Here is a 126,725-nt window from a genome sequence, read left to right on the forward strand (position 1 = left end):
AGCTAAGATACGAAGTTGTCATTAATTAATTCTGTAGAATTATGTGGGTTTGTACCAAGCCTCTTTGAAAGCATTAGTAAGTATTTAATCAAAATACAACAAAATCAGACATTTCTAAAAATGTCCCTTGTTCTACTACCATTTATGCAGATAAGATGTAGTTTTTGTTGAAGAACTTCCTATAATACTGTGGAATGGTTGTAAGAACCCATCTCAAAAAATACTCAAGCATTCACTGAGGTTTAACACAGAAAGGATGTGCTGGGGTACTAAATCTTAACCACATCAACTAATGTCAGGATTCAATATACACAAATACTTGTGATTATGTTTATTGAGTTGTACATTTAAGCTTCAGAATCTATTTTACAATTGATTTTTTTTAAAAAATTGGGAGATTTTTAGTAACTGATTCACACTCCTAGTCCAACTGTAGGCAACTCCCTAGATATTTCAAAAAATGGATATAACTTCAGAATATGGCAGACATAAAAATATAAATTGACCTTTGACTAGAATTTGTTCTTTCCCAAGGCAGGACACATGGTCCATTAAAAATGTTGTTGGTGGGGTATGTAAAGGACACTGATTCACACTGTGAAACATTTTTTGTCACAACCCACAATGGATGACCAATTCATTTCCTGATTGTCACTTGTGATGGACAAGCAAGAGGAATTTACATGACAGCAGAGGGACACAGGCCTCATCAGAACTCCCACTTCATAACTAATTCATTCAATCATAGTGAAAGTAATGCCTTGACGTGATTGTCACAATAATTATGAAATGCCATTTAATTAAAAGGCAGTTCTAACAAAACCCAGGAATTCTGTGGAGATTTCCCAGTGAATGCTGGAAAAGCCATTGTTCCACCAACATACAAAATTTTTTGCAGCTGGAGAGCCATCCTGTTTAAAACAAAGTTTAGGAAACACAAAGCAGACAGAGGGCAAAAAGGTAAATGGCAAGATACAAAATACAATTCAAAATGATCTTATAATAAGTTAGAAAAAGAGAGAGAAACCTATGATCTTCTAGTCGCCAACAGAATTAGATGCTCAGAGTCCACACCAAACTGTTTTCATATCAGTAATAGAGACAATACAGTCTTTGTTCATAAAAATTATTAAAAACCCATAAAGGAGACAGCAAGCAGTAAAGAAAACAAAGTCATCTAAACTTACTAAAGCTCCAAACGTGGCATTGTTTGAGACAAAGATTGCAAGTAAAATCAAGTGTGGCTTCAGCTGTTTGCTTGCAGAGAACAGCACATGCGAATTTCTTTTGGACAGCTGCATCAGGAGCTTTGCCAAACTCCATTGCAGTTTTGATTTTTCTAAGAATCACCACGGACTTGGTGCAGTTGATGCATGGCAGTGAATCCCTTCAAGATCTGGCTGCTATCTCTTGCTGCTTGGTGGCTTGTCATGGAAACATTGGATTTTAGGCAAGAACCAGATATGCAAGAATGTTGTAATTTTCTGCATTTCAGTGCCTGGAGCACAGTTCATCTGGAAGCCACAGGTGAAAGGGAAGACCATGTCTGATCCTGGTACATAAATTTCTCTTGCCAAATGCTGATCACACCCTGATGGATGATGAGTTCTCAGCTTAAACTTTGGCCTTGTCAGGAGAATGAAAGAGCAGAAACTGACAAACAATAGAAACCTGAACAGAGTTTTAATGAATGAAGTTCTTAGTGGGTTTTTGAGACTGGTGTCAGCCACACATCATACAGTTTATGGACATAAAGTTGAGTTCCCCAAGGACATCTCCATCCCCTGTGATCACTGCACTGAGGCTGATCTACTGTTGACTTAGTGAGCAGTATGTAAATGAGACCTGGTGACCTGTGATGTGCATGAGTCCATTGTGGTTACACAACCTTTGGCCTCAAGCTCTATGGGGGGACTGGAGTTAAACTGATGAGTTTGCTGAAATCTGTACTTCAAAAAGATTCATTTCACTAGAAGAAAAAGTTTGATTCACTTTAATCCAAATTAAATGTTTTTGTACATTTTTGATATGACAAGTATTTGCTCTAGGCATGAGTTTCTGTCACAATGTCAGATTTCATGGTATCATTGAACTTCTGCAGAAGACTAAAGAGCACTATAAATGAAAATTTTTAAGACTTTTTTTTTAAATCTAATAATAACAAATGTTCGATGCATCTTTAAATGTTACAAATATTCCATACCTGTGCATAATTTTATTTACAATTCAGTAAAATGTATGAAATTCTTTAGAAAAAAAGAAAGTCCAGCAGAGAATTTGTGCTCATGAAGACTGGTAAATGAAGCTGCTGGTACAAGGTTCAATTGATCTAGCCCAACTGACTCTTGCCAAAAATAGTCAAGGTCTAAAATTAGAGTAAATTATCAAACCCATTCTTTAGAAAAACAGGAACAAAGTAACCCACTGCTGTCCTCTAACATTTTATGTGAGGAACCACAACAGAGATACCACTGCAGAAGTAGTAACGTGGAGGTCCTTAAAGGAGAGAGCTGGTGCTAAGCCATGTTTCTGTCTTGGAAGGTAAGGAGCCATTTAAAACACTTGCTTTAAAAGGAATGCACAGCAAAAGCAAACAGGAACAGCTAAACAGACAATTTAAAAATAATTATTCCGTTAAACTTCTATGTGTTTTTTGCAGTATACAATTCAAAAGGCAACATCTGTGTTTAAAAAGATTTATAGCTTCATCTCCCAGTGCTGGCATGAATATCTTTGATTTTATGTCTGTGCACATTGCTGTCTATTTTACAGATAATGTTCTATTTCTGAATGCTGCATGCTCATATTATATTACCTGCATGACTACAAACCTTCCCTTGTCCCTGACCAAGCAAGGGTAATGAATGTGCATGTTTTCACTTCCTAGAGCCTGCATGCTTTTAACTGATGTGTAAATCTCCTGAGTAGCACTATATATATATATTTATTCTTATATAAAGGTATATTTGATAAGAGAGTTATACATGAATGGCAATCAATCTGTAGACTAGAATTTAAAAGAATAAGCACTAAAAGGTCTATAACATTAATTTTTAATTGGCCTTCCCATATGGCAGGGCTATTCTTTGTAAACAGCAAGTGAGAAGTAATACCAGAATGAGATCATCTGGGATGTAGTTTTTTCAAGTAAAGGAGAGAGAAGGTACAGAACTAAAATGCTGGAAATCATAGTGCTGGTCAATTTGAAACATGAGCTAATTTTAGTTATTGTGCAAAGCAATTTTGTTTGAAAAACAGTTTTCACTTGGCTCAGAAAAAAAAAGGAGGAGGTGTCTCAGTTTCCAACAGCAACTCAAATTAACTGTCCTAGGCACCAAAATTAAAATATATTGAGAAATTGTTTTTTGTCAGATACCACACTAAAACTGTAGAAATATTCTGTAGTCTTAATTAAAATTAAAGGTAATTAAAAAATATATAGTTGTCTACTATTCATAATAACAACATTTCAGGATCATAAAAATAGAGATAAAAATCTAGAAGTTCGCCTTTAGGCCTAAGGCAAAGATCAGCAAAATAAATACTGTGTACCAGTTATTGCACGTAATTACTGCAGTTTTGATGGATACATTTTTAGTAGCAGTTCCTAGCAGTATACAACTTTTTGCAGGTGCATGTTGCTGTTATATTGTCCGTAACAATAGCTTTCCTTGGTGCAGGGGAAAAAAAAAAAAGGATAAAAATAGAATAATGATGTAAACCCTCATTTCCTTGGTTAGAAGAACTACCTAGGACAGCCAGAGCAAAGGCAGCATCATAGCTGCTCCTTAGCACAAGGAGAGGAGTCAGCACTGCCCATCAGGAGCAGGCTGAGGGAATCAGTGCAGGGAACAACTTTTCCCTCCCCCTGCCAGGGCACAGCAGCTGCAGCTCTGCCATACAATCCTGGCCTTACATCTACCCCACTGGCTCTGACTCCAGCCTGCTGTCAGGACAGAAGGCATATGCCAGCCCCTGCAAAGAATTCAGGCATTTGCTCTACAAGCATTTAAGCCAAGTGACAAATTTAGAACGAATCTGTCAAGATATCAAAGATATTTTATGGTTGTTTCATAAGCAAAAAATTCAGTATTTGGATAGTACAGCAAGAGGTAAATTGGAAAAGCTGCACTGTGAGCAAATGGCTGTAAACATGGGGAGGACTCCAGCAGCCAGTCCCCAGACACAGGCCTCGAGTTGGGGTTGAAGAGAGAGCTGAGGATATTTCAGATCAAAAGAGTTACAGAAGAACTGGATGCAGTGGGGAGAGGTGGTAGGGGATAAGAGAGGGAAAAGGGGGTTACTGCATGGCATAGGCCCTCTGCAGGAAATTGGTCTTCGTGTGTATGTCTGCTGATGGAACAATCTGGAAGTTAAGTGTTCAGGACTGAGGAATGACCTGACCTGACCTGACCTTACTTTGCCACCCCATCTCATTGAGTTGGTATTTTGTGCTTCACAAGGAGCTGAGAAGCTTTAAAAGGAAGATTTGTCAGAAACTCCTCTTTGCCATATCCATTGCAGACCTGACTAGGGTTTTGATTAGTGCGTTTGAGACAAAATATTTGTTAAAGCAACTAAGATCACATAGAAGGTATGAGCGATGGATGAACTGTTTATGTGAAAAGAGGATAATGAAATTTGGTGGATGGTAAAAACAACCCCACAGTTCTGAAAAAAAGGGGATGATGGAAGTATGTTTATTAATCAGGAAGTAATTAAATACTTCTGTCGTAGAGGTACAATGTGGACACTCAGGCTATGTGAAATGTAATAAGGTATTGGGTTGATCATTGAATTAAGGGGGAATTGAGAAGCCAGGTGAGCTTCTCATTAGCCATGAAGACACCATTTTTTGAGTATCTTGTCACAGTCATGTGTACTATATCTGTTTGTTGGAATAAACAAGTTAGGACCATGTTTGTTAGGCAATGAATCTGCTTAAGCCTTTGCTACTAAATAATGCCTGCAACTACTCTGTGAAACAAGAGCAGTAGCGAAGCTGGCACCCAGGATTAGTGCTGCTGCTCAAATGGTTTCTCAGCCGGCTCAGTCGGCGCTGTACACCTGGATAGGTGGGGAGTAATGTGATGTCTGGGGTTGTCCTGTGATTCTTCACTCTGAAGAATGCACGTGGCTGCCCGAGCGGGACTGCGTCCCCGGGAACAACATTCACAGCAGCGCGGCCTGCGACGGTACCCTAGGGCAGGGGAGGGCAGAGCAGGGAATGGCAGGGTACGGCATGGGAAGGCACGGCAGGGCAGGGGAGTCCAGGGGAGGGCAGGGTCAGCCTCCTGTGGGCACTCGGGCGCCCTCTGCCTCCGCCTCTGTTCCTGCGCCACACCCGTCCTGGTGCCCGCGGAGTCCCTGCGCCCCGGGACCCAGAGCCCGGCAGCCACCCACGGGGCAGTGATTGGGCCGCGACCCCTCCGCAGGAGGCCTCCAGCCAATGGGCTGCGGGCCTGCACCGAGAGGGCGCGGGGATTGGCCGACGCCTTTCCCCGCCGTGGGTGGAAGCACTGGGGCCGGCGAGCGGCTGTGGTGCTCGGGGTTGGGTCGCCGTGCGCCTGCGCGCCGGGGCGGGAGGATGGGGTGGGGGGGCGGGCGGGTGCAGTCTCCGGGATCCGCCCTCCGTGCCAGCGGGTGCCGAACCGCCGTGTCCTGCAGCACTGTCCGGTGAGTCCCCCCCCGGGGCGGCGTCGGGCCCATTCCTCCATCCCGGGAGCGGAAGGCGGCCGGCATCCCTGTCGATGCTCTGTTGGGCTACACTGGGCACGGGGCGACGGGAGGGGGCGGAACTGGGGGGGCGGAGTGGGCGGGCTCGCTGCCCTCGGCCCCCTCAGGCCGGGGACCGTCTCCGAGCTTTCCCGGCGGGCGCCCCCGCCCGCCCACCCACCCGTCCCGGCCTCACGGTGTCACAGTGTCACAGTGTCTGTTTCTGCCTCCCTGACCCAGACCATGTCCAAGTCGCTGAAGAAGATCGTGGAGGAGAGTAGGGAGAAGAACCATCCCGAGGTGGACATGTGCGACCGAGGCATCTCCAACATGCTGGACGTGCCCGGCCTCTGTAGGTACCGGCGGCGGCGGGCTGGGAGAGCGCGGAAACTTCCTTATTTGTCCCGGGACGGCCGGGGGCGCGGGGGGGCGGGCGGCCCGGGCTGCACCGCTCCCAGCTGCTGCTCCGCCCGCGGTGCGGCTGCCCCAGCTCCTGCTGTGCCGGGGGTGTCCTGAAACCTGGGGTGTTGGAGCTTGGGGAGAGGTTCGTGGGCAGGGGAAAAAAAATCTCTTTCAGCCCCCGAGAGCGCCAGGAGAGCCTTTGCTCCACCGCCCCGAGAGGCCGGGTGAGAAGCTGGGGCTTCCTCTATTCTCTGCCATCACCTCAGCACCGTCTGCTTCCCTACGCCTCCCCAGGCTTTTTCCGAGGCATTCTGGAATTTGAGTGATGAGGAGACTCGGTCTCCTGTACCTCCATGTCTCTCCTGCTCCCGAAGCAGTACCAGCAATCAAGTAGCATCTCCTGGTTTCTGAGAGGGATAGAGTGAGGTTAGCCTGGAGCTGTGCTTGGCTGGTCTGGGAAGGGGAGCAAGGTAACCCTGTGTTACAGGGACAGCAGTGTCACACTTTGCACATTGCATAGCCTTCTAGAATTGACAGGATGCTTTATTGGTAAGTTACATTTGCTGTAGTTAATTTACAGCAAGTGCAACATACGAGTAACAAAATACTGTCCCAGTTCTGGAGAGCACATAAATGAAGAATTATCTGCCCTGCTTTTGCTTTGGTTAAGAGTGTGTGGTATGTTATGTTATGTATGTTATGGTACAGCTGGTAGGCAATGAGTTAAAATGTGACTCACTGTTGTGTGCACAGGCTAAAATTTTCCTTAATGCACAAAATAATGAGAAAAAAGCAAAATTTAAAACAAGCAACATACTTGAAATTGTGACCTTAGTCTGTCTAAGCACTTTGCTATGGTTGTTAAACTTGATGGTGTACTTAGGGAAGTGTCTGGCCCACTCCCAGCTCACTGTTGTCTGCAGAGGCAGGAGCAAGCCAAACTATCTTCATTCACATCAATAAAGGATGAAGATTAAAGGAATCTAAACTGTACTGATTCCTTCCCCGCTTCTGAGTTGTTGATGGCATTTCAGGAAGATTACATTGTAAAGCCTGTGTATATGAATTCACATTAAATGGGAAGTTTCAGTGTATTTCTGTTGGATGAACAGCTGTTTGAGAGAAAGTAGTATTTAGATTGCATTAACTACAAATCCATTTTCAGATTTATCCCTTTCAGATAAACTAACACATTAAGAGTATGGGGCAACAACAGAGTACTGTTGATTTTGAGAAGTTGACTTGGTACCTGTTATCCACACTAAGGCACATAATTAATTAGTCAGCTTTGATCTTTCAGGCAGGGGGAAAAGGTAATGTTGAAGCATATCAGTAATGCTTAAGTGAAAAAAAAACAACAAACCAAACCAAAACCAAAGCAAAACAACTTTTCTGCTACAAAGATTTTTGGGTTTCTTTTGCAGGCGGGGTCAGGCACCACAATGTGGGACACCATGGTCCACTGGTGGTCCCTGGTACCAATTTGCTAATTCGGCATCGAAAGCTGGTTTGGCAGGGAGCTCCCTGTATGAAGTGCAGACTTGTGGTACCCTAATGAGAGTGCATCAGGGAAGTCTGTGCAGATACTTTTGGTTCACATTTTGTAACTTGAGTTAGTGTGAGGATTTGGGGCCTTCTCTAATCTGAGGTGGAAGTTTGGTGAGTGGGGAGTGATGACAGGTTTCTGTTTAGTTAATTGAGACCCTTCTGATTTTTCAGGTACCCTGCACTCTGGCAGAGAAGGCATTATAAGTTGGGTTTTCTGGTTGGTTTTGTTTTGTTTGTTTTTGTTTTGTTTATTTTTTTATTGTCAAAGTATTTGTTGCTTCTCATCTGGAGAAGTAATAACTTCCTCCAAATATGTCTTTGGACAGCAAAAAAGCAAATGGATAGGAGTTACCTCTGAATTTTAGGCAACGGTTTGAGAAAGTTTTTTACTTACTTGTTTGCTAACTCTATAATCTGACTCCTAATCATTGAACTGTTCTGGTTGGAAAAGATGTTTAAGATCAAGTCCAACCATTAAGATAACACTGCCAAATCCAAAACTGACCCATGTCCCTAAGTACCACATCTGCATGTATTTTGACCACTTCTCTGGGCAGCCTGACTGTTCCAGTGCCTGACGGTCCTTTCAGTAAAGAAATTTTTCCTAGTATCCAGTCTAAAGCTCCCCTGGCACAACTTGAGGCCATTTTTTCTTTTCTTATAGCTTGTTGCTTTAGAGAAGAGACTGACTGACTCCCATCTAGCTACAGTCTCCATTCAGGTAGTTGTGGAGTGCAGTAAGATCTCCCCTCTCTCCAGACTAATAGGTGATATTTTCTAGTATAGATTAGGTATTTTGTTTTTCTCTGGCTTTCAGAACTGGCAAGGAAGTTAAATGTGACTGACCTAGTGCCTTCTAGGTATGCTGGATATCTTTCCAGTGTAGTATTAAAGGTTGGCTTTTCAGAATTTTTTTTTCCATGAAATATCAAGATGTCTGTTAAAAATAGTGCTCATAATTCATGCGTAGTGACTGTTCTTTCACAGCATCTTGTCTTTAATGAGGGGCACTAGTAGGCATTCAGAGATAAGGAGAAGTTTAAGTTATGTTTGGAGGGAACATTTTGGTGGCATTTGCCCTGTTTTGGGCATTTTAGGCCTAAGGACTAAATAGGTTGGACCATACTCCAAAGTGTGTTTAAAGCTGCTGATAGGAATTTTGTCTTGTGTGGTTATTTAATGGTTGTGAATGCACCTCTCACAGTGGGGGTATCTCTTAAAGTAAGCTACTCACTGTAGTCTTGGTTATTCTTCAAGAAAATGCCCTCGTCCACTGTGTATTTGAGTACTTGATAGAAGGTGGTTTGTGGACTTGTGTGTAGTGGACACATAGTTAATGTGGACACAAGGATTTTGAGGCAGTGCACCACATACCATCTGGTCAGTGGGTCAGTCCTCTCCCTTCAGGTGCAGACCTATTCCTGTTGTGTGTGTTTAAAAAACCACAATTGTAAGAGATCATTGAAAACCAGTGTTATTTGGGGAGAGTGAGGAGAAAGAGGAATTTGTGTACTGGCATAAAATAGGTTGCTTTTCTGGCTCTCTTTCCAGTTTAGTGAATGCCTTGCTATGAAACCTGCGAGCCACTCATGTTTTCTTTTGCTGTGACTTCCCCCCTCTATATCAGCTGTGAAAGAAACAAACAGACCAAACTTATCTCTGTCAAATACCGATGTTTCTTTCCAAATCAAGATTAAATACTCCTCCTATCAGGATGCAGAGTGACACTTGGTTGACTGAAACTGTCTTAAACTAGCTTAGACCTAGAAGGTTGAGAACCTCTAGTCTCTTCCCACTGTTGCGCTTAGCAAAGGGAGAGTACAGTTAGCAGGTTGCTTATAATATGGTGTCGAGATTCACAAATAAAAGTTCAGAAGTCCCTGAACCCACTTCTTTCTCAGGAGTTCATTGATGTCTTTAGAAGTTGAGTTCTATTTTCAGAATATTTCTTGAGTCCAGGCACTTTGTGTTTTCTCCTAGTGACTTAAAGTACAAATTAGAATTGTGCTACTGAATTTTCAAGGCTCTCAGAAAAGTAATATGAGAAAATGCTTTTCAAAGACACAGTGTAGTTAGAGGTTTCATTTGAGGCTAAAAATATTCCTTGATCTAGGTGTTCGGTGCTTTAGCTCATCATCATAACTCAAAGACTATGTGGAACAGTTCTAAACTTCAAAGGCTTTTCTTATTACTCTGGTATGTCACAAAATAAATGGTATACCATTTATGAGCACATTGATACTATAGTTGTGCATCCACACGTGGATAATTTTTAAAACCTTCTTGCCCTGTGAAAAAAATGTTCTAATGTGTGTTGGTTTTCATTTCATGTTGTGAAGTAAATAGGTAATGGTTACAAGGCATGCAGTATGGGCAGCTGATGGTAGAGAGGACTGATAGTCAACCTGTAGGATGTTCAGCAAGTAGGGCATGGTCTGCCTTTTCCCTAACCTGGCTGTTAGGTCATTTATTGGTAGGACTTTAAACAGCCATCAACAGTTATGGAATTGTTCTTGGAGTAGGGACTAGTCTCCAATATTTCAATTATGTATATTAAAGTGATCAACATGGGGAAACTGAATGGTGAATTAATTAATTATTTTGCCCAAATAACTTGAGACATCTGCTGCTCTGTAGTCTTGTCAGGGAAGGAATATTGGATTAAATCCTGTTTACTCTCTAAGTGTTAATTTGCTCGTGTTATCATTCCATCTGTAAGCTTTATTTTACATAAAGTACGTGCTGTGTGGTAAGATTAACATGCATAGAATTTTTATCAGAAAGTTAGCATTGATATAATTGTCTGCTCCTAAAATAGCCACAGTACAGAAGATGGAGGGGTAGGCTGCTTGTAATTCATTTTGTACAATACTGTGATGCTCACCCTGCATTAACTTCCTCCAGTGGGACAGACAGTGTCTTATCTTGGTTCAGCAAGGTCTCTGAAGTCTTCCTGTTCTGGGTTGTTTTGGGTTTTTGTTTTTTGTTTTTTTTTTTTTAAATAAAGTCAAATCCAGTTAAATACTTGATGTAAAACTAACTTGCAGTGCATGGCAGCAATATATTAGAAGAGCTGGTACTAGGCCCCAAAGAGAAAAGCTTAAATGTTCTTCCTTGACCCATTCTGTTTTGAAGCGATAGTGAGATTGAGACCATAATGAAAATTTGTAACTATGCAAGTAAATTGCTGGTGCAAACAGTAGTATCCTGACCCCCAAACTTCTGTGTGGATATTTGGTGTATTCTTGAAGTCAAAACAGCTTACTGCTTGTATGCTAATTACCTTAATGTTAACAAGGCATCTGAGGTCTGCAGTCCTCAAAGAGCTGCTTCTTAGTGTCTAGGATCTCCTCCAGTTGTGTTATGGAGAGGTCGTAGTAATTCTACTGAGGGAATTGTAGTGCCTGTCAGCTGGGGGGCTGTGACCTGTTGAGTGATGCTCTGAGTCCTGCTGCTTGTCCTTACCTCAGCTCCCTGCATCCAAACCAAGTGGCCACTGGGCCCCCTTCATTCAGCCTTGGAGGTGTTACTCAGGGATGTTAATTAATTGCTTAAGGCAGGTGCCTTTGTCAGAAGAGCTGACAATTTAGTCTTCATGCAAAATTGACTTCATATATAAGATGAGGAAAACCACAGTTGGCTGTTCCACAGCACAGTCCCTTTCATAGGAGCAGAGAGGTGCAATGTACTTAAAATCTTGGTGTTTTCAGGGGCTGATTGTTTCACACAGGTCAGCTTACTGAAAGTGAGCAAGTTCCCATCCTTGTAAAGAGTGACCAAATGGCAATTTATGTCTAGGCTCCATTTCATAATATGCTTGCAAATGTGTTTCTGAACTGGTAGTAGCTTTGGAGCTTTCAAGATTGAAAGTCTTTTTTGTTTAGATAGGGCTAAAATGCTGTTGGAAGTAGTCCAGAGCACAAATGCCTAAACCTTTGCTGTTTTCAAAATTATACCAGAATGTTGCCTTTTCGTTCCTTTGAGAGAGGTCAGTCTGCTTTGTGAGTCAAAGATGCAATGAGATTCTTTGTCAGACATGAGGACTGAACGAGAGTGAAGTTTCAGACAAGGTGTTGAAGCTTCAGTTGAATTTAGACAGTAAAGTCCAGGTTGAAATGCCTTTGGTCTAGGGAAATTTTTGATATTGGGGCTTAGTGCTATTCTGTATAGACATGTGAGAGGAAACCCTGCTGAAAATTGACTTGGTTGAAGAAGACAGTTGTATGACAAGTGTGGAGAGGGAGTGGTGAGAATAATTCTTGTAAGCTTGTGTTGTTAAAGGCCAGCAGTACACATGGCTCAATGGTTTGGTCAGCAGGCTTACCTTTAAAAGCTAAATATGCATGGAATTTTTTATGATACTTAAAATCAGCAGGAGTGTCACGTTCAGAAAACCAAAGTCTGAAACCCCAAAGCTTACTTTACCTTGAATAAGCATTGTCACTTCCTATGTATAGAAATAATGAAATTGTGGCAGGAAAGGCTCACCATATGCACACATATGGATTAGATTAGGTTCTGTCTCATTCTGTTAGTAAAACACTTACTCTTTGTTTCTTGGTTCAGTTGGTGATCCAGAGCAAGTACTTGTAAATGTGCTGCTGTGTTGTATTAATGCAGTTCAATGATTTCTGTGGTGCAACTAAGTTGCATCAAGTGCTGATGTGCCTTTTAAGTAAGTTTAGAGTTCTTCCTGGAAGCTGCTGGTTTTGTCTGCCCCTTAGTCCTGTTTTTTCTCAACAGTATATCTACAGGCTTTCTTGCTCTGTCCTGTTCTGCTATGGGAGGTGGTACAGGCAGTACTTGGAGTGCTCATATTTTAGTAGAAATTCAGGGTGGGTGTATTGTTTCTTCCTTTCTCCTCCCTGCCTTTCCTTCCTCCATAACCTGCAGTTGCAGAGGGAACCATGGTGAACTTTCTGATCTGTTTCTGCCTTTCTGTGGCTGTTTTTGTTCCTCTAACAGGTGATATTTGTCTGTGGTAAGTCATGAGCTGTATCAATAAGTAAAAGCTCTCCAACCTGTTTTCTTCCAACTCACAATTTAGTAAGTACTGATTAGCATGGCCAGTTTTCACACATGTTCACCAGAATATCTTCATTCCCAAAGGCAGCAAGACCCTGCTTGGCTGTCTCTAACATCACTAAAGTTAGTGATGTTTGTTGCTCTTAGGCATGACAGGTGTGGCACCACAGCCGTCCAAGTGTTTCCAGCTGCCTAGGAGGGGCAGCAAGGTAGTATCTAAAGCTGTTTTGAAGAGGTTGCACTTGAAGTAAAGAAAAGATGTAGGGGACTAAAATATCTCCATTTTTATAGTTCTAGCAAAATACAATAAATTTCTTACAGGGAGAGAGAAGATATTTGAGAATGCCTTCAAAGTGTGAATTTCTCCTTGTACTATTTAGCATATTTTTCTGATCAGATACTGCTATCCATTGTGAACTGTGGAGATTTTAGGGAAAGTTACGGTGGTGTTGGGTGTTAGGGGTGGAAGTAGGCAGGAAGAAATTTAAAGGATGAAGAAGTGTGGGAGCAGTGTCTGTCTCTATAGCTGCCCTGTGCCTTATACTCATTTGTTCAGTAAAATAGAATATGAAGGGGCTTTGATCAACCAGATCATTAAATTGAGTTGTCAACTTATGTTGTCAACTGACCGTTTGCTACACAACAGCAGTTGTGCTTCATGGATGTGAGGCTGTAAATGCAGCTGTTGACACTTAGGACTTAATCTAGCATTGAGTTGATAATGAATTTGGAACATATGTAAATGTAATGGCTTGTGTGGTGTCTGTTCTGTTGGATTAAGTGTTGGAGTACCTATCAGTTGTCCCTTGGGAAGGATTCAAAGGGTAGGAATGAGGTGTTTTTGTGACCAGAACTAGACTTCTGATGGAAAGCACCAGTACTTTCTGCTCAAGTTGTGTTTAATGCAGTAGCAGAAAAGTGAAGTAAAAAGACAGCGTCTGGGAATGTCCTTAACTCTTGGGCTTTTTGTGTTTATTGTGATAGTGCACGTGAATCTGGGGTTACTGGAGCAAAGATAATACCTTGCCTCTTTTTTAGCTGAAATAGATAGAAGCTCTCACTTGCCACATCCAGAAACTAACTTCTTTCTCTCTTCATTTGCAGTTACCTTGTCTCATATCACACAGCTGGTTCTGAGTCACAACAAGCTTACAAGTAAGTATACTCCTGCTTTTGGACTTTTTTACAGGCTCTTAAGCAATATTGAACAGCTGGCACTGCTAGTTTGATTTTTTAATTTATTTTTTTAATAGACTACAGTGTCACAGCTAAGAGAGCTTCTTGGTGAAGCACTTTATTGAAAATAGAGATTGAGGATGTGACCTAGCCACTGTGTTCAGCCATCATCCTGAAATCCTTAAGTTACAGTGAGGATTTCTGAACTAGTTATTTTAACTGTATCAGAAATGATACAGATTGCATTTTAGCAGATGGATAATTAACTTGTCTGAAGCAAGTGAAAATAAATTACAGCTCAGCTGCATTATATCTATAATGAAACATATGTGAGCAAGGCCAATGGAATGTGAGTTTTGATCACGAAAGTAAAGAAGTTGTGTAAAAAAAAAAAAATCTTTTAAATGTAAATTGTCTCTTGGCTGTAGTACACACACTACCTTTGGCTAAGACCCTGTGGACCCTACTTGCTGTAAGAAGCCTTTAAGTGAGGTGTTGGTGAATAGCACATCATGAGGGCAATGTAAATGTGACTTAGTGGAGGGAGATATCACACTGACTTTGCAAGGCAAAAAAAATACTTGTTTTGGTAGGTGAACGCTTCAGGCTTACTCATCAGTGTCTTGTGCAAATGTTCCTACTTCTGGGTTGTAGAAATATGATCAGTTTTGTCTAATCCTTGTTACTGAGTATCTAAAGCGAAGAAAAATGTTTGGTTTGTCCTTATCTGCTCTTTGCATGTACCAGTGGGTTTCTGTCTCAATCAGTCCTTACCTGAATTTAAGAGTGCATGAAATGGGGAGGGGAATGGAACCACCAAAGGGGGTGCATGTTGAGAGCATGAATGAGAAGGTACTTTGCCATGTACTAGACTATACCCAAAGAAAGCTTTACAAATTGAGATGGGTTTAAAAATAACCAACCAAACACAAACACCTTCCCTCAACAAACTACCCAATAAAACCCAACCTATTGAACTCTAAACTGCTTGCTACACAAGCTTGATGATGGTATGTGTTATTTAAAACATGTGTATTGGTACAAAAATCTTGCTTAGGACAGCATTTGCAGAGGATTAAACAAGAGGGAAAAAATTAAAATATTCTTAGTTTCTAGTACATAAAGACTTCTCTAATTGAGTTTATTTGGTACTAATGCATAGCTTAAGAGATTTCTATTAGGAAATAGACCCTGCTTCTGATTGTATAGTGCCTTCTAGACTGCTGTATTTCTGTTTGATTTTGTCCCTGTTCTAGTTTTCAAAGAATTATGTAGATAGGGATAGATAAGCAGCAGTTTGCAGCTATCTAACACGTAAATGATGACCAGTGGGTAAACTCAGGAGGGAAAATTGTCAACATCACTGTTAAACACAGCTCTACCTCTGGTTTAGATGTTACAAATAGCTGGAAGCTGAGAGAATGTTTTGGGAAAGCATTGTTGTAAATTTGCTTTGCCCATACTGCTGTCTGGCATCTCTTACCAGACACTGATGGAACTGGGCTGCAGGGGCCCCTTTCTGGTGGAGTTGGACAAGCAAGGAGATGCCATCTCTGAACTTAGAGAATCATAGAATGGTTTGGGTTGGAAGGGGCCTTAAAGATCATCTAGTTCCAACCCCCCAACATGGGCAGGGACACCTCATACTAGACAGGTTGCTCACAGCCCCATCCAGCCTGGCCTTGAACACTTCCAGAGATACCATCCACAGCTTCTATGGGCAACCTGTTTCAGTGTCTCGCCACCCTCATAGTGAAGAATTTCTACCTAATATGTAACCTATATCCACACTCTTTCAGCTTAAAACTGTTACCCCGTGTCACTACACGCCCTTATGAAAAGTCCCCCTCCAGCTTCCCTGCAGGCCCCGAAAGTAGCTTTAAAGTCTCCCTGCAGCCTTCTTTTCTTAAGGCTACCTCAACTCTCTTAGCTTGTCTTTGTACGAGAGGTGCTCCAGCCATCTGGATCATCTTTGCAGCCCTCCTCTAGACTTGCTTCCACAGCTCCATGCCCTTCTTATTGCTGGGGGCTCCAGAGATTGAAACACTTAAAGACCAGGTAGTGAATCATATCCAACCACTTCACCTTTCTCTGCAGCTTTTGGTGTGTCACAGGCACTTTGAGGTAACAGATTCTGTCTAATGCTTATGGCCAGACAACTCTTCCTCAGTTGGGTATGTAGTGCTGCCAGGCAGAACTTCTCTCTGGTGCTGATTATTTGCTCTGGTATCTTGTCTGAATGGCTGCTTACCTGATAAAAGGATGCAACAAGTTGTAAGCATTTGACTATTCTTTCTCTGGAATTTGTGGAAGTCATACAACTTTGAAAGCTAACAGACTTCCAAAGACTTAATCATCTCATCCACATGACACCTTATGAATCTTAAGCACAGATAAAAGGTGAGTTCAACTGAATGCCCAACTGACCGGGCCTGTAGTATAATCCTTGCTCTGGGGAAGGCAGGCTGAAACTTCTGCAAGGTAACTTGAATTATGGTAAATTTGTCTGTCTGAGCACTGAGCCTGAGAAGGGTGGCATGCTTCAGCAGGAGCACCAGAATAAAAGGCTAAGTGACTTACCTGTGTCCTAGCAGGGACTCTTACAGGTGGACTTGACTGGGAGAGGAAGAAGATAGGATGATAAGAGGTGTTTAAGAGCAATGTGTTCAGATTAACTATTCAAGAAAAATCCAGAATGTGCCATTTGTTTAAGCAGTTCTAGTTTTCAAAATTCCATTTAAGGATTGCCAGCAATCTAAACTTGAATTCTATTAAATTTCAACTTCTAATTATTTCTTTCTTATAAAGTATACCTTAGGTATACATGTTCTCTCAGGCAAGGGATTCTTTCTGTCAACCTTTCTAATTGCTATGTTTGGGGGATTTTCATGGGGAGGTAACATCACTGCTTCTCCTGAGAAGTAACTCATCAAGTCAGACTTACTATTCTTTCACAAATTGATGTAGACATCTAAATAGACAGCCCACACTTTTAAAAGGCTAAATTTCAAGTTCATATTACCGTATCTGACACTGTTGACCTAATCTTTTAAACTGTGTAATTAATTGTCTTAGCAGATAGTTCTTAAAATGACTGGAAACCTGGTGGCAGTGACACTTGACACGCTACGTTTAAGGTCATATTAGCATCTTCTACTAGTTTTCTGTCATTTAAATGAGTGGTCTGCTTGGGTTTTTTTCTGCTGTTTAGAGTAAATATGTCTATCTGGAAGAATAAATATGTGTAAAGACTGGATGGGCTTATTTTTATGTAACCAGTTCATATTTTTGCCAGCACACTACTGAAAGTAAGTAAAGTTTAATTACCAAGTATAAGGACTGCACTATTAAATCCGTCATACTGCTTAAAATACTTGTGTGACATGTTTTTTGTTGATATTTTTGTTATGCCATTCATACTGCTGGTGCTTGTGCATTTACATGTCTCAGTCATTCATTATAAGAAATACTCAAATCTACATCAATTTTTCTGGAGAATATTAGGCTTCATTTTTTTCAGCTGTCTCCTGGCAACTGAAGGAGACTTGAACTGTCTCCTTCTGCTCCAGGTATCTCCTGAAACAGTTGGGTTTGTCCTTTGCTGTTTGAAGAGAACTTTTCGTGCTTTTGGATCAGAACCAAATTCTAGGCATAGCTAAATAGCTGCAATTCTGCAGTCTTGTTAAAGTGTGTAAGTGACAAACTTGGGACAATTCCATTTTGGAATCTTCTGTGACAATCCAGTTGAAAGTAGGAGAAAGTGGGTATTTGTTTTTTCTTAAGTTAATGTAGATATATGGATCAGTTTTTCTATATATTTTACTCTTGGAGGTTTTCATTCTGTCAGTGATTTAGATCTTTCTATTCATTATATGGCTGAGAATGAAAATTAAATAAATATGGTCCTGATCCAGGTGTCTTTTGAACCCCTTGACTAACATTAAATTTGTGGAAAGGAGTGGCTGAATGATAGAGATCTGCCTGTCAGTGTCAAGGATTAATTTGAGTAGATGTGACCAAATTGTCTTTGTATGTCATTTGATGGTAGCTGGGGGACATACAGGTGACATTGACATCCTGCTCAGTTGGATTGTTAATAGCACATGAAGAGCTGTAGGAATTTAGGGTAGCTGTGCTGGAGGGGTATGGAGGGATTTGGAGCCCCAGGACATGAAGAAACCACCCTTAGCCAGCTTGATCAGTATTTTTTTTCTGCATCTTCTGTGCAACAGTAATTTTTATGGGTGTCCATTCTACTGTTTTGTGCACTTCTACTTAGGACTGTTTCACTCAAGATCAAGTGGAATGTAAATACTCCTGAGGTCCACAGCAGACTTGACCACTTGCTTTTTCTGACACCTCTGTGCAGGATGAAATTGAATTTAGGTTTTGGTGTAGACCTTCATGTTTAGCAGGGCCAGCCAGCCCTTTTTTCAAGTCTTTTTTAAATTTTTTTTTTTTTCCCAGTAGCAGAAATGGTTGATGGTGGGGTAGCTTTGTCAGTCAGGTGTTATGCTGTGCTTGGTTTCCAACAGTTCAGGCTTCCATAAGGCATCTGAAGTTTTGTGTTAGGGAATTTTTCATAGAAGTTCTTGATATCAAACTTTGTCCTGCTTTGTTTAAGCCTCATCAGCTTGAATTCATGGTTTCATAGTGATTCTGAGAATAGGTTGGGAACTGCAGAGTGCTGGAATGTCCAGGGAGCTCAGGTCAGCAAGAGGGAAGGCACACTGCCAAGCTTGACTTTTTCTTTTTAACTCCAGAACTTTCCCCATGTCATTTCAAGTGGAATTCTTTGGTGTTCTGGAAAACAGTGTAAAATAAGTGAGTGTGAGAGGTTTTTTTCTAGCTGGGAATAGGGGTTGTGTATCACGTGTCTTTAGAGCTTAGTTTTGCCTATAAATTGGTTGCGCTAAAATACCAAATGGCAGCTGTTGACTGGAAAAAAAAATACCTTTGCAGGCTCAAACTGAAGTTAGCAGGGTAGATTAAACTTCACTTGTTGTAAGTGAGCAATAACTGGAGTTGAATTAGCAAAAAACAAAACAAACAAAAAAACCCCACAAAAAAAAAAAAAAAACAAAAACATGTAAAAACAGGTAAAAGCAGAGCAGCTTTTGTGAACTGCTTTGCTGTTAGGTGTGAAGTGGTACTGAAACTTCTAGAATTCAGATAGCTACACTAACTTGAGGTGTTCTCCGTCTACTTAAAGTGTATCCAAAATTTCACACCCTAGTGTAAGTAACACCTATTAATTATTTTTCCTTGGTATGCTGATGAAGTTTGACAGGTAAATTCCCTATGCTATACCAGAAGTTCAGGTTAATTTAAGTCCAGAGTCCAGCCCATGAGTGCACAGAGGGCCATACGTGACTCAGAGCAAGCTGGGATGTAAAAAGTTTCTTCAGCATTTCCAGAAGGTGCGAGTGCTGGTCAGCAGTGCAACTATTATTACTCTGCCAACTTAGCATGTTTTAATTTCACTTATTTTTGGTGTGCTTTTGGTTTTTGATGACTCATAACAACCGTAGAAGTTACTTGACTTGGATATCTGAGATGATTAATTGAGAGTGTAATCATTTGGATAATCTGGTGAGGTTTTAGGTTTCTTGTTATTCTCTGGTCGTAGCTCAAGTCCAGGAGTGTTCCTGCTCACTGCTAATACCGATTTGTCCATTAGAGGTCACTGTTTAAATATCTTTAGCGGTTTTGTGAGCAGAAGCTTCTGCTCCTGCTCAGGATCCATCCTGCCTGGGGGTAGTAACAGCAGCTTAGTGTTTGCTGTTCTCAGTCTCCTTAACCTGAGGTGATCCTTATCTTCACCGTATTCTTGTGTTGTCTTTAAAGGTTCTGAAAAGTTGTCTGCTATTCATAGCTCAATCCTAACAATTTTTCTGTTCATTTAATCTCACGTTCTGGTTCCCTACCCAATGTTATCAAATGTCTGAATGATGAGAGATCAGGAATAGCTGCTTTTTTCCCCTCAAACCTCACCTGTATTACCTGATGTGTTCTCTGTCATCCTCTCTCTTTCTTCTGAGCTGCTGCCCTATACTGTTTTCTGCTCTTTCCACTGCTTCTTCCTTGATTCTCAAGTAAAACACTTTACTGACCTTTAGTCCTTTCCTTTTTTGTGAAGTAATTCATGTTTTGCTGCTGGTTCCTATTTCCACCCCTGAATTTTTTTTCTAATTCACTTCCTGGTTGTCACATTGATCATGTTGTTTTGACAGACACATGGTCACCCTTTATCATCCTTGCATGTTTTATCTTCTTCCAGCAGAGCAGTTGAGAAAACTTTTCTGTTGTTTTTTTGGGGGGGGGGGATTGTTTGGTTTTTTTGTTTTTGTCTTTTCCTGTTCACACAGCTTACTGCTTCTTTGCTCTATCATCTCCTTCTAAATTGTTTTGCTCTCTGAAGCACAGAAGCTTGTCCCTTCACTGCTGTTAGCTATCTTGACTGTGTCCTTCACTTTTTAACACAGTGTTGAACTCCCTTGCTGTCATTTATATTTTGGGGTGTCTCCTTGTAAGTCACCTTTCTGGCTGTAGTGTCTGCCTGGTTGTATTGGAGGTAGTCCAAAGACAGCAACACTGCATCTGTCTGTTCTGAATCCCTTCCCAGTCTGGCTGCTTTGTCTTCTCCAGACTGCTGAAATGTGTTGTGGTGTCTCCCAATGGCATTGTCTGACACTTTGCATTTTACCAGGTATCAGGTTGTTTCTCTAGAAAACTTGCTGATTTCTGGAGGGAACTAGATGTCCATATAGTCTTTATTCTTTGTTGTTTCTTGTGTTTACCTCAGCTTGCTAGCTTCGACTCCTTTGCGTCGGCTTTTTTTCTGGTGACTCATTCCACACTGTTGCACTGACATGAGATACCTTAAAATGGTGCAGGTAGGGTGTCTGCATAGTGAAACTCAAGTTGTGTCCAAAGCTTGCGACTTCTGACAGTGGCCTCTCAGCTGTGCTTGAGAGTGGTGCTTTAAATTGATTCTAAGCCTTTTGGTTTTGTTATGTTTTTATTTGGTTTTACTTCCTATTTCTGATACAGAGATCTCTGAAGGGAAATATCTTCATGAATGTAGTGCACAGGGGGATGCAAGAAGGAAGGAAAAGGAGATCCCTGTACATATGCCTTACTAAATTTGTGACATCGGAGTTCTGCACAGATGTTTAGATTAAATACCTAGTTACCAATTTTCTCTCCTCCTTGAAAATAATCCAAACCTTTGGTTTTGAAAAAGTACAGATGGTGGAGTGTTTTAGCTTTAAATAATATAAATTTGGGGTTTGAAAATCTTTGGAAGAGTAAAGCAGAATAATTAAGAGATTTCTGTGCTGCAACAGCATAGAGTGCATGCTGAAACTACCCCAATTTATGCATAAATTAAATTGTCAAAATTTATCTTGTATGGCAACAAAGGCAGCTTTATGTCATTAGTAAACATGCATACTAACATAAAACTAGACACAAATCACTTGTGTTTAACATAGTTCTTCAGAAACAGTTCTTTTCTTGCAAAAAGGGAGATATGTTTGCAGGTGCTTCACTTACCTCCCAGGGGCTGTATTTTGTGGCGTGCTGTCTCCATGTGTACATACAAGTTGCAATGTTATATTGTTGGAAATCATCTTGCCAGCTATAGACTATTTTGGCATTTTTCCAAGCTAGTGAATGTTGCACAAGTGAACTCGCTTCATAAAAGAGCTTAATTTTGTATCCTCTTAAAGAATTTACTGTCTAACAAGTTGGGTGGAATTTTTCTGTTGCTGATATTGAAGGACAAAAATGAGAATGCAGATTTGGCCCATATTGAGGGGAAACTGAATTTAGTTTCATATGGTTGGTTTTGTACTCTATTTTCTATGTATTCTTTTTGTTCTTCTAGTAATCAGGTGTGATGATCTGAAGGGGGTGAAGACACAGCATTTCCCTTCAGACCACTCACCCATCTGGCCTCTTACCTTTTCTATTGGTGACCTTTGTCAAAAATACTGTAGATTGAAATAACCTTTGGAGTGAAATAATTTCCAGATCTTTTTCTGAGGGTTGGCAATTTGTGGTAACATGGCTTCTCTTTTCTAAGTGGAATATCTGCTGTAGCTAAAATGAAATGTATAATCATCTGAAGCCTGAGACCGGGGTGGACTCGATGATCTCTGAGGTCCCTTCCAACCCAGCCAATTCTATGATTCTATGATTCTATCAGTAATGTAGGGGTGCAAGGAGCACACGCTGCTGTGCAGACTCTTAAGAAGTGGCTCTGATGACTGGGTACAGGGAGCCCAAACTAGGGCAAGTTTAATCTGCTCCCAGCTCTGGAAGAAGAACCTACTGTGTAAACACAAGTGCTCTCTTTGCTTTTTAAGCAGCTTTTACTGCAGCCTCTTCTTGGGAGTGTGTGTTTGGTGGACAGGCTGGTGCCTTCAATAAAAATCAGTGTGTCTTGGATGCTGAATGAGGGGAAGAGTCAGTTGATCCAAATAGCAATGCAAAATAGCCCTATGAAAGTTTTTAACTATAAAAAGTGTAAACCACTGATCCTGTCCAAGAAAACAAACTGAAATAATGGGTTGTTTGTTACTTACAGTGAGAGCAAGACTTTGTAAGCCAGCACTGAGCACAGGAGTGGAAGCCTCTTCCTGAGAAAGAGGCTAAAGTCACCTTGGCCTGTGAGGGGTAATCTGTAGTATCTGTTAAAGACCTGATGTTCGGGGCATCTATGGTTAGTCCCTCTTGTGAAATGCTGAAGGCATGTTAAATAGGCTGAAGTATAGAGAATATTGAGGGAGAGGAGGGTAAACAGCTAATTTAATTTGCCAAATCTGGCTACTGTGCAGTAGTATGAAATTTGGAAAAGGTCATGCTGAAACAACTTAAAACATCTGAATGAGACTTAGTGAGATTTGTTGAGACTATTTTCAATTGCTTTTGGTGGAAGCCTAGTAATAAATCTCAATTTAAGACTATCAGCTGAAGTTCTTTAGTCCTGCAGAGGTTATTTCTCTAAACGATTCCCCACAATTGAAATATCAACGTGTGCAGATGATCTGACCTGTAAAAGGGGATGTAGCCTGTGTTCAACATTTTACATGGTGTACCATATAGTGTAGTGAAATGAGGCAACCAGGTGCCACTAATTGCCAGGTAGTGGGCATGAGCTTGTGTCAAGCCCACCTGTGCCCGATTAGGGTGGGCCCCCACTGCACATGAGCAGGATTAGGGGGCCAATAAAAGGTGAGGCCTGAGACACAGACTCAGCTCAGTCCTGAGCAAGCCAGCAGAGAGGTCAATTGCTCTTGGAGCAACAGCACTGATCCAGGCTAGTCAACCCTGAGGGCTGTAGGCGTAGAGCACTACTCGTGAGTCTCTGCTGGAACACCTGGTTGGACCTTGAAGCGCCGTTCCCTAAAAGAGGTTTGTCTTGCTACAATATAGTTTTTTCTTCTCCTCCTGACATAATACAGCAAGCATCTTGGCTTAGCTGTGCACTCCTCACAAAACAGTTATTGAAGCTGAAGATGCTGTGGTCCACTTGCAGTAGTTGCATGTCACACTATTTCAAAAAGCTTGGCTGATACTCTGTTTTCCTCAAAATTCTTTGTAGAAATTAAGGGGCTTGTTTAGGTCCTCATTTTTATATCCTTCCTGACTTGAGCAGCACTGCTCCTTAGTACTGTAAAAAAACTATCAAGCCATTTTTGTGAGCTGATTTGGAGTGGTTTTGGTTCTTTGCTGTTAGGTGTTTTGCTTTCAACCTAGTAATCTTTTCCTAATATTAGCCCTGGTTTCTAGTATTTCTTTCCAAATTCTGAAGTGCCTCTTAAGCTTTCTTCTCACAGAAGAGCAAAGTTGTCCTTTGTCTTCACTAGGTGTCACTTGATTCCCAGTCTCAGCTTTTGTTATGCTCACAGCATTTCTCCTTAGACTCTGGCTTCTAAAATAAGACTGTTTGTTGATAGATTTTTTTGTTGGCACACTAGCACATCAGTGAGCTATAGTATAATTTAAACATGTTCATAAGAACACTTTCATAACTGCAGTGCTTCTGTGGATAATTGCTAAAAAAGAACTCTGGTTTCTGGAAAGATCTGAAGATTAAGGAGACAAGTTTGTTTTTAATGCTTTCAGTGTAAGGAAGGTTTGTATCCATGTTTACAAGAGGGTGGAGGGCAGGCAAAGGGGGAAACTTGAACTACATAATGTATAAATTAAGTACTGCATGCTTCACTAGGGATCAGGATTCTCTGCAGTTAACTGCCAAGGATGATATCAGCATGCCTATGAATATTTAAAACTGAAACTGTTGTGTTCTCTCTCTGCTAATTTCTCATCCATTTTGGTGAAGCTGATTGCTTTCTCTCTCAGTATCACAGAACTCTTGTCAAATTAATCTAAACATGACTCCCAACTCTGAGTATGTTTATACTGGATGAACAGAATGCATTATAGGTTAGTTTTGTAAATCCTTCCTCCCCCATGAAATGTGAGTAACATTTCATGTCTTTATAACCTTTACTCTAAGGGCTCCTTACTCATGAGAAGTTCCTGTTGATGTGAACTGGATTAGCAGCCATCTGCAGAACTGCGTTCATTGTATAGCCCACAGGATTTTGTTTAGGCTTAAGTAGGTTCTTGCTCATGGAAAAAAAACCTTACCTGAGATCTACAATGAACTCATAGCACTCTCAAAGGTATTGTTCTCTTTACTCTGTTACTTTTGATCAGCTTGTAAGTAGAACTCTTTAATGAGAAACAGGCACGGTCTTGTAAATTTCTTCTCTGACAAGTGGTGCTATTTTGATAGCCCTTCTGGATAAAAATTCCCTTAGAATCTGTAAAGATTTGGAGTGCTACTCCATGTCATGTTCCTAGGTACTGCATCTTTGTTAAGTAAAGAAACATTATGAAAAAAAAAAAAAGGGTTCTTCAGTCTATAGTTTCTTAAGTTGTGAATGCCATATAAACTAGTAATATTTTAAATAATTAAAATTCTTATTTCACTTAATGTCTGATTCAAACACCACTGAACTTGATGGGAGTTTTTTTTGTAGCCTTTACATCATATGGAGATTGTAAAGGGGCTTGAAAGGGCAAATCATACTGAAAAAAATCAATGGATGGTTACAGGAGAGGTGCCACAGCCAGGCCTTTTGGCTTCTTAGACCATGGGACTCACTTTGAGAAACCTAGCCTCCTAGATGTTGGTGGGGTTCATCTTTCAGAGAAAGGGAAGAACATCTTTGTCAATAGGCTTGTCAGTCCAGTATAGAGGGCTTTAAAATGTAGTTGCCAGGAAAGAGGATCTTCAATCCATCTCACTGCCACCACTTTGAAGCCAATGTAATAGTAATAGATGCCCTATGCCTGGAGAAGGATCACAGGCCAGCAGGAGATCATCTGAAATGAAGGAGAATTGAATCCCAAGCAGTGAGGCAGCTTCAATGGGGGCCCAACTTAAATGCCTCTATGCAGATTCCCACAGCATGGAAAATAAGTAAGTGGAGTTAAAAAACATTTGCATGCCTGCAGGGTTATGATATTGGCATCACTGAGACATGGAATGACTCCCATGACTGAAGCATGGTATTGGATAGGTATAAGCTCTTTAGGAAGGACAAGCAGGGAAGAGAAAAGAGAGGAAAGGGAGAGGGTGTTGCCCTCTACATCAGTGACAAGCTGGAGTCCATGGAGCTCTGCCTGGGGATGGATGAGAAGCTGAAGGAGAGTTTATGGGTCAGGTTTTAGGAAAGACAGGGGCAGGTGACATCACAGTGAGGGTTTGCTATAGGTCATCTGACCAGGATGACCGAGTGGATGAGGCACTCTACAGGCAGATAAGAGCAGTTTCCCATTCACAGGCCATGGTCTCCGGGGGAGTTTTCAGCCACCCTGACATCTGCAGGAGGGGCAACACAGTGTGGCACCAGCAGTCCAGGAAGTTCCTGGAATGCATTGCTAACGACTTCTTTCTCCCACTGGTAGAGAAGCTAAAAAAGGTGCTATGCTAGACCTTATTCCCACCTACAACAATGGACTAATGGACAACATGAAGGTTAAGGAGAGCTTTGGCTGCACCAACCATGAAGTAGTAGAATTCAGGATCCTTAGGACATCAAGAGGGTGTGCAGCAAGCACCTGGGCTTCAGGAGAGCAGATTTTGACCTCTTCAGGTGTCTTCTTGTTAGGGTATAATGAGAAGATCCTTGACAGGAGAGTACCCAAGAGGGCTTTACAATATTCGGGGATGCTCCAAGCACAGGAGCAATGCATCCCAAGAAAGAGGCTGGCAGGCAAGAATACTAGGAGACCCACATGGGTGAATAAGAAGTTCCTGAAAACTTAGATGTAAAAAGGTTATCTTCAGAGTGTGGAAGCAAGGACAGGTAGCCTGAGAGAAATACAAAGAAGTTGTCCGAGATGCTGATTATATAGTTCCAGCCCCCCTTCCATGGGCAGGGACACCTCCCCCTAGATCAGGTTTCTCAAGACCCCATCCAGCCTGGCCATGAACTTTTCCAAGGAGAGGAAATCCACAACTCCCTTGGTGACCTGTTCCAGTGTCTCACCACCCTCATAGGAGAGAATTTTTTCCTTATATCTAACCTAAATCTCTACTCTTCAAGATTGAAAGCACTGATCCTTGTCCTTTTGCTACACACTCATGCAAAAAGCCCTACCCCAGCTTTCTTGTAGGCTCCCTTTTAGGTATTGGAAAGCTGCTATAAGATCACCTCAGAGCCTCCTCTTTAGGCTGAAAACCCCAACTTCCTCAGCTGTCTTCATAGAGGAGGTGCTCCAGCCCTCTGATCATTTTTTGTGACTCTCCTCTGGACACCCTCAAGGAGCTCTATGTCCTTATGCTGGGCACATACTCCAGGTGGGGTCTCCCAGGAGCAGAGTAGAGGGGGAGAATCACCTCTCCTGACCTGCTGTCTATGCTATGCTTCTTCTGATGCATCCCAGGATCCAGTTGGCTTTCTGGGCTGCAAGCACACATTGATGGCTCATCTTAAGCTTCTGGTCTACTATCACCCCCAAGTCCTTCTTCTCAGGGCTGTCCTCAATCCTTTCTCTTCCCATCCTGCTCATGCATGGCTGGGGATGCAAAACAAGCTGGATCCAGTTCTAGGTAGTGGTATGAGAACCTCTTGACTTACTGCTTTATGAGGAGTTACATCTGAGACATGTTAATCTGAGGCACTTAACTCCAATCTGCTTTAACTGTTTTAAATGTTCTTAGTATATTGTTCTGTGTGATAGTTCTTTCTAATAGAGGGTCCGTCCAAACCATAATCTGTTCTCCAACAGAGGGCAGCATCAGACCTCTAGTAAAGATATATATCTCGTGTTGCCTTCTGGTTCTTCTGAGAACTAATGTCCAGGTCCAGGGTACTTAGATGTGGGGTTATATAAGCATTGAATAGTAGCATTTAATCCTTCCAGAACATTGGAAATCATATCAGAACTTTTGAACAACAGCATCTTAGGCAGGCTGCCCAGGTCAGTGGTGGAGTCACCATCTCTGGAGATATTTAAAAATCGTATAGACAGAGTGCTTAGGGATATGATTTAGTTAAGGACTTGTCATTGTTAGATTAACAGTTGGACTTGATGTCTTTGAAGGTCTTTTCCAACAAAGGTTATTTTTTAGTAAAACATTGTAGCTTGCCTTGAATGGGAGGCTGCTCCGATGAGAATATATCTTAGTACCTAAAAAGTTGCCACTAGCTTCAGGGCAAAAAAGAGTGTATTTGTTTTTAAATGCTTTGAAGCATAACAAGTTGCCAATACTTATTTCCAGGAGTGTGATCAAAGTCCTGTGAGTCCTTGGTGTGCAGCCTGTGGACTCTCCCTTTCACTCTCAGCAAAGCTCTTGAAATCAAGGTGAAGTCTACAGCTGTCATAGTGAATCACTGCATGCATGTTCCAGTATTGAACATAGGGAAGGAAGATGTTCCTGGTCTTGTGAAGTGAGACTTAATATGAATGGGCTTCATAATGTGACTGAAGCTTCACAGGGGAATGCAGAGGCTTTGGGCTGCCAAATTTTACTAGCATTTGCTGAGGGGGAGTTTATTTGTTAATGACACTGGGCAGCAGATGGTCTTATAAGAGCTGTTAAGACACTGTGGATCGTACTGTAAATATGTGGGTGAATGGAACCAGGATGCTGACAGTTCACTCGTACAGCTCATCCCAAGAAGGTGACTCGAGTGGAATTTGGTTTTTCCAGAACATGAATTTTGTGGTATTTGGCAGTGTGCTATCTATCTGGTGTGAATGTTGCAACTCCATAGTGTTATAGCAGTCAGGATGCATTTGTTGTGTAAAGTTGAGAACAGAGAATGTCATGTGGCTGCTCAGCCTTGCTTCACCACTGCTGATCTTTAAACCTGAAGGTACTGAACCTGTACAGTTTAACTAAAGGACCACCACAGGAGCTAATTTCAATCTTCTCTTTTTCTTTGAATTTGAGAGAAAATTTGTCCATACTATAAATTAATCTCAATTGTTGAACCAGAAAATAAACTGTTGCAGGAAAAAGTCCTCTCTCCCCTTCCACAAGTCTGGGCTTGACCCAGCCTTCTGTTTTTTCTTCTAATGAAACAGTTCCATCCAAACCAAAATATACAATTGTGCAATGGGACTTTTATTTTCATTTAACAGGGTGAGAGACAGTTCTTTTAATCCAAATCATTCACTGAATTTTTAGGTTTTTTCTCATCTCAGCCTGCTTATGCTGGCAGTTTTTAGTGCAGCTTGAGGAAAATAATGACACCAAGTATCCTAAGTGTGAATCACCACATGAAATACATTATATGGGAATTGCACAGATACACCAGAAGCTTAGTGGACAGTGTGTGGGGACACGGCTCTTATTATTCACTAAGGACATACCTGTGCCCTGAAAAAAGAAAACCAAGTTAAAAACCTCTGATAAACTAGCCAATGAAAGTTGATTTTTTTCCCGCATGTTTGCAAATGGGATGAGCAGGTAGAATTTGAGACGCTTCAGCTGTGTAGTAACTCATTGAAACTAGAGATCTCTTTGATGCTGTGATGGTCAGTCAAGGGTAATCCTCACAAACAGATCTGAGAGACATTTTCCTCCTACCTTGGTGTCTAGGTGTCATCTTTTTCTGAGTAGTTTAATGGGGTTTTTTATTTGTTAATGAGATTACTGCATCTTCTTCCTTGAAATTATTCTTTCCTTATGCCCAGTCTCCTAGCTAAAGTGAGAAGTGAGACAAGCTTAAGAACAAGATGGTTTGGACAAGTATTGGAAAGGACATATCCACAAAATCAGTAGATTGAGGTAACTCAGTAACTGGGTCCACCTTCTTGCTTTGATGTCACTAACTGTTCAGACTCTGTCAGGCTGCTTGAAGGGTATTTGTCCCCATCTTCTGGTCTGTTCACAGGTGCAGAACAATTTTGCTGCTCCTCCATGATGTGGGAGGTCATTAGGTAATGAAATCCACTGTGAATATGACTGAATGTAAGGTGCCTGTCAACCAGCACTGATTCAACTGAAACACATTATACACAGCTGGTTCTCCTTGCAGGAAGGTTGCACTAACAAATTGTGTCTGTAGTCTGACAGTTTCTGTAGGCCAGCTTCACAGTGAGGTCAAGAAAGTTCCGTGTTGTCACAGTTTAATGCAGGGCCAGCAATTAACCAAATGACAGATGCTCTCTCTTAATCCCCCTCCCCTCCTTGATAAAGAGAGAATAAGGGAGAGAGACTTATGGGTTAGAAACTAAACTACACAGCTTTAATGAAACACAAATTATAAACAAGGAAAAATTATTAAATATATACAACTATACAGAAAAATGATACCACGGTCCTCCCCTCTTTCCCCCAGCAATGTTCACATCACCACTGAGGCTGCAGGCTGGACTCCTAGGGTCAGTCAGCAGGGGACAAACGGACGGAATCCTCCCAGGATGCCAAAACAAACAGGGACAGAAGAAGAAGGGGTTTGACCCTTGTGATCCCTCAAATTCATACTGAGTATTACACATATGGGATGGGATACTCTGGCCAATTTTGGTCATGATCTTGTCCGCTCCTCCCTAAAGGAGGGTTGGACGTGTGACCCCTTTATTCCCTTCATCTTTCCAGAGCATAAGATGTTCCTCAGAACTGAGCAGTGGCCTTGGTTCTGCACACCATTCTCCAGCTGTAACTATAAACATTGTCTGTTATCAGTCCTAGAAGCAGACACTGAGTGAGAAACCTGGTGTTTCAGTACGAATACAAGCAAGTACAGCTACTTATGAGGGACTTAGCTGAAAACAATATTAGAAGACAGAAAATAGCTCTATACTGGTCCAAACTAGGACACATCCTTCCTCTCTTTGTAGAGGCAGTGTTGTCATTGGTGAAGAGGTACTTTTTCAGTTGGCTTTGAGAAATGTCATTGTCTTGGATGACAGCTCTGTTTCTTTATTGTGCCATGATGGTGTTCAACCTGACTAACTGAAATACTAAACTGACACATAGGCAGCCAAGCTGACTGTAAGTGTGGTAAGTTTGGCCTCCTGAATGTCATGCTTTTGTTTTAGTGTTCCCAGAACAGCTCTGCATTATATTTAGCATAATTTGTGATGTTAAGGTGCACTGTTTTTTTCTAGGAGTGCGTAACCTCTTACACTGCCAAAAAGGCCAAAACCTTAGCACCAAATTTTTATTAATTGCCTCGAGTAACTTCAGGAGACTTGTATTTAGTCTATATTTAACTTTTGACTATTGTTGAGCCTTTGACTAAACTAAAACCTGTATTTGCTAGTTCTTCTGATTCCTAGTCTTGCATAAATGTAATATCTGAGAAGAGCGGAAACATGGTTTTCCAGCCCATTGCATCTCATTAAAGTGAAATTAGAAAGTCAGATTTCTGAAAGGAAAACATTTTAATACTGGTAATTACTGTTCTGGTGAAATACTGAGGCTAGAAGCAGCTGAATTATGTCAATTAAAATCCTCCATTAACTTCTGTTAGGGAATAATTAAAAACAACAAAAAACCCAAAACACAGTAGTAGTACATCACGGTTTATTTTCTGAAGATGTGTAATTCTTGCTACTGTTGAATGACAGATATGGATGTACCAGCTTGAAAATACTGCAAAGGGAGGGCTTTTAAATGTTCAGATGTGCCTAAATGACTTCATTAAAAAGTATGCTAAAAGTCTCCTGCAATGAATATAACCCTCAACAGTAATATTTATATAGTATAATCAGAGTGTTTGTTAGGGATCCCGTTATTGTTCACGTTATAATGAGGCTTATAATCTATTAAATGTGACATACTATAATGTTCTGCTTTGTAAACATTATTGACTCCATTTTAAGACTCGGATTGCCTCATGCCAACAACTAGAAGAAAATCATAGCCTCATAAAAGCTTCTAATTATTTACATGTGCACTCTGTGGGTTTCTAATGCAGTCAAAGCTGAGATTGAACCAAGATGAATATTGAACACAGGTGTGAGCTTCAGTGCAGGTGATTTGCCAACCTTCTTTGTTGTAAACCCCAGCTGTCTGCTGAAATCTCACTAGGTTTAAGAGGGAAAAGATGCAGATCTGAGTAGCTTTTTGACCTCATTTACACAGGCATATTCATATTGTGCTTTTGGTTTATTGTTCGGGTTTCCAGATAATAACTGGATATTGATTTGTGGATAATCTGATGTATGTGTAATGATTCACTTAACAAGTTGTTGACTTGTGGAAGGTAACTTAACATGGACTTGACTAAACTGTTCATCTTTTAGGACCAAACGTAATTTTTTGTAAGTGTTGTTGCATCTTAAATCAATAAGAATTTGCATACTAGATTACTTAGGCAGTAAGCATAATGGGCCATTGCTAAAAATTAATTTTTATTTTCTGTTTAAAGACCTTAAATAAAACTAATGTCTTGGTGTAACTGCTTGTATGATTGATTTTTTTCAGCTCAAGTAATGAAATGTTCTGAGACTTTTGGGCTCTGCTCTTTAGAGACCTGTATGTGCTACATGAACTCAGAGGATGGGCTGCTTCTCTTTGTTAGTTTGTGAGAGTGTTTGCTGTCCTTGTGTCTCTGCAATGGTCTTTGTTAGCCAAAGTGTTGTCATCTCGAGTCCATAGTAGCTTCTCTGCAATGAGAACAGATTCCAGGTAGCAGGCTTTTTTAATATAAACTTTGCTTTTATTTTATAGCTCTTAGATGCTGTTTCTGCTATCAGCCACTGTACAGAGCAAAAGACAGGTGCTAGCAGAGCACCTATAGTCTATGTAGCTTGCTCTAATTGCAGTCTCTCACTGTGAAAACTTTCCTACAGCTGTGCCAGCAAATATCGCAGACCTGAGAAACATAGAAGTACTGAACTTTTTCAACAACCAGATTGAGGACCTCCCTACCCAGATTAGCAGCCTTCAGAAGCTCAAACACCTGAATCTTGGGTGCGTACTTTAATGCAGAACTTTGCTGCAGTAGGGGTACTGTCAAATGTTGTCAAGCTGCACCTGGAACTTCTTTTAATGTTTAAGTTTCTTTTTGAAAGTGTTTGTGAGGAAAACTGCAATTATGGCTTCAGAGTGTTTAGCATCCTGGATAATCGCATACTTAAAGTTGATCAAGCACTTACTCTGGGATAATTATAACTATTTTAGGGCAGCACCAACTCACATTCAATTAATACTAAATTTTACTTCCCTAACAACTGTTTAATTCTGTGGTTGCTGTGTAAGAGCCAAGCTCTATTTTCTCTCTGCTTTGTTGAAAAACGGATATACTAATTTTTCCATGTAAATGTAGGACTTAATTCCAAAGTCCCAAATTTGGGATTAAAAAAATTTCAGTTTCTTTTAAAACTGCAAAAGAAGCAAGAAATTTTTAAGCGTGATGGGCATTTAATTAAAAGAGCTAGGATTGACTAAATTTGACCCAGAGGCATTCTTGTTAAATTTTTATATATTATACTCCAGTAGAGTTTTAATAACTCTAGTTGCAGAAGGCTTTCTTGATTCATTAAAAAGTAACTGGAAAGCACAGAACCTTCTTAAAGCTAACTGGGCATATTGAAGTGTAATTCAGGAAAGCACTCTTAGGGGTAACCTTTAATTTTATAGACTTCTCATAGAATGTAATTTATAAATTCATACTTCTGAAATCTTTAAATTGAGGATCTTTTTATTGTTTTAAGCATCATATTTTGGTTAGGGTCTGTGTATCCTTCTTCAGATAACTGTAAAGTACCAATAACTGAATTTCATTTTGAATTGTTGGAATGCCAATAAATGTTTTCATGATGATCTGTCTTTTCTGTTCTTTGGTAACTTCAGGTTTCTGGTGTGCTTAATATCTGTTTGAACCTGAAATTGCTTTTCAGAGCAAATATTAATTCTTGATCAGGATTCAATATATGTAGCACTCTGGCTCCTTTGTGCTTCATGTTTGAAGTGTGGCTGTTGATTGACATAACAAGACAGGATCCCTTGTGAGCACATAAGTTTTAGGCTTATTTATGGGAGCTAGAAATAAAAAAAGGTCTGCATTGCAAAAGGCTTCCTTATTGTCTTATGGCATCAACCTCATTTCAAAACAAAATGGGAGTCTGGTGTAGATAAACATAAAACTCTTGTTGTCAGTGTTATTCCTAGTAGGTGAAGTGAATGCTGATGTCACATTCTTTTTGTTCTTCTTTACCTATAGCATGAACAGGTTAAGCACCTTGCCAAGGGGATTTGGCTCTTTTCCAGCTCTGGAGGTTCTTGACTTGACTTACAACAACTTAAATGAAAATTCTCTACCAGGAAACTTCTTCTACCTGAGTAAGAAATTCTTTTAAAAACTACAAATCTTCATGTTATGGTGCTTTATTTATTCTGCAGTTGGAATGTATTTGATGGAGACCAAACTTCAACAGAATTTTTCTGATATTTATGTTTTTCTTTGAATATCTCTTGAATATTTCTACATAGCTCAGCAATATATATCACTGATACACAGTCATCTGACACCATAGGACATGGGATGACTTGGTTAGTAATGGTGTATTAGGGTTGGGTTTTTTTTGAGTAATATTTTCTTGGGTCACATATGCAGTTAAAACTTCATGGAAGCTTGCAAGCCTCAGGAGAAAGTAAACTGTTTTGCAAGGCAGCTGAAGTGTGTTGACTCTGGGAGTAATTGTCTTCCTGATGGGTCATTACTGAAATAGCATGTGGATGTTGAAGTGTCCATGTTGAAGTGTCCAGTATGTTAAAAAATATCTAAGGTTGTAAAGCATGGCACAGGAATGGTAGAACTAAGCTGACCTTTGGATGTTAAAGTATGCACACTCAGAGAGTTAAAATAAAGGTATTGTAGTGCATATGTGCAAAAAGGGATGCACTATGGTTGCCTAAGCAACTTGAATTTGCAGGCACTTTCTGAATTTCAGCTATGATGATACCTTACAGTATTTTCAGTGTTTTGTGCTGAAGGGGCTTCAGGATCAGCGCATTCACAGCAAAAGCAACAGGGAAAGGGGGAGGAGGGAGTGCTGGTGTCTCAAAGATTTTGTGATTGTAAACTGGCAGAGGGAAATTTTTAAAAAAATTCACTTTTAATGAGATGAGGAGGAGGAGTAAACTGCTTAAGACAAATGTGATCTTTTTGGTGGGGAAGAGTGGCTTTGCTGACCTCACCCACCCTCCTTCTCACTGCGCCCAGCAGCTATTTGTGAGTTTCCATTTTCTTTTTTTTTTTCCCCCAAGACATGCTTACAGCTACATGGTCATGCTGGGTCATCTTTTTTCTTTGTATTTTGTAGAGACTAATCATGAAAAGTACAAATTGTACAAATTTAATCTTCTGTGTTGCTCTTATTTAAAGTCTCCCAATGTTAGGCTATGCTTTCTATAGAGCTTAACATAGATTTGTATTTTGTCAAAAAACTCAGGTAATGTTTTTTAATGTTTGGTTAGGATGCAAATTGATGTAATAAGAATTGGAGGTACTAAAGAGTAATGACTGTATTCTGACAGCTGAGCAGGGAGACTATGCCAGTACCTGCCAGATTTTAGTATTGTAGAAATTGTTAATTGTGCCAGTCCTTTTGAATATAGATGTTTTCCTGAACTCGCCAACAATACAATAAGCCAGTAAATCTAAGTTTGACCGGCTTGTTATTATTGTGAGCCCTGGGTATGCTAAAGGCTTTTCACCAAGTTAGGATTATTAATCAAACCTGACTCCCTTTTATTGATTAGACCTCAAATGGTTGGGTTATATGCCAGCCTGTTTATATATTGCTATTTAATTTGCAGCCACTCTGCGTGCACTCTATCTAAGTGACAACGATTTTGAAATCCTGCCGCCAGATATTGGGAAGCTCACAAAGTTGCAGATAGTAAGTAATTTATCTAAATTCTTGGAAAATCAATTCACTTTTGCAACTCTTGTAGGAATAGAATCAAGTCAATTTGAGGAGTAGTAGGGAGTGCTTGCAGGAATAGACCACTATACTTGGAACTGTTTCTTGTTTACCAGCAGACACTTGTAAATAAATTGAAAGAATTGAGTGTTTAGCAGAAAGATGGGGGCAAGAGCGAGCAGAGTTCTGTTTTAGACTGCTTTATGGTAGCTGAAAATTGTTCTGACTACTTTATATTCACTCTTAGCTCAGTCTCAGAGACAATGACCTGGTATCACTGCCTAAAGAAATTGGTGAGCTCACTCAACTTAAGGAGCTTCATATCCAGGGAAATCGTCTTACTGTGCTGCCCCCAGAACTAGGTAAGCTTATGGATGATCATTTACTTATTTGAATAATAACAATAATGATACACAGTGTTTCCTCTACAATGAAGACAGTTGTTAAACTCTAGGAAATTATTATGCTTAAGTCATCATTGCTGCTAATATTTACTTTCTTCTGAGAAACACTCACTTTTTTCACTCCTACAGGATCTGCAGGAGGAGCCAGAACATGATGTGTGTTTAGTTTTTTGGTTTCTTACATGGCACATTTTCCTTTTCTATTACTACACCTGACTGCCAATTTGCATATAGCATCTTGCTATATATAACGTATCATAAATATTTGGGCTGTAAAACTGTTCTCTCTGGCTGGGGGTTGAGAACACTTTTTGGATCAGCCAAAGTTATATTAAGCAAAAACAACAGCATTATAAGTGGGGTTTTTGTGACTGTTCCTATAAAATGGAAGTTTGATTAACTAGAATAAAATACAGTTAAATTAGAGGAAACTGGCTCTGTTTCAGTAGCCTGCCTTTCTTATTGAGTTGACAGCTCTTTTTCTTAAAGCAGTAGAGCTGGTTGATATACTTTGAATTGTGATACTGGCTACTTAAATATGATTTCAAGGGCTTCTTTCAGCCTATAAGATAGAGTTTTACTTTGAAACTCTAGTATTGATTTTGCTGAATTTGTATTGCAGGATTCCATTTTATGTTGGGGCATCAAGTTCAATAGAAGTTGTGCTTGTTTGCCCCAAGACAGAATTTGGTTTCAGATATTTTTTAAAGATTACCATAAAATGTATTTTCTGGGAATAATGTAGCTGTATCAGTTACCTCTTGCTGAAACATCTTACACAAGATTTACTCCTTGTTACTTGTTATTGTACGCTGCATATAGGGAAGCTTTTTTTGTTTCTAATAGTACTTTTCAAGTAATAGCTCCCAAGACTCAAACATAGTGCCTGAAGTTAGCATGATAAAGCAAAATTATTTGTTGTCACAAGAACTTGCTTCAACCCCTTAGAAAATGTGGCAGCTGTTTGTGTAATTGACAGTCTGCATATATACTTTTTGTCTTACAAAGGAAAAAAAAGTGTCTGCTTTTTTCTGTGATGTAGGAGATGATGTTTCTTTGAACTCTTACCTGCTTGTCCACCATAGGTCTTTTGCCTTTATCAATCTAGCACACTGTATGATGCTGATGTTTCGGGTTTTTTCTCACCACTGGTAGATGAAAGTGTTTATTCCTTGACATAGGTATTTCTCTTTTAGTTTTTTGTCAGAGTAATATTTATTTATAAAGTCTTTCAACACTAATAACATCTGGGAAGCATGTTGTATCTCTAAATGTATTTTTATGTAGCTTCCTAAATTGTAATCTTGTTTTTTTTTTCAGACAGTAGAAATTAAATGCTGCACAGTCTAACCGCCTTCTGTGGCTAATTAAACGTTTTAAGCATGCTGCTGCCTTACAAGCATAACAGCAAATTCACTTTAAGTGGTTTTATCCAAACCAAATGGAAACATTTGGAGCAAAATTCATGATGTGCAAAACTCATCCTGCAAAACTCAGGATGGCAAAGAGAAGCATTTGTCCATTTAGCTAGTGTTTCTTAGCATTATAGAAAAATACCACAATCTGGTAGAAAAGGACTTGTAATTTTGCCACACCTGGTCAGGATGGGGTGCATTGACAAAACTCCTTGTCACCTGCCCTTTATTACTCAAATGCTATTTTATAAATTATACTTTTCATTAATTCACCAATGTTTCAGTCTATGGTCTTACCCAACATCCTAATTTGCAATCACTTGGTGTAATTTTTCTGCAGTCTGTGCCACATGTGGCACTAGAATTACATAAAAAAATTAAAATATTCTACCTAGGTATATTTCTAGGGAACATTACATTAGTCTGGATTTGTAACTTGTGCAATGTGCAGGCCTATTTACTGTGCAAAGCAATGTTCTTGTTTGTTAAACATTGAGGCAAATATTTATTAAATGGACTTCAGTAAGCGGAGCACCAGGCTGGGCTTTGATGGACTTGTTTGAGGTAGGGTGGGAGCAGGCCACACAGAAGTGTGAATCTGATGGATGAGTAGAAAAAGAAAATCACTGCAGCCCTTTTTTCCCTTCTGCAAACTAGGGCAATGCTTTTGCAGACTGTTTTAAAGTCAGCCAGTGAAAAGTGGTATGTGAGTCTTACACCCTAATGGGTGGACTGATAATTCCATCATTGCTATCTGAAGGAAAAACAACTTTACCTGCTTTCTGAGTGCTCCCTTGTAAATTTTTAAAATTGAATTATAATTTAAGGAGAACTATTTAAATACTTTGTGCTGTGTATGTTGGATAAATAGCTTTTCAATGAGCAGGTCCTATTTGCATTAATTGGAGATACTGCTGTTCCCACTTAAAGTAAACAATCTTTCCTCTCTCATTATTGCTTTCATAATTAAAGGTGCCGAAGACTTTTGATTGGCTTAGTTTGGACAGTGGTGGACAGGAAGGAGCCATTAGGTGTTCGTTTACCAGGGAGATGGACACAAAATAAACATCAGAATAAAGCAGAGTAGTTGAATGAGAAGAAGGGGGAGGAGTACATTAAACTATTTTTAAAGGTAATGGACAAAAGTGCAGAAAGAGGTCTGGAGTGTAGGGTGTGAGAAAAGGCCACAGGCAGGAAGGGGGATCAGAGTTTTGGAATGGAGGGAGATAGCAATAGATCCCTGCAGTCTGCTTTTCATTTCACCTGCCATACCCCAGTAAAAGGACTGGGGGAGATTTGCATTATCCTCATCTGTGTTTAGCCCAAAATAATTATCATGATTTTACCAAAAAAAAAAAAATAAATTTGCCTAGGAGGAAAAGAGGGGTCTAGAAGAGTGCACTGGTGCTCTGCATGCGGGTGCTTGTCTGTAAATACAGTATGTGTGAGTGATGAACTCAGGAAATGGCCAGGAGTTGGTGGGTGGAATTTGCAGCTTGTTTTACCATTTGTCTCTCAAAAACCCGTTCATGAGGAATGGTGGTGGGCAGTCATATATAAACTTTAAAGAAGCACTGGCATTTTTTTCCCTAGCATTTAAAAGGTTATGTGCTGCATTGCGAGACAAATAAATCATGATTCATTGCAGCAACAGAGTTGTAGTCAGTTATATAAATTGCTAAGGAAGCACTAAATCTGTCACTTTGTGTGTTCTGACCATTTAACAATTGGAACAGTGTTTGGAAAGAAAGCTGAGTAGAAACAAGAACCATGTAAAGCGGCAGATAGGATTAAGATTAATTATGGTGTTTTAAGTTCACTTTATGGCCATCTGTGTGGACCAATATGTGCCACATAAAAGATTTTCTTAGCAGAGTCAGGAGTGTAAGAGTTGTATATGGTGCAGAGCATTCACAAAGTTGTAGCTAAATGTAAATAGCCACCCAGAGAAAGTGACTATCTGTAGGTTTGCATTTTTTATGAGAAAACAAATGGCATGATTTTTAAAACCCAGATTCTAATGTTGACTGTCTTCACCACCCTGCCGCCAACACACATGTGTGCACATGTACATGGAGTTCACTCATCTTTATGCATATGGGAAGAGCAGGGTTTTCTAAGGATGCATTTTTAATTACCATCCTCTTTTTACGGAAGTTGGCATCAGTGGTTTTAAGTATACTATTCAATACTGTTCTAGTTTATCAAATAATTTCCTTAAGTAAAGGCAGACACTATCAAAACTGCAGTTAGGTATATACTTGAAAAGTGGAAAATTCAAGCTCTTTAACAAAAGAAAAAAAACACAACTTGATGGGATAGGTAGCCACTTCAGGAATTAAACATGCTGTAAATTAAATCTGTCATAATGGCTAAGTAATTCTCTCGTAATTTTCCAGTTTTGAACAGCTGAATTACCTTCTCTGAATAAAGGATTGGCTTTAAATAGAAAGTTCAAGGAAAGTGTATAAAAAGTCACAATGTAAATGTAGGCTTTGGAAATGAGAATTTGGGACTTAATTTTGTAGTGTACAAATAGTTGCTGCAGTTGTTTATTCTAGTTCATATCAAAAGAGCAGTTTACTTAGGCAGTAAGGGTCATGTGCAAAGATAGAATCATATTTCACAAAAGATATTTCTTTTCTAAACATACTTTATATAAACACAAACATGTTTGCCTTTTCAGTGTAAACTGTCACTTCACCCTACTGGTGTTACAACACAACACTGTTCACAGATGCAGGTTTCTTATGTTTGTTGAAAGCCTGAGCATGCTGTGGCTCTTAGGACAGCAGCTTTGAGCACTGGAACAACTAATTGATACCTTGCAGTTGTAAAAAAATTGCCTGTTTCTTCTTAAGGAGCTAAAGCAAAGGTGTAGTGTAAGAAAGTAAGGAGCTTTACTGAGATTCCTAATGGATGAACAAAGTAACTTGTTTTCTATGACCACTGATGTGGCAGTTATTAGTTAAGAAATAGGAGAAAATGTACATAGGACACAGATTTTTGTAAGAAAAACATCTCTGAAAATGTGTGAGTATTCTGATCATGTTCCTCATTTTCTGTGTAGTTCAAGTTTAAAACAAGCAAGTAAAAAAAAACCAAAACAACAAAAATAAAAAAAAAAAACCACCACCAAAACCCACTGCTTCTTATGTAGTTAGAAACTTGTCTGACTCCACCGAGCATCTGATGGAAGTTAAGGTGCATGGAACAAGATGACAATTCTGCAATTTCATTTTACACAGGTTTTTTTCCTGTAGCCCATCACTTAGATTTACACCACAGGCGTTTGTTTCCTTACACTGCTGTAATTGTAGCCAAATTTCTTAAGATTCAGATTTGATCTTAAATTGTTTTTTAAAATATGCAAATCTTATTGTTGCTTCTCCAATGACTACAGTCTGTGCATAGGCTTTCCTGATGTTGACTCTGCTCTGATTGTAAGTACCATCAGCATAATAACGATGTTACTGTCAGCAAATATTTCATCTCTTCTGTAAAAGCTATGCTAGGTAAGAGTACTGTAATTAGAGCCAGTCTGAGCAAATGTTATATTTGTTGTTAAATTTTGTTCATTTTATGTGTGTCATAGCACTTAAAAGTGATTTTGCTCTTCTGAGTAGTTGGCAACCTGTGTTTGAATAGAAGTTTTGAAGGTGTGGGGCAGTGAATCCTTTTTTAATTCATATTTTTAAATTAACTAGATTTAGATTTTGATCTGATTGGGACCCTTCAGAGGGAGAATGCTCTGCTGAATTCCTGTGTAATTGACAATCCCAGTGGAGTTTCTGAGATTGGAAACAATGTGCAATATATTTCAAAATAAATTGGGATGCTTATCCTCTAAGCCTCTAATACTTCCTGTGCCATTTAAACATCTTTGATGTTAAACTCCGTTGACATCATGTTGATTTCCTTTGTACCAAAACCAATATGTGTGTTTCTTAGGTTTCTTCCATGGGTGCTTAGCTGTGACTGTCAGTTTGACCCTTCAGGTTCCAGTCACTGCCAGACATCTGATACATAGAGCAGTGAAGGAAATGTCACCTTTCAAAGAAAGAAATCAGTGAAACTTAGAAATACTTGTAAATCTTCTAGTAAATGATATCTTGCATCAGGAGTTTGGGAGAAATTAATTTTATCTAGTCATAAGTAATTTGAAATAATTTTAGAATATAGAAAACATTTTGAAGTAATTTCTTGGATTTTTGTCAAAATGCTGTTTCTTCTGCAGTTCCCCTTAGCTACCCACTCAACAGCATCAGCCAGGCTGGTTGCCTTGGTATCTGAAGGCTGTGTGTGGTAGAGTTTGGCTGTTGAAACAGCACAATTTGTCATGTGGAAGTACAAGCCATTAGCAGAGTCTAGTTTGGCTGGGAGTGCTGTGTGTGCTACATTGAATAGGTTTCTATTTTGTAGCTTTCATCTGTCAGTGTTGATATTCTTTACTCTTTCTACATGTCCTGCTAAGGTCAGGTTTGTTGTGTGGAGTGATGGTAGAAAATGCCAGGATTCTCACCTTGTTCCCAGAGAGTAAATCCCTCCTCCTGTCACTTGAATATGGAAATGAGTTTGCACAGACAGGTTAGGTCTATATTCTGCCTGCACTTAATATGTATGTGTCTTAAGGGAGAATTTCAGCATTTTATCTGCTCTGTTGTTTTCCCCAGGCTTCATATTCAGTCCTGACAGATTCTGGAGTGGAAGGCTCCTTATGCCAGAATCCCCATTACACTTTGCTATAATGATTCTGGCTGACCTTTGCTATGATGCTGGAATTTTGTTTAAATATTTCAGGACTAAATTAACTTTGTTTTAAACTCTCTTCTGTGAAATGCTTAGGTTGGACTGTGCAGGAGAGTAAAATCCTTTTCCTGTAGAATTGTAATAGTGGTAGCTGAGGCCATATCAGTTTACCCTGTATCACTTCACTTTTATTTCAAGGATTAAGAATTCAAGATACAGTATGTCTGCTTTTATCTTATTTCAGCTGTGCTCATTTTGGTAAGAGCTGAAGCAAATGGAGTAGTTATCCTGGGATCACACAGAGTAGGCAAAGTCTTTAACCTATTAAAGAGAAGAGTGAGAAGAGACTTAAATGTCAATCCTCACTACCTCTAAGAAGAAAGCACGGGTCATCTTTCTCCCTTGTTAGATGAGTAGCAGCAGCATTTGAGAACTAAGGCATCTTAGTTCAGCGCTGAAATAAAGAATGCATTTTGACATTTGAGCAAGACACCTCTGGCAAAGTCTCCATCTCCTGACACTTTCCAGACCAGATGTTTTTCTGTTTGTAATATCTTTGAACTCTTCAATTATTGAACTGACTCAGAGGTCTACTATTATGTGTGTTCAAGTGAACATTCAAATTGAGATCGAATCTCTGAACTCATTGCTGGAAATTCTCATTTACATCTAAGAAGTTGCTAGAGTAACGAGTGATGTTACAATGTCTGCCCTTGTGATTTCTGTCCCTGAAAACAGTTTTGAAACTGAGGGTGGACTTAGGCCTCAGCATTTGGATTTCAAATTGTTCATTCATCCTTCTCTTACTGTGGTGCTTCTGGTACAAAACTGACAGGTGAGGCTGCGGTTTTGTGTGGGCTGTAAAGCAGTTAGAGGAAAACTTTCATCCCTGTCTGATGGATGCTCTGGAGTATCTCTGGTTTATTTGTATATACTGAATCTAACTTGATATTTGAGACTTGAAACATTCCTCATGTTATGTAAAACCACCATACCTGATGTGCTGATGACCCCCAAGTGATGCTATATGACCTACAGTACAATAATTTAGGGGTGAGAGGGCAAAAGTGTTGCTGGGTTTGATCTTTTGAAGGTGCTTCTGCTTATATTTAGGTTTGCTAGTTGTTTTCTTCAGTGCATAAAAAGTCATCAATAAGCAAATGTATATTTTTGACATATGCTATGGAACTGTAGATTTGTTTATCATATGAATATTTCTGTGAATAATTCTGCTGGTTCCAAAAAGATTTGAGTCACACTTCACTTATGTACAAGAAGTCTTTGCTCTCTGTCTTGCTGCTCCTTTATAACTACCGTTTAAATCAACTACTGTTATTGTTCCTTCAAAAGTGACAGAGGTCTTCAAAGCAGAGATGGTTTTACTTTTAGGAATATGAGTTACAGGTGCACAGTTTATGTGTGCTTAGGATTTGTATAAAAGTAATTTGCTTTTGATGACACTGGCATAGAACACAGTATATGCCATTTTCATTTTTTTACACAGACTAGAAGACATAATTCACAGTTAATTGCTTTAGTATCACTTTCATGCTATAATAGCCATGATATTTCTTCCACCCCCATGCTTAAATCAATCTGTCTCTCTATGGAGACAAAGTGCATGCCACAAAAGTAATAAAAAATATAAGCCCTGTAGTGTAAAGCAAATCTAAAACAAGCCAGGACAGACATATTTTTACATATAACCTAAGTTTAAATTTAGTGTAGTGGATTGATCCCTTACTTAGCATTTAATAAAACAGGATTCAAGGGTATTGATATCTAAATAAAGAAATAAAACTAATTTCATTCCTCCTGTCCTTATGTATGACAGTGAGAGAGGTAAGACCTTTGTGTTGTGAAGGGAAAGAACATTTAAATTGTAGTCTCTAGAGGAATCCCTAGAAGGGATGTGTTACAGCCTGAGGACTCACCTTGAGGTCAGTGAAGTGAAGTGTAAGCTGGAAGGTGAATTTGAGTATCAACAGGACTTGGATGTGAAACCCAGCAGTATACAGGCTAAAAGTTGTTTCCATTGATTTTAATGAAGCTCTGCTAGGGATTAATTTTAACCATTACAAAGAAGTGTTGATCTGGCATTTTATAGCTAGGATCATGTTTCTTATACTGGCTGCTAGTGTTCACTTTTCAGATGTCAGAGTTAATTACTTTATTTCACCTTTTAATTTTTGAAAGTATTTAAAGTGTTGCCAAGGAGCATTTGAGAGGAAAGGGCAAGTCAGGTTTGTGTTTATTGTGTTTTCTTTTGTTTATATTGAAGTAATGCCTATGTACACTAGTTAGACTTTACTATAAGTATACACATGGGGTAAGCGCTGTACAGTCTGTATATCATACTTCAAGAGGATGAGAGGCTTATAGTTGCATAGAAGAGGTGCTTGCAGGCTAGATCTAATGGACAGGAGGTGCCTGAGAAGGCTGGAGACACCCTTGCCCAAAGTGATAGGTAGAGTAATCACTGCTTCTGACACAATTTTTGGAAACACTACTGTGGGAGGCAGCATTTTGTTTGATATTATGAGCACTTCTCTGACCTTTGCAAGCAGCTGAGCAAAATATGAATATTCACACAAATGACTTTATTTCAACAGCACCAAAGGAAAATTATAAGAACCAGTAGCTATGATGTTTTAAATCAAATGCAGGATAGCTTTATTGAGGGAATTACAGGGAAACTGTAACTGCCTTTTCTGTTTTACATCACCCAGGATGGGGTGTTGCCCACTGTCATGAGATGTCCCTTCTCTCCTCCCGTGGCTGTGGGAGCTTTGAATTCAAGCAGTGATAAAATGGTGGTTTTAGTCAATGAGAGGGCATAAGTTAGAATGCATTAAAATATACATACTTTGATTTTTGTTCTTGAATTCTCAATGGTTTGTTTAGTTGTAGATCTGTTTACTATTTGTTTTTAAGGTGAGTTAAGCATAGAAGTTGTCACACTGATCCAATCAAGCTTAATGGTTCACAGTCATCTTCAGGTGCAGTAAGTGCTGAGACAGAGAAAAGGTAATGCTGAAAGCAGGAATTCTAAGGCTACACAGCTGGCTCCAGTCAGAAGGCTTTTGGTCATTCTGTGCAGGTCCTCCACAGCAGTCAGCTGTTGGACCTTTGATCTCTGCTCTTCTCCAGGTTTTTTTCCCTTTTTAGTTTCTGCTCATTGGTAGCAGCAGACATCCACTTTGCATTCATCCTACTTGGAAATCTAGGACTATTCAAGATAGAAAGCTTAAAAGCTTAGGAATTAGATGGTTCTTCAAGCATGTAAGACTTGGGTTCTGGAATATACAATTCTCATTATTTGTTTATAAGAATAATTTTAGAAGGTCTCAAAAGGAATTTGAAAAGGAAAGGTCTAGTAAAGGGCCTGTGCTAGCTAGTCCTGAAGTTAGCCTTCTCCTCTTACCAGAAGATGCATTTCAGTGGAGTTGGAGTACTCTTTCATTATGGCAGAAGAGCACGAACCTTAAGTCCATTGTGAAGAAATACAATCTTAGTCTACTAGTAATGCCAAATTTTAAAGATGATAAATATTTTTAATAGGCTGATGTGCATAGAAAGAGCAGACCAGCAATGACCAATGTTATTGTGTACCCAAATATTTTTCATTGTATCTTCTGTACTAGATTTCTACTAGACACAATTTTGTATATTGCTTGCTAAAAATATATAAGGGATTTTATATGATCTGTGTATCAGAACAGTATGTAAATTTTCTAAAGACCTGGGGCTAGTGTTCTCTGCTGATGCTGCTGCTAGACAATATGCATGAAGGCATATCTGCCATGGCTTTTTCCCTGGCCCATGGCTCTAGTGCTGCAGGGATGGAATAACAACATTTCTTAGTGCAGTGTTTCTGTAAAAATCATATAAAAAGGAGACTGTTGGTAGTGAGGGAGGACAGGGACACATCTGTAAGGTGTCCAGTTGCATAGCACTTCTGTGGTGAGCCTAGTAATGTAGCCATTGCTTCAACTGGATTTGATCATCTCTTCCACACTGCTGGGTTTATCTTGGTGCACTGGAGCAGAGGGGTTCATCCAGACCTCTGGAGTGTTTGGTTACTCCCGGACATATTGTTCCTGAGATGTTACTGAGACACTGGCCTCGTGCTTGGGACTTCTTGATATCCTGCAGCCAAAGGAGAATTACATGTGTCCTTCATTCATGCATGACTTAGCTGTAAGCACAGAAAGGACACCAGGATATGGCCCCAAGCAATGTACGCTGATGGAGTGACACATTTCCATCCTATCTCAATTTTAATTATACATCATTTAATCTCAAGTGGCTTGTCTTCTTGCAGGAGTGTGAGACTCCATTTCCTCTCTAGTCCTGATAAGGAGGGGCAGGCTTCCAGTGACTTCTTATCCTGCTTAATTTTCTTCCCCTTTGTCATTTGTTTCCAACTGGAAGTGCCAGTATCAAATGTGGAGGAGCTTAAAGTGTTGGGTGCCCTGTCTTTCCTGCTCTCTGTAAGGCAGCCCTCCTTCACTCCTGTGTGGACGGGCACACGCTCTCTTCCCCATGCTTGCCGTAAGGACAGATAAGTTGCTCCTTTTTGTACTACAATAGTTGATAAAACTCCAATTAAAACCCTGGGCTGTGAGGTGGCAGCTGACCTCTTGCTCCAGCTGTAGGTGGCCAGCAGGACAGGCTGCCAGGCCAGCTGTGTCAGCTGAGGCTCTCAGATTTTGTGAATGTGTGACTTATTCACATAAGCGATACTGATTTTGACAAATGTTGGGGCTGAGTTTGTCTCCATGAATTTAACTATTTTTGTTAATTTTACATGGATCTATCATTTTACTTTGATGCAGTACTTAACAGAGATGTAATTACAAGTGAGTGCTTACAGTTTTAGTAGTTCTGGAGAACAACGTGTGGGGTTTTTTGCAGGTAATAAGCGGAAAAAAATCCAATTAGCAATTGCAAAGCAAGCCTGTGAGTGATGCATGATCTTCCCAGCAGTGTGGGGCAGCGGGTGACGGCTTATCACAGTGCGGGCTTCTTCCCCGGTAGCCTGCGCCCGAAAACCAAGCAGCATGAGCCTGCGCCTTGAGCCAGCATAGACACACGAGTTTCTAGCTTATTAGGTCCCCTTTGTCACAGTACTTAATTCTGCTTCCTGATCCTTGTTAGGAAGGGGCTGTCGAGTCCTTTAATGCGGGGGGGTGGGTGCGAGGCTCCTAACGAGGCGTGCTGGAGCGTGAGCAGCGAGGGCAATTGCCGCCTGACTGACAGGGGTGAAGCGCTGCCTGCCCGTTGTGATTTCAAAAGAACAGGCCTCAGACAGCTGACAGATGAGCCTGCCGAGGTATTGGTGACTTGGTGGTACTCAGATATGAGATGCATGACATCTTTTCATGGGGTATAGTGGTCTGTCTTTACTGTAATTGTGTTAACCCTTTTTATGGAGAGAAGCATGTCAAGGACTAGCTGTCAGGTAGAACGTAGAACCAAAATGGTGAGCAAGCACACGGCTTGCAGCAGCTCCCAGAACATGCCTGTGTATTCATACAGCTTACACAAGTGCCTTTGATTTTGAAAAGATAGAAAAGGTTCATTTTAGATTTCTCTGACAGCTTGGCTCAGTCGGTCTTCAAAACCTTGTAATTGTGTTTTCCATAGTTAAAGATTTCCTTTTGTTTGTTTGCTACTGTAGGTTTCATGGGGCAGGGAAGGCCTCTCTAAATTGTAAAATTCACCAAAAAAAAAAAAAGTAAAATGTAGCACATATTTCTTAATTTAAAGATCACAAGAAAATACATCAATGGCTAAACTGTCCTGGAATTAATTCTGTTGTATCCATAGTTATGAGGAGTTTCAGCAGAGCATTTACTGTTCTCATTTTGAGTGGTAAACACTTAGAAAACAAACAAACCAACCAGCCCCCAAGCTTACACCTAATAGGTCTCTTAAGTCTTTCTGTCAACAGAATAAGTAAAATTGGCATGTTGCAAGAGTGATGCTTGTTCTTTGTTTTTCTCTAATGTAACCACAGATCAGTGATAGGATCTTGGTACAAACTGCATGTTCACCAGTGGGAAGGCTGAAAGCTTTATTGAGCATCTCTTGTTGACATTATGCTTTGAGCAGTGGTCAAGAAATGCTTTGCAATACTAAGCTTCAGAAGAGCAAACTCCTACCACTGTGTCATTCTCCTTTCATTCCTGCAAGCCATGTTGGAGAGGGCCCAACACCTATGCACTGCAACTTCCATCTTAAAACTCCTTTGATGAGATGTGTTAAGTTCAGTCCTGCTGTGCAAATGTAGCATCACTGAAATGAATAGAGTGGAACTGTACTGGTCATCAGTGGGAGCTATGTCATTCTGTTCCTCTACACTAAAACAGAAGTATTTGCTTTCATTCTGGTTGTACATTCTGAAATGAATGAAAACTTTTATCTTCACAGCAAGTTATTTCTTTCAAATTTTTCATATTTCATTTTTTTTTTCATATGCTGTTTTGTTTAATCTCTTCCAGGTAACTTGGATTTGACTGGTCAAAAGCAAGTCTTCAAAGCAGAGAACAATCCCTGGGTTACCCCTATTGCTGACCAGTTCCAGCTGGGAGTATCTCATGTTTTTGAATACATTCGTTCAGAAACATATAAATAGTAAGTCACTTATGCTGTAGCTATGTTGGTTTGGCTTTTTGCTACAATGTGCTTAGCAAAATGTTATTAACTACGCTCTTACTTGATAATCCATGCAGTAGGTTGGTATTCAGGGCAAATGTGTAAGCCTGTTCGTTTAAACTGAGAAACCTTGCTGACAAGAAGGGAAATAAATGTGATTTAGACATGTTAGGAAAGCATAAAGACTATTTGAGATTGTCCTGCATTTGTTCTTAATTTTTAAGAGATATGAAGTAGCATGAGAGATGTAAAAGAGCAAGGATTACAAACCCTTGAGAGTTACTAATTTTATGTACAGTGAGATTTTGTAGATTGAATTAATTTTTTTGTTGTTGTTATGTTTTTAAAAAGATGTCCAGAATTCAAAGCTGGTTTGATCTGGACTGGTCTACAGAGGTCTACAACTTTTACAATTTAAATGCAGGTACTCTGGTGCTTTCTTCAACAATGTAACTGGAAAAAAACTATTGTCATGTTGAGACTTTTCCCCTTTAATTCAATATTCTATGTACAAATGCTACACGTGTTTAGGACATAATATCGTCATTCATTCACAGAATGGAAATATTTCTTTTCAGTAAAAAATTCCATGTTTACTAATCCACAATGAAACTTTAGATGGGAAGTTATTTTTCTGTGTCTGACAACAATCTTGATGCTTCCTTCCTTGAAGCAGTAGGTAGTATTCTAGGATGAAAAGTTAATTTTTGCATTTCCTCTTTATTTACAAACATAAGTTAGAAGCCCTTCTGACAATTTGATAACTGTCTGAACTTAGTTACAGAGGAGAGTATTCACGAGTGATGGTTTTGTGATTCCAGTTAAGTAGCTGAGATGTACATTTCTATTTGAAACTAAATGATCCAGCAATGGTTTTAGCAGGCTGTTCTTGATTTACAGAATTTAAATGAAAAGGGTAACAGATGGGAGAGTGGTTACAAAAACTGTGTCTCAGAAGTGTCCTGATATTTATTCTGTAATATATGTTCTCAAGATTTATTCATAGATTTAAGTAGGCTGCAACACTCTTCTCTTAGTAGTACTCTGTACTACAGACATGGTGTAGAGAAACAGCTGTCTGTCTCCTTAGACCATCCTTTCCCTACAGTCCATTGTGTAGCTACACCTATGTTTCTTCTTTTGTTTCATCTGCAATGTAGACTAGGGACTCATGCACTTTTTACAGGGTCCACTGAGCATCATAAGCACAGCAAAGTTTCAAGAACTGAAATAGTTTTGAGAATTTGACCCCTATTCAGTTTGATGGGGTGGTGGGGCTGTTGTGCATATATAATTTTGAAAAAATAAATAATACTTTTATATCTGTGGTTATATTAAACTCTTCTGGCAACTTTTCTTGTGCAATGAAGATTGACACTGCACTTCATCAGTTGTCTCAGCTGGTTGAAACTATCTGTATTATGTTTGCTGTCTTGTTCTTTGCTCAGGTGTAACAGTGTCTCGGTGGGTAATGGGTTGATTTTTATTTTGTGGACAGTAAATATGTGAAACCTGTACAGCTACCAGTGTAAGCAAAATCAGATTCTAGTCATTAGTGTGTGGGGGGAGTAAAGAAGTCTTTCCATGGCTCATGCATGGCCTCTAATTTAAGAAGCTTATTCATTTAAAATGTCATTATTTTCAAATATTAGCGATGACTACCAAATGCATGAAGGTATTAATAATTAGACATCATTTTTTATTTTTGGCATGTAACCATTTCATATTTAAACCATGAATTAAAAATAGGTATAATTTTATTGGACCCTCCTGGCAACTGCTGTTGATTCTTTATTGTACTTTTTTCATGTTCTGTAGGGAATTGGTGGGTTTTACAGCTCGAAAATACTGTCCTTTTGATTTCCAGTTTCCTTTAAATATGTGATGAGAATTACTTGGGTGCCACCTGCTGCAGACATTTTCCTGTTTGCATTTGATCTTAGGTGTTAAAACTCATAAGCAGTGGTCTGGTATCATTATTGCGTACAAAAGCAAATAAGCTGTGAACAGAGAAAAAATGAAAAGTCCTTTTTGTGATGAGATTTTGTTCTTTTCTTGCTAACAGCTATACTGTTCCAACTGCCTTTTTCTTTCAGTGTGTGTGTTTTCTCATTAGGCAAATCATAAGGATGAGTTGTGAACGTAATAATTTTCTGTGTAGGTATCTAAGCAAAATCAAGCTTTTTTTTTTTGGATAATTCTATTAAAAGAAAAATTTAAAAATTAACTTACAGCATTTGATAGACCCAGACAGCTGAATTTTCACTCTGATATGAAGAGTTACAGTTAAAGGGATGAATGGACATAATGCTGTTTAGGTAACCTCACTTGCTACACTGAGAAGAAAGGACAGCTCACATGTACTAGCAGCTGACAAATCACATCACTATATTTACCTTCAGGTTCTGGAAGATGGTCACTTCCATAAACCAGGAAGCTGTATATCTATATGGTAGATGGATTTTGAGTTTCTCTGTGCTCATTGCTTGTGCTGGCTGACTGGAGGTAGTGATTTTGCTTTGTCTACAAGTCTGTAATAACTAAAACAGGGAGGGTATGCTCATAAAATCAAAAGTGCCAAGTTTCAGGGGCTTAGCAAATTAGGTTTCACTAAGTGTCTTATGCTAAGACATTTTATTTTGTGTTTGCAATTACTAGATCATACTTACTCAGTTGCTGTTATCTTAGCCAGAAGGTGGTAACTCAGTAAGCCTTGGCAATGCACTCACTTGCAATCATGTTACTAAACGTTAAGGTTTGTACTGATGGCTGCCAGGAGCCATAGCTACAATTGGAGATTTCCATTCAGGTTCTGTGAGGTTGCACTCTTGAAGCTACTTCCAAATAGATCACAAAGCTCTTCCTCCTTTTATTAAATGTACTGTCTCTTTCAAGCATATTTAGTGAAAAATTGTACACCATTTTTAGCCTTGTCTGAGGATATTTGTGCTCTAGTGATTAATAGGTAAGTAGGGATGACACCCATGAGGGATGATTATGACTAAAGATAAAATGTCATTTGTCTTGCATACTTTACATTTTCATGCTCCTGTTTTACATGGTACTTAAGCACCAAATATAAAACTGGAATTGCGCTTCATTTCAGAAGTGTAGTAGCCAGTAGGACCCTCAGATCAGCTCTTCTTACTTTGTAGCTTCTTTCATTTCCTCTAATTTCCTTACCTTTCGGAAGAAATGATGCCAGGTAATTTTTTTCAACCCTCATTTTTCAAGGAAGACTTGTGTTGACAAAAAGATGGGCAGTATATTGTGGCAGAAAATGTGTGTGGAGGGGCTCTTAATTCTTAACAGGAAATTCAGCAGCTCTTGGCACTTTGCTGGCTTTTGTTGGCTAAAATACGCCCACTGCACATATCATCCTGTGACAGCATCATTTAGAAATAGGTCAGTTTGCCAAGAGTATAATGATTCTTAATCTGACTGCAATAACTAACTTTCTGAAAGTTTAGTAAGCTGAATTTAGGCTTTGATTCTATATATACTCTGAAGTTGCCATTAAATTCCCCATGTAGTGTCACGATACTGTTGAAGAACTTACTCAAGCAGTAAAGGGTAATGGCAACCTCATCTCCTCAAAGGGCTTAACTAAATGTTTTATATTTTATTCATGCCTTTAGTCAACTTTCAGAGTGACCTTTAGATTGTAAGCATATTCTCAGAGGATCTTCTTTGTATAGGGTACTGACAAAAAGATGATGGATTGTGTGATGTAGTGGTTATAATGTACTTAGACAATTGTAGGCAGACATGAATGTTTGAAAGAAAACAGAGAATTAAGCTCCTATGAAGAATGGAATTCCTGTGATGCTTGTTAGAAGCAGTGTAGGATATTGGTGATTTGATTGAGATGAGGTAAAGCTGAGGTGTGCAATTAGTACCAGTGGGTGAATTTGGTTCCTGGCATTTGCAGCAAAGTTAATACAGAAAGCTTCTCTTTAGGTATATTTCTGGCATTAGTCATGTGCTCTTGATTAGTCTTCATGTGCAGCCTGCTCTGTGCATGTTTGTTCTTGTAACAGAAAGCACTGGGGTTTTGCTTTTGTCACAGCGGAGTCTATTACAGTCATCATCACCTGATAATGTAATCTCAGCTAAAACGAAGTTTTGCCAGGTTTTGAGTGCATAGAGTAACATCCAGACTTTTATCATTTTAAGATGCTGTTGAACCCAGCAAATACCTTTTACCACTTTACTGAGTGTGATCTCCCTGTTTGAACTCCTTATTCCAGTGAGGCAGAATTGGTATAAAATGGTCACAATTTGAGTTTTTAGAAAGCAGATTTTCCCCATGAAGCAATCAGTTTGGAGTCAAGAGTCTACATAGTGTTTTGTGAAAGAAAGCAAGCCGCACTTTTGGCATTTCCATCAGGAAAGGGGTAGGAGAGCAAACCATTTTGAAGACTGACACATGAACTCTTAGCAGAGGAAACAGTTTGATAAATGCTATGCTGAGTGTGTATCAGTTGAAAGCATTGGAACATAGGTTTCCCTGGGCAGACTGCTTTGTGCTAAGCATTGTAATGGAAAACATTTTATCAGCAGTGACAGTCTGGAAAAAGTCCACTCTTGATTCAGTCTTCTGTTTAGAGACAATCTCCTCAGCTTTCTTCTTGTGAATGATTTGTTGCACTGGACCCCCAGTGTTACGTAGCAGCTGCTTCCAGGGCAGCAGACACTGGTCAGGAAGTAAGAGATTATTCTTCTAGGTGGTAATAAAGAAGAATATTTCAGTATTTATTTGAAACAGCTATAGGAGGCTGGGAAGATACTTGGAGTAATGCAGTAGAATACAGATAGTATGCTGAAATAACTCCTGTTCTCATTCCACAGTTGTTAAGCCAATTTAATTTCAGCTGCATGATTGGTACTGTACAAGATGTAAAGTTAATGATGATGATCGGTAAAGCCACCTATCAACAAGTGGAAAATAATAAAAAAAAAGAAAGGTCATATGTTGGTGGTTGGGAAGCATGCTGGGGAAATGGCAATTGCTAACAATTGAGTTGGAAGCATTAGGAGAGTGTAGTTGTAGAAGGAGAGGTTGTCTTGAAATGGTGTTACTAGTGTGGCACAGTGTTGGACCTGTAAGAATTTTTTTCTGTTCACACAAAAATCAGGATTGTGTGGTTTTCTGTTGACACAAAGCTAGCAGCAGGGAAGAAAGTCGGTATACCATGCAGGAAAAATGAGCAAATGTAGAGGAAGGCTTGGGTGGATTACAGGTTACAAGTGTTTTATATGATACTATGGAGTGAGGGGAAGAGAAATTGAAGCACAGTTTCCAGAGCTGGGTTAAGAGAGTGGAAATTTTCCAGTACAGAAAAGGAACTATTACACAGTTCTGGTCATCAAGTTCATGAAAGATGAATTCAGGCAGGAACAGGCAAAGTGAAGAAGGATAATAAAAGCAATGAAGAACTAAGAAGAGATCTAAAAGATATTTGGTTTATTTAGCAAAGAGATCAGTGGTGTCATTGGAGGGAGAGAGAGAGAGGAAGAGACTTCATTGAAGGCATTTTTAAAAAAAGGTGTGCATAAGAACAAATATAAATAACCTGGTCAGGTGTAGCTCTGAAAGGAGGTCTCTAAGGGAGCAAGGTAATAACCTTCTGATGGAAATAGTCTTCTGATGGAAGAAACAAAGGCCAAAATCTTGTTTATTTCCAAGTGAGTACTGAGTAACATGAGGGGGAGTATATGACGTTATTGCTTGTGGCAGAGAACCGCGTGTCTGTGATGCAGGCAGAACTTTGTGCTTCTATATTCATGTCTCCTGATTTTTGAGTGAAAAATGCAGATTACTCCCTACCATATATTAAGATTAACTTCACATTGCAGTTATCAGCTAAGGGAGACAATGGTCTTTTGTCTGTTAATATATATAAAGCAAAATATTTTTCATATTTCTGTATATATTTAATAACTTGTTTTAATAAAAGTGTATCAGTTTTGTGCAATATTTTGAACTGACTGGAATTTTTATTAACCTAATAATTAGTTGTTCCATAAATCATACATTCTCCAGAAAAATTTCATTTTGGGTACAAAAATCTTCATCATGTACTTTTCTCTGCTTGGATTTGAGAGAGACTGCTTCTCTTTGGCAGTCACTATATATTATTTAATAACTTTTATTATAGTCATTATCTAATATTGTAAGAACTGAATCGAACAAAGTATGATGTCAAGAGTAATTTTCAATGGTGAGAGTAGAACAAGAGGGATCAGAGGGAAATAAAATTGTTAAAGAGGAATGCAGAGCAGTTGCTTTAGACATCTAATGTAGATTTGATTAGAAGGAGTACAGTTAGATGTGTCAGCTGTTTGTTTGGGACACAAGTAAATGAAAATTTGAAGAATGTGGATTGTGTGGTCCTGCCTTGTTAAGAAACAGTTCATAATAAATACTGTTATCCTTTATTTTTCTTTTATGACTAATATTCTTTGGTAATTTGTGAAATAGAAGCTTTCAAGTATTAGTTAGTTTGTGGAATAGATGGCTTTATGTATTAGTTTTCTCTTGAGCTCAGTTGTACAAATACAGGAATGAAGCATTCTCATTGTTTCTAGAGGGACTGCTCTTGTGCTTGTGGGGTGAATCTCTAGCAAGTACTTCTTTTCCCCTCTCATTTGCACAATGTGGTTGTCCTGGGCCCTGTGCAAGCAATCAGATGGTGTTATGTGTGCAAGAGTCCATTGCTGGAGCTCACTTCTATATTTCAGTGACTTTTTATCCTGGCATCTTTACAATTCAGCCCCTGGTGTGGATGCACCATCTGTGCTAGTGGTAGCTCTGACCTCTTGCATCTTGTTTCAAAGACTGGGTAGAGACAGTGGAGGAGAGAAGACCTCAGTAGTTTCCCATAGGTGAAGTTCTCTGAGGTGCCTCTTCTCCTGTGAAGATGAACTAAAGGGAAATTAAGTTTCCTTCAAAGGATGGTAAGGAGCAAGACCAGTCATAGCTAAGAAATAAGCAAATATTAACAATCCTGATTCACATATTTCAATCACGTATCAGTTAAAAAAATTTAACCAATAAAAATCTTTTATCAAGCTGATGTGGGGAAATATAAAAACGTTATTTACGTTTGGTTCTGTTGCATCAGGAGCAAGTACTGTATATTTTATAGGAAAATACTGATTCATATTCCAACCAAATGTTGTATTTATTGGCTGTATTTTAAAAATTGATAAATATATTAGTACATTATTTCCAACAGAGACAATAGATGACTCAGAGTCCTGACATCTTTAGACAACATTTACATACAAATATGTAACTCTTCCCTAAAGAAGAGAAAACTGGAACCCATGTTGAAAGATTAACAAGAAAAACAGTATCTCTGTATATTTGTGTTTATATATTACTAAGATGGATATGTAATAAAAAACAATGCTATCACTGATGTGTCTGACAGATATAGATACAGCACATATAAATACTGGTCTAACTACTGATATTACCATTCCCTTTGATGTGAACTTTCACAGGAAGTTCAGAATATTAATCAGTAATCCATTTACCATGTGAAGGATGATAACCCAGAGCTTAAGTCACTGGGCAAATGTCTAGTCCTGTGTTAGAAGCAGAATTGGAATAAAAAAGTTAGGAAAGTACAGAAGCTGAGGACTTGTTAAAACTGAAGGTAGAGAAACAGTGACAATGGGATACAGGATTTGAATATGGAAAGACAAAGTTGCATCTAACTATAGGGCAAGGCAAGATGAGAAATAAATATGGTGTTTACATGCACACACCTCAAAATTATTTGCAGATTGAGGCAGATTAGGAAAAGAAAGCAAGATTCAACCTTGTAAAAGGATGCAAGCTGCCAGGAAATGTAGCAGATTCATTTTCTCTTACTGCCCTTTGATTGTTTCAAGATACTTTCTGGGAGAAAGTGGGTTATAGCAACATTTCTGTATGCACCATGGTGGCTTCTAACACGTGATGTCCAGTATACAAAGACAATGGTCTATTGCCTGACATTAGGCTTCTCCAGAACTGCCACACATTTAAGGTCTTGTAGTGTAGTAAGGCCTTGAACAGTGTGCTTGCTGCTCTAGCTGCTGTGGGAATGCAGTGATCCAGCTCCTCAGTTCTGATCAGTCCAAGGGGATTTCTCAATATTTCTAGGTAGTGTTGTTGCTAATCAAAGGCAGTGTGTCCAAAATTAATTTGGTGAAGAAACTTGACTGACTCTGAAGTTCCTCACCTAATCTTTTTTTTTTTTGTCACTATATTGCAGTAGGTAACTTTACAGTAACCTTTACAGTAGATAGCAAAAAGGATCCAGCAATTTAAAGGAAATCCTTAAGACTGCAAAAGGGAGAAGAATAAATAAGAAATGGCAGACGAAACAACATTTACTGAGAGCTAAGGTGGAAAACATGTTGTTAGCAATAGTTTTCTGGTCAAATTGTGGAGCTAACAGTAAGTAGTAAAGCCTTTTAACCCTTTGTAGTCTACAAAATTCAGTGGATCTGCTTTCTTGTTTTCTTCAGCTTGGTTCTTTACAATAAAACAAGAAGAGCCATGGCACCCATTTGCTGTTTTTGTTTGAGATAAATTTAAAAGTGTTACTTTTATAATTAAGCAGAACTATCTGCAATTTCTATTCTCTATGCAGTCATATCTGTTTTATTACATGCTGGATTTTATTGAACTCCAGTTTCTTATTTCAGTCTCACATTATTTGATGGCTTTTTGTGATTTTTAGCAATTTTTTTACCCTTCTGGTGAAGGCTGCCAGTTAGACAAGTGGCCCTAATTTTATGATCATCTTTACCATCTGTTAACCTACTGAAAGGCTGAAGTGGGAATGATTGTGTGCAATATGCTGATGCCACTTGTAGTATAAGCTCTGATAAGCTTTTTAAAAGCCATGCTTTTATTTTAGCAGTTATTACTGCCATCCAGTTTATATGTACTTTTACATTCCCTTACCTAAGGCACAGTGTTAAAAAATATTATGATCAGATTTCATTTTAAATTCTTGTTATTAAAATTAACTTTTTCTTGAAAAGCATAACCTGGAAATCAGGACCTTCTACTGTAACTGACACAGGATTTCCCTGTCCTGCATTTCAAGCCTTTCCTTTGGCCAAACAAATGTCCAGCTGTTAAATCTGGGCATAGTAATGTTAAGGCAAGTCCTTCTGACTACAGCTTTGGAATGGCTTTTTTCTAGTCTCTACTCATTAATAATTTAACCCTGAAAATCTGATATAATTAAAATCAATTAGTATCAAACATCCTAGGAAAAAATGTCATATTGATTTTCTTCTTTATTACACATCATTGGGAAATTGGGAAAGAAATAATAGTCTCAAGTGAGGTATGCAGGAGCATAAACAGTAAATAGAATCAGTTAGGATAATAACCACTTCAACTGCTCCAGCTTCACTGAAGCAAAAATAACAAATACAATAATATTAGCCCTCCTCATAGTTCTGCCAGCTATTTTAAGAAACTGGCTCCGTTGCTTCCCAGAGATGCCCTGAATCCTTTTTATTATCCATATAGAAAACTTACAGGTTTATAATCAGGTAGAATTCCAATCCAACAATCATAAATCTTGCAGCAAAATGCTGCCACGTGGTAGTAAATATATACAGAAGTAAATGGAGCACATCTTAAACCCAGTGCTGTATTTTCCCCTTGACAGGATATTGAGAATATTAGATTCCTACACATACGTATACCCAGGTCCCTACCTCTTGCCTGCTCCACTGTTTAGTTTTGTGGGACTTTCTGCATGTTAAGTCATCTGGGTAGTTATCCAGGGAAAGAGAGGAGATTCTTCAGATGCATTGGTTGGTTGAGGTCCACTGCAAGAACCTGATACATACGAGGACCCCAGTAAGGAGAAATTTTACAAGAAGGGGATTTAGGCATGGATACGTGTGCCAGTTCTGGCTCCTAAAATACAAGTGAATTTCATTTACAAAGCCTGCAACCCTGAGAGGATGGCTTTTAGTCACCTTTCAACTGGTTATAATTTTCAAGCTGAATTCTGAATGTTAGTTTTGATTTTTGTATTTGATATTATGCCTCCTGTTCATTTCTTGGCTGTACCAAATTTAGATTTACTGTAATATTGACTTTAAAAAAAGGAAAGGTATGCAAGGATTGACAGTGATCCTGAATATAAATTATATCAGGAAAATGGATTCAAGATAAAATTACCAAATCAACCTTTTTTATTCTATATTTTATGGAATATCTAATGTATGTTTGGCAATAATTTACTTCTGCACATCAGTTTCCGACAGTTTCAATTCTTTGGGCTCATTAGTCAATGTAGTCAGCACCAGAGCAATTTTTAGGGCACTCACTAGTCATCAAAAATTTATTATCAGATAAATCAAAGAAACAAGTAGCATCTTCATAGGGTGAACGAAGTGGCATGCAAAAGATGATTCAAGACTACATGTTTTTGACACTCATGTATTTACTGCTAGTGTTTTATTTTGAGAAAAAAAAAAAAATGAAAACAGAGGTTTTCTTTGCACTTCTGTTGAAATAGTCATCACCAGGACATAATTTCTTCCTTTTGTGCTAGAGTTTTTAATTTTTTATGTATGGGTGGATATTTCGTGTTAGTACCATTCTGGTGAAGAATGCAACTTTATGTAAAATGCAGTGCAGAACTTGGAATCTGCACTTTTAGCATTAGTAGCTGTGGACTGTGTGTGCTTCAGGAGTAGGGTGGGATGGAAGTTCTTTGTCTGTAGTATCTGCACCTAATGTATTACTCCAGCTGCACATTTTTTTTAACTCTCTACTGGCCTACCTGCCATTCATCTGTGTGAATCTTGCTTCAGAGTAGATTTTTTTTTTCTTTTTTGACAATTCTATAATGAGACATGAAAGTTCTAAGGTAAAGCTAGTATGTTTGTTACTAACATGTCAAAATAATTAACCATCTCTCTGTACCTTTTGTATGACTGTTGCTTGGTAACACTTGCATTTAGAATAGAAAGGATTGATCTCTTGATTTTATGGCAGACTGGAGTTTGCACAGATCAAGGTTTAGAAAAACTGTGTGTATATTTTGGAAAATTAAAACTACTGTTCACTGTGGATTAAAGGCTGAGGTTTGGACAGTGACTCCAGAGGGTTGCTTGAAATACATACATATTTCAGAGCACTTCTGGAGTAGGTTTGGAAGCATCCATTGGATGAATTGTGAAGTCAGAGTTTGAGATCCAGGTCTTTCTTTAAGTTGGAGAGGAAGCTGACAATGTGTAAATTAACATACCAGTCCTGTCACAAATTTCATGTATAGCTTTAGTGACTTCTGAAGGATCTCAAGACAAACTAACTTTAGCTTAGGAGCCATGAGCTTCTAAAGATCATACGAGACTACTGAATACATATTCAGTGCACAAAAATGCATATTCATCAGATCTGCAGTTCAAATGGCTGGCAAGAAGTTGTCCAGTCAGTAGCAAAGCAGTGTTAGAGCACACACAGTTTGCTCTGTTCACTGGCAACTCTGTTCACTTCATTACCAGCATAAATTCTACCTGTCCAGGCCTTCATTTTCCATAAGTTGGCTAGAAGTTTTGTGAGTGCCATAGATAGAACAAAAGCATAAACGTCTACTCTTTCTCCAGCACTCAGAGCCCAGTTGGAGTGGAGTCAAGTCGTGGTCTTCAGGTCTGAGATTCCATAGCCCCTCCCATAGGACTGAGAACGACTGTAAGAGTAAAGAGCATCTCTAATCAGTAGGATGGAGAACTTGAGGGACAGATGATGTTTTCTTTTTTATAAGGTTGTCTCTTGTACTCTGCATTTTGGTTAGAAGCTAGTGAGGATGAATTCTTTTGAATATATTTCAATGCTTACTGTACCTGACCTGATGAATCTGAGGTGATCTCTGGTGTGATACATTTGATGTATCTAGGATAGGTGGTTCAAAAACAGTGTTATATATGAGTACATATAATGATGCAGTATTGTCTACAAATTACCAAGCCATTTTGCATTTTTATAAATAAGTAACATTGATTTTTTTTCTTTGTTGATTTGCTTTAATTTGTACTTTTACTCTGTAAATCAAAAGTTTATTTCTCAAGTCAGATGAAATCCTTGGAAATTCAGCCTGGTGTTTCACAGTTTAGATTTCAATTACTTTGTTTACCTTTGCTTCAGTTTTGAGACTATTCTGTAGACTTATGCTGAAATGAGATTTAATTTCTTTTGGAACAGCTGTTTTACCCTGCTTTCCTCCTAAGTACAGCCCTGTTCAGATGATGCCATATTACCAATAACATTGCCCTGAAATTCAGCACTGCCTGTGATCAAAATCTGGCTGATAGTCGTGTATCACTTCCAAGTGATTCACTGCGTAGATTCATAGCTTTGGAGGTGGCAAATATGTGTCTGAGATTTGCAATAATCTGCACGTCCCACGTTTTTTTATGGAGGAGAGTGTGCAGGTAAAGGTTCTTATGGACCAACTTGAAACCCACAGATGCTTTTTATTAGGCTAGTGGCAGTAACCTGAGCACTCACAAATATTTGACAACTTCAGCTTGCGAAGATAAGTATCTTCCTTTTTACATACTGGTGGTGCGTTTGGATTCCCACTGGATTATGACAGTATTGATGCTTGCTTCTTTTCTGTAGATTTATGAGTATTTCATTGCTTGATTTTTAAAATTTTTTTTTATTTTATTTTTTTAATGTAATATTTACTCATGGATACATAAATGCCTGGTATTCTGTGTTTTATGGTGTTGTGAATGGTAATTAAAACTCCATATTCCCTCTGCTTGGCAACTCATGTATCCACTAATCTAGTTCATTATTCATAAACCTGTCACTTCATTATGTTGATTGTTTAGTTTTAATCCTCTGAAACTTGGTTTACTGGAGTCAGGTTTAGCTGTATCCACAAAGTAGTGTGATTTGCTTTCATTACTTCCTACTAAAAAAGGTATTAACATTTATTTGAAAGAAAATGAGACCCTCATAGCAAGGGTGAAGGTTAGTCATTTCTCTTTCCCTGTAAAGAACTGATTAGTGATACTAGATAGTACTATGATATATTTCACACAAGATCTTCCTTTCCACAAACAAATTTCACAGACACTGGAGTTGAAATTCAGAAGGAACACTTTGAGTTAGATGTCTGGACATTGGCATATGAGTTTATGAGTGAGTACTAATGAATATACATATTGGAAAAGCAGGGAGCCTGCATTCAGATAAGCTAAAACACTCCCTGTGCTTCTGCTAGAATGAGAGAGGTGGACTTTTAACAAGTTGTGAGTTTATATGTTGGTGGTGTATATGTCTCTGCACACACATCTATTCATAAATATTCTCCCACATTCCAGTGTATATTTAGTTTAGTACTGAAGTTATGCATTGTTCAGGAGATGCATCCATTAACTCAGTTCCATTTTATGTTTTTCTGGGAAGAGGCATAGACTTAGAAAAGAATGGACATTGCTGCGTCAAATTCTGTTGGCACGAAATAAAAATGGTGTTAAAAATAAATTTGTAGAAATAATATTCATAGGTAAAATACTGAGATGATCAAAATGAATCATGGGAGGAACTGATGCAAAATGCAGATATTGTATAAACCAAATTATTATATTCATGGGGAGAAAAATTAATTATTTAATTCTAGCTATACACACACTATAGCCTAAAAATGCATTGCAGGTTTACAACTGAGTAGCTGTTTTATGTGGCAGAATGTAGTCTTTGCATATTTATTAAAATTATTCATAACTGGTTGCTGCCTAGATGAACTGCTCTATTCTTATGTCTTGCTTTAATACATTATCTGAGCCATTTTATCATGACATTGTAATGGAAATTTGTCTAAATTTTGGAATGATCCATGGAACATTTTCCAAAACTTCTATTGCATATCTTAAAAATATGTATTTGCAGTTTACATTTAAGAATACTTATAAAGAGTTTAGTAGCAATATATATCTTGAAAATATAATTGTTTGCTTTGTTTACTTGCTTTTTTTTTTTACAAAAAATGTTTATTTAGATGACATAGGGATAAAAATTGAAAAAAGTTAGAATATACATTTACATTTAATTAATTTTTTTGTGCTTATCCATTCTCCATCTTACATCCATAAGTTGCTTCTCTTAAAGATATCATCGGATGGACTGTAAAGTAAATTAAAATAAATTAAAAGGAGGTTTTCTCTGGATATCCAGCACAAAAAGAGGCAGAGTGGCTGGAGTCTACTGAGAGACCAGGACAGGTTTGTGCTTACAGGTTACTAGTGAACCAGGAGTATTAATTTCTTTGCTAAGTCTCTGGAAGCAGTGACACTTCTACTACCCATGGGTTTCAGGGCAGTGGCAGGCTCAAGGTTTACTGTCAGCACAATTGTTTTGGGGTTGAAAGATGGACCACTTGGAAAGCTTAACCTTTCTTTTCTCCTTCAAACAGCAGACAGTCCTTTTTCCTCTCAGAACAAAATGACATCAGTTTTACCAGGGGACACTGAAAGTTTTTCAGCCTTTTTTTAATCAACATAATAGACAATTTGGGCCAGTAACTACCCTTGGTCAGTCTTCCTGTAACAGCAGTCAGTGAGATGCTGCCATCAATTTTAGTATACCCTTTGCTTTCCTGTGAACTTGTTCTACTGAGGGGAAATGCTTAATGCTATTCCTATTACAATCTCAAACTTTGAGTCAGTAAAGAATACTGCTAACTCAAACTTTGGGCCTTGTTCCTGAGGTCTAATTTAATATAATTGTTATTTATGGCATTACAGAGCAGTAAACAGCTGCTTGTGCCTGCTGGGGTTTTTTTTTCACTGTTGGTTTGTTGGGTGTTGTGGGTTTTTTTTTCCACCTAATGATGCCAACAAAGTGACCTGGTGTTTTTCCTTTAATTAAAATGGGCCTTTGTGAATTAGTGTGTGAAAATCACGGGATATGGCACTAATTGGAGTTGAGGTAACTGCTTCCCTAACCTCTCACAGTGAAACTTCTAAATGCAGTGTTTCGGTTTTCATTTAGTAGCTTGAGAGTTTTTCATAGCTAGATATGAAATAATGATTCTTGACCTTTTCAGACAAATAAACTGAGGTTTTTATCTGAACAAAACCTTCATAGACTCATTTGTTTGTGGCTAGTCTTACCTGTGGTTTGAGTGCTTCAGCTCACAGGTTCTACAATGGGCGTCCCAAGGACGCAAGATGCAATTTTCTGTGTTAGGCCCAGCAGCCACCCCTGAGAGGAGGTAGGAGATGCCATTCAGGGAGAACACATGGTCCTGGCTGCTACTTGCAGTCCCTTCCCCTTGTTAACTTTCAGCATCCAGTGTTGTTATATCAGTGTTGGAGAGTACCTCTCTGACCATTTCTTTTATCACCTGTTTACATACCTGTTATCCACAAGTTTATCTCTTTGGAGGCTCCTTAGATGTCTGCCAGCACAGTCCATGTTTCAGCAAGTTCTGGAAGTTCACTAACTAATGGGTCTCTTTTCTGTTCAAATATATCTTTTTGATTTGTTGGGGTCTAAACATGGGAATGAGATTTATTATACTTAATATCAAATTGTTCTCCTAATGTACAGCTAGACAGTAACAAAGAACCATCTCTGTGGCTGGATCAGCTATAACTTTTCAGCTTAGGCACCATCATCAGAAAGAAGCAGCCATGGGAGCTTAGAGACACTGGTACCAAAGTGAGCCACCCTGTACCGAGTAATCCTCTTAAGTGCTAAACAGCAGCTTCAGGACCACTGGACTGGTGAGGTGGTTTGGGAGCTGTCAGGGGTGTGTGCAGGAAAGGGAATGATTGATTGTTGGCAATGAGCTTAAAATCTTGTGATGGCATGTGAGACAGAAAGGGACAGTGAGGATGATGTGGCACTGTTGAGCTGTGTTGGGGATACGTGAGGGGTAATAATGTCACTGCAGTATTACAGTCAGGAAAGTTGGCATCACTTTAGTGCAATAAAGAAAGAATTTGCTTCAATACAATGAGTATTTCATTCACTGAAAAAATCCAGATCAAGAGTAAAGTCACTGGTAACACAGTTTTCAAATGTCTTTAGGCTATAGTTGTATATATACTGGAAGTTCACAAGTCAGATGCTTTTTCAAGGATGTATAGAAATAGCAAAGTATTTTGACAGCATTAATGGGTTGTGAGGATAAAATTCTGTGCATCTTAATTGAACTAAGGAAAGTGCTGAAGGTTGCTGTTTTGGAGGAAAGCACTCCTGCATAGATTTTGAACACCGATTATCAATCTACCCTGCAGTAGACTCACTGAAAATCAATATTTCTGCCTGGAATGCACACAGCCTCTTTGAGAGATGAGATTAATATGGTTACTGTTCGACTCTATGTTCTCAATCAGCTAAGTATGTGTGCTTGTCATTCATATTTTGTTTTTAGCTTGTTATTCTGACAGAAGAGTCTCTGAGGAACGAAAGGAGAGCCAGTTTGAAGAGTAAAGCAATGCCACATTTACATATTTTCACACTGTTAGCGAAGCCGGCTGTTAGACTTTGAAAATTATTTATTCATTTGATGCTGCTATCTGTTACAGACCTCTGAAATATGTTACTGGCAGTTACTAAACCACCCGTCTTGCTTGAGGATTTCTACTGATTGCTAATTTTGTTAATAAAGGGGTGCAAGGAGTTCAAAATGTGTTATAGCTAAACAAATAGGGTTGTACTAGGGTTTTTTTCCTAATACCTTGCTGACTTAATTGCAAATGAGGTTTGTGGGGTGTTTTTGTTTGGGTTTGTTGTTGTTTTTTGTCTTTTTTTTTTTAAAGTTGGCACATGCACTGGAAGAAGTATCATGTTGCAGGCCTTGCAAATCATGCAGATCACTTCAGTTTGTGCTGGTGTGTTCTTAAAATCATGCAAATGAGCTTTCTATCATGGTTGTTTACACAGTGGGTGGAAATATAACCATGATGTTCAAAGGAGTTGAACCAACAGACTCTGAAAGCAATTACTGGCAACACTTATTTTTCCATTAATTGTCTGAACCCTTTGGAACATGAAATCTCTAAGGGCAGCATTTGAAATGTGTTACTGCTTTTATGGTTCTTATGATTATTTGATTTTGAATGCTACCAAAATGTCCTGGATGATACTCAAAGACAAGATAGTTCCTGCTCTTGAGAACTGAGGAGTCTGAAAGACAAAGCAGTGTCAGTGGAAATAAACATTTCCCAAGTCCTTTGTAATTTCATGATTTTTTTGTTTTGTAACTGTTTACATGCTTCACAATATAAATAGGACCTCATTTAAAGTGTTAAGTTATAAGGGAGTAAGTTCATGCTGTCATGAGAAGTTCATGTCATGAGAAATTTGACCATACATAAGTCAGTGGAGAAATATCAGGAGTTTGCTATGTGGGAAGTGGGTAAATGGGACAATAAAGCTAACATCATTGATAGGCCAGAGGCAATGGGATTGAGTGGAGGGGATGGAAGAGAAAGATGGTCCTTTTGTATCAGGTTGGAGTTTGGCAGAACCAACTAAAGAGAAACAGAAAATTGAGTACAATGCAGTGAATAAGGGTAAATTATTTTTAGTAACTTCTGTTACAGACTAGAGGGGAGTGGTGTGTACAGAGGTAATTGATGCTCTTTGCTATCTGGGTAATGGGGAATGGCCAGATCTGCAGAGTGTAGCGAAGGAAACAGCATCAGGATTCTAATTCTGATAGCTCCAAAACATATTTGATTTCTGTTGGAAGAACTTACAAGGCTTGGCAACAAAACTTAATTTGCCCAAGACTTTATTCACATTAGCTGACCTATGTTTTAATTCATTACAGTTTTACACCACCTACAGCTCTGACTCTTTGTCATTACTGTTCTTTTGATTCTGTGAATCAAAAAGGGGGTTATAATTCATTTAGTAGCTTTATATTCCTTTGTAGATGCCTACATCTGCCACGTCTACATCTGCTGGATATTAGTTTTAGAACTTCATTTGATCCAGGGTATAAGTACTGGAGAATGACTCTTGACAATGACCTTGAATGTTTCAAGAACATTTCCAAGTCTTCAGCTTCTTTTTGGAGCTGAGTCTGAGTAAAGAAAACTTATGGGAATGTAGTGACTGGTTTTCCTAGAGCAGCCAGTATTGCTGTAGGAGCTTTCTGAAGCAGAATTTGCCTGAATGCCATTTTTAAAGATGCTGTCTCCATCTCACAGTGCAAGTCAGATCTTCTTTCCTTCACTTGCTGCTTTTTTGGAAGAAGTCACTCCAACTGCGTAGGAGGTTGAAGCGTGTTCCCTTTCGTTGTTTGGTTCTGAGGTTGCAATATAAGCAGTTACTAGTGTAGAATACAGGAAAAAAAAAAAGGTATGTGATACCTTGAACAATAGGTCCAAGGTTTCTATCAGTGTTTATAACAGACATTGTTTCTCTTTCTTGTACTTCCTATGCTACTTGCCTACTTTTAGTCATTGTTTGTGTAAGAAAGCATTTGTCTGAAAAATTCAACTTGTGTATTTGAGAACCATAGACAAGTATTCTTTGTGTAAACCTGACAGCATGATAAAGTGATTAGCAGAGCTGAAGAGAAGATAGTACAGGAGGCAGTGTTACCAAAAAAAAAATTAGAAATACACAACTGATGATTTGGGGAAAGCAAATAACGGTTGAAATACAAATGCCACTACTGTGTTCTGAAAAAAACAGCCTTAAGTTCAGCAGAGCTGAGTGTTAAGTACTGGCCACAGGAACACATGGTTGGGAATTACTGCTGAGCACTGGATCTGCAGAATGAGCTCTGGAACCACAGAGGATCAGCAAATCCCACCACACATCACTGGGGAAGGGTTTATGTGTTATGGGAGAAGTGATGCAGCTGATGTAGTAAGTTTTGTCAGCCCTTTTTTAAAGTATGTATCCCAACTGCAAGGAAGATGAAAAACAATTAGAGAAAGTCTAGAGCAGAGGAACAGTCAAAGGCTATAAGTGTTCACCTGCCAGAAAAGATGGACAAAGTCAATGGTTTGCCCTGAAGAAGTAAACATTGAAGAGTTTTCTAATATTTTACAAGTCTCTGAAGAAGAGGAAGGGAAAAAGTGTGGTCTTGACTAAGAATAATAATTTTTTAAAATGGACTCAAATTGACTCTTGTCATCAATAGGGATCTTTAAAAAGATCTCAGGACAAACAAGTTAATCCTGTCACAAGTCATAAGATTGAAGTGGATGAATTCTCTATTTTTCTGACTTTATTTCTTACTGTGTTCTTTGTTTTTTCTTAAGAAGTTACTGAAGTGATAATTCAGTAGTACTTTCTTTGTTATGTAGTATTGGATGATCTTCAGGTTTGTTCATAGTGCTTAACATGAATCAATGCTGTGTAAATACATGATATTTAAATGAACAAAGATTAAAATAATGATATCAGATTCCAAGGAGGAAAGAGACCTGAGTGTAGGGGATGGTTCTAGGGAGCTGGGGATGATTTTTGCAGAGAGGATGGTAATTCTGGTCAGCAGCTGTTTCTAAAGGCCATATGAGATCTGGACTGCAGTTCTAGTTTGCTTCCAGATTCCTCAGTGGGCAGAGTTCGTTGCAAGTCGGTATCTCCATCATCTTAAACTGTCATGGAACTGTAGTCTTATTTCAGACCTACCATGCTGCTTTATAGCCTGTGTTTTGCTGGAGAGAGGTGTGAACCAGGCAGTATATTTTCTGGGTTTTTTTGAAAAAAAGAATTCTCTGTCCCTACAATGAAGTCTCTCTCATATAGAAGAGAGATAGGTTTATTTACTTTTAAAGGAAAGAACTCTTACAGTATCCTCATGTAGCTGAAAACACAACTTTGTCAGGAAAGAATATGAACTTGAAAGTTTTCTCTTAGTAAGTGAAAATAAATATTCAAAGTAGAGAGATGTGCCACATTATGCTTGCTATCTTATGGGGTTTTCTGTTCTTGTTGTGTGGCTTTCAAAAGATTTTTCCTTTGGGTATTTTTGGAAGCAGCAACAAAGCCTGAAAGATTGTCTTCTGTAGGTCATCTTTAAAAATTTCAGTGTGAAAAGATGAAATAGATAGGATGTCAGTGTTTTGTTAGCCAACATTACATTTTTATTCTTTTTTAGCTGAGACGTTAACTAGGAGGAAGTAAGAAATGAAATAAAATTGATGCATCAGACATATAACTCTCAGATTCCTGTTCTTATTAAGGATGGATTAAGTATTCCTTTTTATACATTACATGGTATGCAGGTGGTATATGGCCAGTTCTTGAAACATACTGCAGCTTGCATTGGTCAGAACCCACACCTGTGTTTAAATTGGGTTCTCCCCAGTGAAATCAACAACTGATTTGCTGCTTTGTTTGAAAGACTTTTGGTCTTCACAGCAATTACTGTGCATATTATACCTAAAGGAAAAAGTAAAATAAGCAAAAATAATGTAAAAAGTAAAGTAAAAAAAGTTTTCCTGCAAGTCTGATGTCCTGAAATTGAGTGTTGTTAGGATTATTGCAGAGTAAAGCAAGGTATGCTATATTTTGTTTGTCTTGGGACTTTCCACTAGTGAAAGGAAAAGATTACTCAACGCTGATTAGTGTCCATTGTGCAAAATGCAAGCACAGGGAGGCCATTTTTGAGTTAAAGTTGAGTATGTAGAAAAAACAATTATGTGTGAAAAAGCTTTTAGAGGAAGGAGATGTTTAGCATACCATCCATGTGCACACTAGCCACCTCAGAGTCATTGGACACTGCAGTCTCAGAATAGAATCATACAATCATGGAAGATTTTTTCTTGGAAGGTACTCTGAAGATCGTATAGTTCCAATCCCCCTGCATGGGCTGGGGCACCTTCCAATAGATCAAATTGCTTAAAGCCCCATCCATCCTGGCTTTGAGCACTTCCAGGGATGAGGCATCCACAGCTTCGCTGGGCAGCCTGTGCCAGTGTCTCACTACCCTCATGCTGAAGAGTTTATTTCTGATGTCTAAACTAAACCTACCTTCTTCCAGCTTAAAACCATTACCCCTTGTCCTGTCACTGCATGGCCTTGTAACAAGTTCCTCCACAGATTTCCTCCAGAGCCCCATTTAGGTACTGGAAGGCCTAATAGTCCCTTAGCATGTTCATTTGTCATCTCAGCTGGGGTAAGATGATTCAATCTTCCATATTTTGCTTCTGTCACTCATTAAATTGGCATTTCTTGAGCTGGTGCTCTTTGCTAGTGAGAAGATGGAGCACCTTCATCTCCTCTCATGCAGTGCATCCCATCTCCAGACCTGCTGTGGGACCTGTGGGAGATGAGCTCCCTTTGTGAGGTCAGCACATGCACGGGCAGCATGGTAATGCCAGGACATCCAAAATAAAATTGTTACACCTCTCTTCAGCATATGACAGTTTGGACAATATTTAACATGAAGTAGCAAGTATATTTCCCTTTCTTATCCTTCATACTCTACCTTTATAATATTGTTCTTTTACTTGATATACAGCCAGCAATCCAGTATTTAATACCTGGAATGTTTTATGTGTGTGACGAGTCATCTCTAAGCAGAGGACTGTGCTCCCAGAGATCCTTATCAGGATCCATCCAAGGGTACTAAAGGAGGTGATGTAAGTGCTTATCCCTCTACTTTCCACCATTTTCCAACAGTCCTGGGTAACTGTGGAGGTCCCAGTTGACTGGAGATTAACAAATGTGATTTTTGTATAAGCCAAGTTTTTAAGGGCAGTTTCAAGAGCTATAAACCTGATGATGTTGTATACACACAAAGAAAGCGTGTGAATTACTCTGTATCACTGTTACTTGTAGAATTATTTAAAGAACTAAGTGTTTTGTTGTCACCTTCCCTCTATTTACACCTCTTAGATTTTTGGTTTATGAGCAGCAAAAGCAAACTGTCACTATTTGCTGTAAATTAAAGCTTTTAATAACTATGTCTGTTCTGCAACATTTGTCAGCTTTGAATATTTATTCTGTCAGTAGAAAATAAAAACAGCAACAGTGCCACTGAAATTTATCTGCTTACGCTCAAAAAGGTGTAAAATACAGGCTTTAAGAATGAGCAATTGTACTTTTCTTAAAAAAATAGATAAAAAATTACATTTGCTTTGGCTAACAGTAAACTCTATACTCATCACCACCAAAATAAATCATGATGTGTTTCTAGGTATTGTAATTATCTACACAAAATAGTGTTAGACCCCCTAAACAATACGAGTTGGCTAGATAGATATTGGTTGTCAGAGTTCAGCGTGAGGTGCATTTTGGACGAAAAGATGAAGTTGTAGAAACACTCTGAAGAAAAGTTTTGTTTAATAACAGATGTGTTTTATCTTGTAGAACTTCACTATCATGTCAGGGCATTATAAAGTAAGAAAAAAAGGCATTTCAAATGTAAAGTTTCATATAGCATTAATTTAGTTAACCTGTAAATGTGCTTGGTAAGCTGAATACATATAAAAATAACTTTACATATGCATAGTTTGTTGCTGTTATTTTTATATATTGTTTATATATTATTATGTTGCTGAGATGTTCTTGTAGTTAATTGTGTTTGGTTGTTTTATTTCAGGTTTTCTTTATCGCTTGATTGTATTTCTCTTTCCTCAAGTAAAACAAAAAAAGGGAGGGGGGGTGGCTAATTATTTATCAACTTCGTGTTTTTATTTGTCCATGAAGTGTGTTCAGAGTTGCTGTATAAACTCTGAAGTGCAGGTGTTTATATTGCAGTGGATCTCCTGTTAAAGAACAGGAATGTATTGGGACAGTCCTGGTAGGATTTCTGCTTGTCCTTATTTCTGCTTGCCCATTCTGCTTGTCCAATGGGGCTGGTTCTATCATATAATAAGTTTTTTATATTCAACTTAAAACACTGGTTTCCACCTAATACAATTTCCCCTTCAGACTCACTTTTCTCTCATTTTATTTTAAAAGATATAACTGGGTAGGGTTACAGTATTAGTCCTAGTAGATACCTGTCTCCTGTAATCTTTGTTCGGTAGAGGATGACTAATGTTTAAATTGTTTCTTTTTTGTGGCAGTCAGAAAACCAGTGGCTCCTATTTTTCTCTCAGATAAACCATCTTATTCACACTCCTCCTCAGAAATTGTGAGTCTTGTTTTGCCAAACAATTTCTCTTTCTAATTGGATTAAAAAGCACTTTCCACTTTAGGAGAGTTTTATATGGTCAGAAAGAAGAATTACAAGATTGAATTCCTGTCCTCTGCAGATGTAATTTTTGTGTGACAGAGCCTTCAGTCTGCTGTCAGTGTCTTTCAGGAGTCATATGGCTAAGTGAAGGCAGGGGGGGAACCTTACCTAGAGAGGGATAAAATTATTCCTCTGGGAAATACTTTTTATTTGTTTATTTCACGGCAAAGGTTTGAGTCTGTTCCTGAGTGAAAGGGCAGCATGACCTAGAAGGGCCTAGCAGGGAGATTGTGACACATAAGGATTTGTTTAATTTAGAAAAAGAAAAAAAAAATTGAGTCTCTTTTGCCACTGGATTCTGTTTGGTAGAAATGGTATTCAAGATGAGCAGTCATGGTAAAAACATTTTTGTTTTAGAAATCCTTGTGTCAATTGAACCTCATAAAACAATATCTTTTATTCCATATATTTTCAAAATATTTATTAAGATCATACTTGCATCTAAATTTAAGTTGTATAGTGCACATCTGGAAAACTGTAACAAAGTATCTTTACCCTGGATTCCTATGGAAAAGGTCAGTGAAAAATTAGTCCACTGAGTAGCAAAAAAATTTACAGGTTTAGATCAGATTTATAGCAGAAAGTTGAGGGTTTGCAGATTTGGAGTTTTATAGGCTGACAGTGTCTTTATTAGGAAGGGAAAGTGTTTAAATTAAGATAACTAATACTAGAAAACTGTATTCAGGAGAGAAGGCAAGAAATACAAATGTGCAGCAATAAACTGAAAATATCCATCATGAAGAAGAAATTATCAATCTGGATGTTTTAGAGAGCTGTAAAATAATAAATTGCATGGTAGAGATGACTAAGGAACTCAACTGAGTATTTCTCATAATCCAAGAATTATGACAAATAATCTGGGACAGATGTAAATCAAACTGAAAGAAGGAGAGAGTTGGCTTGTTTTTTATCACGTCATGCAGTTGTAGGTAAATGCATTGATATACAGGTTATTGGAGATGGATCCATCTAAACCTCTGTGAGCACAACAACTATTGTTATCCAGTGGTCTAGAATAGGTGTAAGAAGAAAGTTGTGCAGAAGTCACCTGTGGGTGACAAGAGGAGGGAGTGACATGTCAAAGAGGAGATGCATTGAGACATGGAACTGAGAACACCCCTTTGTATGGGTTTTTCTGCCTCATGTCCATACATCTTCATGTTGGGCCAGCCAACTCTTTGACATAGTCTTTAAGAGTGTATCATGAAGGGGGTCACGTATTCAAGTGGCATTTAGCAAAGGAGGACTAGTGCTTGTGGTGTGCTGAGATGTGTCTCAGTAAAGTTAACATTTGTCATGCTTCCTCCCCACCAAATTGTCATCTCAGAAGAGCTTCTCATCTGTAGCAGATACTGCTGGTAAAACAGAGCCTTCTTTTCTCCTTAGGTTCAGCATCTTCTGGTACATGTTGGGTGTTTACTCATTTGGGAGGGATACATGTGACCTGCCATGCCATTTGTGCAAGGTTGCTGAACCATGGTTTACACAGAGTCACTCTCTAACTGCTACGTTTTCTGAGAGGCTGTGATTAATTCAGGTCAGTTCAGCGCTTTTGGGGCTGGAAGCTATTTTTAAGACCGCAGCTGCTCCAAGTTTTCTTCCCTGTCCTTTCTTCAGTGCTGAGGCTCAGAGCAAGGGTAAGATGCACGGTCACACCACCTTCCAGTGTACCAGCTGCTCCCTGAGACCTGCCAAAACACACCCTGGCATCCTGAGGCAAAGGTGCTTTACCACTCCAGTGAGTCCCCTGCCACTGTGTGGCTGGAGGATGAGTGCAGGCAGCTCCTGTGGGAGCAGCTCAAGCTGTAAATCCACAGCCCAGCATGGCAGTGTTGACTTGCTCATAAAATCCCGTACTGGGTGGAAATGAACTCTGCATCTCAGATAACATACCAGGCCTTTGTCCATCTCATTTTCACATATGTTCAGCATGTATATGATTTTTTTAGGCAAGTTTTGAAACACCTAGAACTTTAGAAATACTTTTCTTGAACCCAAACAATCTCTCGTCCATTTTGACAGAGTTATAGAAGCTTCAAAGTAACCAAATAATGATATGAAATAGTTTTCTTTTAACAACACCTAGTGGGCCCAGTTCTTATTTATGTTTACCAGATTTGTAACTCCAACAACAGTATTTTTAAAAGTCAGATTAAGTGCTTTTATCTGTTGGTTATATTTTTTGATGCTTTGGGATATATTTTTGGTTTTTACATTGGAAGCTACACGGCTATTTTAGGACCTACTGAAAAATGTCTCAGAAGAAGAGCAATTATAAAGCAGAGGTTTGGGAAATCACAGGTTTTCAGGCAGAGTTTCCTAGTAAATATACTAGATCTGTAGTTTGCTATAAAGACAGCACTTGTAAGAAGGATGGGTTCTTGCAGAAATAGCATTTGTCATTAAGTCTTTCCTCCCGAGTAAGCAGCCATAGTTTGGCACACTGCAAAAATTTCTCAGCATGTAAATAACAATGCACAGAAATGTCACTGGGAGCAGAGCTTGATGTGGGACAAATACTTCACTGGTGCTTCTTCTCTCAGAGAGCCCTCCCTCCCCTGTTCTTCATGTAACAGTCCTAGCTGATTGCTCTGATCTTTTTAAGAAATTTTTTTTTTCCCTCTTCTGTCACAACATTTTACAGACTTCACTTGGAACAAATATTTCTACCTTTCAGTCCAATTGTATTGTAGGCATTGCCAGTTTAAATGGTTTTCCTGTGTGAATTGGTTCAGTAGCTCAGGTGAATAAGTTTGGTGACAAATGCTTTTCAAAGTTGTCCCTCAGACCTGCAGAATAGTGCCCTGGTGTGACAGGTAATTCTGGTGCCTTTCAAAAAAGTAACTCTCAATATAATTACATTTTTTGTTATTCACACTGGGGTGATGATGATCTCTTTTTACTTTCTTGACAGTCTGTATGTAAAAGAATATGCGTGTGTCTGTTGTCCTTTTCACCTCAGTACTCTGTCCCAACCCTAAAGCCCATTTCAGAGGAACAATTTTGATTAATGCATTGTTTCAAAATTATAGCTTCAGGAAATAGAAGAAACATATTTTGGATAACCAGATTTTTCTGGAAGACCTGCTTTTAAAAGATGACACGTTAAAAGCATTTTTATATCTTTGGCTGGTTTAAGTGATATAGCAAACACTTTTGATATAATAATTTTGTTTTTTCTAAAGGCAGTAAATATTTTTTTCAGATCTGTCTCTCTGATATCTGTCTTGCAGAAGTTCTGCCTCTAACTGAAGCATATCCTTCATTCTTTAGAGTATCCATCATCGCACATCCCAATTCAATAAGAGATGATATCTTATTATCCTTCCAGTGAGTCACTGTATTTATGGATTCAACTGGTATTGTCCAGATGTATCATCTTCAGTTCAGTGTGTTGGGTACTGTGGGACTTCCTCCCGTGCTCTGCACACCAGAGTTGGTCGTTGTGCGCTGCTGAGCCATCCCAGGGACCCTTTTTATCTGTGAATGGTGTCAACAGATAACAATGGAGTTTTTGTCAGTGCAGAGTTTGTATATTCAGTTTTGTTAAAATGAGGTAGGCTTCAGTCTAGCTTATAATACTGAAAAGTCTAATCTGATCTGGTAGTTGCAGCTTTTCATATAGTTTCTTTTTCACAGCCATCACAGAGGATTGCACTTGTATATTTTTTCCTTATTCAGTGTTATGTTAACACTCAATAAATATTCACCAATTCTACATGGGTATTTCAGCTCTTTTGAGAATAAAAAAGGCATATTCAGATTTAAACTTCAAGAAGCCTCAGTTGTGATGGAGTATGTGACACTAGATGAGGTTTTAACTTGCATAAAAAATGCTTTTTAAAAGATGACACTTTGCATAGCTTTGATTGTCTTTCAGAAATATCCATTTTAGCCATGAATGAGTAATTGAAAGTTTTGTTTTCTGCTTGTTGTAATTACAGTAGGATACACTGACCTTGCTACAGTCCTAAAAAAAAAAACAAGCAAAAATCAGAATTCAGAACCAGATGTGCTTTTCTAATTGATACAGTACAGATTTCACAAGGTTAGAGGTCACTAAAGGCATCTTTTCTTATTCATGCATTTTCATAACATAATTTTAGAAAATAATTGAGGAGATAGGCTTGCAAATAAAGCAGAAGACAAATGAGGAGCTGTGCTTCTGTTGGAGTAGTAGTTGCTGGTAGGTAATGCAGTAAGGGGAGGAAGTTAATTACAGGATCATAACAGTCCACAGGTACTTAAAAGATGAATACACTAGTCAGAGTAATTTTTTTTAAGCTTATTACAAGTGGGATATGGACAGTTTTAGCCTGAATGCCAGAGAATACCATGTCATAGCAAGGTACAAGTGATTTAACTCTTTAGATCATAGTTTCCCCTTAAGTACTTAAAACATTGTTAACAATAATGAATAAAGGAGAAGTCCTTCATTGCTCAGACCTTGGTCTGGGTTCTGTTTCTAGCTGCTCTGGTATTTGAAGCACCTTTCTTGTGGCCATCTAATTACAGCAATCTGTTAACCTCTTTGGAGGAGAAAACTGAAACCCATGTCCAGAGAGATGAATGAGATGGACTGGAGGGCAGACAGCTCACAGAATAGGGTTTTGATTAAAAAATTACCTCATTTTTAAGTACTGATTGGGGAATTTCAGGGAAACAGATGAGATCGTGATATTCTTGCATTTTCTGCTGGAGAAGAGCATTTGTGCAGACTGAAAGCAGCCTAAATAGCCAGTTTTTAGAAAATACTCTTTGCAGAAGAGCAGTAATTTCACTGCATTTTTGAGGGGCAGTTACTAGCTTCCCCAACAGGTGTTTTGGTGGTTATTACATGCTGGTAGCAGCCAAGCAAAGGAGAAAAGTAATTTTTGAGGAAGAAAATGTGCTTATTTTTAAGGAGCAAAGCCATGATGCAGATAATTTAGATAATAAATGCATTTTTAACTTTTGAAGTCCCTTCACGTAAGGCCATAGACTAACTGCATTACTGGAGATGGAAACTCAAGAACTGATGAAAAGCATAAAAGGACGTAAATTTCTGAAGTTAATTTCACTAAAATGTTTTGGGCACCCAGAGGAGGGTAAACATGCTTCAGTGGAGTTACTGGGGTGCTTTGGAGAGTGGGCTGTCTGAGCAGATAGAGGACATTGTTTTAAACCCACTGTAGTTCAGTAGGTAGATGCACTATGGAGGAGGACTTCCCTTCACATCTTCATCACTCACAGGATGCTTAAATCTAGTAGATGTATTGGCTCTCCAGCATACTACTTCATGCTATACAGATCCAGTCTCAAAGGGATCTTTCCAGTGGCAAATCCTCTGGCCCAGTATACCCTGTGAGCTCAGTTTTTTCTGGTTTACAGTTGGTGAGTTCCTGTGTTCTGGAGATGGATATAAAAAAAAGTTGCCTAGATGCATCACTGTGTATTAGTGACAGATGTAATACTGAAGGTCAGAGCTCAACTGTCTTACAAGACACAAAGGTGGTAATTCTTCCTGAATAGAGACTGGTAAAACTGAGGTCTCTGCTCATCTGTTCATTTTTTATTGTATTACCCACTCCTCCTTATGCTTTTCTTTAAGGTGGACTGAATTTTAAATTTTGCAGAACAAGTTTCTTTTGTTCTGGTGGGATTTCTTCAGACCCCCTCAAGTTAAAAATTAGTTATTCCCAGAGTGAGAGCAGGTATGGGGAAGACTTGTTACCTGTGTGTTGTTTCACATGCACATCCCTAGTGGTGGTCCAGCAGCTGTTCAAGCTGTTGGTGTTTGCTGTCCTGCTCAGTGTGACTTCTCCACTGTGTCACTCTTCTGATTCCAAAATGTGTTGTCTAGCTGGCTTGACAGGTCTCTTTGTACTAGCATCCTGACTCTGTACTTTTGGATGAAATGTCTTGCAAACATAGTGGTTTCTTCATCTGTCTGGCTGATTTCTGATAGGGAGTGCCAAACCTGAAAACCCCTATCAAAATCTTGGCAATGAACACAACAGCCTCAAACCTCACACCACGGGTGTGATACTCATCGGTGTCTGAGCCTTCCTGAGGGGCAGTTTATGTTGGTACCTTAAAGAGAATTCTTGTCTGTCAAAGAAGTTGTCACTGTCAGAACAGAAAAGAGCATTCCCTCACAGGGAAGCAAAAGGAATACAGAAACTGTTATTAATACTTATATCTGCAAAATATCCATGGTGCACTTTTTTTCCAGTTCTTTTCTGCAGTGGAAAGGAGGGCACTGCGGGGTTTCATTTCATTTTGAGCATTTTAGTTCATGTCTGTCCATTTGAATCTTGTATCCTGTTAATTAAATATAAACCTCTTTGCAGTCATTTCAGTGGATTTTAGTTCAATATCCTGGTGTCTTTGTTCACTGTATGTGCTCCAAATGTGACTTGATTAGGTGGGTAATATGTCTAAATTGTCTGTATACTGTAGACCTGTTTGTTATAACTATAGCCAGTGCACCCATCAAATTCTTGAGTATAGTCTTTACAATTTATGTCAAAAACTAGATCTTTTTACACTATAATGTAAGAAAAGAGTGAAATGTAAAGATGTGTATAGTGTAAATTCACTGTTTCTTAAATTGTTAAAAAGAGGTTGTCCGATGAATTAAGAGGTCACAGCTCCATCACAGTTTTGCAGGTTACACCTAGCAAGGCTGAACCCCCTGGCATGTAAGCAGAGCACACCTTCAGCATTGTTTTTTTCTGTTCTTAAGAGAAAAATCTGATCTCCAGCATGCTAGACAGTATTCAAGATGGCTTCAGTGAGTAAGAATAACAGTAAAAATGCAATAACATAAGGCTCAGTGTTCTTGTGCAGCTGAAAGTCATATCTTTGCTTTTTCACTTCTTGCTGTTTGTTGTCTGTGATACCTTGGCTGGGAATCACTTTCTCACTTTCAGTACAGACCTGAAGTTAAGGAATGACTCGTCCCTTTCTTGCACTGACATTGACCTCAGCAAAATTACTCCTTTTCTGGGTGTGAGCAAATGAGAGGAGAATCAAGTCTGTAATGCTGAAAAGAACTGCTTAAATTTGATCTTATGAATAAGTACTGAGTTCTAATTCCATACTATTCCTGCTCTTCAGATGGAGGCAGCAATATATTAAGGATTAAATAATAGTTCTGAAGGAGGATTGAAAATGCAGCATTTATATTTGCGCTGTTAACGACCTTAACTGTGTAACTGCCCCAGTGATGGAACCCTGGCAAGGAGCCACACCAGCTTTTTTGATATCCTCCTGATGCTGGCTGCTTTTGCCATCCAGCATTCTGGTATTTATATGCTTTTAAAACACATAAATTCCTAAGACATTGTTTGCACTGAATGATGACATATGCTCCTCTTGAGTTTTTTGGAAACTGCCTTGTTTTATAACTAAACTGATGTATTTTTAGTGAAACTAACATTTGTGCCCCAAAAGCTTGTTGTTTAGGCAATAAGTCCATAGTAGCTATCTACCAATATCTCTTTGAGACATTTGAGTTCAGCTTCCTGAGGTAGATCAATGTTAGCATGGTTTAGTATTAATGTCTTTCCTCTTAGAGAAGGCAGGTTTGAAAGAGTCTCACTTTGGTAAAGCTGTGTTCAGGACTCAGAGCACATGCAGTGTTAATGCCTGGTGTTTGACATTTGGAAATCAGGTGTTTTAACTTTAGCAATTCTGCACTGTGAAAATTACAATCTTTGAGAAAACTTCTAAACTGGATAGACTTTCCCCTGCCCAAAAAACAATCCTGTCAAGTTAAGAATTTATTTCTTATTTATGCGGCCTGCATCTATGATTAAAATAACTATGAATAATTACCTTCTGAACTCCCTTTGAACTAATAGCAGTGTTATTCACAGATATGACTCTTCAGTAGAGCAAGAGAAGTAAAACTCAATGATTTAAAAGTAAGAGAAAAAGACTATGTATATTGTTATGGAAATTTAGGTTTCACCAAATAAAATTGTAAAATTGAATTCCTTAAAAAAATTTTGGAAAGATCAAAACCCTTCTCTTCTGCCCCCTCTGTTCAAACACCATTTTGTCTCAAATGAAGATGTTTTGCAGGCTCTGTAAGAAATTACTAGTTACCCAACAGTAATAGCTAAGCTGTCATTTCTTGGGTGTTTGTTTAGCTCCTTTTTGTTAACAGATTGTCAGGATCAAGTTATGTGTAGCTGCATTTATGTTTAGGAGAGAGTGAAAACCAGCATGGTTTTATGGTAATTATTTTTTTTACATTTCCAGTTTGTCAATGTATGTTCAGGATGAGACCTTACCTGCCTCCCACTGTCTCCTGTTTGCCAGGGGCAGAGACCAGATGGGACAAGACATTTGCCAAAAATTACAGCCTAGTGGCAGGAAAAGACTCACGAGGAAATTTGGTCAAAATCCTTAAGAACTGTAGGTAACACAAGGAAAAGCTGTGCTGCAGTGTGGTCTGTGAAAGGTCAGGATGCATCCTTCCAGCACACTCAATCGAAGAACTTTGCAGACAGCCCCCTGTCTCTCACTGCAGCAGTTCGTGGTAGAGCCATTTAGTTTGGACCCTGTTTGCTAAGTTACATTGCCTCCTGACCATGTTACAGTTAGTGGGTCCTGAGGAAAGCTGTGCATTGATCTGACAGGGATGGTGAAAGATCATTACTGATGAGTAAGCCAAGGGATTGTAAACCTGTCATGTTAACTCAGCAGTGCCTGTAACAAGCTGTTTTCATACACTCTGGTAGAAAGAAAAAAGCATTTCCTCCTCTAGCTGTGAGGTGAGGTGTCCAGTCAACCTGTCCTCATGCTCTCTGTTTTCTGGGGTATAAGAATTACTGGGTTGCTCTCTGTATTTATTTATTTGCATGCCATTTGAACTTTGAAGCTGTAGTAACCAACCAGAGATGAACAAGCAGAAGATCACAAAAGAGAAATCCAGCAGGAAAAAAAAAATATTTAAAAGTGGTCTGCTAGGAAAAGATCCACAGTGTCAGACAAAGGATATTCAAGAGGAGTCACTGCTACCTTTCACACCAAAACATGTGGACAGGGTGCTGGGTGCTCCCCTTATCAGCTATTGCAAAAGCAGTTTAGTGCTGGGGGCTTCTCCAATGTAAGAAGAGCAGAGCTGTCATTTACAAAGATGTGTAGATGGCCTCAGGTGAGCATGAGGCATGTGGCTTTATTCCACAAGGTAATTTAGCCAGTAAAAGACCCACCCACTTGTTTTTACAAAGCCATTCATGTTGTAGGAAAGAATGTGTTCTGGTTTTCTCAGTTCAACTTTTATGAAAAAAGAGAAAATGAAACATCAAGTATGAAGAGAGACAATTTTAAAATCTCACACCAAGTCATTCAACCTATATCACTGCCAAAATTTATCTAGAAACAAAGAGTGTGATTTGTCTAAGGTGGGACTTAATCTGAGGTTTTCAGATAAGAGTGGGTGACACAAAGAAACATGTTTCATAAGAACTACCTGATAAAATGTGTTCATAGCCTAAGGTTATGAAGTTGGTGTTAACCTATTCAGAGCATATTTCAGCATGTTATTTTTGCTTAGTATATGTGTGGCATGGTGTGGGGTTTTTAAAGATGTAATTCTGTGTATTTTTCTGAAGACCAGCATCAGGAAGATGGGCATCAGCAGGGGTTTGAGTGGATCCTGTTGTGATAGGAATGGTGGAAATGGATGCACAGTGGTGGGTGAAAGCTTTTTTATTTGCAAGCTGACTGACAGCTAATATTAAACATTTGATCCCCCTCCTTTAAATTAGTCTGTGGAACAATGCCATTGGCAGATTGCCTGAGTAAAATGGCATTGCAATACCTCAGAAAACTTCTCTGGGAAAAATTATAATTTTTCAGCTTAACCTCCCATTTGCAGATGCAGAATTACCAATGAGGTTTAGAGGATTTAACCCTAAAATCCCAGGGATAAAGTCCTAATTCTGTTGAATGTGAGGGACTGGATTATTACCACTACCTTGAGTTGAAGCTGCTGTGCTTCCACTGGGCTGTAAGTATGCCTTGATCTGCAGAGAAATAGTAATGCTTTTTGCTTTCCTCATTCCATCACGTGCTAGGTAGTCTTAACCATCTTGTTTGGCCATTCATTTGTTTATTGTTCACTTATGGACAAAGGACTTGTACATATAATTTTATACATCAGTCCTGATTGGGGCTGCCTGTTTCTGGAATTAGCAGGTTCAGGCCATTGTCAACAGCACAGGTGGGCCATTGACAACACCAAATATCTATTACTCAGCTGAGAAAATTTCATAGGAGGTCACTTTTGCTGCCAGCACAGTAAAAGTTGTGAAACATGGGAATTTCATTCAACACAGAAGATAATTAGAAGCTTCAAGACAATCAGCAGGATTCAGATTCCTTTGGGAGCAGCAAGAGGATAGGAAAAGATCTGTTATTAAGAGACTGCAGCGGTTTGGTATTAAACTCTGCCAAAAATGTATTGGAGCATTTGGAGCATTTATATATAGATGCATAGATAGATATTTTAAAAAATAGAGCTCGTGTCTATTTTTTACATATTATTGCAATGAAATGTAAAACACTTGTTCCCAGGTCTAAAGCTGTACTTCTGCATGAATTGCACTGCTACTGTAAATATTTCTCAGCATGGGCAGGTAGCTGCTATTGGAAAAACCAGAACAAATTCTTAAGTTGCCAATATTGTCACAAAGTCTCCCTGTAGAATGAAGTTGTTTGACAAAGTGTTTCCCTGGTGGTTTAGCTGCAGATGAAAATGTCTTCAGCAATAAAATTCTTTGCTCAGGTCTCAGCTCTCTGTGCTCATCAATCAGCAAATGACATACCAAGGATCTTTTTTGCTGGATTAGTTAATATGGTGGGGAATATATGTGAGACATTGATATGGCTTTGAATTTCTATATGGGTGTTCTTCCAATCTAAAATACCCTTTCTTAAATATGTATATATATTGTTGCCTACAGCTTCCTTTACTAATCTGTAGTGCTGCAATAGGAATAATGTAAAATTTTTTTAACTACACAGATTTCCTTGCCTGGAGATAATGCCTACTCGTTGGAAAATAGCTGTCAATCATAGCAAAGAGAGAGCTGTAGAAAGGGAGAGACATACATTTAGTAATAGCATTTATACCTTCAGTGCACTATTCTTTGTGGCTTAATATATTTGTTTTGCCAATAAATAGTATTTTGTAGAATTTTTGTGGCTCTAGTTTTAAACGCAGATTTGCTGGGAATAATCATGTTCTTTATTTGCTCATACTTGGGTATCATCAGTGTTCTTAGGACGTTCAATTACATGGCTGCAAAGAAACAAATCACTTTGTAGTTTAATTACCTCTAATGTAACAACAGAAAATATCTTCTAAGGAGCTGTCTCGTGTGTTACTAAATGGCTGCCAATGATGAAACTGCTTTCCTGAAAGGATGCTTTATTAAGGACATGGCTTTATGCTACATCTGTTGCTGCCAGTACTAAATTTTATAAAGGAATTTAAAGCATGACAGGTACCAGTAATAACTTTTATTTCATGCCTACTTTTTAAGGAAAAAAAATGACCTTTCTCTAATTCCCATAAAGATTTATATGAAAACATTTTCAAATACTGTTAAAATATCTTTGGATGATAATATGGAATCCCCTTTGTGTAGTATGTGTCCAGCTGCTGAGGAAAATACTGAGTCATTCATTTTCCTACTTAAATGTCTCAGAACAGAGTCACTCCTATTCAGGTCAACCACCTGAGAGACAAAAATGGATCATAGGTGGGAAGATGCATATCCTATCTAACAAGGAAAAAAGGGAAAAAAAAAAAAAAGAGAGAGAAAAAAATAATAAGAAACAAAGAAAGGAAGGAGGTAAGCATAAAGGTGGTGCAGGAAGAAGTCCAGTAAGAAGACAAAGGCAAATGATCTGGAAAGGGAAGCGAGAAGAGCCAGGATTCTTGGAAGAAAGGTAGAAAAGGGGAATCATCTCACTGGGTTAAGGGAAGAGAGAGGAGGAAGTGTAGCAATAGCAGAAGAATGGAGAATTAATAAAAGTGGAAATCAAGGACACCAAATAATCGAAAACATAAAAGGATATTGATTGCCTTTTCCTCCCATTACCAATCAGAAGGTGGGAGAAAGGGATGATGGACAAGTGTCAAAGGCACAACTGACTAATATTTTCTTGCTTTTCCTCTGTTTAGGACTGTGGGTTTCTTTTGTGTGATCTTGGTTCACCACATGTACTTTTGTTAGATCGCATTTCCTTTAGTACCACTGTATTGCTAAACTCTGTGACTACTGTGAGTTATATGAATTGTATCATTTTGGGATAAGAGCTTGAATTAAGGCTTCCAAATGATTCTGAACAATTTTGGATCATCTCTTTTCATCACGCTTCTGGGAAAGTGCAACTTTTGGTACATGCCTTTCCCCCTTTTAATACAATAAGTTGACTTGATAGCTTGAGGCATATCAGGGGTGTGCAGCCTTGGTGAGCTGAGTAAGGGAGTGTGTCATCTCAAGCATCTCCCTGTCCATAGGATGGTGGGGTGGCTCCAAAAGAAGTTCATAGTTTCCAGGATCTAGATGTTGACCTAGATGCATGATTATGTTCACGTTGCAAACCATGGCCATGCTGTGGCTTACCTTTTCATTCCCCAGCTAGCAAAGGTTACCCAGCACCAGATGATAAAAGAGCCAGGCTTTTTCAGTGGTAAATATCCAGTACATCTTTGCTCTTCAGAAAAGAGTGGGTCAGGGATGCTGCCCTGCCCTTTTCTTTGGGCAATTTCCTTAGAGCAGTCATTCACACATTGCTAACACTTTACAGGGTAATGGGTATGTTGTTAACTAACAGCTGTTTTCAGCCTCTGACTTATAAGCTATAACAATAAGAATACATTCTGATTCAAAGGATTACTTTTCTTTAGGGAAAAATGAGTTTTGCTGAATTCAGGAGGTGGGAGTTAGGCAGCACTTAATGTATTGAATGTAGTGAGAGCAAATTCAAGCATAAGGTACAGAGACATGTAGGATGGATTTGGATGAACACATTTGTGTGTAGAAAATTATATACTGCCTCAACAAAATTACTTTTTCTCTCTGAAAGAATGTTATTTTCTCCCATGTATTGAGAGAAGTTACAGATCTCCCATTGTAGCATGTGTAGTTTTTATCCCTGTAAATGTAAGCAGCAGTATTATTAAACTATTTTTCTGCAAAAATTATGGAAGACTCCTTCAAAAAAAGTGTTTCTTCTTTCAAATTGTTATTATTTTATAATTATTTTATCTTGAAGCTTTGAATCCCTGAGCTGTTCTTCATGGCTCTGGCAGAATTAAAAATACACCTTACTAAAAAATTCCTTACTAAAAATAATTTTAAAAAATAAAAAATCAGTAATGCTGTGGCAATATCTGGTTCAAAATCGCCAGCTTTGAAATAGTGTTTTAAGAATATAGTAAAAATTAGTAAGAACAGCACCAAGCTAGATGAAATCTTGCTGTTTCTCCCAGTTCAGGAGTAACATCAGTTCTGAAGGAGTGTAATGTGAAGAGTAATAAGATACAGTCATAGCCCAATTAAACAAAATAGCAAGTAAGGAAGATGGGTCCTGGAAAAAAATCTAGATCAAAGGAAAACCCTGCTCTGTTGTCCTTGACTACCTGTTCTTATTTTGGCTCTCTGTAGCTGATCTTCAATGCCTTTACAGAGCAGGGAGGTATTATAAAAGGGAAAACTGCTCACAAGAACCAGGATTTTATGGGAAGGTCCTCAGTCTGCTTAGAGATACTCACACTGTATGCTCTGTGTTTAGTTTCGATTTTGGCTCTTTCACGTAGCCAGGAGTGGGCCAGGAATGAGTTCGTGTCAAAGATGTGGGGACTTCAGCAGGCAGTAAAACTCAGTCTTCAGAACTGCTGCATGGTAAAAGGCCATTTGTCAAACAGCTTGGGTGAATGAGTGCAGAGCCAGCCCGAGTCAGCTGGTGCTGTTTGCAGGATGATAGGTGTTGCCATAGTGACCAAGAAGAAGGGGAACTGAGGAGTTTTGAAGAGAATATCAGCTGGAGATCCAGTAATGCTAACTTAGCATGTGACATCTGCCAGGGAGCTGTGTTGGGCAGGCAAGCAGTAGTGTGGGATGAGTGTGTGAGAGCACTGAGGTCACCTGGCATCAGCTAGTGAGGGACTGAAGCTGTGGCTGGGACAGGTGGGTAGGTGGTGGCCAATAAACTCGCCTTGTGGGGCAGGTTATTCCCAAGTTATCTATTGGTGAATTTCCTGACAGGATAATTGCTTTTGCTTTCTCTCCTGTCCTGAAAATTCTGAGTTTAATTCTAACAATGGCTGCTATGGAGATAATTCCCAGGTCCTCTGTGTCTTGAGCACCACCCTTATATCCCAGAGGCTGCGGGGGCTCTTCTGCCCTGGCTGCCTGGTAATCTAGGCAAATGAAAAAGACTGAAGAGCAGCTGACTTTTTCCTTGTTTTTTGTCTTACTTCAGGGAAAATGCAAAGTTGACAGCTGTGGATAGTTTGTGTTAGGGGAACAGGATTAAGAAGACAGGTTACCTACATAAGTCTCTTCACTAAGGTCCTGCATCTGTGCTGTTCTGACATAACACAGATCTTCAAAGCCAGATGCTTGTAGGCAGCTCACTGGCCCCAGTGCTTTTGACTCGAGACTGGGGACCCACACATTCCCTTAATGGAGCTGAGGATTTCTCACAAAGCATGAGGTCAACTGTTGTATTTGAAGCCAGGTGACTTCTTCCTCCAAAGAGATACCTGAAGGTGTATTGTGTCTATACTTCACACTCAGTCACTATGTAGGATTTACACTAAAAACCTCTTTTTTGCTTAAATAAGAATTATTGTCTCTTACTAAATACATGAAGCCCATCAAGTGGGTACAGTGCTAAAGATGTTAAGTGAATGAATCATGAGCAGGAAGGAGAGTCAAGACAGGGTTTGTCTCAGTAGCATCGAATAAGAATCTAGGCAGGACTGAAAACTGGGAAGCCAAGATATATAACTGCTCTGATACAAAGTAATTGGCATTTTTTATATTAATGTCTTTGGCACTGGCTGTGTTAATACTTCCCTTTTGCAACATTTATTTTTTCATTAATGGAGCTAATGTGACTGAAAGACGGATGTGAAGAAGTGACAAGTACCGTGTATGCTTAAATGGGGAAGGGTCTGCTGCAGCCTGTGCTTCTGTGCTTCTGCTGAACATACTTAATCTTGAAGGAGTGATACTGAAAACAGAATCTAAGGAGAACTTGCACAGTATTCAGGGGTTATGCTTCTTTCATCAGTCCAGAGCCCACCATATTTTTCTGTTCTGTACCATAGAGGCTCCCTGAATTCACAGCGTCTGTTCACTTATCTATTCCTTTATTCCCTCCATGCTCCCTTTCTTCACTGAAGTGATTTGCCTCTGTGTTTCTTGCAATATATCAATGCTGTCCTCTTCGTCCCATGCCAAGGTCAACTTGTTTTCCATACATGAAGCTTTGTGTTTCTCTTCATTCCTCTTTTGAGCTTTAATCTCTTCCTTTCTCTCTTCCATTCTTTCCCTATCTCAGCCTCTTTCTCTTACTGAGGCAGTTCTGAATGTCAGGGTTTCTGAACTGTGCTGGGAGCAAGTGCTGTAGGAATATGGATAAAGAGAGGAGATCATTAATGCTGGCATATATATGGAACCATCCACTGGTTCTTTTATCTACAGGTCATTGCCCACAGACCTGGATGGCTGAAGCAGCCACATCTGCTAACTGTGAGGCACCACAAACCCTCTGCATATGTGTACCTTTCACCTTTCATTGTCTTGTTTTCACCAAAATCAATATGACATTGCTTGTGGCCTAGAACATTCCCTGAAATGTTGGAATTTATCAAGTAATCCAGCATCCTGAAATTATCTTATAATAGACAAATGCACAGAGAAGTGCCACTCAGCCAACAATCTAAACACTGAGGATGAAAAACTACTTTACTGCCCTCGTAGGTCATCAGTCCCTCACCACAGTTGGTTTTGCAGGCTACACTGAATATCTGAGTTTTCTTACAAAGCTCTTCTACACACTGATGTAATATGTCCTTGACAAGACTTTGGCCCTGACCATTATTCTGAGTCTCCCTTCCATTTTGCTTTTCATGTCAGCTTTGCATGAACTTGTGGGCTTTGAGTGACAATGAACTTTTCTCCACAACATGTATGCATGTTGCTCTGTGTAGTTACACCTTCTGATTCATACCATCTGATTTGCTTTGTTAGGCAGGAAACCATTGAAATGTAAAATGGGAAAGTTTCCAGAACAGTTGGTATTCCTTTGTATTCAAGAATTTGTTTTCATTTTCAGTGTAAAGTATCTCAAAAAGACTTTTAATTGGGAAATTTACACATAAGAAATTGGAGTGTAATAGTGTTTGACTTTGAATTAAGCATTTTTCATTAATACAAAAATGTGTTCTGTTTTGGAGTTCAATTGTGATCCAGTTTACTTGCTGTGTTAAAAACTGCAGTCCACTGAATCCCCAAAGAGATTCATAGAGAGCAGTTGTTTGCCATAGTGTCATTTCTCAAAGATAAATTATGCAGCAGTAAAGACAAGTTCATAAACTTTATTGTATTGCTTCAGTAGTAGTGCTTTAGGTACCATTGGGAAGGCAAATTCAATGCTAAGGCCTTCCCCAAGGTTTATTAAACTTAGAGGTTGCTAGTGAAGGGTTTTTTTTTTTTTTCCTTTTTAGGATATTTGTCTAAGCTCAGTAGCAGAAGGGGGGAAGAAGGGGATGGCTTTTTTTTTCCTGTATCTGGTTAATCTTTCTGACTTCCTACTTACACTAGCATGTAAAAGAATCATGCTATAAGAAAATAATTATACTCTTTATATTTGGATGACTCAAACACATGTAACTTTTTATAGGCTTGCCATTTTTCTTCAGTAGCATGCATCTTTGTCATAGTTGGAAAATTATCTGGAAATAGTACAGTTACAGTTCTTAAAATTATGTGCAGCTATGAGCAATATGTACTATCCACATTTTCCATATGTTGAGACAATGTTCTAGATTTATGTGTATAGTAAAAAAATTACCAGTGATAAGCAGTCAATCAAGCAGAACTGTTTCTTAATTGAATACTAAAAAAAAATCAGGATCAAAATACTTAACATTTATTTTCAAAAGAGTTTTAGGACAAAATGTTCCTCAGGCCCTTATGCAGTACCCTTAAAACATTAGTACTTTTTGGCCTTTACAAACCATACTAGCATGCAGTATTGGCACTAGAGGATGTATGTTTAATTAATTAAAATTTTCCTAAGGATTTCAGAAGATCTTTAATCAGCAATCATTTTCAGTGTTTATCTCTGGTTCTCATTTTAGGAAAAATGTAGAAAATGTGTTGAACTCTTGTCACTCTAGCTGATGTTGCAGTCTCTTTGGAAACATAGTTCAAACTGCAAGTTACAAAGACTTAAAGAGAAGAGGAAAAGTTTGTTTTCATTGTCCAAGCAGGTCTATCTTTCACAGCATAACAGCTGTTCTCCTGTAAAATCCAAAGCACAGCTGTTTTTTGTTTTGCTGCAATATCTCTGGGTGAGTTGAGTCTTAGGGAACTGCCTAGCTACCTTATGATAAATACAGCTTTGTCACTGTGAAGGTGTTAAGGAGAGAGGGAGCAAAAAAAAGCCACTTCTCTTCCAGTAAAAATCTCATTTTGACAGTGAAGCATGGCCAGGCTGAGAGCTGAGACTGAGCCCTTGAGTCATATTAGCTAAGACCTAAGAGCTGAGCATCAATTCCAGCATGATCTCAAGAATGCAAGCACAGTCATTGTGAAAAGGACTAGATATCCCCCCTCTATTGGAGCAGCTAACCTCATGAATCCCCTCTCCCAGTCCTGTTTTCTAGAGCGTGTGCTAATCAAATGGGCAATTTAATGCCATTAGAAAGCAACCCATCCACACAGTTCAGTTGTTCAGCTGTTCTGTATCTGAATATGTATCTGTTAGATACATGAGCTTAGAGCAGTGAGCTGATGGTAGTTGGGTGAAATCATCCAACTGTCTGTGAAAACCCAACACTGCCTCACTGATGGATGCTGGAAAATATTTTAACTGAGATGCGATTGAGGGAAGCAAACCATCTTCTCTGTATACCCTCGCTTTGGCACCAAGCAGCTTTCTGACTTTCAGGGACTCAAGTGTTTCATCTACATGAGTCGTTCTCTACTGATGCTGCTCATTTTGTCTCTTAGTGAACAGAAGAAAGAAGCCAAAAACACAGTGCCAAATTCTCCAGGTCTGAGTATCTGTGTACAGCTGTTGTGTCTAGGCAAAGCTGTTTTTTTTAAGGGCTCTGGGGTGGTAAAGAAATGAGGCATCCTGTGTGAGGGAGAAGATGTTTTAGGCCTTAAAGAGGGGTTGATTTGTGGTTATTATTGCTGTCTTTGATCTGCCAGCAGGGATCTGAAACTAATCAAGCAGAGCAGCAAAAGTCTGATATACAGTGCCAGATGGAGATGCCAGAATAGGTTACTTCTGCTGCCTTTGATGCTGCCTTATGATGGAGGGATAAAACAGGTAGTACAAAGCAAAGCAAGCAAGGGTTAGGAGTGTGTGTGCTGCAGGAATGTTGCTGGCTATGTGACCAGTTGTTAAAGTCACTGCAGGATCAATTAGCTGTCCACAGTGTTATCCTAACCCGACAGGAAGCTGAGGGATACAGCCACACAGAGCTGTTGGTTGGTGGACCGAATTGAGCATCACCAGTTACTTGCATGCTAAATTGAAGCAGTAGAAAATGTGAACTCTCTACATCTCAAGATAATTCCATAAGCACAAATGGACACAGAAGTAAAAAACAGTGCTTTGTATAAGGACCTTTATTCACTGAGAGATCATACCCCACCTATGAAGTGTATCAAAATTTAATCTCATTTTAAAATGATGTGCTGTAAGCAGTGAATATGGTGTAACTGCTGAGATATTGGTGGGATTTTACCACTTGCAGTTTAATTTTGCTTAGAAATCAGAGCTATTTGGGGCTTAGTTCTTTATAAATCTCATGATCATATGAGTCAGCAAACTCATTGCATAAGAAGGGCTTTATATAGATGTTGGATCAATTGGCAGCAAGTTGTCAATAAATGTAACTCCTAGACACTGTGCAATTGACAGGCTAATGAAGAACTTCCTCAGTGACAGGGAGCTGTTGACAAATCTTTGCCACTTTGCTTTTTCCACTCCTGCATTTCTCATAAATCCACTTCATGCCACAAGCATAAGGTATGCTAGGACAGTTTCACAAGGAAAGGAGTGCCTGTTTGCTACCTAATGGGCATAGTTTGGGATTTGGCAAGCATGTTAGTAGCCTGTGTGTTGAGGAACCAGAAAGTCAGGACAGTAGTCCAAGGATCATGTTTGCTCTCCCTGCAATGTGTTTTCCGAAGTGTTTCTAAAAAAATGCCGAGTACATGTCCTGCAGTTTATCCTCTGAGGCAACATCTTAGGATTTGACTGCCTGCTGTTGCAGTCTATCTGCCTTTGTTGCTATCATGGCATTTAAATAATGCAAGTGGTTTCAACTCCATGTTCCTTTTCCTCTTGCTCAGAAGCAGGTGGAACCTCTGGTTTGTTTTGTGTCTCTCCTGAAGGCCCTGTGGCTGCCTTTTGTAACTGATGACCAACTAAACTAGTTCTTGTTCTTTTAAGTAAAAGTTCCATAGTTGTTCCTCTAACTCACAAACGTATGTAAGCACCAACGTTTTAGGATGAGTGCTGCCTACCTATGGCAAAAAGTTGTTTGTCAAGAACAGATCATATCAGTTTGTATAATCCCATCTTCCCTGTAAGATAAACTATTTTGGCTAATGTGTGCATTAAGAAGTTCAGAGGGACTCATTGTCCCTAGCTATTACTAGCACTTGATAAGAGGACATAATTTTCACTCTGGTGTTCATAGCCTGGATGATGTTCCTATGTTGCTGTTTGGTTTGGGGCTTGTGAGCTATATTGCAAGTGCAATATTGCCTGTTTGCTTACATGGATAATAATGGTCATGTATGGATTATTTAAATAACATGCTGTTTGATTGAAATCAAAGTTGTGTTTGTGTCTGCTGTTTCCAAGATACACCTCAGTTCCTAACACTAACTACAAATTATTGTGAAACCCCTATTATAGTTCTTAAGTAACGTAGAAGTTACTTAAGTCTTTGTACTTCCCAAGTTACTCTGCTCAGGAGAGAGCTAAAGTAAGGAATGTAGGTGATTTCCAAGAAGATTGTCATAAACATCTCTCCCATGCATGCTGTGTACTAGTGGATTTTCATTTGTGAGGAGTAGATTACATGACATTTAGGGCTAAACCTTGCACGCAGTGAAATCACAAGCAAAACTTGTATTGATTTTGTTGAAATCAAAATCAAGCTGGCACTACGTTGCCATTTCATCTTGATAGACATCAGGGGAGAGGAAAGCCTTTGAAAAGTCATTATGTTCTTCACAATGTGGGCCTTGAAAGAGACTGAAAGCAGCTTGGGAAGTCGTATAGATTGGATGACATCAGAACTTACTGATGTCAGTGTAAACTGCTGTTTTTCAAAGCGGTGGTCAGCTTCTTGCTTTGCAAGAGGGAAGGAAGTCAATGTTAAAATCTGCAATAGAGTAGGGGCAAAGATTCATATAACAAGTGAGACTTCTTGTCTTACCCACCCATACCAGGACTATGGAACACAAATCTAAGAAAAACACTGCTGTCAGGAAAACATCAGTACATCACTTTGCTTCAGGTAGATGAAAGGAAGCCCAACCCCTCACTCAAGGTGTTAATGGCATGAAAAAATAGTATTTGATTTTCCTGTTGTTTCAGAGCCACCTCCAACTGTACCCAAGTTTATTTTACAGAGATAAACTAAAAAAGATGCTAAACTAAGATGCTAAACTAAAAAAAGTTGCTAAAGTAAAAAAGAAATGGTAAATAGTCAAACAAATGCTAGTGTCTTGTGTTACCTGAGGAGCTGGTTCAGTTTGCTGATTGCTCAGTTTCAGTGTGGTCTGAGTAAGAGCTGACTAGTGAGCCTAGTTTGGAGTTATTCCCTGAGTACTCTTGAAGCATAACAAACTCAAGAAAGGATGTAATGAAAAATAATAGAAAGGTAGCTGGGGGCTTAACTTATGATCTCTGCTGATTACAGTAAGCGACATTTTCATTGCAGTGTTACCATAAAGATTATTGGCTGCCACATAACATAGGTCCCTCCTGAAAAGATTCTGGAACAGCTTTGTTGGCACAATATAAGCCATAGAAAACCACCAAAGATTTATTTTTAACCTGGTAATTGTTTGCCAGATATTAAGGGTGTGATGCTTTGTTCAAAACTGGATGGAAAATGGGGTGAATAGTCTGTATCATTTTATTTCATGGTATCTGTTTGACCATCTTTGGTCTTCCACAGTAGAAGTATGTAACTGGAAAACCATTGTTTTGGTGGTTTTCACTTCCATAATGAAGTACTTGATCTCTGGCTTTTGAAATTCTTACATTTTAACATGAATTATGACAATAATGTGGAAATTGTCCTTGAATCTTCTTGTTCTTTTGCATGGCAAAATTCAATATTTGCACTGACCTGTTATGCATGTTCAAAGTTGCAATCCAAGAAAGTTCCCCTGAAAGGTGAATCTAACTTAAGTTGATCAAAGCCAGCTCAGGTGACTGGGTGAATTTGGAATGTCTGTCATGTGTAACACTTCTTTGCAGTCCTGTGTGTAAAGAAGGCGAAGTAAGTTTCCTCATTTCTTTGTCATCTTCCTGGCAGTGCTTTTGAGAAGCTAAATTGAGCAGGCTGGAGAAGCCAGAGCATTCCTCCACCCATGGCAGCAAGCAGCAGCTCCATATCCCCAGTCCCATGTCCTGCCAGCAGCAAGGCTTAACCACAGACTGAGCACATGGGTATACACATGGCCAGCCATGAGCAGATTAACATGATGGGAGGACAGGTGGCCATGTGAGCACAGAGAGGGCAAACAACAGCCAGACTGTATTTCTTGGGACAACAGCTCAGAAAAATCCCTGTCAGGGATCCCTCTGGGACCTGGCTCCCAGGTCTTCATGGTTCAAGCATCAGGCCCCCAGGCTCAGCCTTAACCAGCCTACAGCCCCTCCGTCTCCCTGAGAGCTGCCTCCAGACTGTTGGTCTCTCCAGTATCCAGGACTCAGTCCAACCTTGTGACCAACTGGTCTGGCTTGAACTTTGCTGAAGGGTCATGCATGCATGATGTCAGAACAAAGAAAACACTCCCACAGAAATGGTTAGAAACAGGGCTTAGGTGGGACCAAGGAACGTGATCTGTCAGAGCTTAGCCAAACAAGTCTGTCCAACCTCGTGCTTGTACACTATAGCCTTCATTTATTCCCTTCCTGAAGTTCTCTCAATTTTCCTGCACTTGTTCGCTGCCATCTACCTTGATCCCTGCCTTCCACTCTCTTGATCCTTCCCCTAAACATCTCATAAGTCCTGTATAATGCTCAAATTCTTTTGGTGAATCCCGAGACTCCCTGTAAGTGTACCACATGAAGTCCTATGCCCCCCCTTAACACAGTGGTCCCCAGAGCTTTCACAGCCTTCCAGAAAGTCATGCAGATGGCTTGTCCAGCAGAACCAGGGCTTAGTCCTTCACCTTTGAGGGTCTTGGGAGTGATGCTTAAGGGGATTAGGAAGGTTGAGTTCCCCACTTTGTCCCTGTGTCCCTTGTCACAGTTCAGTCTTTGTGTCTACTTTGAGGAGCCATTGGGCAGCCAGGCTTGCAGGCAGTAGGGATGGTGAAGGTAGGGAGAGGTGTGTGAGCCAGCCCAGCAGAGCAGCACAGCTGTATAAACCATGTGTATGAACTGTGGTCCCTTGAATGTTCTCTCTGCTACTGCCAGTGAAATCAGTCATCCTCAGTGTTCAGCAGAGCAGGCTCAAATTAACTCAGAACAGGCTCAGATTAACTCAAACTTCAGTTTTTCTTTAAAAGAAAGGGGAGAAAGTCTGCATATCAGTATCTCTCCAGAGTCTATTCTATACACATTATTGGTACACTTGGTCTCAATACTGGGAAAGAAATACATACCTGCCAGACATAGAATAACTTAAAGAAAGTACTTTGACTTGCATTTAACTATTTTTACCCTCTGTTTTCCTTTTTTTTTTTTTTTTTTTAATGTTAATTACATGCACAGCAAAATGCATGTTGCAAATCAATAATAAAGGTTACGTAAGAGGATTTATCAGAGCAGCAAGTTCCTTAGTGTTACATTCAGAAAGGAAGATGAGCACAGGTTTGCTTAAGCCCAAAGGACTCCATGTGAGCAACATAAATATAGGAATATATAGGAATAAAAATAAATAAAAATATAGGAATGAAGAAGACTGTGTTCAATGGGCTCCAGGAAAGTGTCTCTGCTGCATGACAGGGTTTTCTGCACCGTTTTCTTTGCCTTCCTGGAGTTCGTTTGAGAGCAGGTAGGTGGCACTGAATATGGTCCCAACAGCATGGTTTAGTGAACAAACTGATGATTTATCTACTGCATGCTCAAGGAATTACAAATACATAAAGACAAGGGCTGTGATGATATAGATTATTTCAGTAAACAGAACACATATCTTTCTCACTTGAGTAGTCTTTTTCCTTATTACTGATGCATTTTTCTTTGCAGCCACCTGTGCTGGCTTCTGCCAAAGAAGCTGAGCTTGCTCGTGCAGATTCTGTGACTCTTAATTCCTTTTGATTCATTAGGTAGAGGATGTCATTTGTTTTAGTGGACACCTCAGCCCTCAGGGTTTGCAGCTGATGCCCATTTCTGGCATTAATTTTTTTTCTTGTCAAAAATGTGTAGGAAAGTACCATTTTATCAGCGCAAAGAAAACAAGAGGAAAAATATTCCACTGCAGTCGGTGGGGATTTTCATCTGTGGTGACTCCAGGTTCTGACCTGGAGTGTGAAGTTACTCCACACTGAGAGTGAATCCAGTGTCTGGTCTGCACATGTAGTCCCAACCACTTACCCTTCCATACAAAATGGAGCATGAGAAGGGAGATCAGCCCTCCTAGATATGTTTGAAGATTTTGAGTGCCAGAGAAGCTCTTTGTAGGTGAAGTAGCCTGATAAGATTCTATCAAGGTGAAGAAATGAATCATTCTCTTACTGGTCCTCTCAGGCTGCTGGCTCATTATACTGAGTTAGCTGGGTGTGGTTTTATCAGCATAATAGATTCTCTAGATAAACTCTTAAGTCATGTTTGTCTCTGTTTTTAAAGAGATAAGCATAAGCATATTCTCTACTTTCTGTCTTAGTGACAATTCCATGGAGGATCATCCTTGGGATACGTCTGGATTTATCATGGCTGAGATTTTCAGTGCTGGCTCCCTGGGTGTTAGATAGGCCTGACTTTCAGAAAGCAGATGCTGGTGTTCCATGTGCTTTCAAAACCATCTCTGCCAAAAGCCACATTTCTTGTAAGGTCTTTCAAGTTGTGTATGCAAAGTCATTAGCTAGTTTTTCAAATCTTTGCCTGCATGTTTTCCTTTAAAAAACACTTCTTTTTTGCTGTGTTTCTCTGAATTTCCATCTGTGCTCTCCTAACAAGCCTCTCATTTAAAGTACTTGCTTCAAAAGGGTGATAGCCTCAGAGAATACAAGGGGTCTTTCTTTTATTACTGTATATTAATGAAAGAAATGCTTAACACCTACTTGGAATTTCTTTTTAAAAAAAAAAAAACTTAAAAAAAATGAAATTAGTTCTTCTTAACATGCAAGATGGCAAGTTCAAAGAAGCGGGGATTAACCTAACCAGTTTAAGAATGGACATGTCTGGCAGAATTAAAATTATCCAGGAATTGCTACCCCTATAGGAGAGCAGGTGTTTGTAAACTGTAGTTATCTTGGCTAAAATTTCCCCACACTGCCATGTCTTCCCTGAGGTGTCTCCTTTTAAATGAGACTGGACTATATTCCCTTTGTAACAGCTGTGTTTGGGCTGCTCAGTCTTTGTGATAGGAGCAGTGATGCTATGGTGAGGAGCCCCACAGGGAGCTCAGGACGGAGTTCCATCTGGTTAGGATCCATCTCTTGACAGTAGCCTGTAGAGAAAGAGGGTGGGAAACACAGCATCACAGAGCTTGGGCCTTTCTCCAGTTACGTAGCACAGCAAATGTGGAGGGGAGAGCCTGGGGCTGAGGGGCCCAGCAGAAGGGAGCCCTGTGAGGAACTGAAGGATGAAGAGGCCGGTTGGAGATACGGGAGTTGGATAGGCTTATCTTGGTGGATGCACACAGTTGCTGACATAGTGAGCTCCAGGACAGTTTTGGCAGAATCTTTTTTTTCCTTACTGAGATTTGGAATGTTTTTAGGCAGGAATTTTCAGTAAGTCAGTGTTGGACTGTGTGACTCAAGAGGATCGATAATGTGAGGTGGCAAACAGCTTGTGTGAGCCTGCACTGTGGGAGCAGCGAGGGAGTGGTTGCTTTGGGGGCATTTCATCTAGCATTTTAAAATACCTAAACGTGAGTGTCTATATGTTAACTAGCTGCCTACTGTCCAGTGTGGTTGGTGAAAATCTGTAACAGTATTGCAACTCAGTATCTCACAGCAGATACTTTAATTTAGTCACCCAAAAATCTCTCTACTCCGCTGTCTTCCTTAAGTGGATCTCCACCAACTGCAGCATGGACTTGAATACCTGGCCTTCCACCTGTTCTGAATCCTCTCCTTATCTTATTCAGGCTCCCAAAATAATGAAGCTAGTTACAAAAAAGAGCTAAACCAAGATGGGAAGAAGAGTGTCTCCAGGGCTTAAGACCCCAGAAAGCACTTGAGATCAGGATTTTCTGGTGATGCAGAAAGTCTCTTTGAAAGGTGAAGGACTTGGACATTTAAGGAGAGTGATGCCAGAGCAAACTCTGCAGGAACTTTGGATTCTGAAGATTACTGGGGTGGGTGCATACTTTGGAGTGTCTTGAGCTGGGCTCTGGGTTGAGGAGGTTTGGGGCAGTCTGAAGTGTTAAGACTACCAGAGTGTGAGTGGGCAACAGAGGAAGACAAAACTGTTACAGACCCAGGAACACAGGAGTGGTTTTACAGCACATTAAGAGCTGCAGGTTTAGGAGAGGCTCTTGCAGCATAGCAGTGCAGCAGCCAGTCAGTGCTGCTGCCATTTCAGAGCATGAGGAGTGAGCTGGGACACAGATCTTGACAGGCCAGAGCTGAGTTTTTCAAAGCAACTTCCAGAGAGCTTCAGATGATGAACATCTCTGACACTGCTACCATCTGCTCTCAAAGCACTTGCAAATAAGGGGCAAAAAAGTTGTCATTCTTGTCTGTTCTTCCTTACTAAGAATTCTAAAACTTCAGTTTGCAGTCCAAGTGTGCAGGGAAACCAGATATTTGTTTCATGTACCCATGCAATGTGCCTTTTAATTCAAGTCATCTGTCTTAAATCACAGAAAATAAAAATAGATTACTGGCTAACTACCAAAATAATATGATACTTGCAAAGTAATTTTAAACCCCACTATTTTTCCTCACTGGTACATAACTGGTAAATAAAACCCCAGTATCTGTCCCCTTCCTGAAAGAAGTTGTGGTTTGAAGAAGAGACATGTTAGCAGCTCCCACAGGAGAAATGGCCAGTCTCAGTTGCCCAGAGGGGACACCAGGAGCAGCAAATAGCTAGACAAAAACTGCCACTGCAAAAGCGTCTTCCAGTAAGTGCTTGGGAGCTGTAGCTAACAGAGGCTAAGCCAGCACATGCCAGTCTCACAGGCTTCTTTAAGCTTTGGGTCACTAGTAATTCCACCACTGATTCAGCCTTTCCCCTCTCCTGCTTCAGCAGCTGGGGCTGGGCACCGTCCTGTTGAGGTCACTGTAAATAGCTACATTTGGCTCCATTTGGGCATTTAACACCCTCCTGAACCTGACCTGGAGCTTTTGGGAAAGCAAGCACCTTTGTTTCTCAGATGACCATACGTGCCTGGAGTGAGCATCTCTCCAGGGTTGGCTATAGCTGGGCTGTCCTTTTCATTCCACATACTGACCCTGTAGGTGTGTTACAGACAGACGGAGAGATCAGTTTTGGTTTTTTCTTTTGAGTCTTGTTCTTCAAATCCTCTTTCAAAATGTCTAAACTCAAGAAAACCAACTTGTGTATGAAATGCTTCACACTAGCTCACTAGCTTACACAGGTTCTCTCATCTCTAGGGGCATGTAGCCTTCAGCTAGTGAGTGTGTTGTTGTACAAAAAAAGAAAAATTCGAGGCAGTTGTGCTGAAGGTGTTTTTTTAAAGTGGCTTTTTTCAACTTTATGAATTCTAACTATGGTTCATTTTTAAATTCAGAGATGTTGTAGCAAGATTGTATGCTTTCAAGTTACAAGGCTGCATGCCTGAGCTTATGCTGTAAATTCCAACATTTAGCAATTTGTAGTTTAATTTAGAAGGATCACCTACTTTCCTAAATGCTTAAGTAATGTGGCAGGCTGTGGTTATTGATTCTCTCTGAATTTATTACAAGAAAGCTGTGTTCACTCTTTCCTCTTGGGAATGCCCCTCCTGAACTGCATGCTTGCTAGTGACAGCTTAGACCTCTGATACATAACCAAAGACCTTGCCTAATATCCTTGCAACTGCTTGGGGAATTTTTATTAAGTAAAGGCATCATTAAAGTAGACAGAATGATGAAGTTTAATGAGCATCTTTCTCACTTGATATTGTTAGTTTTGCTGCAGCAGCCATAGTGCTCTCATTTGTTACTTCCAGTGGGGCAAAGAGAGAATGCAGGGAGATTTTGTTTATGTTTATATTTGCATACAAAAAACTGTTTATGTTCACAATACTTGCTTTGAAAATTATATACAAGGAAAGAAAGCAACTAGAAATCTCTATTTCTATTTCTATTTCTATTGAGGGCTTTCTGCATTTTCAGTCTTGCATTTAATCTCTCCTTTAACATAAAAAGGAGGCTGCATGCATTACTGTAACTGCTAAGTCTACAAAGGTTCAACAATTGGTGAACTGTGGCTGTAATGACTAGGTTCCCACTGTTGCTACAAATCACAAACATCTCAAATATTTTTTTGCACTTCAGATTTCATTATTCAGCCAAGGTTTTGGTCCCTAAGCTTTGTGTAATGCCCTATGTAGAGCCATCCCAGCCCCCCCCTGAAGAGGTGATGTTCTAAAATGTGAAGTGTGAAGGTGCTGCCATGAATGTATTATCAGCACTTGCCTCACAAATCTGCCTTGACACAGTAGCCACAGTCTGCCTCAATATTCCTTTGTTTATGGACACCATCTGCCTTTGCTGAGGGTCTAGTCATACAAACAGATATGTCAAGGTGCCGTCTCTTAGTACATCACCATCCATCAGCTGAGCTGCATAACTATCTGTGTGCATGTCTTAAGCTGACCTCCCCTGCCGAGGACAGAGTGTGAGTGTCTCTGCATAACACATTTGACCTCCTAGTGATGCATGTACACAGTTACTGCAGCTTGGCTGACAGATGCTGATGTGCAATCTCTGGTTTCTGTGGCTGTATCCTTCCAGTAGGTATTGAAATCATTAAGGACTGTATACGTGAACTCCACACTCCATTACGTCCAAGTGTTTATAGGTTCTTATGTAACTGAGATAGTTGTTTCTCCATGTGTATCAGCTCCATTAATTTTCATCTCATATTTTGTTTGTTTGTTTGTTTTGGTGTTTTGGTTTTTAGGAGCGATAAAAGTGGTTATCTGTTGTACCAAAAGTTCACTGAAAATAGTGAATTCTCTTTTCCCTAGTGTAACAGAAGGCAAATTCTGTCCCAGAGGCATTATCACAGTCATTATTGTATTTAAATGTTGTTATGACACCATATGTCTCCTCATATTTGATGTGTGCAAACACAAGAGAGAGTCCCTGTCTGTGAAAGCTTGTATAATGTAAACATGTCTGATCCTTGCTCTTTACATAGCAGGCTGCTGTGATAGACTGTAAAGCATTTATCTTCAGTTAAGATAGCAATGTGCAGCTGAAACTTCCTTGAAATTTTGCCAGAGAAACTGAAGCAGTTATATTTTATTTGCTTACTTGTAACCCAGTACTTATTTTCCTGGATGAAACTCAGTGCATGTGGTTGGACAACTGACAGAAGTGTTTGGACACAAGAATAAGTGAAAAGTGCTGCAGATGTCTGTAACTCATGTACCTCTACTACTGCTAACATAGTATTTGCATAGGAATTTACTGAGCACCAACAGTACTGAATATCATAAGGAGCAAGTATTAAAGAAAATACTGAAAACACAGGTCACTTGGGTTTTTTACTGCTTAATGCATGCAGTGGCAGCCAGACCTCATTTTGCAGGCAAAAGGCATTGCCCATGTAAAATTCCGGAGATCTTTCAAAATTGTCAATATTTAGTTTCAGCACTTCAAAAGCATCTGTATAGAATACTTTTTGCTTCAGAAAAATTTTACTAATCTAATGCCAGTCCACAAATTTGAACATTTGTACTGAGAAGGCAGGAAATGAAAGGCAGATTTAATGACTAAAGTCATCTCAGAGGGAAATTGATAAAAGTTTCAAAAGCAAAAAAGTAGAGCCTAAACCAACCTGAGGAATGGAAAAGAAATTGACAGGGCAAAGGAGCTGTGGGGCAGGTGAAAGACAGGACAGTCACAAGGGTCTATTGTTCCCACCCACAAAGATTATTTTTTTTTTTGTGCTTAGATACAGTGGCTCAGTGGATTCTCTCTAAATTTGGTCCCAAATAGGGACTTCTTTGTTATATGAAAAAACCTTCATATTCTACTCCAATGTAGTAGTATTTCTCTAGAGCCAAAAAACAAGCTGAATGTTTATTTAGTATTTAACTATTGGTGTTCACAGATTTGAGCATGCATTTCTACTTCTCTGTTTCTGACTTCTCAGAGTTACAAAATTACTAATGACTGTGGTTTAAATGCTGCACTGCATGTCATTGAGAACAAGATGTTGCTTGTTCCCTGACTTATTCTGGCCTGGATCAATTTCTGATGGGACAACCTCCTTGACTGACACTGCTGTGCTCTCCCACAATGACAGTATTTCCAGATGCCAAAACATCTCCTTCCATGTCTTCCCTCCCTCAACTCACTAACACCTCCAAAACAGGACATTTACTTAGGATGGATATTTATTAGTACACATACTGTGTACTTGAATAAAATACAGCCTTGTGCTGTTGGTCTGGTATCTGTTATAAAAAGAAAACTGTGTATGGTAACTAACAGTAAGCATGCCACCATCACAGGGGGTCAGGGCTCTCTACATTCATCAGGAACTGCCATCTGATCCCTTGTTGACAGTAGGTGATGGCACACATAAAATTTCAGTAAGGTGAAGTAATGTCATAGTTTACAGTCGTATTTTCCTTGAGCAAGGCTGTTTTGGATACAGTGCACCTTGACAGCAGCCTGTTTAGCAACATAATGTAAAACTGCAGCTGCTGAGGAGATGAAAGCAAGCACTGCCCCTCCACCCCACCCTACGAGAATCTCTCATCCCAATTTTGTACTCCAGGAACAGCCAGGGTTGAGGTACATTTCACATGCAGCAAAATAAAGCTCAGAGCAGATGGAAGCTTTTAACCTCCTAACATAGAATGGACTGTCTCAGTTGGAAGGGATCTACAATGATGAGGTAGTTCAATGGCCTGATCAATTCAGGGCTGACCAAGTTAAGTTATATTGTTAAGGAGATTGTTCAAATGCCTCTTAAAAACTGACAAGCTTGAGGCATCAGCCATCTCTCCAGGAAGCCTGTTCCAGTGTTTGAACACCCTCTTAGTAAATAAGTACTTCCTGATGTTCAGTCTAAACATCCCCTGATGCATCTTTGAACCGTACAAAATAATGTATGCCTTACCTAAAATCTGTCTGCATCCAACATAAATAGTCCCTGCATAGCCATGCCTTATAGCATAGTAATTCAAGAGTATGTCTATGTTTGGATCTGTGTTCAGTGTCTATTGCATACAGTTGACTGCATAGTCCTCCAGGCCCTTTAGAAGAAGGAGGGCCCATCCTCTGCTGAAATCAGTTTTGGCCTGGGAAACAAGAGAGGTCACTGGAAATAGTCTCTTTATCTCCATGATTACCCTACACACTGCAGAGCTGTGTATCAGGTCAGGTTTTCTGGATAAGTAACAATATATCATGAGTAATAAATCCGTCCTGACAAGACTTAGCAAAAATAACAAAAGGATCAGTACCTGGTGCTAGTTTACAACAAGGTCTGGACAGACCTGCAACTAAATCCAGGGACTGCAGCAGGGGAGAGTGCATGTAAGGGTGTCTGTGATTGACCAGTGCAGCTTGCTTGCAACAGCTGGGACCTTCTGTGTGCCCCAGACACATGAAAATGCAGGACCTGGGTTCTGCAGCAGCAATGCTGACAGCTGCCCATTGAGATTTTGACACAGCAGCATGCAGTTCTAGGAATACTCATTGTTTCTCAGACCTAAGCCCCTGGATCTCTCCTGTTCCTTGACCAAGTCCACCAAAAGGTGGAGGTGCAGTGACACAAGAAAGGTTGTTTCAGAACTGCTGCTGTTACCATCTTCAGTAGCAGAATTCCTATCTAGTGGTAGAATTTAGTGCCCAACTTGACTGGCAACAGCTAGTACAGGATTGGGGCAGACACTAGCATCAGGCTGAAGGAGGAGGACACCTTTCAGAGGGATTTCAGTATTGGTGTCAACATTGTCAGTGTTTATGCAGCCGAATGAGCAGATACAAAGCTTGTCCCTGTTCCCTTCTAGGTACACTGTTGTCCCTGCAAAGTGCATCTTCAAAAAGCACTTTATGTCAATGCTGGAAGTTACATTTAACCTGTGTATATTTGGGGTAGGTTTTTAATTTAGTTTAATCAGGATTACTCATAAATTATCTATTAATTACTGTGTGATATTTAGCAAGATCCTCTGAGCCACATAGTCTCTTTAGCTTCTCTGTGAATACTAGCCATCTTAATTGTTAGATACTTTGTCAACATTTAATCAGTGGTACTTACTAATGTGGCATTGATGTGTTGGTAGCTGTCCCAGTGCTATCAATCATGTGGGAGCAGCAAAGGCAGCTGTGACACCATTGCTCTCTGTCACATTATCAAGCCCTTGGGTTTTCTGGTTAGGGATGATGCTCACTTTGTTCTAAGTGGGCACTCTGTCTCTCCAGTTCAGCCCAATTTTGTCATTGTCAACTTGAATACACATCCTTGCAGCCTACTGAGCCTTAATCCCATAACTGCAGAATAAAGGTTGCTGGTTTCTGAAGGCAAAACTAATTGCTCCTTCACAGCTCCAAAGGCTTGTGTTTCCCCATGTCACTCTCCTGGTAAGTCATGAGACTGCTATGGGCTGCAGCATCAGATCTTACGGAAAATTCAGCATATTGAAACAAAATAAATAATTTGACCTTCCTTTTTTTATTTCTAGTAATTCGATGCATTGTTTAACATGCTGCAGAGTAAAAGCCTGTGTTTAATGGTTGTATCATGAATACTCTTTTTCTTGTTTCCTTACAGTCTTTATGGCAGACATATGCAGGCGAATCCTGAACCTCCAAAGAAGAACAATGACAAGTCAAAAAAGATCAGCCGTAAGCCTCTGGCAGCCAAGAATAAATAAGTCTCTGGCTTCTGCCTTTGCTTTTGTATTTTTTACATTGCTTTTGCATGTGCCTATAATATTTCTACACATCTCCTGTTACTCATAAGAAAGCAGACGCTATAAGTAAAAGCAGTTTTCTAGGTATACTGCTCTAGAAGATGCTCCCTAAGGAATACAAAATTAGGTATTATCCTAATTTTGGTCACACTTATGTAGCCAATTACTGTATCACTGTCAAACACATTTTGGCTTTTCTATTTATATGTACATTAATGTCCTCTATTCACATGTATCACGTCTTGTTAATATCGGGGGGTTGCACCTATATTATAAAATATTAAATTTCATATAATGTTTCAAGTTATTTTAATAAAAGTCTTTCTTTGTATTGTGTTTCTAGTTTATTAAGTAGGACATTGGAATAGCAAATTCCTTGAGGAACACGTGTCTAGTTTCCTGCTATGTGTTTATTTTTTATGTAGGAATGTGAGAGCATTTTGCAAAGCATTCTGTTCAAGGAGTGAAAAATTTTAATCAGTTGCTATTTATTTTTTTACATCGCTATGTCCTGCTTTTGTGCTTTAAAGGTTATTTTGAAACCAAGGAGTAGGTGAAGGGAGAGAGGAAATAAAAAAAAATGTCTTTGTAAAGAGCTGCCAATTGCCAGCCTCAATTTGGGGAAAGAGAACCTTCTCATTTGAAGAAAATTATATTTCTGCCAATTTTTTAAGTGATTTTTTTAAGGCAGAAAACCCAAATAATGTATTTAATCTCTGCTGAAAGTGCTTGTATTGAAGAGCTGTTCCAACTGGCTTTTGAAAATGCCACAGGTTCTATATTTATCTGTACAAAGCCAGCACCACAATCGTGCTCAGAAGCTGCAAATTGTTTAACATCTCAAATAGCTTCACGTCTTACCAGTGGGGAGAAAAAAACCCTGAAATTCATATACAGTGATTTCCAGTTTCAGTCTTAGCAGGGCAAAAGCTGACCACGAAACTCAAGGAGCAAGAACAAATACTCCTACCTAGATCTTTCACTCCCTGCCCTTGATTTCCCATTTCATGAATCTCACACCTGAGCAACCCCCTTGCTGAGTTCTGCTGCCGTCTGGGCAGCAAGCAAGGAACCAGGCCCAGCCTGCCAAGACAGCCCTGTTGTCTTCAATGAGAGAAAAAAAGATTTTAAATATCTCATGCCAGAAATTGTACTTCCTACAAAAGCCGTTTTGCATCTGAAGACTCTGTTATCAGCACCAGCCTCTCAATCTTGTTTAGGATTACCCTGGCATTTAAGTAAGACATGGTTGCCTTAGACTGGGAATAAATGTATTGACATATATTTTGCAACAGATTTTTTGAATTGGCAAGCAGGGCTGGGAAGTTGCCATCAAGCTTTAGACACATTCTAAGTGGCCTTTGGTACTTCAGAAAAAAATGAAGCAGACTTGGTAGGCAGATGGAAAACAGTAAAAATGGTAGACTTGTCAGGAACAGTCAATTCTATCTGTTGCAAGCTCTGCAGAGGGTTTTCCAGACCTCTTAAGTGAGCTATACAGGGGAACAAGTGAGGCAGGCCTGTGGAGGCGACAGGTTGGATGCATGCTCAGAATTCACAGCAAAAACCAGGCCCCAGCTTGGATGCACATGATTAAATCTGTTGCAGACATTAACAGGTGAGGGTACCTAATGACAATAATAATCATGCTACAAAAAAAGCTTAAATCTCAGTGAAATGTCAGAAGATCCCCAAACTACTACTGCAGCTCCTTGTGGAACAAAGTAAACAGCAAGGGTACATCTATTGGAAGGGGATGAAGAGGCTCTAGATCCTTCCCTCAGTGTCCTTCCCTTTACTTCCAGGCTTGAAGGCGTTTTGTATACACTCCATTCCAGCTAGACTGGATTGGATGCTCTTCTGAAAGCCCCCTGAGTACACCTGGACGTGTTTTTCTGTGGGCAGGGTAGCAATACATCTATCCTTTGTTTTGAACAGAAACACAGCCAGAGCCGGGAGTGTCTGAGACTGCATCCATCACCTGCTCTGTGTCCTGGGGTTCAGAAAGAGAGAAGTTGCTGTGGGGCTACAGTGTTTCAAAGCACTGAGTAGAGTGTAAAAATAAAAGCCTGTTGGGGAAGACCTGATAATCTTATTGGTGGGAAGCTACAGCACTGCTTTAAAATAAGCTGCTGATTTTCAAGCATTAGTCAGACTTCCATTAACTGCTGTTGCAAATTTTGAAAGTGTTGAAGGACTCATGCAAGCTCTCCTCTGCAGGGTTTCAAAGTATTGATTGAGCATTCTTCAGTGCTCATAACAAAAAAATCCACCCCACCTTCCCACTTCTTCCCCCATGAAAGAGGAAGAAACACAGTTTTGATAAACAAAAGCAAGAATGAAGGGTCTGGGGAAGAATAATTGAGGCATAAAGATGAGAAGGGTAGAAGTTCTAAGGGGAGAAGTATTATACTGAAAATGGTGGCAGGTAGGGAAAAGAGAAGTTTCTTGAAAAGAAAGAAGAAAAAATAAAATAATGATCAGAGAAGATGACGAAAACCTGAAATACATAAAGCTTTACAAACAGAAAACAAAACAGGGGTGAGAGTGGGGAGGAGTGCTCTTTAGATGTTAAGGCAGAATAAATCATGGGGAAGAAAAGAAGACCACCTGGGATGTAACATGCAAAAGTTTTACTGGTTTTAAAAAGGTACCAGCTTCTTGGAGCAAACTACACAACACTTTTTATATAAGTTTGATGATTTTATGTATCTGTTCTCTAGAGTCACTGCTTTTTTAATATTTTAAAACCAACTTATTTTACTGGGTCACATTCATTTCACCACTGTACTCCAAGGAAAGAAACTGCTGTGTCTGACTGTAGTGAACCAGTTAATGACCAGTGCAGCTCATGATGAACCCTCTGATAGTCCCCATGGTAATTTTTCCAGAGGAGCTATCGAACTGAGTCCCCTTCCAGTGGGCCCTTGGGTGCTTCCCAGAGGTGAGCAGTTGCTTTGTGCCACCTGGAGCACAGAGCTCTGCGAGGGCAGCTATTCTGTGGTCAGTGGTGTTTCCCTTGCCTGGCTGGCAGTGAGATCCCTGATCTCGGGATGCCTTGAAGGAGACTTTTTTGCCATGGATTCATCCACAGCACTCAGGTAGTCTCTGTGGGCCCATCTCTCATACAGCCAACAACATGCCACACTTCGAGGGGAGAAAATTATTCCTGTGAAAATGGAAACCTGCTTTTTACTTTTGCTTTTCAGCACCTGGGAGCTCTTTGTAAACAACAATGCAGGTAATTCTCTGTTTTGATTTTTGCATACAGTGAGCTGGGAAGAGTTTGGCTATTTTTTTGCAGACAATGCATCCTGACAAAGAAAACTTTTAAATTAGCATAGGACATTGCACTGTGCCTATGCTAAGAGTGGCCTGGGGAATTAATGCTTCTTGCTAAAGATAGGGCAAAATGAAAACAGAAATCTCAGGTATGCAGGCACCATCCATGAGAAATTTCACATACTTACGGTCTCTTTTAGCCCTGTCTTGCCTCCCACAGTCCCCCTGACAGACAGCAGTTTAAAAACAAAAAAAAAGAACACTATGAAAAGTCTCAGTTTTGAGAACTTGGGCACTGCTGCTGTTCCCTTTCTTATTTAAAAAAGATACAGGAAACTACACTGTGATTCTAAAGTCTCACATCTTTATGATTGTTTCCCATGGAGTCACTGGTATTCAAGCATCTTTATTTTATTTTTGTTTTAGCCAGCTCTTTCCTATCAAGGAAATGACACTGTAGCATCTGTTCATCATTCAGCTGCCAGCCTTACAGCTGGCAAATCACACCAGCAGCATGGGCATTTCTCCTGAAATGGCAGCTTGTTTGGAGGTACAATCCAAGTGAGCACTGCCCTCTTCTCCTCCCACTGGCACTGTGTATCTCTCCATCTTCCTGCTCCAGGCTCTCCCCATCACACTCCAGTGTGCAGGGATGAATGCTGGGCTCCTGGAGGAGATGGGAAGAGGGAGAAACATTCCTCCTGCTCTGCCAGACTCACTGCTCCCTCCCAGGAGCAGAGTGAGGTCAGTAGGCATTTCCAGCCCTGGGAGTGCTTGGGTGCTCCGTGCTGGCTCATGGCTCAGTGCTGGTGTGAAATCTGGGAGGCTGAGTGAGTCTGTGCCCTTCCCGCGTGCTCTGAGCAGCAGGAGCTCCGTAGATGGGTAATATTTCCAGTTTGGAGAGGGTGGTAACTGTTAATATCCTCATGACAACCAGAAGGAGTGAGATTGTCATCAGTTATATTAGTTGTTAATTTTGTAAATATTAACAATTTCTAGGATTATGGCACAGGATGTGAGCTGTCAACTCGCTTTATTTTCCTCCTACTCGTTCTTGCAGTGACACATCTTTTATGCTCCCAGATTCGTGCCATGTGTTTGTTGCCTTGCACTGACACTGGGCTGGCAGATGTTCTGGGATGAAACCAGGATAACCTCTCAAAGGATAGATTTTCTTCCCCTCCTGGCTACTTGGTTTCTTCTTATCTAAGGAGGGGTAATTTGCCTGTAAAGCACAATGATTTATCAATATCTCTGGTTGGTTTCCATCCAGCAGGGCCACTGACACCGCTGCCTTTGGCACAGGTGAGCTCCTTCCAGCTCACCTGTGAGTGCTGCATGCAGAGACTGCTGCTCCCCGGCCCCCTCGGAGCAAGAACTGAATTACAGCTCACCAGGAACTGCTTCCCTATTGTGAAAAAGCCCTTAAAATTGCCATTTTTACAATATATCTCAAGAGCAAAATTTTAAGACTATTTTTAGATCAAGGAGCACGGTAATCGCATGAGTGCCAGCCACAGCAGTCACCCCTACAGCTTGATGGATGTGTTCAGAGGCAGCTTTAATGATGAGGTGTGACTGAGGGCAAAGCATGGGGGAAGGTGGCTTTGCCAGGGCACTTCCTCCTCACCTCGGCTTCCTTGCTGCTGATGAGCCCCAGGCTGAGCATAGCTTCACAATTTTCCTAACATCCTGGTTATTCAGAGCAGCCCCCATCCCCAGGAGAGGAGAGGAGAGCATGGTCATGGCTGGCCACATGCTGGCAGGGGGGACAAGGCTGGTGCTGAGCTGCACCCTCCAGCCTGGAGTGATCCATGCCTGTGGGTGGTGACATGCAAGCACTGGACAATACTGTTTCAATAATACCTACACCTGGGTAGGGTGCTGGCTGCGAGGGCTGCCATCCATCCCACCAACCCTTGGGGGGGAAGTTTATCTTCAGCCTGGGCACTGCTGCACTGCTGGTGGTTGCAGTAATCTTTGCTTTCCTGATGTGGAAACAGAAAGCTGTTGGCAGGGAGTTTTCCAGCAGCTTAGAGCTATTGCCAGGCAGAGCCTGAGGAGCAGGGACACCTCCTGCCCCAGTGCCAGCCCTGAGCTGGGCCAGTGGTGCTCACCAGGACCAAAACACCACAGCAAAAATTCCTCACAGAACCCTCCCGGGGAAGAGCCACTGGACAGGAGCAGAGCCAAAGGGCTCACCTGAGGCTTGGCCTCACAACCCAGGGCACCTCTGGAGGAAGGGCAGTGCCTTAAAGGCTGTGCTGGGTGCTGGGTGGGACACAGGTGGCTCAGACCCTCCGTGGGAGAATGAATTTCAGCTTAATACTGGGTGTTGTTTTCCCTCCAACCATGTGGTTTGGGATGGAACATCACAGCAGTTACATGGAGAATCAGGGATTTTGTCAACTGTCCCCTCAAAGGGTTTAATTTTAGAGACCATACCGTTGGTTTGAGTGCCCTCAGACACTTCTTAATTGTTCTCATATTGTTCCACGTTTTATTTTATGTAGCTAACCAAACATGCCCTGCATGCCTGATTTCCCAAGATCACACAGAAATGAGCATCTGTGTTTGGAGTGGAAGAGAGCACTGACTCAGAGGAATGAGGTGCACAGGTAGTTGGGGATGTGAGACTGGGATATGATTTTAGCAACTACCATCCAGACAGTATGAAGTGACTTTCCTGTCATAATTTCTGGTCAGTTTAAGGTATTCAAAGATTTGATTTCTGCTCCACCAGTGATATCCAGAGATGCATTAAAGACTTTGTAGGAATTAACTACTAATCCATTCGGAGGGCATACATAAAATCAAAATTTTGATTTAAGTTCAGGTACCTCGCAGATTACGTGCAGGGTAGGGCCTTAGCTGCCGAAGGGCTCTCAGCTGCTTGTGGCAATTGAGTGTCCGGCAGCATCGAGAAATGCAGTTTTCTACCTTTGCCAGCAGTGGGTGCAATAATACAATTAGAAGAGCCTGGAAAGAAAATGCCAGACCTGAACAAAAATTAAGGCCTGAAATCTTTTAATTCCATGTGCTGCTATTACTAAAATGTGCCGACACAGTTCACATCGAGCACGGCTGTCACCCCCAGGCTTGGCAGGGTGTCCCCAGGGAGGCTGCTGGTATTTCCTTTCCCCCTCACTTTGCTTTTACATCAACTCCTCCAATTAAGAAACCCAATAATTCAGAGGCAGCCATGTGGCACGAAGTGCCATAGCAAGGGCTAAATATAGCTCCGAAGCCTCGGGAAAAACAGCTCCCGGGCTCCTCATGAGCAGAGCCCTGTTGTGGTCCATGCAAAGAGGATCCACAGCCCAAACTTGTCCTGCTTGGGGGGCAGATAGACTCCCAGATAGACTCCCCAGGACAGGATGTGGGGGAAGCCAGGGAGGGCAGAGCCCAGCAGAGATGCTGCTCTGCATCTTCCTCTGGGAGAGCCCCGACTGCCACGGGGTTGCAGGTGCTGGGGCAGAGCAGGGAGGAGCACAGGGCCCCGAGGGACACGCAGGGCCCTGCACAGGGGGCTTTGAGCCCACTGCTCCATCCCTGAGGCAGGCATTGACCAGCCTAGAAGCAAGTCCACAAACTGGGCCTAGGTTTCGGATCTGTGGGTGACAGCTTCTCAGACAGAGAAACATGGAATAAAATGTAACAACTATTTTTTTTTTCAGCAAGAAAACAGGCAACCACCCACCCTTCCCAAGAAATAGAGATGGAAAAATAGTATCTTCAAAGCCCTTGAAATGAAAGAAGGGGAGGGAAAACTATGGTAATGGGAGAAAAATGGAATTTCTTTTGACTAAATACAAGACCAGGGAAGGCTGGGCCACCTGGCATAGCATCACAGGTAGACTCACACTCTGTGAGGTACAAGCAGTCATAAAAAAAAAAAAAAAGCAGCACACCCAATTCTGCACAGTTTTCTGTTGTAACCCAAATGAAATTAATCATTACATTTATCTACAGGCTGTTCTATAAAATCAATAAGCTCTAGCACTGCATAGCAATCAAAATATGACAAGGCACTTAAACTTTGCCAACTCAATCCAATTAATGATATCTTCGTTAGAAAACAGTCACTTCTATAGAGTCAGTTGACTCTTCAAGGACTATAATATGATCTTGATATAAGCTCATTGATTTTTACTTTATGATTTCCAGTTGAAAGCAAGCAGAGATCACACACTTTATAAAACAGTGAAAATATGTGTGTATTTAACATAGCAATATTATTTATAAGCAGCAGCTAATATTTAAGTGCCTCTTGTATGCCTTGATAAAAGTGGTTCATGAATTCAGCCCTCTCAGATATTTAGAGGATGTTCTTCCACATTATTGCTATCGTCATTTGTCTTTCCTCTCTTGTCATATGCAGTTTTTTATGCAGGAAAACTCTGTAGACAAGGCTCGTCAGCAAGGAGGAAGGCAGCCTGAATACTTATGAAGTGTCACCGTAAACTGAGCACCTCTGAAAATCCCTGCCTGGCTCTCCCATCTTTTCATGCAACATCCTGGGATCTTGCAAGGCAGAAGGATGGTCAAGAGACCCTGAAGAAATCAAGAGTGGGATTACAATGCAGGTGTGGAGGGTTAGAGATAAGGAAAAAATTATCAGGTGGTAAGCACTCTTTAGAGTGATGGATAGAGGGAGAAAGGTTTGGGTCTGAGTAGAGTCTGGTGGGACAAGAAGGACCCTGAGACTCATTGGGTGCTTGTGGACCTCACAAGCTTCACAATCCTCCAAAAACATACACCAGGAGGGGAGCACCATTTAGCACAGCTGCTCTCCAAAGAGCACAGGTGAGGCCAAGAGCTCTTTTCTGCCTCGTGATGATGGTTGGCACTGCCTACATATGGGTTTTGGAGAGGTATCACCATGTCACACTGCCCTTCAGCCACAGCTGACAGGGGACAGTATCTCCTGCCTTCAATAAATGCCTGAAATAATTTAACCAGCAGGAAGGTGCAGCTCCTAGCCTTTCAGGACCAGCCAGTGAGTCCCCCAAGTCAAACTGTTGGTTCTATGTCTTATTGTGTTTGTCCCCCTCAAGCCAATGTGGCCACTTCTAATGCATCCTCTTAGGGGAGAGCATGTCTGGCTCCAATGACAGCACAGGGTGGGCTGCATTTGCTGCAAATGCTGCAGATCAAGCCTTGCTGTACCAGAGGGCTTCCTCCTGTCCTCTGTTTGTCCCCTGGACAAATCTCAGAATGCTCCAGCTTCCAGTGTGAAAAAACAAATCTTAGTAACAGTCCTTACCATGGCAGCATCATCAGTAAGTGCAAAGAAATCCCTCAAGAATGGCAAGTTCTTGGATTTTTGATTATTTATTATCACTAATAAGAGGCTCATGTTAGAAGTCTGACCCTGGGAGGGACAAATGAGCCAAGCTGCTTTTGTCCCATCAATGCTCAGATCTTCACAATGCTCAGATCTTCAGTGAGGATGTTTAAAGAATGAGGATCTGTGCTTTCAAAGAAAAAGCAAAAAAAATTGAGAAAACTGAGCTTTGTTTCCTTTCCAAAAAACATGTGACTGTTTTCAGTCATAATACAGCAGATAAAAAAAAAAAAAAAAAAAAAAAAAAGGACGAACCCAAATTGCATTACCACCGTAATTACTTGCAGCTACATGGTGCATTACTCTCAGTTTCTGAGCTATCTTGCCTAGCCAAGGTAATGCAAGCACCGGGGGGGAGGGGGGAGCACTGGCATGCCCTGGAGGTAACCTGGAGGTTACAACTCATCACCAGCAGATGGGGAGGGGATGCAGGCACCTGACACTGAGCAGGGGTCCTGCCTCTTGCAGGCACACACCTCTGCTGTGGCAGGAGACACACACACCTCTCCCCCAGCAGGAGATACAAAGGTCATCTGGCAGCCAGGGCCACTGCCACCAACAGGGTATGGGTTCCTGGGCTTGGCTCAGTGGTCAGATCTTGGCAGCAGGAGCCATTTGTGGTACACTGCAGGGTACCAAAGGCTTCATGGCTCCAGGCTCAGGGGAGGGCAGTTTAACCATCACAGATGAGTCTTCCAATTTCTCCTTCCTTCTCTCACATAGTGGAAGGGATACCATGGGGAGAGTAATTGTCAAGTCTCAGGACAGTTGTTTTGATGGACTAGAAATCAGCCAGGATAACAGGAGTTCCCCAAATCAGCACGAAGGGAAAGGGAGGAAGAAGCAGTGATAAGAGATTAGCAGAACGCTCTGGGGGAACCCAGCCCAAGCTGGGGAGCAGCTACAGAGCCGGCACCTTCTCACAAACACAGAGTCTTGCCTGGGGCAGACAATGCCTTTCTGGCTGGGATAAAGTGGAAACCCACTTATTGGATACCTCGGTGCTGACCACATCCCTCCTGTGGCCGGGGGTCAGCGCAGGGGCTGCTTCCCCACGCCCCACCGGGGCCCGGCTCTGGGTCAGCCCCGCAGAAATGTAGAGCTGTGGTCAAACTGGGGGCAAGCGTCTTGCCAAGGGGGGGCAGGATGCTGCAGGTAACAGCAGTGAGAAGAGATGGGGTCGACTCCTCTTTAGGCATCCCTGTCCGGGAAAGCCCGGCCGGTGGCCTGGGTAGGGCCCGTTCCAAACCCCGGCACCCCCGGGAGCGCGGGGCAGAGCCCGGGGGCAGCGCGGCCCCGGGGGCAGCGGAGGCGGCGGTGCCGTCTCCAGCGCTCGCCAATTGCAGCTGCGGGGCTCTGTCCCCTGGAGAGAGAGAGGCTGGCGGTGCAGACACAGCAAGAAATCCCTTACGAAAGTGAGTGACAGTAATTGGGAGTAATTGCAGCAATGCAGACACAAAGTTGCCTTTTTAGTAATTCACGGTTTCGAACGACATAATGTGAACAATCCCCTTCCAAAGTGATGGTTATGACTGCAGCCTCGTTGTTTTTTTGAGTTTTGCCTTAAAATAGTTGTAAACTGAGATAATCAGTTTCTGTGGGATTATTAAGAAAATCACACGTGTATTACACTTCTCAAATCAGCCATTTCCCCAATTTTTCCTTACCTAATGTCATGTTCCTCTTAGTCACCCTTTAAAAGAAGAAAACAAATGTCATTTGTCACTCAGCCCTGCTCTCCTGGTTACAGGTGCCATGGCAGACTTCTCTTACCGGGAAGGAAAATAAAATCTCTTAATTCTGAAAACAGAGAGCCTACATCCACCCTGAGCTTTCAGGGCAAATCTGTCTGTATAGTTCTGAAACTCAGCTCTAAACAGAAACATAGGCACTGACTCTAGCAATAATCTGGCCTCATCATAACATCAGGACAAAAAACGGATGGATTAAAAATTATGGATTAAAAAGGGAATTCTCTGCCTAGCATGCTTAAGTAACTTTGTATCCACCATGCTGGAAATAGCTGCCAGATAGCAAAGCTCACTCAACATACAAGACTCGCTTCCATACCAGTATCTAATCCTTTTAATTACCCACTGAAGACTGAGCTCTCTGTCATCAGACACACCCACTCAACTCAACCATTATAGAAGCAATAGCACTCTCTCGGGCACTTTTCAGAAATCCCACCCGTGCCTATCTGGATTTCTGCATTTATGGGGCCCATGGGCACAGGCTGGTGGCTCTCATTGATACGTGCTGGAGTTTTGTGCAGTTCTCCCACTGCCTGAGTGGATTTGGCATCTTCAGGGTAATTCAAATAAGGTGTCTAATTTCCAGAAGAAAAAGTGGGAAAGTCTGTTTCACTTGCAAGCGACCAAAAGCAACTTCTTTTATTACTCAGTAATGCAAGAAACTGAATCAGTTCCATTTCCTTGCAGTGTTTTTGGTATTCTGTTGATGTTTCAAAGATTTCTCATCTCCCAACACAATGAGACATCCATCCTCAGTTACAGTGAAAATCCACAGGTCTGCAGAAAAGTCAAAAATTGGTCCTCATCTGCTGCCTTCGATGCAGTCACACGTTTCAGCCCATCAGCTCCAGAATATCTCATCCTTTTTTCAGTGTTTGCTGAAGTATGTCCACTTCTCCTTATTCCTTTGCTCCTCTCACAGTGTTTCTTGGGTAACAGCTGTGTTTGAAGAGGGCTCCACTATGTACTTGCAGCAATACAAAAACATCAAGAGCCTTTAAGGTGCTCAGTGCTGATGCTGTTAAGCAACAGTGCAACAGTAGGAAAATAGAGCAAAAGTAGTGCTAGTTTAGTAGACCAACCAGGTGCACTTCATGGAAATACATCAATACAGGAATATCAGGTTAGGACAAACCAGTTGGGAAAACAGAGAGACAATTACTGACCAATTTTTTTTATTATTATTTTTAAAATTTTTTTTTTTTTTTTTTTTTTGGGGTGGGGGCACTGGGGGAGTGGGGACTGGACACATTGTAATTCTTTTCAAAAATCTGAACTGGAATATACCTTCTAGCCGTTGATTGCTTTTTCCTGAGTTGCTGAACAGAATAATTCTTATGGAAAAACACAGCAAAGATGTGAAGAAAACACATTAGGAAATCAGAATACATTTGTCAATCTAAATCACTGAGCTTTAAAAAATTACTGAATACAAATAGCATCAGTAGCATAATCCACACAGACACATGGATACTGGAGGATCAGATCCTTGGGGTGCCAGGGAAGGCATAGGAAAGGGGGGAGGTGTTTCCAGGCACAGAGGCTCTGGCTTCTGGTGCCAACCTGGCTCAGAGTGCTGGCTGGCAGCTGCCTCCTTCCTGAGCAAAAGCATCCCCCTGGGCCCATGAGCTCCCACCTGTGTGCTTCAGTTCTGACCTGGGGAGGGAAAATCCATACACCACACTGGAGGGAGCATGCCCCTCATACAGGGAAGAGTCCTGTGCCTCCCTGTGTCTGGACAAGGCCTGAATTAGCAGGATTTTTTTCAAGCTACCTGCCCAAGCACTTTGAACCATTAGCATTTAAAGCATTCAAATCATGCTCACAGACCAACTCACAATGTTGAGCTCAGGTGCCCTTTTGGGGCATTAGTTGCATGCAGACCCATGATATATATTTCTATACTTCTATGTTTCTACCACACACTCAGAGCTGCCCAGGCTGCTGTTGCCTGGCACAAATTCTGTCTATTTGCCTGAGGTTGGCCCTTTCAGGAAGAAGAAAATCAGCCCACTTCAGATGCAGTCACTCAGCACTCTTTTTGGGACAAAACTGCATTTCCAGTGAATTTCCCTAATCTAACAGGGACAAACACCACTCCTAGACATTGGCCTCTTGCCTACCTGACTCTGACAGGTTTTTGACTGTATGTGGAGTAACTGATCTGGACTGACAGGCACACTTTTAAGCTGTAAGAGAGAATATATTTCATTCATATAAAAAATGTGTAGCACCCTGAGTAGGAAATGCACTGTGCACTCCTAAGAAATTTCCCCTGGAAAGAAATGCAGGCGTTGCTGGCTCTCTGAAATCCCTAAGGTAATTAAATGTCATTTTAGACCTCGTTGAACAGCAGATGCTCTGTATTAACTACATCAATTAGAAACCAGTTTTGTGCCACTGGCACAGCCCCTTGCTGTGGACACAGGCAGTGGCCAGAGTACTGTGTTTTCCTTTAGCTGTAGATGGGCAGAAGACCAAACCAATTTAGTTAGTGAGATGGCTGGTGGAAATGCTGGTGCTGTCTGACACTGCAGCCAGCACTGTTGCTGGGTGAATTCACTTTGATGTGAGGATTTCTTTCCATGTCAAGCAACCCTAATTTCTGACCAGAGGTTGTTGTAAGAAGTGGTAGGTAACACACAGCATGTTTTAGCATCCACAGTGCCCTTCAGCACAGCTCAGGTATACTCTATCCCTTTTCACATGGCAAAGCAACAGTTGTACCTGGCACTGTGGCAGCCCAAAATCCCTTCTGCAGTGGGCAAAGGGGCTACCTCTTCATTTTTTCCTATACCAGCTAGGAAATTGTGTATCAGCTGAGGAAAAAAAAAAAAAAAAGCCTTTCCTTTTGGAAAAGAGCTCTTGCTGAATTTTTTTTTTTTAGTGCTTTCGATCTTCTTGCCTTCAGAGTGTGACTCTGCAAGATCCTCTGGCCAGACAGATGTTGGGTGTTGCCAGGCTGCAAACAAGCATGGCCCCTGTAGACTAAACTCAGCACTGCTTTAGTGGCCTCAAGCTACTCGATATAGCAGCAGCCAAGCTGTTTGCTCTGTGGGTCCCACGTATGGCTGAGCGCTCTGCTTTCCTGGCACAAGTGGGCAGCCTCATACTTCTCAATTTCGTGAGCCATAAGAGCCTTAAAACAGCATCCTCTTTCAAGGGGAGCAGTCAAGGAGAGCTGTGTTAATTATCTTGGGTAGAGGATCCTTTCGGTCTTCGCCAGTTTTTATCAAAGCATAAAAAGCAATTATTAAAATTAATGCAATTTGCCATGTGTTCTACTTCTAGCAAAGCTATTTTTGGCAAGGGTTGCCATCTGTCCCATTCACCAAGATCAGCCACAGACTTTTGCTCTCTATTCCACTTCCCACAGTTCTCATGGGGAACCAGGAAAGTACAGGCCTTTTTCCAGAATCAAGTACCTTAACTGCAGCATCTAGCTTACCCAAAAATTGCCATCACCTGGTGGTGAGTATCCTCTGCATGGCAAAAACTTTTTCTTCTTTCCCTGTTATTCTCTGCTGGCATTGCAGGTATCTGTGTGGGATGTGGTGAGCAAATGCTGCACCCTTTGCCCAGAGCAGATGTCCAGTGGGAGACATCATGAGGGCAACTGGAAAACCTGACCGCAGGCTGAAAAAATCCCATTTTTGTCTGTATTTTTCATTGTTCTGCAGCCTGAAGCAAGTGAAATTGGTTCGTTCATGGTTTCATAAAACTGAAGATAAAGCAGCGCAAGGAGACAAATGTGTAAGGAGTAAAGACCTAACTCCAGGACAGTGTCTGTGGGCTCATGGACTTACAAATTCTTCTTGTGAGGAGACTCTGGAAATCTGGCAGAAACACCTGCATGAATGGGAAAACAGCAGGCATGATCATCCAGAGTGGAGGGAAGAGAACCCTCCGAGGGACTGGAGTGCTGGGGAGGGTTTTGCATTTGCCATTCCCTCTCAGTCCTCTGGCAGCAGCATCCTCTGCATCGAGATCTCTCCTCTGTACTAATGAAAGGGAAACCTGCAAAGGAAGCAGCAAGGGCAGCTCAGTCTATCCTTTGTGCCACTCCTCTGAAGTTGTGCAGATGATGGAAGCTGGGCAGGTGAAGGAGACTATTCCAGCATGACATATTGAAGTCGTAGCTGCGAGACAGTTTATTTTCATCGGAAAATAATAGTAAAAAACCTACAGCTCTATTTTTACCTGTCCACTGAGTGCAGCAAGAGGAAGGGAAGCCCAAATATGACACTGTCCCTGAGATACCTACTTACTGGCTTCAGACTAGCTGCTTATTAACACTTTAAAACGCAGGAAAGTGTAATAGATTGAGTGAGGAGGTGTGATAATGATATAATTAAGAAGGTATATAGATGCCTTCCCAGAATAAAATTAAAAAAAAAAATAATTCTGAGATATGATCCTTAAGGAAATGATAAAATACATAAAGAGAGAACTCAGACTCAAAGTCTTGGGCTGTCTGATGGTTGGATCCCAAGGTGTCCCTGCTTGGCAGAACACTGGCATATTGCTTTCCGCTTGCCATACTTCCTGAGTAAACAAACCTGAGTGACAAATTTGGCAGCAAATTAGTTTGTGCTTAAAGTCATTACTATCCCTACCTGGTGAGAGACAAATGTTGGAGGAGCAGTTACCAGACAAGTTATCTGGAGGAAGAATTTGGTCAAAGCTGCCTTGAAGTTGCCACTGTTCAGTTTTGTCTCGGTGCTGCTCTGTTTGTTAAAGTACAAAGAGATTCCTCCTGCAGACACTCTCTGTGCTGTGTGGCTGACTGAAAAAGAATTCACAATATTCGCTCAAATATAGTTATTTCAAAATATTACCACTGCAAAACTATAGCCAGAAATGCTGCTTTCCAGAAATTACTTTCCCTTTGTTACCCAGGTCCACAGCTGTTTCCCAGTAAGATGGTCAGAGGCACTGCCTTCTCCTCAGAACCTTTTCTGATTCCTCCCAGCATTGCAGGGAGAAATGGCATTTATCAGAATACTCAGTGCATATTTCTCCTATTTCTTTCTCCCTCCCGGGCTTCAAACTTGATAAAAGGTTCTTGTCTCTTTTAGATCTTTAAAGACTGATATTAGTGATTAAAAGTTAATTAAACAGAAGATTTCAGGCTAAATTCTCTTCTCACAAGTACCAGTAAAAGTTCAACAAGCTTCACTGCATAGTAACAGAGGAGCAAGGGCTCCTTTCAGGCCACTGGAGTCGCTCATGTGTTAAGTGCAAACAGCATTTGGCACTACATCATTAGCTCAGCAGAGTAACTCCTCGTGCATGCCAGTGATTAAGGATCTTTTCACACAATATTGACTAGATTATCCTCTCTTTTTTGAATCATAGAATCATAGAATCATAGAATTGGCTGGGTTGGAAGGGACCTCAGAGATCATCGAGTCCAACCCTTGAACCACCGTTGCGGTTGCTAGACCATGGCACTGAGTGCCACATCCAGTCTCTTTTTAAATATCTCCAGGGACGGAGAATCCACCACTTCAGTGGGCAGCCCATTCCAATGACGGATCACTCTTTCCGTAAAGAAATTCTTTCTAATATCTAACCTAAACTTCCCCTGGCACAACTTAAGTCCATGCCCTCTTGTCTTGTTGAAAGTCGTTTGGTAAAAGAGCCCAACCCCCACCTGGCTACACCCTCCTTTCAGGTAGTTGTAGAGAGCGATGAGGTCTCCCCTGAGCCGCCTCTTCTTTAGGCTGAACAACCCCAGTTCTCTCAGCCTCTCCTCGTAGGGTCTATGCTCGAGTCCCTTCACCAGCCTGGTTGCTCTCCTTTGGACCTGCTCCAGGACCTCGATATCCTTCCTGAACTGGGGGGCCCAGAACTGGACACAGTACTCAAGGTGTGGCCTCACGAGGGCTGAGTACAGGGGCAGAATCACTTCCTTGGACCTGCTGGCAATGCTGTTCCGGATACAGGCCAGGATGCCATTGGCTTTCTTGGCCACCTGGGCACACTGCTGGCTCATGTTCAGCTTCTTGTCGATCCAGACTCCCAGGTCTTTTTCAGCCTGGCTGCTCTCCAGCCACTCTGTCCCCAGCCTGTAGCGCTGCATGGGGTTGTTGTGGCCAAAGTGCAGGACCCGGCACTTGGCCGTGTTAAACCTCATCCCGTTGGAATCAGCCCAACTCTCCAGTCTGTCCAGGTCCCTCTGCAGAGCCCTCCTGCCTTCTAGTTGATCAACACTCCCCCCCAGCTTAGTGTCGTCTGCGAATTTGCTGATGATGGACTCAATCCCCTCATCTAAATCATCAATGAAGATGTTGAACAGAACTGGGCCCAATACTGATCCCTGGGGGACACCACTAGTGACCGGCCGCCAACTGGATGCAGCCCCGTTCAGCACCACTCTCTGGGCCCGGCCCTCCAGCCAGTTCCTAACCCAGCACAGGGTGCTCCTGTCCAAGCTGCGGGCTGACAGTTTTTTCAGGAGGATGCTGTGGGAGACGGTGTCAAAGGCTTTGCTGAAGTCTAGGTAGACCACATCCACAGCCCTCCCCTCATCCACCAGTCGGGTCACCTGATCATAAAAGGAGATCAGGTTGGTCAGGCATGACCTGCCCTTCCTAAAACCGTGCTGGCTGGGTCTGATCCCTTGCCCATCCTGCAGGTGCTGTGTGATTGCACTGAGGATGATCTGTTCCATGACTCTGCCAGGCACTGAGGTCAGGCTGACGGGCCTGTAGTTTCCTGGGTCCTCTTTCCGGCCCTTTTTGTGGATTGGCGTGACATTCGCCAATTTCCAATCATCTGGGATGTCCCCAGTGAGCCAGGACTGTTGGTAGATGATAGCGAGAGGCTTGGCGAGCTCTTCTGCCAGCTCCTTCATTACCCTTGGGTGGATCCCATCTGGTCCCATAGACTTGTGGGGATCCAAGCATCGCAGGAGGTCACAGACTGTGTCCTTCAGGATTACAGGGGGGCTGTTTAGATCCATGTCACTTTCTCTGAGCTCCAGAAGCCATCCGTCTTCAGGGTAACCTGTCTTTCCGCTGAAAACTGAGGTAAAGAAGGTGTTAAATACCTCAGCCTTTTCTTCATCTTTAACAACTATATTCCCACTCGTGTCCAGTAAAGAATGGATATTTTCCTTGCCCCTTCTTTTGCTGCTAATGTATCTGTAGAAGGACTTTTTGTTATCCTTCACAGAGGTGGCGAGATTCCGTTCGCATTGTGCTTTTGTGTCTCTGATTTTCTTTCGACATGACTTAACAATATTCCTAAATTCTTCCTCAGTAGTTATCCCTTTTTTCCATAAATGGTAGGCCCTCCTCTTAACCCTAATTTCTTTCAGAGTCTCCCAATTCAGCCAGGCCGGTCGTCTTCCCCGCCGGCTCGCTTTTCGGCATACTGGGACAGCCTGCTCCTGTGCTTTCAGAACTTGTTCCTTGAAGTACGACCAACCCTCCTGTACCCCTCTGTTTTCAAGGTCTGTTTCCCAGGGTATACTCCGAACAAGTCTTCTGAAGAGGTCAAAATCTGCCCTTCGGAAGTCCAGCGTAGAGGTCTTATTGACGACCCTCCTTGTATCCCTGAATATTGAAAACTTTATTATTTCATGGTCACTAAGTCCCAGGCGACCACCGACCACCACATCTCCCACCAGCTCCTCTCTGTTTGTGAAAAGAAGGTCAAGCGAGGCTCCATTCCTGGTGGGCTCATTTACTAGCTGGAGCAGGAAATTATCCTCTATACACTCCAGGAATCTTCTAGACTGCTTCGTCTCTGTGCTGTGGAGTTCCCAGCAGATGTCTGGTAGGTTAAAGTCGCCCACGAGAACAAGGGATGACGATTTGGAGACATCCGCCAGTTGCCTGTAGAATACCTCATCATCCTCATCATCTTGATTGGGTGGTCTGTAACAGACTCCCATCACAATATCAGCCTTGTTGACCTTCCCCTTGATTCTGATCCACAGGCACTCCACCTTATTATTACAGACTTCAATTTCTACAGTGTCAAGGGACTCCCTAACATATAGGGCTACCCCTCCTCCTCTCCTACCCTGCCTGTCCCTTCTGAAAAGCCTGTAGCCACCTATAGTAGCACTCCAGTCATGGGAGTCATCCCACCACGTTTCCGTTATAGCGATTACATCATAGCTTTCCTGATGCATGATGGCTTCCAGCTCCTCTTGTTTGTTGCCCATGCTGCGTGCATTGGTGTACATGCACTTTAGCTGGGCTGCTGGTTTGTCTCGTACCTTGGGCAGACCACCCTTAGGCTCCTTTCTGGAGAGCCCAGTTTCAACCCCATCCCCCTTCAAACCTAGTTTAAAGCCCTCCTTATGAGCCTCTCCAACTTATATGCTAGAGTCCTTTTCCCCTTGTTAGTTAGGTGAAGTCCATCTGTTTTGAGTACACTAGGTAGTACGGAAGTTGTCCCGTGGTCAAAAAACCCAAAGTTCTGCCGGTGGCACCAATCCCTCAGCCACCTATTGATCAGATTAGTTTTCCTAGTTCTCTCCTCATTTAAATCTTCTATTGCTGGAACCGAGGCGAACACCACCTGTGCTCCTGACCCATCAACTAAACGGCCCAGTGCCTTGAAGTCTTTTTTAATCTCCTTTGTACTTCGTCCAGCAATGTCATCACTGCCAGCCTGGACTACCAACAGTGGATAATAGTCTGATGGCTGAATTAGTTGAGGGAGTCTCCTACTAATATCCCTCACCCGGGCACCGGGAAGGCAGCAGACCTCTCTGTGGGATGGGTCAGGTCGACATATAGGGCCCTCAGTTCCTCTCAGAAGGGAGTCACCAACTACAACTACCCTTCTTCTTTTCTTCGTGGCTGTGGTTGTAACCCGTCTGGTGGAGAGAGGGCAAGCAGGAGACCTTCCAGAGAGATCTTCCTCTTGTCTGGCCTCCACCTCATTTTCTGAGTCCAGGGCCTCATATGTGTTCTTTAAGGACACCTGGGGGGGTGATGGAGGTTGCGGGGAGATTCTTTTGCCTTTCCGATGGCGTACCTGTTTCCATTCCCCCCCATCCACCTGGTCTGCAACTACTGTTTGATCGGAGGAGGGGCAGGGTTTCACTGACTCCTTTTGGATTTCTTTTGCAGTCGAAAGGGTGCGACTCCACCAGTCAATTTCCCTTTCACTGTCTCTAATACTTCTTAGTCTCTCATTGTTACATTTAAACAATGAAACACAAAATGGCAGGCTTTTGAAATATGATAACCACAGGGTTGAGTGTTCTGTTCTGAGCCCAGAAAAAAGTACACATTTTTATTTTATATATGTGTGCATATATGTGCAGGGTTACATCTGTGTATTATAAACATATGTATAAAGTCTCACTACTTAAATTCGATGAGATTTTATCTTCCTGGTGAGTATAAAATCTCAGTCCACAGTTGGTAAACATGCTCTTTAGCAAGTCACATTCCTCGTCTTACCTCACGATTTTTGGATTTGTGTAGTAATTGTACATGCTAGAAATTTATTGCTGTATAGAAAGAACACAAACAATCTAGCTGAAAATGTATGTATTGCATAATAACAAGTGTATCTCAGAAGGTGATAGATACTTTGATTTTTCTCTTCAAGATGTTTTTGTTGTTATTGGTAAATGCACAAACATAAGTTAGAGCCACAGCTACCAAAACCAAAGTTACATCTCATAGGGGGTGGCTTATTAGCAATGGCATTGGTAATACATTATGCTGGGAAACATAGCACAATGGTTTCTCTGCACAGCCTGTATCTCTGCACTGTCATGAGGAAACTCCTGGTCCCTTCCTCATTGTGCAGGCATAATCAGCCTCTTTTGGGGAGGAAACACTCATTTTACCTCCCTGTGCTTTGCAGCTCTCTGAGTGCAATGCAGATAGTAGAGCCAATTCAGCACTCATTTGCATTTCTTAACTTCTCAATTTACAATATAGTCACTTCAGTGGAGCTATCCCTCATTTTTGTGATGGATCTGGCCTACAGATCAAAATTGCAACATGCTTATTTTTAACAAAGCAAGGACAAATTTCACAGAATGCTGAGTGCAGTTTCCTACCACGATAATCAAAGGCTCAGGTTCTCACAAGATCACACCAAATTCCACTGTATGTCATTTTGTTGTAAAGAAGATTGTTTGGGATGAAAGAGTCTCCTGCTTTTACTAATGAAACTTACAGGAAGAAAAATGAATGATCAGAAATAATTGCAATTTGCAAAGTAAAGTCCACTGTTAACTACTCCAGAAATCAATAACCAGGCACAAGATAAAATCAGTTGAGAGGATGACAGAAGCAAAAATAAATCTCTTGGGCATCTTGCCACTCTGGGGATTTTAATTTTGAGTTGTCCACTCCCAGCTATCCATTCTTATTGCCCATCCATCAATCTCCTGATTAATATAAAGGACTCTGGTATGAAATGCCAGAAGATTGGTGGGTTGGTAGAACAGTGGAAAGGGACTCTTTCAGGTTTGGAGGTAGGATAAATTGCAGATGACAGTTTAGAAAACCTTGTCTCTGCTCTTGCTTTTTCCCCATAAGATCCTCCTTTAATAGCATTGGCAGTCTAAAAGCAATTTCAAAGGTAACCAAAATCATACTGTGGGCACATCACCTGGAAATATCTTCCTGATTCCCCCTAATGACTGACATAATTTTTAATAGAACTGCAATATGATTTATGCCTTTGCTTATTGGTGTAGTTCTAAGCAGGGACAAAGTGTTTGTTTAATCTTACTCCCATGCTAAAGGCATTTATCTTCCACCCTTTTGTATTTACTATTTACATCTTCATAAGAATGCCAACACTGTAGCCATCACTATTAGCAATACTTGATTTGATAGCACTTACAAATACCTCTATATTTTGGTGTTTATTAATGAACATTGTCAGTTCTTCTGTGTCCCTGTTTATGACAGATTATCTGATACAAATTTTGATCAAGAAGTTATGAGGAGGATCAAACAGAAAGCCTGCATGATAAACATCTCAATTGTTGATCAAAAGAGGATGATGAGTTAAAGTGCCCATCCTACAGGTATGGGGAGGATGCTGAGCCAAAAAGGTGTTCTCAGCAAGTGCAAGCAGGCACAGCCATGGCCTCTGGGGGCACTGGACATCCCAGGCGCTCTGAAAAAACTGGTGGAAGTGCTGTGTCAAACAAGTAATTTCTATAAATCCACTTCCTGAAATGCAGTGTACTTACTGGCAAAATGAGGCGATTAATGGTGTTTACTGGTTGGTGCATGCATCGCTCAATGGCCCCTCCACAGTGCCATGGCTTTTAGTGACCTTGCTAGAAACCACAAAATCTCCCATTAGAGGAACGCCTGAACTTGGAAGGGGTGACAGATCAGAAAAAGGGTCTCAGTGGGTGCAACATCAACCAGAGATGGTGAAGCTGACCACAGGTGACAAGTACAGCTCTTGGCAGTACTACACTGTCACCAGTGCAAGCACAATCAAGAGGTCAGGCACCACTGGGATTGAAGAAGCACTGGCATCACAAGAAAAAAATACCCTCAAGGCTGACTGTATGCTTACCCTGTATCACTACAGCTTTGCATTTGCCACCTTAGATCATAGGGAGGAAAGGGAAGAGGGAGAATACAAAGAGAGAAGCAGCCTTGAAGGCACACGTGAGAAAGGGGAAGGGGAACCTGCAAGAAGAGTCCTTTATGTCTGCAGCTACGAGTTTACTCTTTGCAATAAACAATGACACTTGCAATTAGGAGTATCTTTTATGGTTGATTACTGATATTCATGCTGGCAGTTATCAGGTCTCATATATAATTATTTTATATTTTTAAACTTAGTCAGTTGAATGTGTGGTCCTTGGCTCCCTATGTGTTTGGGAATTATTTTTACATAAACAGTTATGTTTTTATATCTGTATTAATTCACTAGT

General features: G+C 40.4%; 1 protein-coding gene across 2 annotated transcripts; it reads left to right on the plus strand.

The window, feature by feature from the left end:
• Positions 1-2,422: 2,422 nt before the first annotated feature.
• On the plus strand, positions 2,423-104,776 carry RSU1 (Ras suppressor protein 1). 2 transcript variants are annotated; one of them, XM_030445006.1, is made up of 9 exons: positions 2,423-2,541; positions 5,956-6,067; positions 13,795-13,845; positions 32,203-32,323; positions 33,576-33,694; positions 35,174-35,256; positions 35,528-35,642; positions 48,355-48,487; positions 104,308-104,762. In XM_030445006.1, exons 1-9 carry the CDS (start codon positions 2,524-2,526, stop codon positions 104,408-104,410), a joined length of 855 nt encoding a protein of 284 aa, XP_030300866.1. In that variant the 5' UTR covers positions 2,423-2,523; the 3' UTR covers positions 104,411-104,762. The 2 variants fall into 2 exon arrangements, with proteins under 2 accessions (XP_030300866.1, XP_030300867.1); XM_030445007.1 differs by lacking the exon at positions 2,423-2,541 and adding an exon at positions 5,602-5,676 and having other exon boundaries at positions 104,308-104,776.
• The last annotated feature ends 21,949 nt before the right edge of the window (positions 104,777-126,725 follow it).

Source organism: Calypte anna, chromosome 2 (genome assembly GCF_003957555.1).
Source record: "Calypte anna isolate BGI_N300 chromosome 2, bCalAnn1_v1.p, whole genome shotgun sequence".
NCBI lineage: Eukaryota > Metazoa > Chordata > Aves > Apodiformes > Trochilidae > Calypte > Calypte anna.

Coding starts and splice junctions, on each gene's coding strand:
- RSU1 (XM_030445006.1), top strand. Junction 6,068..13,794: donor GCTGGACGTGCCCGGCCTCT/GTAGGTACCGGC, acceptor CTTCATTTGCAG/TTACCTTGTCTCATATCACA. Junction 33,695..35,173: donor AGGAAACTTCTTCTACCTGA/GTAAGAAATTCT, acceptor TTTAATTTGCAG/CCACTCTGCGTGCACTCTAT.